Here is a 143,350-nt window from a genome sequence, read left to right as displayed (position 1 = left end):
TATGCACGTGTAAGTGCTCAAGAAATGTGGCCTGGGTGACTGACAGGTCTGTAACAGAACAAAGAGCACCTGGTTGGTTGTCCAGAGCCTGAACTGGGACCAAGACCTCACCACAAGGGAACACTGGCTATGTTCTCACTGAGGGGGTCTGACCACATTGTGCCCCCTGGGTTCATCTTGTTTCTCATGGTGTTCACAGTACATTAAAGCCTTCTATATTGATCCTTCTGAAATGCTACTGCTGGATCAAAGGAAAAGTATGCATTTATTTCAGTGGCATCTCACCCATCTTGTTTTACCAGAGCAGGATAAGAAACATCAGCACGGCAGTCTGCTCTATTTAATTTTCAGGGCTGTCAGTCATCTGATTTCACAGGTACTTCTCTATTCTCCTAAGAGAAAATAAGTTCAATTATATCTCAGGTTACTTGGTTTATGTGATGAATACTCAGCATTAGCATTAAGCTAAAGGAATTTATGCCTTTAGTGAAAATGTCACAGAAATTTATCTCTGCTTGAGCCTCCACAAAGTCTGGTATAAAACATGAGAACAGATATCTGAAGGGTTTCAAAGTCCTGTGACAGGCCATGGCATCTTTCCTGGCCTTGACTCTTAGGACCGTATTCTAGATATTTAATTATCTCTTCAAAAAGCCACTTGTGCTATGTGTAACAGGAATTAATTTTCTTTAAGCCATGAGGGTATAGGGACATGCTGTCCACACACAGCTGGTGCAGAAGAGGACACCATCTTCTGGAAACTGTTTCATTTAATCCTTGGACTTATTCCAACTGCCTGATGGAGTGGAAGGATCTTCATCTGTGTCTTCTGCCCTTCACAGTGCAGCAAGGCGGACCTGCTGGCTGCCTCCCTCGGTGTGACAAGCTCCTTGGGAGCTCACAGAATCCAGGTGTGATCCTCTCTCTATGCCAATCACTGGAATACTTTTTTTTTCTGCTCTTGACTTACGATAGCAGCTCTCAACCTAGTCACTGCAATTTATATGACAGCCTTTTTTGGTCCTTTTGTTCTGCTGGAGAAAGAACTGGGGTTCTTCTTCAAGTGTCCTGGTATTCTGGGATACAGATTCACCGTGATTTGTGTGAGAAGTGCCTCACCATTAGCCAGTACCCTAGAAATCATTCTTAACCCAAGCCAGATTGAGATAGAATGCGAGTAATATGCCTATTAATTTAAAGCACCCTCTAAAACATTAAGCCAGCATATTCATCCAAGTCACAAAAAGCATAGAGGAAGAAATGTAGCAGGTAAGCTCGCTGTATAGAGGGTCTCCAGTGAGGAATAGCCTAGGAGGCACAAGTAGATTTCATCTTTTTCTGAAGTCTTACATATTTCTAACTTGCTGGAAGTCATTCTTGTCTGACTTTCCTGGAGACAGCAGTGCTAATTCACTAGGACAGGTACCTTCTCTGCACTTAACCTCCTCCTTCAGGCGACGCAGTGTGTGAATTGCGGTGGAGAGGGTCTCCACTCAGCCTTACACTGCAGAGCCGTGTGTGTGCTCACAACTATCCTTCACTCAAAAGAGGTAGGTGTGCCTCATGATTGGTTCTTATCTGAATGCAGAGATGGTAGTAATCAACGGTGGTGGGGTGCTGGTGGGTTTGGGTGCTGGTGCCTTCCTCGCAGGAACACCACAGTGGCATAAGAGAGGACCTTCCCAGACCATTCCTTGTTCTTATTTTCCCCTCACTTTGATCACAGTAAGCTGCAAAGAAGCCCTCTGTTGGTAAATGGATCTAATATTAACCTTGTTTCCTAGGGTGATTGTGAGATATTTTTCCCCATTAATAGAGTGGTTTGAGATCTTCAAAGAAAAAGCTAAACCATGGTGGTATGAAGGAGCTGATGCTAGAGACTATGGGGGTGCATGGAAGTCAGAAGAAAAGAAAGGAGGGTTGTGTTAAAGCAGCCTGGACCTGTGATCCCTGCCGGGATAAGCCACAGGCATCTTTGCTAAGCTGAGGCTCTGGTGGGAGTTGTCACTTCTACCCCAGCAGTGCAGTGCACACAACCATCCCCATCCTCATTCCCATCCCCTTCCCCACCCTCATCCCCATCCCTTGCACTTTGACTTTGAGAGGAATCTTGCAGCACAACAGAGATGGGAACATCTCCTTGCACCAGCGCTTCCCCATAAGCTTGACCTGGTTCAGTTAAAGGCATCTGTTCACCCAAGACTCGCCAAAGCACAAGAGGAACTTCTCCAGAGACTTTCTCTGTGTGCCACCCTACATGTAAGTGCTGGATTTGCTGTGTTTGCCTACATGGTCACAGAAATTATTCCAGGGGACACAGCAAGAGGGCTGCTCCAACACTAACCAGAGCTGACATGGTGTTTGTTCTGAAAACAGCAGAAAGTGAAATAAGGTCAAACTGTTCTTTCCATGTGCACTGTTTACATTGAATTAATTTAGTAATATGCTTACATACTCCCCATGCTTTGCATCTCTTTGATCTTTGCAATCACACAAGTTATAGCGCAAACAGATATACAGGAGATAATACTGCCTTGTATGCCTTAGTTTGGAGCAAGCATGACCTCCTGGGCTGCATTTTGGGTGGGTCTACAATACAAGAACCTTGGCTGTGTCAAGAAGCTGGTACTGTGGAATAAGAATAGTAAAACCACTTGCTCTGCTCTTTTCAGGTGGGATGTCCTACAAAGGACCTGCGGCAAGGTATTTTAGGTAAACTTTGAATCAGATGTGATACTAAAAATGCAGCTACTAAAAAACGTAGTTGAAGCACTTAACATCACAAATACCATGTTGTTGGATTCTGGGCTGTAAAATGAGCTTTGTTCTGTCATTGAAAGGCAGCTTTTCTTTGATATCTCAAGCTGACTCTTAACAGGAGCAATATATATCAGTATAGGGGTTTAGCAAAATTTCAGGAAATTTTCCTTCAAACTATTAAAGCAAAGAAGATCAAAGTGGCAGATTAGCCCATAGCCCCAGAGTAGAAGACACGTTTCTGTTCCTCACCACGTAGATACAGCCTGTATAAAGGAGAGGCGTGTGGTTGTTGTGTCTCATCGTATTCAGATTTTCAAGGGGGGCACCAAGATTTTCAATGATGCTCTACCCATCACCTGCCACATTTCATCTGCTGCCCCAGAGACACACTCTGGCAATGGAGAACGTGCCTGTGTCTGCACACAGCAAAGCACATATGATCTCGGGGGCCGTGGGGAAGAGGAGGTCCTGGATCAGGACAGCGGGTCTTTGCCTCTTGGAGCAAACAGCGATGCAGGGAGCTGCTCGGTGCCGGTGGCAGCCATTGTCACCTGTCCTTGGCCAGGCTACTACATGTTTTCGGTGAAATGAAGTGATTTTCTTCTTTTCTGAAGATGGTGTTCCCTGTTCTCTTCGAAGTTTAATAAAGAATTAATTTGCTCTCACATGCATGGGTATCCAGAGTAAAACCTCAAAATAATGGTCTAAAATGAACAGAAGAAACTTGGCCTACAAAGTAAAGAACAACTTTCCTTAATCCTCAGCCTGGCTTTGGAGATAAATTGCCCTGAAAAGTGACACATGTACTAGATAATGAAACTCACTGCTGGCAATGTCTTTATTTTATAGGAAGAGTAGACTTCTAGCTCAAAAGCTCCTAGCAATTTTAAATAAGACAGCACTGAGCAAGAAGAGACACATGCTCTTTGGTAGCCTATACCAGGCCCCAAAGACCATTCTGGGCACTTTGAGTTAAAATCAGCATCTTGGATTTTATCCATAACTTGAAACAATCAGTGTCTCCTGAAACAGAGGGGTCCAAGGCACAGGTGAAACTCAATTACAGAAGTGAAATTCAGACTCATGGGGTCACCTTGGGAAAAGTTTGGGGACCACCCTAGATCTCAGTTCACCTGGTTTTCATACTGTTTGCTTTATCTGGGAGCAGTTTTCTGGCCTGACTATGAATTACCTTCCATTACTGCGATCCAGTCCCAGTGTAAGATAAGCACAGATAACTGAGACAAAGCCTGCATAGAAAAAGGCACGGTTGGAAAAATGCCTCGGTATGCTGAACACTCTTCTTTCTCCAGGAGCAGGTCAGGTAATTGGAATACTTCTATTTTATTACGTACTTATATTACAAGTGGCAGCGGAGTCCCATCAGTCGGGTACACGGATATAATTGTCACTTTTTTTTCTGGTTCCTTTCCAGAAGCGAGGAAGGTTATCTCAGTCCTCGCCGCATGGAGGTTTTGCCAGGTGGCTGTCACCCAAGGCCAGGACTCACCTGAACACTGAAGCCTTTGTTCCACTGCCCGACCTTGGGTCAGACAAGGAGCAAATAACCAGATTGCTGTTCACCGACAACCTGTTTTCCTTAAAACATGCTCGAAGAGGCTGAGATCAAAAGATTTAACAACTGTTTTGTTGGGTGTTTTCTGCCAAATCTTCATCTAGTCTCCAATATTTTTGGTGTAATTAAAGTCCTAAGCTCCTAAATGCTTATCACTCAATAAATAATAAATGGAGACAACACACAGTTAATCGCATGAGTGTTTTACTCTAAATGGGATACATGTCCATGGATACACAGAAATATTGATTTCCTTTGTTTGGGAAACACTTTATTTTGCTTGTGGACTAGCAGCAGAATTGCTTTTCTTCTCACTGTCACACCAGTAAGGGCAGCTGGAGTGTGCGCGCCCTTCAAAACTGAATGGTTCCTATTAAAAGCCAAACAATATGGCTCATTTCCTCTGTGGGTACCAATAAATGCACGTCATTTGCTTATTAGTTCTCTAACGGTATAGCTGATATCTTGTGTTTTGCAACCTTTTATGTTATCTGTGCGTTAAGAGTTATAAAAAGAATAAAGGATTCATCTAGGGCTGCCTGTGTCTCACCTCTATTAACAACAAAATGTATCAAACAAGAATCCATCCAGTCTTCCTGAAACCTAAAGTAAGAAAGAAAATGCCATACTAACAGCAGCCTTTCAGTACCGAGCTCAGCTTGTTCAGTCGTCCTTAAAAGCCCAACAGCAGAGATGAGCGTGGCGGCAAGCTGCGGATGCTTCAGATTTGAGTCACTTGGGTGTCAGGGGGTGAGGAACTGACTTCCAACCTCAGACTGTAAAATCCACTCTGTGAGCACCTGCCAGAGCTGCCGCGGAAGCACGTTCCCTGCTGTGACTGTACCAAGATGGCCCAGAGATTGCAGATTTCAGGCATTTCGGATTCAGCAGACAACGGCTCAAACTCAGCCCCCTAACCAGCACCCTGTTAGCATGCAGTATGTGATCTGGGGTTTTGTACAACACAGTGATGCTACGCATTCCTGTGGTCCAGCCTGGTGTTTGTGAGCCTACACGTGTGTGTCTAGGACCCCGTGGAGGGAGTGCCACCAGGCTGCAGGTAGTGGAGTGCTAAAATTGCTTCTCATAATGAAACCTGTGATGTTTTGGCTGGAAGGAGTGGATGGGATTAGGTAAGAGCATTGGGTTCAGCAGGCTTTTGCAAGTCCAACAGCTTGGTATCCTACAAGTAGTAATTAGTGTCTGCACATAGCTGAGAACAGGCAGGGGAAGAGGTTTGAGCCTCTTCCCTCTATTGATTTCCCCTTTTTGAGCTGAAGCATTGTGTATTGAACATCTGTTTTGTTACCTCTTTCATGTCACTGCTTTTACACTCTCTCGGCTTTGGGGCATTAAAGCTTTCAGTGAAGAGCAAAGTAAAGCTGGGCTTTGATGTTCTTCTTGTGCATTGTTTCTTCAGTGTCCTGTATCTATAGCTAGAGTATGAGAGTCCAGATGGGAGGTGGGAATCGATGCTTACGTGTATTAGTAGAAGGTGACAGCAGAGCCAGCCTGGCTCCCCTGCTCCTCCCTGGTACTGTGGAAGCCAGATCCAGACAGATAAAGCAAGAACCATATGAATTAGGGCAGTATTAACATATAAAAATGTCAGTCCTATTTTACTCTCTTGTATTAGCCACTGACACTATGAAAAGGTCCACTCTACGTTCCTCTAACTGCTGAAAAATTAAGATAGCTGTTTTAATTTGGGGGAGACTCATTTTTCTTTTAACTCTTGATAGATGTTACTGTACTGAATACATAATGAATGCTGTGTTTTGTCTGTGCCGCAGAAAAAAGTAATGAAGAATGGATATTTTTTCATCCTTTAGCATAATTTATCCATTCCTCTCTAGCCAGTTTTTTGAGATGAATCATGGCCTGTTTTCTGCCCAGTGACTATAAAAGGAGCCTAAAATGACCGTCTCAAATGCAGGTGTCTTTTGTAACCATTTTTGTTGTTCTACTCTTCCTTAATTTAGTTTCACAGTTACGCTTGGTTAGAAAAAGCTGTTTGTGAACCAGAAGGCATCAGATCTGTTATGCCAAAACTAAACACAAAATTAATTTATTCTATGTAATAAAATATGATCTGGAAAGTAGAAAAAAAAATGTGGGTGATAAAGTAACCCCCCCAAAGATCTCCAGAGTCATGGTTTCCTGAGGTGGGTGTCTGGCAGCGCTTGTGTGGGTGGGTGGCGTGCGGGTACTGGGGCTCTCCTTGCCCATCATCTTGCCTGTGGCAAGACTTCCCAGCTCCAGCAGAAGAAGCAGCACTTCTCAAACTCTCTTCTTCTGACCTGTTTTAGACATCTGTGCTGAAGTGAGCTGAAGTTGCTTGGAGGGCTCGTTTCCATCCCTCTGGGGCTCCCTTCGCAGTTGGGGACCGCTGGGGTGGTGAGGTGTCTGCAGCACCAACATCTCTCTGCGATGCCATAGACCAGGCTGCGTCCTGAAGGAGCTCACAGGGGTAAAAAAATCCACGAGATGAAACATGCTGGGATGGTGCTGGCAGAAGGGCACGTACCGTACAGCACAGATGGGGGCACTTGTTATTTGTGGCTTCATGGATGGATTAGCAGCATCCTGCAAGACCACCATGGACGTGCTGAGCCGGTGGCTGCCACCCGAGAAAGGAGCTTCCAGCGGGGCTGGGGGCAGGAGAGCATCCGACCTGACTCCAGACTGGGAGCCTGCAGCCAGCCAACCTGCTCTGCTTAAACAAATCAGTGGGCAGCTACATTCTAAGCTCGTTAAGGCAGGGACCATCTTTTATTTCTCTATTTTTTTTTTTTCTGACATTATCACAGTAGCGATAATAATGCTGTTATTGAAACATATTACAAGACTGGTGTAATGTATCATTTTCTGACTAAAGGTATCGGTATTTATTGAGCGTTAGGCACAGGATGTTGTAAATAAATTAATTTCAATGTGCATAAAAATAAAACAGTGGGGTTTTTTTGTAAAATAACTTACTATTTTTTATTCCTTTGTAAAATTTTGTAAATTATCTTGTAATATTTTATAAAATAATTTATCTTTGTTTTGTAAAATAATTTATCTTTTGCATTTTTGAAACAAGAATTAAGAGGTTATAATGCCATACTAGTCATTAAGCCGATTGGGACAAGTTTAATGAGATTAATTTTGCATTATGATGCTGTGTACTCTTCTGGCCAAACGAAAAGGAATTAACTGTAATGAACCTTCAGATTTGCTATTCGTTTTGCAAAACCAGGAAAAAAACCAGTAGACTGAAATACTAGCTGCATCTAAACTGTGTCGATCCCACTGGACCCAATAGTTATAGGCTTTTCTCCATAATTCTGTTTTCTCCGTGCACTTTCTCCACACTGCAGGACAGATCAGATTCATAAAGCCAGGGAGGGGGTGGAAGACTCACTGTAAGGTTCAGGATTGAGAAATAAATACCAGAAAGACAATATCAGATATCATAAACCAGGTAGAATTTAATTTTTTTTTTATTGCCTTGCACTGCATTTCTGGGATGTGATTTGGGCAGTGGCTGAGCACTGGCTGCGGGGGAGCTCCCTGGTTTGGCTGTGAGTGGCTCATCAGGCTGAAGCTTTGAATCAGCGCTTGGAAACACAAAAGCAGGCTTGTGCAAAGCGCTCACCTCTGGTTTTAGGTAGTTATTACCCCTGAAAGGGTGCTCAGAACGTGTGTAGGAGTTTCCCTCTGCCAAGAGAATATTTTGAGATGCCTGGTTTTTGACATCCCAATTTTCTTTGCGTGCTTCAACTCCTTGGCTTCGCTCCCTGACGAGACAGTTCTGTCAAGCGTTTGCAACCTTTTTGATTCCAAGGGGTTAGTAAATCTAACCGGAGTGAAATTCTGCTGAAAAAATATAGTATAGAAGGCTCTCTATTTTTTTTAGAAAATATTCTTTGTATTTTTAAAATAAAAATTTAAAATACAAATTTAAATGCCTTTTTTTTTTTTTTTTTCATAAAACCCCCACAGCTGCATATCATCTTGGCTGCCTCTTAGCATTGCTCAGAATTAAGAATGGGGTCTCAGGATTACTTAGACACATGGCACCAAGGTGATCCCCTGTTCGTCACCCACTCCTCCCTGGCAAACACTTCCCAAATTCCTCAGGCACGCCGACACTGTTAACCCATCAGCAACCTCTTTCTTCCTTAAAAACAGATGCCTGCTGCTGTTTGCCTCCTGGCTTTTACACCAGCACGGGGAAGTGTGTGTGTGTGGGTGAGGAATAGCTCTTCAGAGAGGATCTGAAGGCAGCGCTGAAGAAATGCGGTTACTTTCCACTGCTGCTGGCACGCACAGCGATGTGCTCCCTCCCTCCCTGCGGCTCTCCTTCCATTCCTTTTCCTCTCAGCACCAGGAATATCCATTTGTTTGTATCTTTGTAGTAGGCTTTAAAGCTGCTCAAATTATTTGGTAAATTTTAGAAATACTATGATTTTTCTTTTTCATATCACTATCATGCAGGATGAAAATGCAGTGCCCGTTGCTACCGCCAGCAGCCAGCTGAAGGACGTTTGGGTTTAGATCTCTGCAGGAAGGTATCTCTAAAAATCACTGGAGGGTGCAATGGGATCCTGTAAGGCAGCACACCAGGCTGTCGGCTGCTGCTGATGGGATAGTCCCTCTTCTCCTGTCCTAATCCCAGCTCGGGGGATTACGGCATCGTGCTCCGTGAGGGGTATGGGTTGATGTAATCCGCTGCTGCGTGGGAGATTTGCTGGAGGATGATGCTGAAATGCAAAGCAGCATTTTTACTCGGAAGATGCTGTTACATTTCACCAGGGCCGTTATGGCCGGGGCTATGGAAAATCAGTGCAGTGTAATGACACTCTGCTCGTCCCAGTGAGAGCGAATGAATTTGAGTTTTGTATTGCTGGAGTTCAGCCCCGTTTCTCTGTTATATTTTAACAATGTGACAATAAACATTTTACAGCACCTGCCTTCTGTGACAGAAATTTGCAGTGCTCTTTGGATTTGCTTTCAGTGCAGCTAGTGAAGACTTCCCTATGCTTTTGACTCGGAGTCTTGTTTCCATAGTCCATAGACCCCTGTACTCGGCACTGGTGAGGCCCCACCTCGAGTACTGTGTCCAGTTTGGGGCCCCTTACCACAAAAAAGACATTGAGGTGCTGGAGCGGGTCCAGAGAAGGGCAACGAAGCTGGTGAGGGGTCTGGAGAACAAGTCTTATGAGGAGAGGCTGGGGGAGCTGGGGTTGCTCAGCCTGGAGAAAAGGAGGCTGAGGGGAGACCTTATGGCTCTCTACAACTACCTGGAAGGAGGGTGTAGAGAGGCAGGGGTCGGTCTCTTCTGCCAAATCACAGGAGATAGGACAAGAGGAAATGGCCTCAAGTTGCGCCAGGGGAGGATCAGACTGGGTATTAGGAAGAATTTTTTACACTGAAAGGGTTATCAAGCGTTGGAATGGGCTGCCCAGGGAAGTGGTTGAGGCACCATCCCTGGAGGTATTTAAAAGACGGGTTGCCATAGTGCTTAGTGACATAGTTTAGTGATGGTTTTTATCAGAGTTAGGTTGATGGTTGGACTAGATGATCTCAAAGGTCCCTTCCAACCTAGACAATTCTATGATTCTGATTCTATGACCCCTGCAGGTTAGCTCAATGTCCATTTCCCATCTCTGCCTGTCATTTTAGAGTTAAATTTTCCTATTTCTTCACTTATTTCCACTATCACCTTCATAATCTCCCTAAGGTGGTACATGTTGATAGGGGAAAATTAGTTTTTTGTTCTCATTTCAGGCTTCTTAGACCTTCTTATACTTCACCAGAGAAGATACTGACTGCACAAGGCAATAAGAGCTAAGATATTGGTATCAACAATGTCTTAAAAAAGTTTTTTTCATTTAAAACTGACCTCTGTAGTGGAACTGCAGGGAAAGTGGACACAAGCCTCCATAGTTAAGGTTTGCTGAGGATGCTGCAGCTGTATCAACACCACGTAATGTTTGACTCAAAACAGGATTCAAGGTGCCTGCTACTTGCTTTGCTTCACTACCTCGAGGAATTTCATGAAAAAGATGAAGCATTTGGTGGAATTACCCTTTTTCTGTCACAAAAGCTAGAAACTTTTAACCCTGCTGAGGTAGATAAACAAGCATGCAATTCAAATATATATCATAAGTGATTTTTAAATCATCGATCCCAGCGTGATAAGTGCAGGTAACATACAGTAGTTAAAATGTCACTTTTACCCATTTTTGTGGTTGTGGATAAGTTTACGAACAGACAAATATTTTTTCTTACAGCAGACATTTGTTTCTAATCACATTTTTGAGAGAACAGAGAAAAAGATTTTCCCTGGTTTATCATGCACAATGTTTCCCAGTTTATTAGTGTGAATAGAAGTGAATAGGATTAGTGAAGAGAAGGCTGAGGGGAGACCTTATTAATGCCTATAAGTATCTCAAGGGTGGGTTGAAGGAGGAGGGAGCCAGACTCTTTTCAGTGGTTCCCAGTGACAGGACAAGGGGCAACGGGCACAAGTGGGAACATAGGAGGTTCCACTCGAATATGAGGAAGAATTTCTTCACGGTGAGGGTGACAGAGCCCTGGAACAGGCTGCCCAGGGAGGTTGTGGAGTCCCCTTCTTTGGAGATTTTCAAGACTCGCCTGGACGCAGCCCTGGGTAGCATTCTCTAAGCAATCCTGCTTCAGCAGGGGAGTTGGACTAGATGATCTATATGGTCCCTTCCAACTCTAAAAAAAAAATTCAGTGAAATTCAGTGAAGTTATTAGCACTGAAATATTCCTTTCATTTCAGTAAAGTCTCCTCTAACTTAGAGTGATAAGACAGATCAGAAGTCTGTTCTCTGATACTCCTCATATGGACATAAGTACAGCTGGATAATATGATATATTTGGTTATATCAACAGGAATAAAGACATGTCTGAATTTTCAGTGAAGATTTTTGTCTGTACAATGAGTTTTTGTGAGGAGATGAAAAACTGAACTTTTGCTTAACAAGTATCTGTAAGCACAGGGAAAGTGTGGAGCAGCCGCACGCTGACAGGGAAGACAGCTCACAGTCCTGGAAATGAGTCATTTTTCTGTCCCTTGGAGTTAAATATAGGAATTGTTAAGCAACAGTTGCCAACTGCCAGATCTTTTTTTTTTTTTTTTCTGAAGAAGTACAGCCTTATCTCCAATACAGCTGTGTAAAATTAAAAAAAAAAAAAAAAGAATAATATTTTTTTTTCTGCCTTCAGCTTGCCTGTTGAGAGTTGCTGGATGGTTACCTGCCAACAGCTACAAAGCTGCCTGCCAAGCGTTCAGAAATTGTAGTTGATAACAACATGGGGAAATCCCCTTCTGGTACACAGTGATATCATACTGCACTCCTTTCTAGCAGGCAAGGGTTAATTTTTTTATCTAAAACTTAATGAGACAGCGGCATTGATACTCCCCCAGCTTTATGTTTGTGGTAAATCAGAAGGTGGCACTCCCCAGTGGTACATATATTTGGACTCTCATGCACACCAGGTTTCCAAACTAGCACGGCTGTTGCCATAAGGTGTGACAACATGAAGCAGGCAATTCTGTGTCCACTTGGATCTCCTCTGGCTTATCCTCCCCAGTGCTAAAAGACCATGTTCCTAGAAATGTATAAAGAGTGTCGGAAAAAGAAGTAGGATATAGATTACACAATAAAAATTCTCCTGAGGAGGGGAGTGCCGTGGTCTAAGCGAACACACTGGAGTCAGAGCATGAAATGAATGCTTTGTTTTATTTGTGAGGTCTAAAGAGTGATCCTTTCCAGCTATAATGTATATAGAATGGATGGGCTTCAGCCTGCAGACACTGAAGAAGCTGCTTTGCAAGGGGACGGATGTAGGGCAGGAAAGCCCAGCCTATAAATTGGGCTTATAAAACAGATGGAGAGAGACTTTTTACCAAGGCCTGTAGTGACAGGACAAGAGGTTTTAAATGGTTTTAAATGAAAGCGAGTTGATTTAGATTGCATGTAAGGAAGAATTTTTTTATGTTGAGGGTGGTGAGACACCGGAACAGGTTGCCCATAGAAGTTGTGGATATCCCGTCATTGGAAGTGTTCAAGGTCAGGTTGGAAGGGCTTTAAGCAACCTGATCTAGTTGAAGATGTACCTGTCCATGGCAGAGGGTTTGAACTAGATGATCTTTAAAGCTCCCTTCCAACTCAAACCTTTCTATGATTCTACCTTTTTCAGAAACAGTGAGACCCAGAGTGCCCATGCATCGTGTGAAATGAGGAGTTTGGCTGCAACTACACTTGGTAAAGTCCGAGATGAACAGAAAGAAGAGGGAGATGCACTGTGCTCTTCCGTGCTAATCTTGATGTGAACAGAAGCTGGACAGTCATTTTCCAAAGTCAGGTTTAATTTTACTTTTTCTTGTTGTAGCAAATTATCCTGCATTCATGGGTTTACCGGCTTTTTAAAATAATTTTTTTGCTTCAATTGTGTTTAACCAGTCTAATCCCTCTTAAAGTATTTGATTTTGTACAGCACATACTTAGGTTTATATATAATCAGTGGCAACAGGCAGGGAAAATGAAGACTAGAGTAGCACCATACATGGTAAAATTAGATGAAAACTGAAAAAAAGGGTGAGACAGATGTAGTGCAGGGAAAAATAAGAGGGTTTAAGAGCTGTGCAATGTATGGAAAAGGCAGGGAAAGTGGGGGTTTGGGGCTGGAACAGTGCTATTTTCTTTTAAAGAGGTGCCCTTCTCGCCTAGCGCTGGGCTCCCAGCTGCAAATGTCTCTCATGAGCTGAGATGTGACTAAGTCCCCTAGATGGGGTTATAGCACTGTAGTTCTTGGTTACCTCTTATTGCTCATTCTGTGCTCTGAAGAGACTAGCTGATAAAACAGGCAGTATCCTAAGAATGTCTTCTCTTCAGAGGGGTCACATCATGTTGGTAACTGTCACCCAATCTAATCAGCCAGTATTGAGTTGTTTTTCTTGAGTAATAGTGTGAAATACAATGAGATTCTTTGAAAACTTAAGTTTGCTTATTTCATAGCTGTTTCTCAATTTTGCTACCGTGCACTTAAATTCTTATCTTTCATACCAAATTAAATGCTTCTGCAGAAACAGAGGCTTGTTTATATTGGAGATCTGGCCATGCAGCTTGTGAGCCAAATTTCTTTGACTGGACAAGCTCTCCCAGCTGAGAAATCTTAACGAAAGAGCAGAGAGTGAGTTCACAAACCTAATTTTCACCATAGATTGTGTATTTATGCGTGTTTCCAAAGTCTGGGACTGCCTGTCAAGTGTTCTTTGTGTTAATGCATCTGGGCTTTCAAACCCTGGGGAGAAAAGCTTGCTGCTGGAGAAAGACCAGCTATGTTCTGGTCTCAGTTATAAAGAAAAAAAAGGATGGTCTTTGAATGACCATAGGGGATTGCTATTTAATGCTATACAGTTTGTATCTGCAGCATATGTTCCTATGAGTAAAAGTTCCTTGGCTGCAGGAGGTGAGCTTTCCATGCAGGTTTTTCGCTATCGATCAGCGTCATGCCTAGGGACCACAGCACTGTTTAATGTGAAATGATTGATCCGTATTGGGAAATTTCGTTGTAAGCTGTTGATGTGAAGAAGTCAGCTGTGTGTCTTAATAATAAGAAAGAAAGAAAGAGAGAAAGAAAGAAAGAAAGAGAGAGAGAGAAAGAAAGAAAGAAAGAAAGAAAGAAAGAAAGAAAGAAAGAAAGAAAGAAAGAAAGAGGATTGAACCTAAATTCCATAAGTAACAGGTATCTAGCCATACTCGCCCAAACATCACCGTGAGCTGGCGCAGGCTGTCAAGTTTGGGTCTGAGGAAATCTTGTGGTCCCAAGCTGCAGGTGGAGGAGCTGAATGAGGTGGGAAGCCACCACACTGGTGTCATCAGAGCACCCCCTGCACTGCCAAAGCCTCACCATTCATGCTTCCCAACCCTTCTCTTTTTCCTGCTTTTCCCAGATATTGCCCATGTATTTTTGCTTTCCTTTGGAAGAAGGAGATTCCTTTCTGTCATTTAATGTTAGTTGCTTACATGGCTATAGGAAAATTGTTCCTGAGCTCTTAGTAGACACGACATCTCTGTCAAACCCGTGTAGCCGTCAACTCCTTGCTGCGCATCCCAGATACAGAGTCAGGGTTATCATAGATTCATAGAATGGTTTGCGTTGGAAGGGACCTTTAAAGGTCATCTAGTCCAAACCCCCTGCCATGAGCAGGGACATCTTCAACTAGATCAGGTTGCTCAAAGCCCCGTCCAACCTGACCTTAAATGTTTCCAGGGATGGGGCATCTCTCACCTCTCTGGGCAACCTGTGCCAGTGTTTCACATCACTGTAAAGAATTTCTTCCTTATATCTAGCCTGAATCTCCCCTCTTTTAGTTTAAAACCATTACCACTTGTCCTATTGCAAAAGGCCCTGCTAAAAAGTCTGTCCCCATCCTTTTTATAAGCCCCCTTTCAGTACTGAAAGGCTGCTATAAGGTCTCCCCAGAGCCTTCTCTTCTCCAGGCTGAACAACCTCAACTCTCTCAGCATGTCCTCATAGGAGAGGTGCTCCAGCCCTCTGATCATCTTTGTGGCCATCTCTGGACTTACCCCAACAGGTCCATGGCCTTCCTGTGCTGAGCCCCAGAGCTGGACACAGTACTCCAGGTGGGATCTCACCATAGCAGTGTAAAGGGGCAGAATCACCTCCCTCAACCTGCTGGCCACACTTCTTTTAATGCAGCCCAGGATATGGTTGGTTTTTTGGTCTGTGAGGGCACATTGCTGGCTCATGTCCAGCTTTTCATCCTCCAAGTCCTTCTTGGCAGGGCTGCTCTGAGTCCCTTCATTCCCCAGCCGGAATTGATATTGGGGGTTGGCCTGATGTGTGTGCGGGACCCCACACTTGGCCTTGTTGAAGATCATGAGGTTCACACGGTCCTATTCAGTAAGGCCTTTGACACAGTCCCATACAACATCCTGCTCGCCAAATTGGAGGGATATGGATTTGATGGGTGGACGGTTCAGTGGATAAGGAATTGGCTGGATGGTCGCACCCAGAGGGTGGTACTCAATGGCTTGAAGTCCAGATGGAGAGCAGTGACAAGTGGTGTCCCTCAAGGGTCTGTGCTGGGACCAGTACTGTTTAACATTTTTATCAACGACATAGAGGGATTGAGAGCACCATCAGCAAGTTTGCAGATGACACCAAGCTGTGTGGTGTTGTCGATACACCAGAGGGACGGGATGTCATTCAGAGGGACCTGGACAGGCTGGAGGGGTGGGCCCGGATGAACCTCATGAGGTTCAACAAAAGCAAGTGCAGGGTCCTGCACCTGGGCCGACAATCCTCGGTATAAATACAGACTGGGGGATGAGGTATTAGAAAGCAGCCCTGAGGAAAGGGACTTGGGGGTGCTGAAGGACGAGAAGCTGGACATGAGCAGGCAATGTGCACTTGCAGCCCAGAAGGACAATCACATCCTGGGCTGCATCAAAAGAAGTGTTGCCAGCAGATCCAGAGAGGTGATTCTGCCACTTTACTCTGCTCTGGTGAGATCTCACCTGGAGTACTGTGTGCAGGTCTGGAGCCCTCAATATAGAAAGGACATGGACCTGATGGAGCGGGTCCAGAGGAGGGCCACGAAAATGATCAGGGGGCTGGAGCACTTCTCCTATGAGGACAGACTGAGGGAGCTGGGGTTGTTCAGCCTGGAGAAGAGGAGGCTCTGGGGAGACCTAATAGCAACCTTCCAGTACCTGAGGGGGGCCTACAGGAAGGCTGGGGAGGGTCTGTTTCCAAAGGCCGGCAATGACAGGATGAGGGGCAATGGTTTTAAGTTGGAGAAGGGGAGATTTAGATTGGATATTAGGAAAAAGTTCTTTACTCTGAGGGTGGTGGAACACTGGAACAGGTTGCCCAGGGAGGTGGTTGAGGCCCCTTCCCTTGAGATATTCAAGGTGAAGCTCGACGAGGCCCTGGGCAACCTGGTCTAGTTGGGGGTGTCCCTGCTGACTGCGGGGAGGTCGGACTAGATGACCTTTGGAGGTCCCTTTGGCCTGGACCAATCTATGAATCTATGAATCTATTTCTTAAGCTTTTCCAGGTCCCTCTGGATGCCATTCCATCCCTCAGGTGTGTCAACAGCACCACTCAGCTTGATGTCATCAGCAAACCTGCCAAGGGTGCACGCAATCCCCCTGTCTATGTCATTGATGAAGTTATTGAACAGTTCTGGTCCCACTACAGACCCCTCAGGGACACCGCTCATCACTGAAGGGTTCTAGATGTGCAGGTGATGCTTTTCAAAGCCAGGCAAGGGGGCTATGCTGTGAGAGCCTCACTTGAATGTGGCTGCATCCAGCTCTCAGGGGAAGCAGGTGAATGCTTTCCTGCTCGGCATTTATTGATGCAGTGTGAGACGCACAGCCCTGTTCAGATGTGGGTCACTATGACCACTCCCCTGCTGCTGTTTGGTCATGCAGTTAGACTAAGTGCTGAAAAAAATATAAATCATCTCCCTCTCTTAACTGCTAGAGTTGCTGGTCTTCAGGGGATGACGCTGGATTTCCTCTTGATCAACATGCAGCAGTTTAGAAATGACAGTTCATGTTTTCTGTTGGAGAAGATTGTTTATGAAGATCTATTTTCTGATGAGGCTTCTTTTTCTTTAATGAGTTGGTTGTTTTTGTGGGTTTTCTTAACCTTTTCTAAGGGGCTGCCAGTTGGTGCTGGTGATCTGTCAAAGGGCAGTGAAGTGCATCTTCTGGGCAGCGGGTTGCTGCAGCATTTCTGCAGAAGAGCAGAGCTTGCAGAGCTGGCTGAAACAGTCTGAAAGGAGCCAGGAGTGCAGCAGGGTTTCCTATGAAGTATCCCAACATGTGGGGTTTCTCAGACGTGTAGATTTGCTTAGCAGGATTTGCCAGTCTCGGTGCTTCATCACAGCCAAGGGTAATAGTACTTGCATTCATGTGCATGTTTCATCCAGCAGCACATAAAGACCTTTCACATGCTTTTAAAATCAAAAAAAAGACCACAAAATTGGTGAAGGCTGAATGAAGGCAGCTTCTCTCAGCCCACTTCTTTCTCCAATGCTGGAGAATTTGCTTTTGGCATGTTCCCCACTGCATGTGCAACAGTCCCAGTCCACATCCCTAAAAAAAAGGGACCAGTCTTGTCTACCTTGAAATCTTCTCTCCAAAGATGCTTCCTCCCTACCACCGCTATTAAACTGCATTTTCATAATGCACGAGTAGCAGCCTCGGGTTGCTGGTATGGGACTCTTCTTCTTCTTCATGTATCTTCCCCAGGACTACTGAGATGTTCGACTTCCTGTGCCCAGAGTTGTGTTAGCTTTTAAGCTGCTCAGGGCAGTTACTGCTGGGCTAGAGATGCCATCGAGTCAGAGCAGCTTAATAACTGCCCGCCTGCCTGTCGAGGCATTGCAGCTGTCTGTGAGTGCCCTTTGTCTGTCCGAGCTGTGAACTGTGAAACACCATCACCCAAATCAATGTTCCCCACAGCTCCAGGTGTCGGGCTGGATGGTGCAGTGGGCAGGTATCATTGTTAAATGGATGGGCAAAGCAGATGCAGTTCTGGTGGCCCAACCTGCAGACCAGTCCTGCCTTGCATGCTGCATTCAAACCTCCTCTGCAGTAGTAGGCATGAATCACATATTTAAAGACAAAGTTCAATACAGCTTTTAAGGTGAAGACCATCTTGGCTGTGAGCAGACAAGGAGCTGGGCATCCGTGGGGTATGGTCTATCACGCGCTCTGCAATGTGGTGACGGCTGTGCGGTTCCCCTGAGGACTGCAGAGACTCTGTGTTAATTTTGGAAGTGTGGGGAGGTGAATGAGCGGCATCAGTAAGTGGTAAGGTAGTGACAACATCCTCAGTCGGTCTTGACTTCTGATAATAGAATAGGCAATAGCAATTTTTGTGATTATTTTGGGTCTCATCCTCTTCTCCTGGACTCTCAGGGCACCAGCTGGGCTGCACCAGGACTAATAGATAAAAGGGATCAGGGTTGCCCCTGCCTCTGAGGGCAAGCTGCACAGCACAGCTCCCATCCGTGTGGCTAAATGCTTTCCCTGCCCAAAATGGGGTGATTTGAGTCCTGCTGCCTGCTGGGAGGTTGCTGGCCTGTGTGCACATTTGAAATGACATGGCAAGGGTGACAGCATCTGCAGGTGACAGTGTCTTCATGCCCTGATTCCCCTGTACTCAGAGCTCGGCCAGAGCTGCCTCGCACAGGGGCCAGACCCAGCTGGTCCCAATCATCTTCTTTGGCAGCCTGAGCTCCTGCCACATGTTTGAAAATAGGAAAACAAATACAAGTGGAAAAGAAATTAAACATGAAAGGAAAACAAGATCTAACACTCTGCTTTTGAGTTTCCCAACCCAGAGTTCGTGGCCTTATGTGCACTGTAGATGGTTTCCAAAGAAGTGCTCAGCTGCAGAGAGTTTCTGGTGTGTGGTGGTTCTGGCTCCATCTCCAAGCCAGCCTCCACCAGTCACTGGCACCACTTCCATGTCTGCATCAGAGTGGGAGCATGTAGACTGGAAAGCTGGTTTTGTTCCAGCTGTGAGCTCCCTATCCCCAAGGAACACTGCACTGGCCATCTGCAGGCATCCCCCAGAGAGAGGATAATTGGAGTTTTCTTGAAATATGTTTTCATTGGATTACCATGTGTGACAGCTTGGACTTTTGAGCTGGAGCTGTGATGATGTGAGTCTTTGCTCCATGATTCACTTGCCCACTCTTCTCTGAACACACTGTTAGCTCCCCCTGGGTGGGACATGGGTGCGGAGATTGGGTGGCACCCAAACTTGACATTGATGCGCAGTTTGGTGCCGGCTGCATGGCCATCCTCTTCCTCTGCAAGTTGACTTTGAGTGGCTCTGTGAGCTGCCCTGTGGATTTTACACAGCTGTATGACACCTAGGTTTCCTTGAAAAGTAAAAGCCATTGATCATGGAAACCCAAGACAGCATGGCTGGTCACAGAGCTGGGTGCTGTCCCAGCTGCAGGGACCAACCTGCAGAGCCAGCGCTAAATGGGGGCTCATGCAGGCTCTGCACCCACAGCTGCTGTGCTGGCATCTCTCTGATTTTCTTGTTACTAAGGATGTTTCCTAGGTTCAACTCCTGCTAGAGCTGGGCTTACTTGGGCTTGTTAGCTGCTTTTGACCATAGAATCATAGAAAGGTTTGGGTTGGAAGGGACCTTAAAGATCATCTAATCCAACACCTCTGCCATGGGCAGGGACACCTCCCACTAGAGCACATTCCTCAAAGCCCCATCCAGCCTGGCCTTAAACACCTCCAGGGATGGGGCATCCACAGCTTAGCTAGGCAACCTGTTCCAGTGCCTCACCACCCTCACAGTAAAGATTTTCTTCCTAATATCTAATCTAAATCTTCTCTTGTTCAGTTTAAAACCATTACCCCTTATGCTATCACTCCACTCCCTGATAAAGGGTCCCTCCCCATCTCTCCTGTAGGCCCCTTTAGGCACTGGAAAGGACTGTAAGGTCTCCCCAGAGCCTTCTCTTCTCCAGGCTGAACAACCCCAACTCTCTCAGCCTGTCTTCATAGGAGAGGTGCTCCAGCCCTCTGATCATCTTTGTGGCCCTCCTCTTGAACCGCTCCAACAGGTCCATGTTTGAACAAGGTGTTTATGCCTGCAGAGGCTCAGATTCCAGGGTCAGAATGGCCAAAGTGACTGCTGCCACCTCAAGAACCTGCTGTTGGGCAGGTATTACTGCAATGACCTTTATACACTCATTCCAGAAGCAATTTATTACTTTTAAGAACCAGTTACCCCCCAAAAATAAGGTTTTATGAAAAAAAAAAAAAAAAGAAAAACCAAACTGGGCGGTTTTTGAGTATTGTATTTGATAGATGTGGTGTCACACTCATGACTGGCCCTCCTCTCTTCTTGGAAGATGAGCAGCAAACTGGTACTTGCAAAATCAGTGCATGGCTGGATGTGTTTACCACATGAGTTTTTGCAGAGATTACAAGCGCCTGAGCACCGGGTGGCATTCTCATGGGCAAGGCAGCAGCATGTGAATTTTAATGCACCGTTGGGGTTACTGCTTTATATTCACTCAGGCACCCGTTTTTGCACTGCATTTGAAGAAGATGCAGCCTGACTTCTGGAGTCAGGAGAGTCCCTTAGGGAGGGGAGACAGAGAAGGAATCAAGTCTTGACAGCTCAGAGACTGAAACCTTAAAGCAGTTATTTTGGATACTGGTACCAGCATGTAACTGCAAGGGAGAGGGGCTGCGTTTTGCCCTGCAGCCTCCTCTGGAGGCTTTGCTCTCATATTTAGGCTGTGACTGGTATTTAGATGAGCTGGTTGAAAACTATATAAGGCATAGTTGTGCAAGGGGCAGTAATTTCTTTTTATTTTTTTAGGGTAGGCATGAAGAGGCTTGGAGGGAGTGAGGTGGAAGTGCAATAGGTGCAGGGGTAGAAGCTTGGGCAACACCACATCGTGCTGCACATCTTTTACTGAAGTATATTTGCTTTCTGTTTTTCTCCTCCCGGAACTGGGCTAAAGTAACTGCGCTGCATTTACTCCCTGGCCTGGTAGTGTTGCTGTCACGGGGGTCTCACCTGCCAGTGCTTCGGCTCATTTGATCCCGGTAGGATTTGGCCTGGAGCTGAGTCACTAGTTTATTCAGCACGGTCCATTTAGGCAGATATCTTCAGCCCTTAGTTATATGGATCTCATTTTTCAGCTGTCATCATGTATGAAAGTTTCCAGGACAACTATATTAGTTAGACTTCATAAATTCATCACATTTCACAGGAAAAAATGTGTATGTTAAAATTGTGGAAAACCCTCAAGCATGAGGAGATGTGTGGAAGTGGAGCACTGCTCCATCACTTCCATGTCTCCTGGGGATGGATGTGGGTGCTGCGAAATTTATGTGTGGATCTAGTTATAATATTGCTTGAATAATTAAACTGAAGGCACCTGAGACTACCAATGTGAAAGGAAGTGTGTCCTAGGAAGGAGCATGTGCCAGGGGCCAGAGCAGCCAGTGGGGAGTGTTACCCCCAGGACCACCTGGCCAGGGACACTGTCCTCCTGCACAACTAGGAAGACCAAGTCAGAGACAACCTCTTCCTCTGCAAAATGGACACTGGAAATATTTTAGGCTTTTCTTCACGTAGATCCCAGAGCCATGGTGATCTGTCAGGTGTTGTAGGAGGATTTAGCAGGTAGACTTGACTCTGGTGTAGTACCAGAACCAGTGCAAGGTGCCTGTCCCCTGAGGGTCTCCACATGTCCTGCTGGTGCTTTGGCATTGCAGAGCTTGAAGCCAGAAGGGGCTGTGTGTGGGGTTCTTTCACCCAGGTCATGGGAAATAGCTGACATGAGAGAATACTATAAAACTAATTAGCTTTTTCCATTCATCAATAGATCAGAAATTAATTCTATCTATCTTCTTTACTAATTGGTCATTTGAGGGTGGATTAGCCATAAATAAAAAAGTTTCTTGGTCTTCAAAAATAAGCAGATGCTTAGTTAGACAATTAAGAGATTATTTAGACAATATTGTACATTTTATTCGTGTATTAGTAATAGGAAAAGTTTGCCCCAATGTTATTGACACATTAACAGTCAATTTGACTTTCTTTACTCTTTTTCTTCCCATCTAAACTATTAAAAAGAATTGTCAACACTGTAGAAGTTCAAACACCAGTATAATTGGGTCACACAATTTGATTTGAAGGGACCCATCACTCATTATTGGCCTCATTATTGAAATCTGCCCATTTGATTTGACTTCTGTGTATGGGGATGTCAGGGGTCAACTCCAGATACTCACCTCAATTATAGCCATAAACCAAATTATTTTCTTCAAACCCTCTAACAGCACGCAGGGATTGTGCAAGGTGCAGGAAGTGGCATCAGGCATTATAAAAATCACAATGTATAAAATGTAATAATGCATTAGCAGCTCATCAGAACCAGTTTGTCACTAAATCACACCATCCAGCTGCTTGCTAACTCTTCACTCCCCCTGTAGCGGGATGGGAGAGAGAATCAGAAGGGTGAAAGTGAGAAAACTCATGGGTTGAGATAAAGACAATTTAATAGGTAGAGCAAAAGCCATGAATGCAAGCAAAGCAAAACAAAGAACTCATTCTCTGCTTCCCATGGGCAGGTAGGCGTTCAGCCACCTCCAGGAAAGCAGGGCTCCATCACATGTAATGGTGACTTGGGAAGACAAATACCATAACTCCAAAAGTCCCTCACTTCCTTCTTCTTCTCCCAGCTTTATATACTGAGCATGATGCCATACAGCATGGAATATCCCTTTGTTCAGTTGGGGTCAGCTGTCCCAGCTGTGTCCCCTCCCAGATCCTTGTGCACCCCCAGCCCAGTTGCTGATGGGGGCGTGAGAAGCAGAAAGGATCTCAACTCTGTGTAAGCCCCACTCAGCAACAACGAAAACACCTCTATATTATCAACACTGTTTTCAGCACAAATCCAAAACGCAGCCCCATAGTACCTACTGTGAAGAAAATTAACTCTATCCTGGCCAAAACCAGCATATACTCCAAATTTAAGTACGTTACTTCACAGCTCACATCACTCCTGATGCTCGATGCCAATAAAGACCCTGTCAACGCCGAAGGCTGGGTACTGGGTCTGGTGGCCCACCCTGATTCCAGCATCATGAGGTAAGGCTTTTCTAACACTGCTGCTATTATCGCCGTGTCTGCCTTCCTTATTAGGGCCATCTGAGGTTTAATTTCTACTTGGACCGCCTGAGACGAATCAGATCATCACTGAACTGGAAGACTGCAAAATCCTTAATGGTAACACTCGCAGCTGACCCAAACTTCAGGAAATGGGTAAAAGAGGAGGGAGGACGTGGATGCTGAGTGGCCCAAATTACCTCTGGCCATGGCCAAATTCTTGCTGAAGAGCAAGAGGTAGTGACACATCTGGTGAGCTTGGTTATACAGCATGGGGGTTCTCTCCTGCCAGAAAGCGTGTGGCTTTGGGAGGACACAAGGGCAGCCCTGGTGCCTATGGGGAGGGCATAGAGGAGCTGGGCTCTGCATGGTGGTGCAGGGCAGGAGGACAAGAGGCAATGGGCACAAGCTAAAAGATGAGAGGTTTGGATGGGTGTAAGGAGAAGGTTTTTCCCCATGACAACACCCACCCAGCCACCCAGAGAGGCTCTGCAGCCTCCTTCCTTGGAGGCTTTCAACACCCAACTGAGTGAAGCTCTGAGTAGCTGGGGCTGATCTTGGAGCCAACCTTTTGAGGTCCCTTCCAGCCTGAATTTTCCCCTGATACTATGGAGAAGCCTAATGCTACCAGGGGAAATGCAGGCAGGCAGGAAAATATCAAGTAGGAGTAGATGAGTTATTGTACCTCCTCATTTGGCAGTGTGGTCATAATTAGTGACCTGTGGCAGTTTGGGTAACCATTTATCATGGGGGCAGTTTAGGGGTGAGTCACAGATTAAATGAAGTATTGGGAAAAGCACATTTGTCGTCAGACTCTTATGAGCTCATCTACTTAGCTTAATGAAGTGAAGATTGAGAGTCAGCTTTGATCCTTGTAGCTGTTTATTTGAGGAACAAACTTTATTATGGACGTTCCAGTGTATCAGATAAAGTCATAGAAAAATCTAGTGGCTGAAGTCAAAGCTAGATGGATTCAGGAGAGAGGTCATTAAAAATAATTAATAGATAATTTTAATAAAATATTTGATTTTTGGAAAAAAAAAATCACCATCAGTCATGATCAGTCCTCCACTATGAACCATCTTTAAGTCGAATATTTATTTGACAGGTATGATCTACCTTAAAGGAGAATGTGTTCAGATGAGTCCCTTGCCCCACGTGACACGAGCTGAGGTGGTGGAATGGGTGAACCTGAGCAGCTGGTGGTGGCTTCATCCCCTGTTCCAGTGCCACCCAGGGAAGGCACACAAAACTGCGCTCAGGAGCCTTGCACAAAACTGCAGCTTTGTCTCTGATGTTCTGTTTAGTCACTTGGACAGAGGTTCAGCAAAATGCTTGGTCTTGTTGCAGGAGTGTAAATACTTCCATCATCCAGAAACAGCTTAAATCGCACTTAGTTCCCATGACTTGGTCGCACAGACAGTCTAGCTTTCTGTGCTACACTCTCTATAGCTGTCAGATACAGACAATGACTCACTAAAATGCAGCATTTCATTATTCATCTCTCTGTAATTCACAAAATGTGAAGCACTTTTGATGAAAGCCACATATGAACATTACTGTGTTGCAACTAACTGACAGTCACAGGCTTAACCTGCATTTCAAATAATGCAAACTTAATGTGGGCTCACAGTAGAAAATGTACACACTTTGTTCTCTGCATATTTTACCAGCACTTACCATGTGCTTTGCTTTATAGAGCAGTTTTCATCAAGTTTTCGTACATTTAAATATTAACTAATTGCCTACCCATCATTTTTATGAGAAGGATGGGCAATAGTAAGGTAATGGTTTTAATTTTATGAGCGTGTGGTGAGGACCAGCAGTATCCTGAGCATAATTCCTGATCCTAACACTGGTCTCTGCAGCCCTGGGCACCATCTTTTCAAGATGTTTTTTTATTTAAAAAGTGTATTTAAATTTTAATCAACCAAACGTTAGTTATTGTACCAATAATTGTCAGTCCTCAGAGTGCTGCTAGCTGAGGTGTGAATGGGTATTGAGGAGCACAGATGGATAAGCAGAGCCATGAGAGATGACTCATCTGGAAGCTGTGGGAGCAGGAATAGAGCCCTAGCTGGGAATCAGACCTTCCAGGCCACCTGCTCTGTGTCTTACATATCGCTGCCTTTGGTGCTGATGGAGAAGTGTGAAGCTATTGTCTTCTTTTAGTCTGCATGCGACCCCCATCATTGTTGCTGAGCACAGAGAAGTGATTTCTAGTAAACTGAGAGCATGGCATCACCTTAAATGATGAGAACATCTTAAATGTCACATGTAACAGTGGATAATCTCACATATGTTATACACCCATTCTGTTCTTTATCCTGACAGCAAAATCAGCCGGAGATGGCCATGGGTGTTGAGGTTCCCCAGCTGTTAAACATCATCACAGGGTTCAGCACAAGGACAGGTATATGAGATTTCTTCTTTTCCTTTTTACACTCTAGGAGCCTAAGCAGGTTCTCCGTGAGGGATTTTTTTCCCCAGCAAATAAATATACAAAAACTTTAAAGTTTTAATGTTTATTATTTCTATAAGGAAATTGGATGTAGAGAGACACTGCCTAGTTTTATAGCAGTAGATATCTTTCTCTTCCCAAGTCCATCAAATTGCTTAGATGCATAGGCTGCATTTGCAGAATCACAGAATCTCACAGAATCTTCATGGTTGGAAGGGACCTTTGAGATCATCAAGTCCAACCATACACACAAAAAACAAACAAACAAACACAAAACAAAACACCCAACTCAACAATCTCGGGCACTAGAGCATGCCCTGAAGTGCCACGTCTACACATTTCTTAAATACCTCCAGCGATGGCGACTCCACCACCTCCCTGGGCAGGCTGTTCCAGTGCCTGACCACTCTCTCAGTAAAGTAATTCTTCCTAATATCTAATCTAAGCCTAATCTAATCTAACCTAACCTAATATCTAATCTAAAACTGCAGTGAAGGGTCACAGTGTCACAGACACCAAGTGCCTCTGTCGCTGCTGTTAGTGCCACGTTCACCTCCCCTGTCCCCTGATGCTTAGCTCAGCTACCTATAGGAGATGTGTGGTTGCTGCAGGCTCCACCGTTACACAGTGAAGACCATGCAGCTCTGTGAAGATAATCAGATCTTACAGGGACCAAGCCCATCTTCAGTGATGCTCAGCTCATGCAGTGACTGCATAGGGATCCTAGGGCAGGACCCCACCTGGAGTACTGTGTCCAGCTCTGGAGCTCCCAACACAGGAAGGACATGGACCTGTTGGAGTGGGTCCAGCGGAGGGCAACAAAGATGATCAGAGGGCTGGAGCACCTCTCCTGTGAGGACAGGCTGACAGAGCTGGGGTTGTTCAGCCCAGAGAAGAGAAGGCTCTGGGGAGACCTCATAGCAGCCTTCCAGTATCTGAAGGGGGCCTACAAGAAAGCTGAAGAGGAACTTTTTACAAGGACGTGTAGTGATAGAATGAGGGGTAATGGCTTCAAACTGGAAGAGGGGAGATTTAGACTAGATATTAGGAAGAAAATCTTTACTGTGAGGGTGGTGAGACGCTGGAACAGGTTGCCCAGAGAAGCTGTGGAAGTCACATCCCTGGAAGTGTTCAAGACCAGGTTGGATGGGTCTTTGAGGAATGTGGTCTAGTGGGAGGTGTCCCTGTCCATGGCAGGAGTGTTGGATGATCTAAGATAATCTTTAAGGTCCCTTCCAACTCTAACCATTCTATGATCCTATGATTCTATGACAGAATCCTAGGACTTAGCTGCTTCAAGTACATCCTTAGGAGAGATAAATCTGTTCATATATTCATATATCTGTGCAAATATAAGATTCACTTATATTTAGGAAATATAATATAAGTAAGTACGTGGATATGTGTTCTTTTGTCTTCTCTGTTATTTCAAGATGCAAAGTGTCACAGCTGTGTTCTGGGAGAAATGCATCCCTTGGTTCCTTGCATCCACCCTGAATGGCAGGAGGGATTTACGTCGCGCTGAGCAAACGTTGGGTACCTGTGTACAGCCCAGTGAAGAGAGCCAAGCAAATGGGGGGAAGGTTGTTCAGAGGGTATCTGCCATCACTCAGCGTTCTCAGAAAATATTCAATTAAAAACCAGGCCATACACCTAGACTGAATGAAGAAGTTTATGACTATTTTTAGCACTTCTTCAGTTAATAAAACTTGCCTTGCCGAACTGTATCATAGAAATTCTCATTTTTTTAAAAATTATAGATGTATATTAAAATTCCAATATGGAACTTGCTGACAGAGTCATTAGTTACATTGCAAAGGATACATAGCGATCCCTGTTAACTTTTTTATTGCTTTAGGATGATCACAGTTCATTAAAAATAGAAGACATCACATATAGATAATTTCACTGGTGTAGTTTTAGTTTTTAAAGGTAATTCTTAATACACATCCCTCCTGGAAGAGAAAAATACACCTTTTTCTTAAAAAAAAAAGAATTTCTCTTAAAGTAATTCACATAAATCTGATTCCCCAGTTTCTTACAGCAGTTCTATGTTGTTGCCAATGCAATTTTAGAGCCATTGCGCTGTAGTGAAGTGTAGTAATAACCTTAATGGCCAAGAAACTATATTAAATGGGTATTGCAGCAGATAATATATTCTGAAATCACACATGACAGAAGTCTGCATTTGAATATTTCATAATATTTGAAACCAGAATTGAAGACGTCCTGGACAAGAAAGATTTCCTGAGAATACAAATAAGAGGATTCGATGCTATGAGGACGAAATGCTTTTCCACCTCCTGCAGCATGAGCAGTGCTGCCGGTGCAGAAGCTCCTTTCTGATGCCCGAGGGGCCCAGGGGAGCCTTGGAGGAGCTGAGCAAGATGCAGCTTTCTCCATGTGGTTCCTGGTGAATAGGTGGGCTCATTTGAGGTGTGGGATGGGAAGCTCTGCACAGGCTGGTGTCGGGCACAGGGAAGGCTTTTCATGGCCAGAGCTGCCCACGCATCCTCAGGGGCATGTGGGGCATTGCCAGGCACTGCAGCATCTTCCCAGAAAGCTTGTGGCTCCTGAAAAACTGCTGAACGTGCTTGTGGTCTGAACCTGCTGTTAGCGTGCCCGTGTCATGGCTGCTGGTTGTGAAGACCATTTCTGGTAGTTGCAGGAGAGGGGCTACCAGCTGATGGCTGCTGTTTCTGTGCCAGCATTCAGAGAAGACTGACAGACTCGGTGAGGGTTGGCCTGGAAGCATGGCTTTGGACCCTGGGCTGTCTGGGACGGTTCCTTCTAGAACAATACAGTCTGTAAAAACAAATATTTAAATATATTTGCATATCTACACACAGCACACACAAGCACTCTGAGGAAAGAAAAAAAAAATGACAAAGATTTAAATTCTTGATCTTACTTGTCTTGAAAGATGGCTAAATGTAGAAGGCATCACCGCACGCATCCCACCATGGTGTCTCAATGTGCGTCACAGCAGACATCCCACCAGTGCATCTCAGCAGGCATCTCACCAGATATCACTCCACATCGTCTCACCAGGACATCACAGCCGGAACCCCAACAGAGTGGTACTTTGCTGCCAGCCCTGCTTTTGAGCCTGGTGGGGGCAGAGGGATGAGGAAGGCAAGGCTGTTGCATGGGCAGAAGCAGGCAGCGCAGGTCACTGGCCTGAGAGGGTGGAGGAAGGGCTCAGGGAGGGAGAAGCAGCAGCATCTGAGAGCATCCAATTGTTGTGTTGATGGAAAGAAGAGTCCTGAGGGTGTCATGCCTGCTTCTCAGCTGACTTTTAAGGAGCTTTATGCATGTTTAGTCCAAAACTGGTAAAAAATGGCATTCCTTCCACCAACTATATATATCTCATGTCCCCCAAAATTCAGTTTTCATAGTGAAATCGAGCCTCTGGCTGACCGTGCAGAGTGTGACCTTCGGTGACCCATGCCCACCAATGATGGGGAGAGCAATCCCGTGGCAGCATTCTGTGCAGAAGTGGTATTTCCCTGGGGCTGCCTCTCTTGGAGAAAAAAAAAAGAAAAAGAAAAAAGAAGCAGCAGTGATGCAGATAAGAAGTGGCCATTTACTGTCTTCAAATGCTTCTTTCACAGGGTCTGGTCAGCTTGTGAGTACCCCATTCCCATCTCCATCCCCATCCCCATGAGCCGGGGGGAGCCAAGCCTGGAGATTCCTGACCAGCTTCTGTGTCTAATGAAGGGAATAACTTGACACCGTAAAAATGATTTTCAGAAATCTTGTTGGAATCTCAAGGCTGCCAATACAGTTTTGCACAAACTGTCTCTTGCATTAGAGAGAGGAAAATATTTGGTTTTATATCTAAAAAGAGGAATAATCTGTTCTCTGAATTAGGACAGTGGAGGACTTTGTGTGTCTGCATCAGGAATTATGATATTTAAATTCACATTCTGGTGTCCAGGAGCAAACTCCTGACTAATGCCCTAAGACATGGGGCATAAACAAACCATGTCTTTCTCTGCAGACACACAGATATAACTTCTGGGTTCCTTTTCAAGGTCACTTCTCCATTTACAGAGTTTTTTACTGTCTGTTTACAAGAGATTTCAAATTATTCTTTAAGGAATAAAGTTTCATTGCATCATAGGAGTATTTTTGCTGCATAATATGAAAGCTGAATTACTAAAATATTTTACACTGAACTTTTTTCTTTTCTGAGCTCATTCTGTTGTTAATTTTGATACCGAGGTATTCTGTAAAGAAACAGCCATTGGCGCAGATGGTTTGGAAAATGAACCCTCGTGTCAGTGTAGTGCGGCGTAGGAACAGATGAAGATGTTAAAACACACGGACACAGGGGCTGGCAATGGAGGAAATGCTCCAGGCCTTGCTCTGGGCTCAGCTTGTACAGCTCAAGAGAGTCGTTATGTTCCTGCTGTCTCCCCGCCATGGCTACTTGGAGTGGGACTGTGCTCAGGCAGCGACTGCAGTGCAGATTTGGCTCTCAAAAGACGTAATTTGCAATGATGAAATAGGACTAAACCTTTTTTGCAGGAACTTTATACATTTCCAGACTAGTCTTGCTGAACACCAGTGAGTCTCCATCCAAACTGTATCCGCGTTGAAAGCACAGCGCTTGGCCGTGCAAATGCAGCTCTAGGTAACGCTCCTACTGTGGTTTGAATTTTATGCACTATAAACATTGATACTCAGGTGATGAGTCCAAGGAGCTAAAACGATCAGGTCACGCATTTCAAATGGCAGTATTTTGTGAATTTCCTGTTCATATTTCAAATATTAGGAGGCCAGCAAGTTGGTCATTTCATTTATAGATGGTTTGGCTGATGCTGGCATCCTGTATTTGTCCACTCCTGCTGTTTTTGCAGTAGCCATTTCCTGTATTTGACATTCTCCCTGTGTTTTATGCCCATGCTGGGCCGAGCTCTTTCCCCAGCTCTTACCCACAAGGTGGTTATAGGAGAACTGAGCTGTATGTGACTGTGAGTTTAAATACTGGCATGTGAACAGCCAACATAGTCTTGAACAGTAAGAAAACTTTCTGGAAATTATTTTCAAGAAGGGAAAAGGATCACAGGAGTTTGTTTATTTGAGGGCAGGGAGAACTGTCAGGGCCAAGGAATACCTGTCTCTATTAATATATCAATAACAGATCTCTCAATACCCAAATTTATTTTGGTTCTTAGTATCTTGCCATGCCCAGTTGGATCACAAGTTTTTAAATCAATACTTACACTTAATGCAAAGGTGATACTTGCATTTGTGTGCTTTCTTTTCAAATTCTTTTCAAAAGAATTCCTTTCAAAATAAGTAAATTCATTTCAAAATAAGAGTGAGTAGGAGTTTTAACAGGATAAAACTGGGTTTGACTCAATGTTTTCATTCTCTGATAACATCGCAGCGTAATAATTTGTAGATCAAGGAAAGCTATGGGATCTTCAAGCATCAGTATCCGATAATTGACATTTTTATTGAAAGAACCTACTTTTGCAGCAAACAGCTAACTCACTCAGCAGAGGTGGTGAGGACCAGGAGACAAATGTCACCTTGCAATATCTCACATTGCATTTTATCCACGGCCTGAAGGCCCATGTGTGTCTCTGGACATTGCCCTGGTAGTCCCAGGACAAGAGCTGGGTCCACCAGCATCTGACTTCCAGGGACCCTCACTCCCTCCAGCGCTCAGGCTGCTGGAACTGCATGTGGGCATGGGCACGGCAGCCACTGCTTCCCACAGCAGGGTTCCCTATGCAGTAAATCGGTTAATAACAGTAAAATTTCAAAACCTTTTTGTTTTTTTTAACCACAAATTGAATGGGAGGATGGTTTTATTCAGGACAGCTTTGAATCTAGTGTCTAATTTAGCCAATATACTTTGAATTATATATAGATTTAACATTTACTCTTCAGAAGCTTAAAGTTCCTTAAAAGGTCATATTTCATTTTGTATTAGAACATGCTGTGTTGGCTTTCTGCTTGCGGTTTTTTTGCACGTATGAGCGCTTAAGGTAAAATGTTTTCTACTTCCAAGAGCAGCAAATGTACAGACACTTCCTAAAAAAGTGTTTTCTTCATGCCCATTTCTGGTCAGTAGGATTTTTTCCTCTCTCTATCAAGCAGCAAGGTAGAGGAATTCAGGCTGATTTCTTCAGGTTTCCACCTTGGATTCTCCAGAGAGCAAGGAATATCATAATACAAAACTATTTTTCAGGTTCAACACCATTCCCAAACGATTTGCCTGTCTAACTCATCACGCATGTCCCAGCTGCCCACTTTGTTTTTATGAGTTCTGGGAAATCAAAACACAAACCAATTTTGCTTTAGCAATTGTAACTTCGACCAGACAAGAAATAAAGCGTGTGTGAGTCCTCCTCCCTTTCCCATTAGGTTTAGAAGAAGCTTGACCGAAGTTAGTGGAGAAATGCCTGTGTTATAACTACCAGAATAAACCAGAAGAGAATGAGGCCTATGATATTTACTCTAAATTTTACAAGAGTGGTCTGGTTTTGACTGTGTCAAGCTGGACAGATGGACCCAACTATGTCATGTCAAGGGTCATGTCAAAGGTTCAGCACTAAACTGAAAGATGTATCTTTCTGAAAGATGATCTGATGTATCTTAAACGCGAGGTATTGCACTGGTTTAATTAAACTGGTGCAACCCCGGGTGTGCATCTCTCTGACAAGAGCAGCTGTAATTTGTGGGTCCCCACCAAGTTTTAGTTTATTCAGATTTAAACGGGTTGAATAGTAGAACTTTGCCAATCTGACCCATTTTCATAGAATCATAGAATTGTCTAGGTTGGAAGGGACCTTTGAGATCATCTAGTCCATCAACCTAACTCTGATAAAAACCATCACTAAACTATGTCACTAAGCACTATGTCAACCCGTCTTTTAAATACCTCCAGGGATGGTGCCTCAACCACTTCCCTGGGCAACCCATTCCAACGCTTGATAACCCTTTCAGTGTAAAAATTCTTCCTAATATCCAATCTGAACCTCCCCTGGTGCAACCTGAGGCCATTTCTTCTTGTCCTATCGCCTGTGACTTGGGAGAAGAGACTGACCCCTGCATCTCTACAACCTCCTTTCAGGTAGTTGTAGAGAGCCATAAGGTCTCCCCTCAGCCTCCTTTTCTCCAGGCTGAAAATCCCAGCTCCCCCAGCCTCTCCTCATAAGACTTGTTCTCCAGACCCCCCACCAGCTTCGTTGCCCTTCTCTAGACCCGCTCCAGCACCTCAATGTCTTTTTTGTGGTAAGGGGCCCCAAACTGGACACAGTACTCAAAGTGGGGCCTTTTGGTACAAGCAGGCTGAGGACACCTCCATGCAGGCCCCAGCTGGCAGACGCAGGAGGCCGTGCTCCTCAAAGCTCGCCTGCACCATCTTTCCGGAGGAGGTCACCTGCTTGAGGCTGAGCTACAAACCTGCAGCTCCTGCCTTTGAAGCAGACCTTCATGAAGCTCCAAAATGAAGCAGAAGGAAAAAATGTTGCAGTCCCTGCAGAGGTGGAGCTATAAATTAAAAAAAAATCAACTTCTCAGCTTCAGCTGAGAAACTGTAAAGTGTCTCTGAACTGAAACTGAAATCACTGTCGAGTGATTTACATGATAATGCAAGGAAAGGAATTAGAGAATAGACAAAGAGGAAAAAATGGAGATATGTGTGTGTGTGTGTGCGTAAGAAAGACAGAGCCACAGCTACGCTGCAGGAAGAAACACTGTCTTCCACCCTACCCGTCAGCAGCAGATTGCTTCAGGTTTATTAAAACCACCTTCTGCTAATTGCAGTCTGGAGAATAGCCACAGTCTCCTGCATGCTTCTTGAGAGGTTTGTGGATGACTCAATGAAATGTGATATTTTGGTTTAACGGCAGGCAAAGGAACATAATTTTTGTGTCACACTGATCTACAGGGAAGGATTTCTCCCTGGAGCCGGCTGCTGCCTCGTGCAGATGCAGCTCCCACATGGAGCATCCCTCTGCCATGCTCACCGACACATCCATCTGCCTGAACACACCAGCAGTGAAAACAGACTGAGGAAACACCCAGAGGGAAAACACAGAGCACCTAAAATGCCAGGAGAAAACAAAGTTTGCAGATCGCCCTCTCTTCCTGGGAAAACCCTGATCATCACCCGCCACTTCGCAGGCGCGGGAGGGGCACACACATGTCTAATTTAGCCGTGCTGTGGCTCTGTCAGTGGGCACGGGATGGAAAGCTACCTAAAGTTTAAGAAACTGAAATAATGTAGAAGATCCTGACCTTTAAATGCAAGAAATACAAACCAAAGCTGCCTGTAGGAGCCCCAGCTCCAGCCCTGTAACTCCTGGAGCAGAGGGACTGCAGGGAGCAGCCACCTTCTACCAGCTATGGCTCACCTAAACTGGTCATCTGGTGCTGGTGTTAGTGAAGTGAGAGAGAGAGGAAGCTTTTGAGGGTAAATCAGCCCATCCCAAGTCAGGAATTTGGTGTGATTCATCTCATCCTGAAAGCACGCACCTCCATTCACGTGGGATTAATTTTACATCTTGAATCAGATGAAGCTAATCCCATCCATGTACCCCTTCCAGATCAGAAAACTTTCAAAGTAGACTTCAGTTGTAAATCCATTTTAGGTGGGAATCATCTCCTCTCTTTAGGACATTCAGCAATCAAACATCCAAGTCTGAAATAGTTGCTTTAGGCTATTTTTGTCATCAGAATGCGTATCTCTGGAGGGAGATTCATCTGTTTTATGAGAGTTGGTAGGCTGGTTGGCTGAATCATCCTCCGGAAAGCCTTGCTGCCTTCTGTTAAGGCAGGTCTTTGTTAATAAAAATTGCTTAAAAGTAAGAAAAAAAAAGGCCTTTTGGGAATACAGAAAATATTTTATGAGCTAGAAATAGAGGGGTTTGCTAGCAAGTGGAGAACCTGGGACTGATTCAGTAGTTGCAGATGCAACGCTGGAAGCACTGAACAGAAGTACAGGGGAGGTTAGCCCAGAGCTGACTTACATGTGTGCCAAACAAAGACCCACAAGTTCTCTTATCTCAGACAAAATATGGAGTGTGACTCCCAGAGTAGCCTCTGAGGATGGGACTTCAAACACTGTTTGGTCAGGCTGGTCACCCAGTGTTGGATGCAGCTTCACAGGGCTAAATACCTCAGCCAAGGTGTCTACCTGGGAGCTGGCTGTCTAGCCCTGCATATATATATATATATATATGCATGTATATACATACACAGAGGGAGAATTCAAATGGTCTGACATGGAAGGAGCTGCTGAAGCTCACTTTATGCTCCAGCATACAGGTTGAAAGAGCAAAGAGCTCAGGATGGTTGCACAAGACAGACGGCTTTTCTCCAGCGAAAGCGCTGGGTTGGTCGATGGGAGGAGAAGACACCATGCTGCGCCAGGTATGATTAATATTGCCAGTTACCACGGGCTGAGCCTGTGCTTGTGCACTCAGGTGTTAGGAACTTATGTTGGTAAAAAAAGCAAAGCAGCTGTATCTGGAATCAGTATTTCTGTATCAAAAGTTCATTGGAACGTGGCATAACAATTTAGTCTTATGCCCAGGCACCGGGCAGGTGAAGCTGGTGGGAGCTGTTGGCCGCTCTGTCACCTAATAAATGCATTTCAGTTTGCTGCATGCTAGCCCATGTGTAGGCAAAAATGGCGTATGGTCTACTTTTATGGATGATGTGGTGTTAACTTGGATGAAGTTTTCCTAGATTTTTATTATTAAATGCCATGAAAAATGCACATATAGGAACTAGAAATGGCAGAGCGCCGTGTACTGAGCAATAAGGAACTGTCATCGTTAAAGCTGCGTGTCCTTTGCCCTCGCCCACAGCTTGCTGGATGAAGGGCTTTGGGTTTGTTTTTGTATTACTCTTAACACAAGGTTATTGAGACAGCGCTACAGCTTTAGATATGCTTGTAACATCTTTTCAGCCTAGGTAATTGTATTAATTTGTCACAGGGCTCCGTAACTTCATAATGAAAAAGACAAATTAAAGGATATTTGTTTCTATTGCCAGAAAATACTTATTATAATCCTTTTGAAAAGAAGCACAGACTTTCTAGATGCAGAATACACATAGATGCAATTAATCACACAAACAATTTTCCTGCATTTATTTCTGAGTAGTCCCTTTAATTTTAATAGGCCTACATGTTAGAGTAAAATTAAGCAGATGAATGTTTGCATGTCACAGCCTTAGGGGGCCGGTATATACCAGCCAAAATGTATAATACAGCTCAGTGCTGTATATACGGGTTATGACTGCTCTTTTAAAAATAGATTCCTGGGTTAGAAGAGGGTATGGGACCAAACTATTTAAACTAAAAGAGAACATAGCCTTAAGAACAAATGGACATAAACTGCCCATGAATGTATTTAGATTGGAAATGAGAAGGTCTTTGACCTTCAGAAGGTGAGAACATCCTAATAACAGGAAAAATGGATATAGAGCATGAAAGTAGCTGTGAGATTTACCTTGGTTGGCTTAGCACGATCTCATGATGTGATTCCTTGTGACAGACAGCAATGGAGTATGATGACCCAGGAGGTCTGCTCCAGCCATCTTCTGGTTCTAGTATAACATAATGAGTACTTTTAATGTAAATAACCTCCATGATTCTTCACAACGAGCGCTTGGATCCATGCTAATCACCATCGAGCTCATTATGTTCAAGCACTTCAACATGAAAGCTGTGAGGTAGAACCAGGTCCTCTTCCGCAGAGGTAATTGGGCCAGTGGAAAGGACTGATGACCTTCAGTGACGGCAGGAGGTGGTGGGAAGATGAAGGCGCTTGAAACGTGTCCCTGAGCGTAAGCGGCATCAAAGAGAACACATTAATCGAAGAGGGAACAAAAGAGGGCAGAACAGATATTCATCTGAGAACAACACTGCATCTTGCTCGTTAGCTGGAGATTCAAATTGCAGCAAATGTCCTCAGCGGTCACAGACTCTGAAAACGTGGGGGATGATGCACAGTGAAAGGTGGTTGTGAAATAGGTAAATTGATATCTAAATGCACAAGTAGCAACGTTGCAATGAAAATTAAAGTGATGGTACCTGATCCTTGAAGGTGTTTGTACCCCAAGACTGAAACACGGGCTTTTGTGTGGAAAGTATTTGAATTCTGCAATGAAAACTATTCCAGATTTTTGAGAAACACATCACTCCCCGGATGTAGTGCTGATAAGGGACCATCCAGCCTCGGTTGGGCAGGAATACCCTGAACTTGAGCCTCCCACATCCCATGGGCACGGAGGAGCTTTGCAGGCTGAAGCTGTGGTGATGATTTTCCTTGAGACAGCGAAATGTGGAAATGCTGTCAGCAGCCCTTCCATGTATCCAATAAATTTGATTAAGATCCAAAGAAAATTTCATTATACTAGTAATAAACTCTACAGCTTGTCAGACAGATTACATTAGTGTACTCTCAGGCATCATTAATGTCAGAAACAAGAGGCTGGACTTGAGGGTCATCAGCCTCTTGGCTCCACTGCCTTTTGGTATTAGCACGGGCTAGGGACAAGTACTTGAGAAAGCAATTAAGGGTTATCTTGTTTCTTACGGTCTGGCTTGGAATTAGTTGCTTCCTGTGGCTGCTGTTTCACCGACTGGTGGCTGCAGAGCTGCTCCTTCAGGAAAGCAAACAGATGACCCTTGCCTTGCACCCAAAATGCTCCAGTCTCTGTCATTCAGGTGCCATACGATTGCCACAAAACATGGCAGTTGCTCGTGCGAGGTGGTAAACTCAGAAACACAGCTGCTGCTTCTGGTCATGTCAAACGTGGGTGTCCCATGATCTCCTTACCAAAGGTATGTGAAAAGTCGAAGGTATTATTGCAATAGCTTTCTGGGATGTTCTTCACACAAAGATTAGAGAGGGCTTTGCAAGAATCAACAAAGGATCAAGAGAAAAAAAAGAAGTGCCCATGAATCACCATAACCTGTAGAAGCCATCTTCTGCCTGTAATGAGGTTGCCAAAACCATCTGAATTGCACAGCTACAGCTTCCACCCACCTCTACAAACAGCAGACAGACTTGGGATTTGGAGACTCTTCTTGGATTTTAGAGTTTCCTCTTCATCTTTTTGGAGGGGCTGCCTCTTCTATGACTGTTTCCCGTTCCTTTTCTTTGGAGGTATGCTCCTCTTGGGGCTGGGCTGGTTGGTGAGAGCTGCAGCATCCCCTGGAGAGGGAACATGGTGGCTGCAGGAGGCTTTTGGGGGAGTCCGTGGGCTGGGAGATGCTCAGTGTTATCTCTCCTCCCACATGACTACCATGTGGGGGGCATCTCCATCACCCTGCAGCCTTCCACCCCGACCAGTGGAGCAAGATCATGGGCTCCATGGGGCTATGTGATTTCAGGAGGGGTCCCTATGGCCCTGCCACAGGCAAGCCCAGGGAGGCCCTTTGCTTTTGTGCTGCAGTAGAGCATGGCACATCTTGCTGGGTGGTTATTTCTGAAGGTGTGATGTGATGTAGCAGTGGGGCTGGTGCAGAAACTCCTGACTCCATCTCCTGCCTTGTGTTTGGGTGGGAAGTTGTTGAAGGGTACTGCCTCTCTCCTGCTAGCCTGGCAGTAGCTTTCCTCCAGACCATTTTAGGACTGTGCTAATCCCCTAAATTTAACCGGTGATGTCAAAGGCTCATGTTAGCTCCCTGCACCGAGCCCTGCGCCCACACACACCGACGTGAGCCAGGAATAACTCCACCACCACGTAGACTTGAATCCCATCCCAAGCAATGCCACCCAATGCCCATTTTCATAACACAGACCCCTGAGCCATCGCTGGGGAGGTGGAGCAGCACCAGAGCTGGTGGGGAAGGAGACGCTGGGGCTGGGCAAACACACAGCAGGAGAGCTGGACATGTCCAACCGGGTAAGGAGAGACCTCTCAAGGTAAGCTGGAAATGGAGCAGTGCTATTTATTGATCCAGCAGTGCCTGGAGAGCAGGCGTGGGGACGGCTGTGTTTGGTTTGGCTGCTGAACTGAAAAATTGGAGGAGGAAAGAAAACCCACTCCGTTGGGATTTAAATGGATGTTTCTTTTTTTGTTGTTGTTGTTTTTGTCATTAAAACTGCAAAGGAAAGAAGAGAAAGTTGCGTTCAAAACAAAATGTTAGATGGGGCTGGAGATGACTGTTTCCACTTTGGGTGCTGGTAAAGGAAAACAAAGGAAACAAAGGGCTCATTTCACAAAAATGCTGGGAGGGTGTCAGCCCCCCCCCCCCCCGACAGCTTCCCATCCACCCACTCCTTCCCTTCCTGCCCCTGAGAGGCAGCGGTGCAGCACCCCACTGGTGTTTGGGACATGGACAAGCTCCCACCCAACCACATCCCTGACCTGCCCTGTGAGGTGCTGCCCAGAAAGGCTTTCCTAGGAAAAAGTGTCTGTTTTCAGACAGAATTTGCCAGCCACAGTGGGATGGCCTTTCTCATCCCATGGCCTGGTGTGACCCTCTCCCTCCATTCACCCTGCTGTTATGGGGGAGCACAGTGCTTGCAGCTGGGCAGATGTTTAGCAGAAGACAGTTGCTGGTGAGAAGACCTTTTCCCCACAAGTTCAGAAGAACTGGTGAGCAGGATGAGCTGAGAGGAATGGGAGTTTTGACATGAAGCTCTTTGGGTGGGGGGTTGTCATTTGTGAGGATAGACTCGTTTGGTGCTATTAGGGAAAAGCAGTCACAGCCATGCGTGGTGTTTTGCTGCCTGGGCAGGATGTGGGTGGGCAGAAGGCTTGAGCGGAGTTAGCACAGGACAACCATCACCTCTGCATTTCAGTCTAGCCACAGGCTGTTAAACGCCCACTGAAACCTGTAACCCTTCTCGTCTGCCAGAGCCAAGTGGTAGAGAGAAGCCACAGCTTGGATGGTGCAATCTTGGCTCAGGACATGCAGACATCAAGGGAAATGTGTGGAGAACATTCCCTGGGAGTAAAACAGCCTGAGCTGGGAATAAATACTCTTCTAGCTTTATCCTTTTTCCCCAACTTCTGAGCAGGACCAAATCTCATCTTTATATTTTTTGATTTATTGCTTCTGTTGGGAAAAGAGTTAGAGCCCAAGATCATAAGCAAGTGGTTAGGAATGTGGGAAGCTCAGGTCTGAGATCCACATTTGAAGCAGGCCATCTGAGGTCCCACCATCGCCCTGCCCTCACTGCTGTCTGCAAAAGCCACCAAGGTGGCTTTTACACTTGTGGACTAAACATTCCAGCCTGAGAAACTTCCTGGCAGAAGTTTTGTTTAAAGTGGTACATTCCTGAAATGAGAGGGGGTGACAAAGGATTAACTGATATTTTCCAGGAACATACCAATTTCTCTGGCAATTGGGAGGCAGCGGGGTGGGTGCAGGGGGTGTGGGAGCTGCTGCTTTACCCCCTTGTGTGTAATGTTGGGTGGACAAGGATCTTCCATGGGCAGGGGCTTCAGTGTGTCCTGGTCACTGCTGACAGAAATAACAGTCCTCAGGAAAACTGTGGAGGCCGGTGTGCAGGCTTCACCGCGTAGGAAAAAAACAACAGTGGAAACCCCACCGGCACAGCCCAAGCTGCACACAGCCAAGAATGAGCTGTTACAGTTTGCTCATGGTGGATAAGAGGTAGATTTAGTCTCCTTCAATTCCCATCCAGGGCACATACGCAATGCTTCATCCTTCATGAAAAAAAATTCTTGGAGGAAAAGCCCAATTCTTGGCTTTTCAGATAACTCAAGCTGTACATCTGATGTAGTTCACTGTCCTCATAGGAGGGCAGAAGGTGGCTTTGCAGAGGACCCTGCCTGCTCAGTGGGGAGAGAAGGAACTGAGGTATGGAGGAAATCAGGGAGGTCCAGTGGGTTTCTTTGAGCTGTAATGATGGCAAGCTTGGAGTAAGTGGTTACTGGGAGGAGGAAGAAGGGAAAGGGCAGCCTCTGTCACACCATCCTTTGGGGAAAAGCCATGGGATTGTTCCATGCTCTGGAAGGTGCCTCCAATTTGCTCAGACCCACCGGGCACACTTCCTGTGTGTGGGTTACAGAAAGAACAGAAAAAAGGCTTGAGAGCAGTTGTTTTCTTTGGGGGAGAGAAAGTGAGGCAATATTTAACGTATTTAATAGAATTTCAATCTTATCCTTCATTTATGAGTGGTAGGAAAGAAACCCCACAAAACTCTAAAAAGAATTCACTCCCAAGTTGTCTCTGATTAGAGAATCACAGTGACCAAGGTGGGAAGGGTTGACCATTACAGTGAGCAGCCTGGTAAATCCTGGTAAAGTTGCTTAGTTTGTTGGCAGCATCACAAACACATTGGTGTTAAAGCAGATTTCTTCTTGGCTATTAAGAAGGGTAGGGCATTCTTGTGTACCATACAGTAAAAAGAGCTATCCCCATACACTCATTTTGTTTAAACTGAGGGGTCTGGTCCATCATCTCTTGAAGCCAACAGGAAGAACATCACTGACCTGAGGCAATCTTTCTGTGCCCTGCACCTGGAGCTGTTTCCATTTGAGAAGTGCTACCCACCACTGGTGAATTTTTCAGCAATGTCAATGAATTTTTTCAGTGTGAAAGCAATAATTGGCTGTGTGCTACCTCAGGGGATGATTAAATCACCCGGTGTCTCAGTCTCCAGGATGCAGCTGGACACATCCTGCTAGACGCTGTTCTTCCATAATTGATCTGAGGAGACTTTCTTTATGGTTGTTCCTCACCGATAGCTCATACCGGTGACACGGCATCACTGTGTTCGTCAGAGTCTCCCGTGAATCACCAGACCATGGGGTGGATAATTGTTACTTTGGCTCCTTGCTGAGAGTTTAAATAACAAGCACAAATCAAAAGCTCCTTGTCGCTACAAAACGCAAGTCGAGAGAATACTGAAGCAGTTATGTGAAAGGAGAAGAGGAGCTGGTGTGCTTCACATTTCAGCTGGAACAAATACCACTGCAATGCTGATATTTTTATGGTGGAGGCAGTTTTGTTTTCTTAAGCAGCAAGTAGGCCTGGCTGGAAAACGGCATTTCTCTTTTATGAGATATTTAGAAGTTTCAGCTTTTGGTTTTGTTCTGATGTGGAGCAAAACCAAGGTTTTCTCTAGTTTTTCACAAGAACTGAAGAGAGTGAGGCTGGGGCTTGGTGACAGGGACTCACCTCCCACCATGCCACGTCTGAGACTGGTGGCCAACCCGTTGGTCAGTGTAATTAGTGGTGGGGACTTATAATTATGTCATCCTCATGCTTAGTGAGCAGCCCTGGCTCCTCCTGTGCCAGTGGGCAGAGGAGACCCGCATCAGGTGGGACTGAGACCTGAATGCATCCAGGACCTCCTGCAATTAGAGGAGGGACTTGCAGAGGGTGTGGGGCGGGAGGTGACTGCAATGTCCTAGTGCACAGTTCACAAAGAAGGCTGGGCAGCCAGGAGAAAATCAGGAGAAAGTGGCTGATGGATGTATTTCTTTGACCCCAGTGGCAAGACAATTAGGTGTCTGTGCCATGACTGACCCTGGGGGCAGAGATAATATCCTCAGAAATTGGCTCTGGACTCCCAGGTGTACGGAGGCTTTTTTATCCTGTAGAAAGGAGGAGGGAGATTTGTTTCTCTTCTCCCCACCTCCACAGCAGGACTTTCACTCTACCTTTTATGTGGTAGACATGAGCAAGCTTGCGGCTTACTGTTGTCTTGAAGTCCTGCTTGGTTTGCTTCATAAATAGCCCAGCCTACCCAAGCAACACTTGAGTCTTCCCTCTTCCACCCATGTGAAACCATCAATGAGCATCTGTCTGTGTGTCTGCCCAACAGACATGCCACAAGGCAACTAGGTGGTCAGCCGGGATCCTGGTGCTCCAGACCAGCTCCTCCTGAGCACCGGTGTCTTTCACTGATGGAGCTGGGGCTGGGTTGCCCAGAAGCCCCATTCCTGCACCCCAGCATGATAGGTGCTGGCTGACCCGGGAGTGAGCACGGGCTTGCCCTTGGATGATGAAATATAGGACTTGGAGGAGGGAGGGAGGAAAGGTGGGCAGAACCATGTGTGGGTGAGCTGCAGGGAGAAAAGGTGCTGGGTTAACCCTGTGCTGAAAGAGGATGGATTAGAAGCCAGACCAGGTGCAGGATGCCATATCCCCTATATGCAGACATGTAGGAAAGGACATAGAGGGGACCCAAGTAGGGAAGGACAAGACATCCTTTACATGGGCCACTGAGGTCTGGTTCTGCCATGTAACTCCTCCCATAGTCACCACCACCACCACCACCTTACCAACCCCTTTTCTCCACTTGTCTGATCCTGGGGAAGCCATTCAATGAGAGGCCCGATGGACTCCCTCTTTATTTTTCCCTGCAGAGCTCTGATTTTGTTTAGCACAGAATGACATCCCCAAAAGCAGCTTCCTCTGAAGAGAGAGCTGTAAATATTTCATGTCTAACTCAGTCTGCTGAAAAATACTGCAGCTTAAACAAAAAGCTGAAGTGTTTCTCATCTGCCAGCAGAGATCCTGCCTGAGCCTCAATTGCATTGAATGACGTACTCGGGTTTTTGAGCAAAGAAGCTTCCTAAGTCTGTTCTTGTCCTTCACCAGGGAGAAAATTATGGTTATTGTGACTGTGGTGTCCATCAGGGTCTTGGTGAGACAGAGCTCTACTCTGACTCCCCCACTGCCAAGTAGCCTGAGACTCCCCGCTGCCTGCGGCTGACCAAGGACTTATCTCCTTCCTCCCACCAGCCACCCTTCCCTCCTCTCCCTCGCTTGGCGCAGGGAACCCAGCAGTGTTGCTGAATGGGAGAGCATGAGGTACCCAGGGCAGTGCCCAGGGCATGGGGATGGGAGACAAACGAGCCTTCTGCCACAAGGCTCCACTGCTGCTCGAGAGGCAGCGGTGCAGCACCCCACTGGTGTTCAGGACATGGAAAAGCTCCCACCCAACCACATCCCTGACCTGCCCTGCGAGGTGCTGCCCAGAAAGGCTTTCCTAGGAAAAAGTGTCTGTTTTCAGACAGAATTTGCCAGCCACAGTGGGATGGCCTTTCTCATCCCATGGCCTGGTGTGACCCTCTCCCTCCATTCACCCTGCTGTTATGGGGGAGCACAGTGCTTGCAGCTGGGCAGATGTTTAGCAGAAGACAGTTGCTGGTGAGAAGACCTTTTCCCCACAAGTTCAGAAGAACTGGTGAGCAGGATGAGCTGTGAGGTGTGGGAATTTTGACATGGGCAGCCGGGTGCAAGGCTCAGGTGATGTGGCTGGAGAAGGGACAGGAGGCTGGTGACATCGAGCCACCACCCCCTGTGTCCCCAGCACGGGGTGGGAAGAGAGGAGAGACACCCCCTTTGTGGGTAAAGCCTTCTGCAGCAGATGCAATGCTGTGCAATGATTGCTCATCACCGTCTCACCCCATCTCACCTGGGAGCTTGGCTTGGGCTGCAACCCTCTGCTTCGTTTGGCTGCCAGGCAGATGGGTGCCACCGGCTGTAAATCTGCCGGGGAGCTCGTGACTCATGGTGTAGAAGCCGTGGAGCACTGTGGATTACGCAGCGATGGCTGCTCACCTTTCTGAGGGCGGTTTTGGCTCCCCAGGATGTTTGTGCAGGAGCAAATGAGCCTGTGCCGTGGTGGGGCGACTGCAGCCCCATACGACACACCGGGAGGAGGGTAAGAGCGTGCCCCATGTCAGCAGGCCTAGAAAAGCCATCAGGACTCGATGTCACTGCCGTTACAAGCCTGCTATGTAGGATTTTTTTAAGACAACAAGCTCAATCCAAAGCCTCCATTGCATATACATCCATGGGTTGACTTCTAAGTGGAGTGGTTTTTCCAAGTATCTCCCACTACAGAGTCAAATCCTTGGGGCATCCCAGGGGTGTATCCTGGGGTACCAGCATCCCAGAGGCCTGGGAGAGCTTTGACACTGCCTGGGCTGCTCCTGCTGCTTTGCAGCTGTGGTGGGTAAGCCTGGATGTGAGGATGGCCTTGGGACACCCCAGCACAGCCAGGGCTCCTCTCAGCCCCTCACCTGTGCACAGGCGGTGGCACAGCCTGAATCTTTCACCGCCCCACACACTGGCTCCCACTGCAGCTGGCATCAGTTGGCACCACGCTGGCAGTTCCCCAAAACACCACTTTGGTAAGAGCTCAGATGGTTTTTCCTTTGTGGTCAGAGCTCAGACGTGTCTCTGGAGGAGGTGTGGGAACAAAGGGTCTTTGAGGGTCTTTTCTCCCCTGCTGATATCTGCTGCTCCTGGACCTGCTGTCTTCCTAAATGCACAGGCATTCTATGACCCACCTCACACCTGGCAGCATCTCAGCCTGCTCACGCCACATGAAGGTGCCAAGCACATCCAGATACTGTCAGAGGCATTAGGAAATGCTGGCCAAAGCCACGATGGAGTGATAAAAGCAAGCCCCAGCTGGAAAGGGCAAAGACCACTGATGAGAGTTGGCTCAAAGGCTGCACAGCACATTTCTCTCCGTCATTCAGTGCACATGGGTGCTTGAAACCCTCCTGGTCCTGGGAATGGGACCTGTTTGCCTCCCAGGTATGAGGGTTTCTGTCTAATCTAGTGTCTGAGAGTCCTTCACAGCTGAGCTCATAATTTTGAAATCACCTCCTGAGTATCGTAAGCTGTCAAGAGTGATGATGGATGGATGGAGCTGGTCTTTTGGGAGACAGAACAAAAACCAAGGCCCGTTCACATCTGCCCCAGGTGCGTGGATTGCATGCACTCAAGTGAGCTTGCTGCCGTCATGCATGAATTGGAACTTCATTTCTGAGATGTCCTTGTTATAAAACATCTGGGAAAACTGGTAACTGACAAAACATTGCAGAGTGTGAACATCTGCTGAAGCCATTCGCTCCATGGTAAGCCCATATTCTTCCTTGTAAGAAGATGGTGTAATCAAGGCCTCCTTCACTGTTTTTTCTCCATTCTTAGCCTTTTCTCCTTCTTTATGGTTGGCACAAAAGGCTTCTCTGGAAAGCTCACCTATGCAGTACCCCATTCTCTTGTGGTATCTATTCCTCTTCTGAGACTGCCTGAGGTGGCATTTGATCATAGCGGAAATCCCCGTCCTGGTGTCACCTTCCCCCAGGTGCTTCTGATTCAACAGAAAACCCAGGAAGACACCACCATCCTTATCAAGATCTAACTAGCCCAGACATTGCCGAATCACATAATTTTTTCAGCCCATATCACCAATGACTCAGACTCTATTAAAAGCAGTCATCAGGGACTATTTCACCCTACTTTTCCTCTTGGCCAGAAGCCACCCCATAGCCTGTGCAACCCACCCAACTTCAGATCAGCTCTTCCAGCGCTGTGGATGTTTTTGAGACCGTGTCGCTCTCGTTGGCACTGCCCACACATGCTGCTGCAAACTGCCGAGGAAGGCAGGGATAAAAGCGGACAGCCCAGCATCTCCGCTAGCTTTGACGTTTGGGACATGAATTAGCAAAGCCTCTGTTCAAGGTCATCTCCTTGCAGGGCTGCTGCCGACCGTCGAGGGATTTACATGGCCAGTTGGTTGTTTTTTTTTTTTTTTCCCTCTGCTGTGCTTCCGTGGGTTACTTTCCCAAAGATAATTATATGACTCAGGAAGACAAGCGCATACCTCGCATACTTGCGGGAACCATAATGCCGATAGGTGGTGTAGAGCATTTTGAAGCTCTTTGAACACACAAGAGCAGCTGAATTCCCGTGAGTTACCTACCCAAACCAAAGCAAGTCCAGGCAATGGCCGCATAGTTTTCGTGGAGCCCTTACCCAACAGAGGACAAACATCTTCCTGAGAAAGCTTCGGTCTTGTAGCACCGAGGCACGGAGGATTTTTGTTGCCAGAGAAATCACGGGTGTTTTGTCAGGTAAGATTTACCATTTCTATTTTACTTTTCTTTTGGTAGGATCTTGTCCCAGCTGAGGCTGGAGCGGGAAGGTTTTATACTGTGAACGCAAAAAAAAAAAAAAAGGCAGTCGTGTGCTTTCTGAGAGGTCAAGGGAACAGCACAGAGAAATTATCATCTCTTAAACGGACAAGTGATTGTTATGGGTAAAATGACCTGGCAGCTAATTGCCTGTGAAGATAACTGGCAAAAATGAGGTGTGGTGGTGTCTGGTATCGCTGGTTTAGCAGAGAGAGCTCTGCAAAAGACACAAAGGGAGACACAGCCTTGGCTTCAAGTGCTTTAACATTTGAATCGTTGAGTTGCCATTCAATATGTTGATTTTGGAAGAAAACCAAAGAAGTAAGAAAGACAAATTTTATTCCATGCAGTAACTTGGAGGACCTTACAGATCTTAAAATCACCCCAAATCAAGGTCGACCCATGCACCCAGTGTCTCCTGTACCTTGCCATCAGAGCGGTGGCCAGTGACAGCAGCACTGTGAGGTGGCTCCTGGAGTCCTCCTGTGCCTGCTGGTCCTTTGGGACCTTTTTGGGGGGCATCTTTGCTCAGGAGTGAGTCAGAGCTTGGCTGCAATTAAAGCTAGTATTTTTAAAGCTTTTCAAGCTTTTGTTCTGGCTCCTGGCTCTCTGTGTAGGTGTGTGTCCCTTGCTAGAGATGAGCTACTGAAATGAAATCATGACATGCAAATAGGGATGTATTTGTTGATTTGCCTTCTATTTTTATATCTAAAGGGATACAGAGGATGCAGAGGAGCTTCTAGCTCCTGTCACCATCAGTGCAGGTGACTTGAAACTACCCACCTGCCAATATGTCCCCTGAGACTAGATTGGGACAGGTCCTCCAAAAGGGCTTCAAAATACAAGTGGCTTATCAGAAATGCCTTGGGGTCCCCAAGCAATGCCGGAAGCCTGCCTCCAAGCCCCTTCCCTCTCTGGCCATCCTCGCAGCCATCCTGAGGCAGGGGGATCACAGCTGCTCTTTGAGGAAGGCTGCCTTTGGAGGGGATCGTGTGTTTCCTGGCTTCTGAATGTTTTTGTTCGCTGGGGCGAGGGGAGCAAATTGACTTGCAGCTTGTCCTGACGTGTCTGCTGTGTGTATACCTGCAGCTTTTACAAAAAGAGCTCCTGTCCTGGGGACTGTGGAGCCTTCAAGTGCTTCTTGGCTCTAGGCTTCTCCTTTAGGTGTCGTAAGATCAGATTAATGATGTATTAGTTCAAGATAACTGCCATGAGATCATGTAATTAACTTGTGATGGTCCTCTGTGCCAGCTGGCTGAAACTCTCCGCTTTTGAAAAAACTCTTCCAAACCAGCTACAAATAGAGCTTTTTGAATGATGGCATTAACAAATAGCTCATTAGTCACCTTTTGGGCTAATTAAGGGAGAGCACGTCCAAGGCAGTAAAGAACAGCAGTAGGTGATTAAAGGCAGCCGTGAGGCTGAGCTCTGTGGTATGAGGGAAGCAGTTTGTCACCTGGTGCCCTTCGCTGTGGCCATTGTGCTCCCAGTTACATGGATTTGTGATGTCCCCCCTCCAAGGCCTGATCCTGCCCTTCTCAGCTCCAAAAGGCTCGGTCAGACCTTCTCATTCCCGCTCGCGTTGCCCTTGGGTAGATGAACAGTTGTGGAGAGGGGGGTGCAGAAAGGTGATACCTTCCCAGGGCAGCGACACCTGCCCAAGAGCAGCTGTTGCTTGCCCAAGCGATGTGACTCCCCCTCGGCGCTGCTCCCAGATTTGGCATATGTGGCCTTTTTGACACATAAGTTTTGCTCCGAGCAAAACTGAGGGTGAGGGGATGCTTTAACTTCTCTGGACTCATTGGGATCGGGAAGAATCTGGGTTACCATGGAGGCATCATAAGGATGTATACACCATTTTGATGAGCATTGGGCAGGAACAGGCACCATAAGGATGTATATACCATTTTGGTGTGTGTGGGGCTGGACATTTCCAGCCCATGCCTGGTGAGAGGGAGGCTGTGCCACTGTCCCGGCATTTTTGCAGGGTGCTGGGAAACATCTCAGGGAACGGGATCTGTCTTGTAACATTTAACCCCACCATGCATGGCTGCTGCAAGGCTGCTGCCCAAGACCTTCTCCCGCAGTCTGCCCAAGCTCTCTCCTCTTCTCCAGCTGGACCAAGCTTCTTCAGTCCTTGCTTCTTGGCTCAGCCTCAGTCCTGCCTTGGCTGCCCGCCTCATCTCTTTGGTTTCATGATCGTCTGTCCCCCCACAAATTGCTCAGAGGAACAGGTTAGGGTCGGTGCCCTCTCTTGCTGGAAAACACACTAGCAAGAGTCAACCCTCACTGTAGGGTTTGCAACGTGAGCAGAAACAGAGATTTCTCTTCCTGTCCCACCTTCTCTCATCAAACTGATACTCAGTCTCACACTCCTTGGTGTCCTCCCTCCTGCCCCAACTACCAGACCTCCCATGTCTGGTGGCCATCTCAACTGTTGTGTAGCCCTTTTTCTTGCCCCAGTCCCTGCTGATGAGCACTCCTCCTTTACACCAGGCTGTGACGTGCTGCTGGTGGCTCTGCAGTCACCTACCCTGGCCTGGACACCAAGCACTATGATGGTGTGGCTTGGGTCTGCTCTGCTTCCCAGGAACCAGCTGTGTGTCCCCCACACTGCCTGACTCCACCAGGCCAGATCCTGCTCAGAAGGGCTCACACTTGAGCTCTTGTCAGGTGCTATGAGGGGTTGAAAACACTGTTTATCTAAACAAACAAATCGTTAAGCACAAAGGGCTCCTGTGTACTGCTTTGGGGACTTGGACCAGCAAGGTGGTGCATGGTTATTACCAGCCCTAGGTGGTCACCAGCCTTAGGTGGTCACCAGCCCTAGCAACGCCCAGGTCAGATTGGACTGAGCATCTCATGAAACTGTGCCCTTCTTCATTCCTTGTGGAGGAGAGGAGAAGTAGCTAAGCCTGCTTCTTCTGGAAGATGCCACTGATTTTACCCCGGTCAAGTAGGTGGGATGCAGCTAGAGCTCTGAAGTTGAACTGTATGCAAGCAGATGTGATAGCTCAGAGAAATGGGAGATCCTTCGTACAGCGTCTGCATCTCTGCTCAGGTGTGCCTGGTTTTGGTGAGGCATGTGGATGGAGCCAATTCTGAGGGCAGTGCTTGGGCAAACGCTGCTGGCTTCTTCTTGTCCTCCAGGCCAAGCCCCTGCGTGCTGGAGTGTGTAGGGTTTGACGCTGTAATCTCTTGTCTGTCTGGGTTAGTCTCAGGTCATTAACTTTTATTTTCCTGCTGTTCTGGCCCTGTGAATTCTGCAGTTTATGGTACTAAAAGAGAAAATCCCTGTGCAGCTGCTGAGTGCCCAGAGAGGCTGCGTGGCAGAATGTCTTAAACTGGAAACGCTCCAGAAGAGGAGCTTAACTGGGGCTTGTCCTCTGACAGCCACTTCTTACAGATTAGAGGGGTTGTAAAATGGTAATGTAAAATTAGAGGGGTTGCTGAAATGGTCATTTCAATGGTGTGATATTTCATTCTGCAGTTTGGAAGAGATTTGCAGGTTAGGCCGAAAATGGACAATGGTTTGTGGACCCTGTGGGTGTTATTGAGGTATAACCAAAGCTGTGAAGTGAAAGGGGTCTTAACTCACCCTCCACCCCCTCACCTCCCCCCATTATTTTTTTTATTGTATCAGTATATGACATATAGCAGGAATGTCAAGTCTTCTCATCTTGTTTTTCTTAGAGGACCGGTTCAATCTGTGTATGTGTAAAATGAGTTCCCCCTGCCCGTAGTGAGAACTAACTCAGGATCTGAGTGCAGGCACTTTGGAAAATCAGACATTTGATTTGTCTTCATCTTAAAAGATGGAGGTAGCAGGCATTGGTTATTGACAGCAACAAGGCTGAGAGCTTCAAGCAGCTACAGCATCAACCCCAGCCCTCATGAGGCACCGGACCGAATGACAATGCCTCTTTCTCCAGTTTTGCCTTGTAGCGAGAAGTGTATTGCATGAACATTAATGCTGCTAGTGGGCCCTGGGCCGTGTTCGTACCCGTCCCTTTCCCTCCCATCCCATCCTGTTGGGCAGCCACAGAGGAGGGCGGACATGGTAGATGCTCTGTGCCAAGAGAGGGACCGCAAACCCATCCCTGAGCCTGTGATGCTGGCCACGGGGACCTTAGGAGCTCTGCTGGCACCAATCTCTGCTGTGCTCTCACACTAAGGGATGGATGCACTGACGCTACAGCAATGACTGAGATTTATGATCTTTTAGGTGTTTGTCATTGCTGGTATTATTATCCATAATAAATTGTGGCTTTTGCTTTCTCTAGTATTGGTTGGACCTTATGCACTGGTAAAGTCAGAAGTTTTACATTTGCAATTAAATTTCTGTGGGATGGGAGCTCAGGACTCGTGTCTATACGAACTCTATACGTGTCTATACATGTCTATATAATTCTGAACAGAGGGGGACAGTGGGCAAAGAGCTGAGGTCCAGAGCTTCGCTTTTTCTGTCTTTCAGAGGGATGAGTGAATATGGAAAAGCCATTTTATCTTCTATGCTACATTGATAAATTGCCCTTTCGTTCTTTCTCTCTTTTACTTTTATTGAACTCGCAGACAAACCTCTCCCTTGGCAGGTGGAAAGAATAAATTGCCAGCAGTATGCACTGACGAGATGCCTTTCAGCAGTGGAGCTGTACAAATAATAGGTTTTTCATTTCAGTAGCTGAACAGAAAAATTGAAAATACTTTTTGTTTTGGGTCAGCGCCTGAAGGAGAATGTTTCTTCTCTTCTTTGATTTCTTTTTGTAAGCATTGCACGAGACATTCTGGTTTGAGATTATTTAGTGCTTTTCATAACTTAAAAAAAGAAGAAAACAGAAAAGAAAAAGCAAACTAGGTCACTTTCAAACCAAAAACGTCATTTGAAAGAACAACAAAAAGTTTCATTTTTCAAATGTCAAAATGGAGCCTTGCAGCTTTTCTCAGAACTTTTTTTCTTCTCTCTCAGCTAAACTTAATTATGCATTCAACTCAAATACACCCAGAGTCTCAGTACCTCTTAATTTCACTTCAGGTGATTTTGCTACATCAAAAAACCCCAGTCAAGCTCCACCTGCACGCAGCAGTGACCTGTCCTGTTTGCTGCTCAGCAAATGCATACACACAAGTATTTAATTCTACTTAATTAAGGCATTGAGCAACAGACGGTGTGAAATGACCTCTCACAGGTCTGGCTGGCCACGGAAGCACCGGCACAACCATGATTCACGCTGGTGAGACCCGGCAGGGGCTCGGGCTGTGCCATGACGGGAGCCTGGGGTGACACACTGATGTGGGGCTGCTGCCGCTTCCCGCAGCCCCCCCAGCTCCAGCATCTCTCCCCCATGGGATGGTGGCTGGGAGGTACCAGTGTTTGGGAAATCCAATGGTGTGGCTCAGCCGTGCTTTGCTTCCCTGTGGGGACAGGGCCCATCCACTTCTTTCTTTGCCTGGTTTCCTAAGGAAACAGTGCTGGTGTGATGGTGTCCCTCCATCAGTACCTGCACATCCCTCCCAGAAGCGCCCTGAATTCAGGGTCCTGCTGGCATTAAATTACAACAAATTACTACAAATGATGGTGATGAAAATCAGGGGCTGAGTAGAGATGCACAGCTGCCAGTATGGTGGGTGTCAGGGGACTCACGTCACCATGAAACCAGCTCCATTGGTGTCGTTTGGGGTCTGGGTTTGCATCAGACAGCATTACGGAAAGTTGCTGTTGTCACCTCCTCTTCAGCGTCTTCCCACAGAGGCAAAAGAGCTCTGCAATAACTTTTTGTTGCATTCCAACATTGTTGTGTGCTTCCTTGATAAATTAGAGGTTGTTGATGCTGGAGGGACTCTATTCCCTCCCAAATCCATGTAATCCTGAAAATTTCAGGATAGGTAAAAAGCCTCTGTGTACCTACCCCGACAGGGATGCTCAGGTCCAAGGGATCTGGGAGGAAAATTGCCTCCTCCATGGACTCCCAGCTGCAGGAAACCAGTAGGTAGCACTGAATGGCTGATAGGAAAATAATTCAGTGTCTGCACCAGAAAAGGACTTCTCAGGATTAGGAGCTCCAGCTTTAACTGCTCAATAATCTCCATCCTTCCCTGGTGGCCCACAGCCATCTCTCCAGAGCCAGGGCAGTTTTGAGAGCCAAGTGGCCAGTGATAGCATCAGCTTGTAACGTGTAACTGATAACTCCCAGTCTGTAACTTCTGTCCATGGAGGGGCTGGGACACAGGAGCAAGGGCTAGCACTCCTGCCCATTCTCCTCACCAGCTGGGACTCCACAGTGGTCAGTCTGGGCACGTAGATCCAAGACACACATCCCTGATGGATGCCCTGGTGGCACATCATGCTGCTCAGAAATAAAACCCCATCCCTGAAAATATTGTGAGGGATTAGGAATTTCTCAGCATTAGGCAGACTGACAACAGAAAACGGGAGAGGTCCAAGCATTGGTGGCCTTTTGATACAGCAGGGAGACTCGTCAATGTGACTCAAGGCTTGGCAGAGTCAGCTGCTCCTTGGCCCAATAGTCCCCTGTGAGCCATGTGCTTTTTTATTTTCCTTTTTTTCTGGAAATATTGAAAATATATTTTCCTCTGCTGAGGGAAGCTTCTCAGCAGCTGGCTGTGGTGCGGACCACCACAGGCACTCAGAGTATCTTCTGGTTATTCCCCAGAGAGAGCTGCAGGAGGCATTGCAAACAGATCTTTGATGCTGCAGATCAGAGATGGACCCTGGTGAAAACTGGAAGCTGGATGAAACCAACTGGTTGTCTCATGGTGGGATCCATCCCTTTGCCAGTGTGAAAGGAGGTAGGACATGATTGCTAGTTTTTAATCCACCCAGTGAACATGCTGGGAGTCATCCCAATGTGCTGCTGCCCTTCACTGTGCTTGCAGTGGTCCCAGGGGTTTTGCTGGGCTATGTCCAGAACAAGGCAGTGCTCAGAATGGAGGTGGGAAAGGTCTGATCTGAGCTGCAGTGCCTTGCCAGGAGCTGCCAGACTAACACAGGCACTTGATCAGTGGTTTGTCTTCCTTCTCTGGAGTGGCTTTTTGCGAAAAAATCCCACAACACCCACCTTTTGGCAAGTTAATGTGCCACTGGAGCTAGCTGTGACCACCCTCATTTTCCAGAAGCAGGACTCTGCAGATGACAGTGGTTGAGGAGGAGCAAGGAGGAGAGCTGGCAAAATACCCCTTCCTCTCTTCAATCGTATTTGCATGGGACAATTTAGGGTGGCTCCTGGGAGACACTCTGTCCCAGCAGTGACAGGAGAGCCAAGGGCTGCCCTGGCTGGGGCTCACTGTGCGGGACCATTCAAGGTTTCAGCCCACCTTGGCATGACACAAGACCTGCCAGCCCAAGTCTGGGGTCTATCGATCTCCAGAAATTGCCAGTCTCAGGAAAGCACTCCAGACAGATGCAATAGGAAATAGCCAGTGGACCTATTTCTTGTATCGATTCACCTCTACCTAATTTTCAGCCAGCTGCTGTAATTTGTTATTTAATCCCTGTTTGAACGTTTGGCAGGAGCAGCCATGTGTGCTCCCTGCTCTCCCCCAGCTCACTCTTATCACTGGAGGTCCCCGTCCACCAACCTAGCACGAGGTGCCCCTCCTTGGGCAAAGCTCCTTCTTTGGCTGGGACGTGCTGTGCCCCAGACTAAAACCAAAATAAACCCACAGCCTTCCAGATGAGAGCACCTTGGGAACGGAAACATTTTGCTTTGGTAAAATGCTTTGCTTATCTCCATCTGTTTCCCTCGGCTTCCCGCTGATAGCCCAGATGCCTGGGGAAGGGAGAGGGGACAGTCTGAGATGTGGCATCGCCTCCTTTTCCATGAAAGCTGAATTAGATAAGGAGGTTTGGTGCTTTTGAACCCAGCAGCCCTGGGTTCCATCTCCCCAGGCAAGCACCACTGGGTGGCATCCTTGTGATAGCACATCTACTGCCTCTGCAGGTACCCAGCCCAGGGTGGCTCCAGGGGACAGCACAGGGATGTGTGCTGCAGTCCATCCTTTTGTCCATTAGGACAATCTCTGCTTCTGTTGTGTTGTTGTGTTTTTTTTTTTTCTAAAATCTTGACCATGTGCATGATCTGTTACTGTTTATAGGCTGGGTTGTACTGCTGGCTTTGGGATTCCACTGTGCTTGGGTCTATAAAGCAGAGCAGGGCAGAGTCACTGTTGCCAGGAGTTTATAAAAATCCAAAACAGTTATATGTGGATATACACTGGCCTCTGGATTTGTATGAAGCCTGTTGCTATCCTAAATTAGTGGCTCACAGCCTTTACTAACTGATGGGCCTAGCAGCATTTTATAATGGGGGGTGAGACTTCTTAGAAAATGTCACAGGTATGGATTACTATATGATGTCGTGCACCTGTCCTTCTTAAACATCCTCCTTGAACCCCCTAGGAACAGTCCACAGATTCCAGACTATAAGGTTTTTTTTTAGTTTAGCTCATGCATTGAACAAATGCCATAGAATCATAGAATCATAGAATCATAGAATCATCCAGGTTGGAAGAGACCCTTGGGATCATCGAGTCCAACCATCTACCCTACACTACAAAGTTCTTCCCTATACCATATCCCCCAACACCACATCTAAACGTCTCTTAAACACATCCAGGGATGGTGACTCAACCACCTCCCTGGGCAGCCTATTCCAATGCCCGACCACTCTTTCTGTGAAAAATTCTTTCCTATTGTTCAGTCTAAACCTACCCTGCTGCCATGAAATGAAAGGGAAAAAAAAAAAAAAAAACAAAACCAAAAAAAACCCCCCAAACCAACAGGAAAAAACTCCACTCTGTAAGCTTATTTTTATTTTTAAATTGCACTGAGATTCTACAAGTTAGCAATATTTTGACATTGAAAGAAATGTTTGAATATAAAGAAATCCCCACCAACTCCAAGGCACACATGGCATTTAGCACTTGGCCATGTGCTCCTATGGGGCTGCAGGTCCTTCTGGCAGCGAGGTGTCCCCGTGTGCTGTGCTCTGCAGCTGGGAGCAGGCAAAGATGGGTTGAGCTTGTGGTGGGCATGGGTTTAGGATCCAAAATAATCATTTCCTAGGAGCTTTTGGTAAGAGAGACCACCAGCTGAGGGGTTTCCAGAGCCACTGATCTAACCTGCCACAGGCACTGAGTTACAGCAATATTATTATCAGATGACTCAAGGGTTTGCTCAGACCCTGAAAAATCCCAGCTGGAGTGTTTTCCTGCTGGTTAAACCTGTCCCAGCTGCCGTTGTTGGAGGAGACCATAGCACACATGAAAGCTTTGCTGTGGGCAGGATGCTCCTGGCCGTACCCTGAGTGCTGAGGAAAGGGAGTAGAGAGCACAGCCGAAAAGGGGAGCACAGCCGGGGATCCCAGCGAGGGCAGAGACAGGGCAGCAGAGCTCTTGCTCTTCAGCAGTACTGGAGGGGACATAAGGGTTCATCCCGCCAAGTCTCTATCTTGAGCTGACTCCGAGGTTTTTCAGTAAGAGCTGGATTTACAAAAAAACAACCCACAACACACATATGAAAGCTGTCAGGGGTGAAGTGGAAGCAGGGGCTTATCTGCAGTGTGATTAAAACAGCGTTGTCACCCCAGGTCTCTACATCTCCCTCTCCAGCTGACCTCTCCGAGCATTTGTTTTTCTTCCCCCAGACAATGAGCTCTCCGAAGGTGCCCCAGCCCTCTTTGCTCTGGATCAGCTGGGTAAGTCCATGCACAATACATTTTCCTCTTCCTTTTTTTTTTTTTTATGTAGAATAATTAGGAGATGACTTAAAACACAAGGCAGCCGCTGAATACTTTCCACTGCATAAATTCATCATCACCGGTGCCTCCTTTCTATGTTGCTTTTGAATGCCATCCATCAGAGGGCTGGGACAGCTCAACATTAGATGTGTTTCGTACCTTTTTATATTAAATTGATGCAGATTTTTTCCCCTGGGAAAGAAGCTGTCACCTTTCTGATGCGGAGTACTCTCAGATGCTGCTGCTTCTTGGCTGGGGATTTGAAGTTTAGTCTGTGCCTGGCACTGGAGCTTCTGTGACTTTCTGGTGCCTTGCAACACGATGAAAGATTTTTTTCCCCCAGGAGGCAGGAAAAGTGAGAATGAAGAGTAAGACACCCAGGGAAAAAGGTGTCTTTCACCTCAGAGGCTGAATCCATGGGGGGGCCCCATCTGGCAGTGATCGCCCCTCAATCCCAGCATCAAGGTCAAAAAGGATGTGTTGCTCAGGAGGAGTTAGAGGTACTCAGGGTGAGGTGGGGGTGAGGACCTGAGCTACATGCTGAGGAAGTTCTGCAGGAGGTCTGACATGCGGGAAAGGAGGAAATCAAGCCCCTGGCCCCTCCTGAGAAAATGGGGGAGGCTGGAGGTGGAGCATGCGGGAAAGTGTGAATTAACTGTGTTGGGAGAGATGTCAGGCTCAGGTCTGTGCACCCTGCCTTGCTCTTTGCCAGCATGGTGGGGACAACCCCACACATTGCAATGCCCATCACCTTACACAGCAGAGGACCAGCCCTTCCTCCCAGGGAAAAGGTGCCTTCCTCTTTACTCTCAGGGCAGTGAATATTCCATCTTTGGAGATATTCAAAAGTCATCTGGACATGGTTCTGGGCAACCAGCTCTAGGTGGCCTTGTTTGAGCAGACGGGTTGGACCAGATGACCTCCAGAGGTCCTGCCAACCTCAACCAGTCTGTGATTCTGTGACTTTCCCACCACTCTGGAAACCCACCTTGTCCCCAATAAGGATGCCCTGCGTGCACACACCAGGCTGCTCACCACATGTGGCACTGGTGGAAACTTGGGGTAGAAGAGTAAAAACTGCAGGAGCCCAGAATGATGTTTTTTTTTATCATCAGTGAAGGAGAGGAACTCTTTATCGGGGCATGTAGTGACAGGACGAGGGTTAGCAGTTTTAAAGTGAAAGAGGGGAGATTTAGATGAGATATCAGGAAGAGATTCTTTACTGTGAGGGTGGTGAGACACTGGAACAGGTTGCCCAGAGAAGCTGTGGATGCCCCATCCCTGGAAGTGTTCAAGGCCAGGCTGGATGGGGCTTTGGGCAACCTGGTGTAGTGGGAGGTGTCCCTGCCCATGGCAGGGGGTTTGGAACTAGATGGTCTTTAAGGTCCCTTTCAACTCTAACCATTCTATGACTTTATGGTTATGTGTAACTATCTCTGCTGTAAACCTCTGCTGCTAAGAGCCAGGATCTTGAAAATGTTCCTATAAATACAAAAATGCCTGTAAACTGTATGATACCTCACTGGCGCTAGAAGGGGTGGCTGGGCCAGCAGCTGTCCTCACTGGCAGTCTCATACACTTGATGGTATTTTAAAGGAGTACTTGTGAGCTCTCTCCACTTGGTGTCAGGATAGAGACTGCTTTGACGTGTTCACCTGCAGGAGTGTCTAACAGGGAATGGGAATAAAGCCAAGACCCTTCCCTTGGCTGCCTCATTCATTACCTTCATTACTCGATTGCTGTTAAAACAAGTCAAGTAATTTTAAAATGCATTTTCTATGACATAGCTTCCACCAGCTCCATTTCTTCTCGATCTTCCTCATCTTATCCCTTGACCTGCACCTTCCCTCAGTGACACATGCTCATTTCTCCTAACTTTGCAAACCCTCCAAGTCTTAGAAAATTTATTCTGTGACAAAGAACAAGCTCCCTCTCCCAGATAACAAGATTTGGTTAGTTCTAGTTGAGTAGCAAAGAAATGCATTAGCAGCTAGGCAGATTTTTTATATGTTAAAAATGAGGCTCGTGATGACCCCTTGGTCAAGGGGCAGGACCCTGGAAGGCAAGGATCAGGGCTGTAACATGGGACAACAACATTCCTGGCATCCCCCTCATGTTAATGGGGAAATAGTCTGTGCCATCCAGTGTTCCAGTGCGATCCATTGCCTCCTGAGGTGGTGGTTGGCATCTCCCGGGGCTTCTGCACAGCTACACACCCAACTGAGGAGCAGCAGGAGCTGCTCGGACACTGCTTTCCTCTGCACAGCAATATTAGACATCCCTCAGTCTGGAAACGATTATTCAAACCAGTACTTGTATCACCTTACATTTCCACTCGGCCTTCCAAACACAGCACAAGACGTGATTGCTCCATCCAAGGTAGACAAGACGGACAAAGGATGTGAGATAGCAGAACAAGTAATGGAAAACTGATCTCTCCTCCTGCCTCACTCCTGGCTGGTGGGTTTTCAGCTGGATCAGTCTCCTGACTTGAGTCATATGCAGCTGCACGGTCTGCGGTGCCAGGCAAGCAAGGGGGTAAGAGCAAGCACATGTTGGAGGGGGAGAGGACAAGACCATCCCAGCAGGAGCTCAGATTTATGATGTGTTGAAGGGATCGTGTAACCAGCACCTGAGAATACCTGGTCAAAAATCCTCAGCCCAGGTCAAACCAGCCACCTGAATGGAAGGAGTTATTAGTAGAGGAGCAGAGAATGAAGCAGCATTATAATAACAACAAAACATCAATATCATAACAAAGCATCATCACCGTAAAAATCACAGAAAGGCAGGACTTCAAGAGGTCAGATATGCCTCCCTCCTGCCTGAAGGCAGGGCTAGGGCCTCCTGTTCACCCATCACTCCACATGGAGGACCAACCAGTCCTAGCAGCCTTCCCAGGCAATCCATCCCAGTGCTTCACTGCACTGGAAAGGTTTTCTCGGTGTCTAACTAAATTTCTGTAGTTTAGGCCAGTTACACATTGTGCTGCCAAAGGCAGGCATAAGCGGGGAAAAGCCCTTTCACAGGTCAGACTGAGAGTTTCTCTCTGCGGGGGCTGGAGGAGGATCCCAACGGAGGATCACTGGATTGCATCCTTTTTTTCCTGCTCACCAAGTCTGCCTTGACCTCTACTCCTGCATCCAGCTTTCTGGCAGCTTGTCCCAGCCTGCTGTCAACTGCAAACGTAAAAAGCTGTGCTTTTATTTTGAGTCATTCATGGAAATGTTAATCAGCACCAGATTTACGAAAGGTTTTTTGTGTTGCCTCGTGCTGTGACTAACTTACCTCCAAGAAAGTTTTTTAACAGGCTTGCATCCATCTTTTCATATTTTCTTCTGGTCCAGGTGCCCCTTTCTTGCTTATAGTGACACCATATAACACAGTAACACAAGCCTTACTTATACACCAACATATACGGCATCTGCACCTCCCCCTCATCTACAAGGTTTATTACCTCATCGTAGCAGATTAGATGAGTCTGACCAGCTCTGTTCTTGTTGAATCTGCATTGGCTATTACTCATATCCTCCTTTTCTACATGTTTGCAAAGCCTTTGGTCGTCCCAGTGCTTTCAAGGATTTACCATTGAAATCCCTTCCTAACTCTTCTTTCTCTCCTTGTCTTAATGATTGGTGCTCTGCTTGCCATGCCCAACCTTTGGAAACCTCTCTGTGGTCTGCTGCTGTGTAAGTCAGTGCATGGCTCACCTGTACTTTGGGATGTGAGCACATTTCTGAGGTTCCCTGGAGAAGTACCAGGCAAGGGAGGCAAAAGTGATCAAGGGACAGAGCAGCTTTTACAGAAGCAGACACTGAGTAAACTACAACTTGATGATGTGGAAAAGAGATGCTTGAAGGAGGATACGGTAGAAGTACAAGAATTATGAATGGCATAGAAGTAAATAAGTGCAAGAGAGACATGGACATACTGGAGACAGTTCAGTGAAGGGCCATAAGGATGATGAAGGAACTGGAGCATCTTTCCTGTGACGAAAGGCTGAGAGAGCTGGGTCCCATCAGCCTGGAGAAGACTTTGGGGGATCTCATTAATATCTATAAATACCAGTAGGGTATTTGTAAATTTGTAAATTTGTAGGGTGTTGTAAAGAGGTCAGAATCAAGCTCTTTCTAGTGGTGCCCAGTTCCAGGACCAGAGGCGATGGCACAAAGCGAAACACAGGAGGTTCCCTCTGAACATCAGGAAACACTTTTTTACTGTGAGGGTCACTAAGCTCTGGCACAGATTGCCCAGGGAGGTTGTGGACTCTCCATCTTTGGAGATATTCAAAAGCCAGCTCCAAGTGGCCCTGCTTGAGCAGGGATGTTGGATCAGATGTCCTCCAGAGGCCACTTCTGACCTCAACCCCTCTGAGATTCTGTGAAACAAGGAAAGGCTTAAAACAACTCGAAGGAAACATGTCTTCACAGAGCACACAATCAAAAAATATCCAGGGTGCCAAAAGTATGAATGGGCTCAAAAAGTGATTAGAAAACACCATGGAAGAAAGGCCTATGAGGGGCTCTCAAACCTGATGATGCAGCCACAACCTCCTGCTTAGGAAGGGAAACGGGATCGTGTAATAGAGGAGCTCACGAAAGAGCATTTGTAGTTCTACCGTTCCTTGTATTTTCTCTGCAGTCGTCTACCAGCAGCCACACCAGAGAGAGGACACCAAGGGCTCTTGAACTTTCGTATAATCCAGCTTGGTCCTTCTTGTCTTTCCTTGGGTCCACGGTGACTAACCAGAAGAAAAAACAAACCAAACCCACACCTCCTCTTCCTTTCTTTTCTTCATCTCTCTCTCCTCTCCCACAGCTTTGGCTGCTGGATTTCAGCAGATATGAATCAGACAGTGACTGTTGTGTTCCTTTTGTTCTGTAAATTATTAAAACAGAACATTTCACACTTGCTTTGTGGCCCAGCAGAGGAATGCTACATCGTCTCCTTGGCAAGTCTGGAGGTGGAATTTCTGGCTGTGGAGAAAGTGAGGTCAGGGAGAGAGAAACTCTCCGAAGAGGGAATGTGCAAACTGCTTCGCTGTCTCTCTTCTGTGCTTGTATGTCTTCTGCCTCTCTTCCATTCCCTTATCCCTCCCCTCTTTTCCACCTCCTTCCCATCCCACTGGCAGTTTTTCTGCTTTAAGATGATTTTGCTGAATATCAGAAAAGATAAAGAAAACTGAAAAATGCAAGGTGAAAGCCCCCAGCCTGGGAAGCCTTGGGTAGACTGATGAGAATGTGATGAAATGGAAAAATAAAGTGGGAATGGGGGGAGGTATGAGCCCCACCCTGCCAAAATCAAGATGAAAATCCTTGTGTAGGAGATGCAGTATCTCAGTGGGAACCCCTAGGACCTGTGCCTCACATTTCCCGAGCACCGAGCAGAGGAGGGATTAGCTGGCTGTGCTATTTATACCTGCTCCCTGGGTCCCGTCAGTCTGCTGGAGGAGGCTCCCCACAACGGCGCTTGCAGGAAACGCTGCTTTTGTGATACCGTCTGCCGGGGGAATAAATATGCCCAGGAATGAAATCCCATTGGATAAATAAAAAAGGGAAGGAAAGAAAAAGCCCTGGTCCCTGCCCTGTTTGTTCCCACTGCTTCGTAGCCATCCAGCTGTTTCTTTTTCTTTGTTGTCCTGACCTCATCTTGTACTGGAGCGAATCCAGAGAGTGAGTGCTCTGCTTAGCCATCTTCTGCCAGAAACCAAACAGGTCAAGTTATTAGAGAAAAATGAAAGCTCTTTGGCAAACTGGAAAAACAGATGTGCGGAGATAATTCTGCTGCCTCCAAATACAGTGTTCTCTGTTAAGTGCATATCAGAGGGGACCTGACAAATATGTACAGTTGTCACTGTGAAAATCTCAACGGTGGCCATTAATTCATCAGGATAAGTTTCTCCGGGGCTTCCCGAGATGCTGAGCTCACTGGCTGCCTGGTAGCAAGACTGCTTAAAAACCTTCTGCAGATGCAGGTTCGGGAGCGCTGCTCCAGCGCTGCAAGAGGATTCGCCTCTGCTCAGTAGTGAGAGATGCTTCGGGGATGCTGAGGATGGGTAGCAGGTTCTCTGTGGGCCAAGTGAAGCCTGTGACTATCAAGAAGAGGCAGGATTATCTCCACCTGAGATAACGGTAAGGGCATCTTCCATGCTCAAATGCTCTGTGGCTTTTATTTACTAAAATTACTTGTGTGAAGCTTTCTAAGCAGTGTATTCTGATTTCTTGACTCAGCTCTTGCTGTGGTCTCAACATGGCACAGTGGTTATTCGTGCCATCCCCAGCGGTGGCATTAATGGGGCTGTAATTCTCTGGCTGCCCGTCGGCCATCGTTAAAAGCAGCAGTGACAGCAAGAAGTGAAACTGTGTGCAGGCATTTGGGGTTGCCGCCGTGTCAGGCAGAGCAGGGCAATTATTTGTTTGCTTTCAGCATTCAGAATCTGTGGGATTACACGCATGGGTGGGTGAAAATGTAACGAGTGTCAATACCCTGGCGCACTTGTGGGTTGGGATGGCTACTTCCCTTCTGCAGGGAGGGCCTTGGTGGTCCAGCCCCAGGTCTGTCAGTAGCAACCTCTCAGAGCTCCCCGGCCCTGGGGGATTCGGGATGGCACAGGGATGCTAAGTGACCCAAGGGGCTGCTAATGGCCAAGCAAGGAAGACACCTGGAAAAGCTTCTCCCTTCCCACACAGCTCGCTGAAATGCATGGGAAATCCATGAGAGGTGTTTATTTTCCATGGCAGGGTATAACAGACACGTGCTTCCAGCCTGTGGATCATGTGTGTCTCCTGGATCCATAGCTACCAGGGGGAAGTTGAAGGGAGGTAGTGAAGTGAGGTGGCACTGTCACCTCTGCTCCACTGACCTGGCAACTGGAGTCGTGGTAGCACTTGGCCCCAGATCAGCAGGTAAGGACCAAAAAGGTTGGAAGGATGTACTTCTTTCCTTCTCCAAATTCAGTGGGGAATTAACATAAAAAACACAAATATATGTATATTTAAATATATATATATAAAAAAAAAATAGTAGAGCTATTCCAAAATTAATTGGGGGAACAACACATTTAATATTTTATTTTTATATATATTAAAATATATATAATTACTGGAGCTGTAAAGTGGAGTAGCTTGAGTGGTGGTTGCCTTGCCCTCCTGGGCAGACACAGCTCCCCAGTGGTTATCAAGTGTATCAAACCCCAGAGGGATTAGAGAATTCTCTCTCCAATCTGCCAGCCTTAGTTTATCAAATCAAAATAGAGTTGAACAGGAAAAAGACTTTGAAAATCACTTGGAAACAAGCACCAGAAAATGAATGATTTGGGGGAGAAGAGAAATGACAATTTTACCTAGGCAGAAAAAAAGGTTGTTTTCCTTGGAAATGTAACAGCATGGTTCATGAGGTCCGTTCGATGCTACTAAAAAGACGAGACAGGAGATAATCCTTTTTCTTGATATATTTTTTCTTCTAGCACCAAAATCATCTCATATCATCACGCAGCAGTAGGTAAAAGGGAAGCATAGACTGTGGGGCCAGAATGAGAAACAAAATAAGCCCTTGGACAGGCTGGATCTACTTGGCTGCAGGTAGAACAGCCAGATTGCACCGGAATCACCCCGACCCCATGACACAGACTGTGAAGCAGAATAAACAAAATAATAACTTGTCCCATTTTGCCCAACCAAATGATAAAGTTGGAGCATGACGAAAAGTAGCACTTGAATTGTCATTTTGAACAGGGCTTGTGGGGCAGTGCCCTCATCCAACTTCATCCACCGCTGTGAACAGACACCTGACAAGCTGAGGGCAAAATTTCATTTTCATTTACAGCTGAGCAGGTTCATGGTTTGCCCGTGTCTATAAGCAAAGCCAACATTTATCTCCGGGGAAGGTAGGAGAGGGCAGATACACAATCTGAAAAACTGAAGGCCACTTCCTCCAGGGAACTGAGGGATCTAAATCTGCCTATCCTCAAGGTTCCCTATGGTTTTGCCAAGGATTTAGGCATTCAAACACCTGATTTGGGGCTTAACTTGCTCTGAGATACGCAGGACATCTGCAGGAGACAAGGGAAATGAACATCCCTCTCTTGTCCACGTCTGTCACTCTAAGCCTGTGGTTCTTCCCCTGAGGAGGCTGAGGATGTGATGGTTCCCCTTGCCTCCCCCTGGAACAGCAGCATATTTGCAATTCTGTGCTCTTCTGCTTGAGCGTAACCCCGGCCTATCTCAGGTGACCTCAGGGAGACAGCTAATAGCTGCCTCAGTTTCAAAGCTTCAGAGAGACACCCACAGGGACAGCATCATCACCTTGCCTTGCACACCACATGGAGGGCAGGGCACCTCAGAGGATGCTCAGCTCACATGGGAAACATAGTTCTGCAGCAACTGCTGCCATGGGAGACACGTGGATGTGGGAACCAAGGCACGTGATTTCATCATCAGTTTTTCCTCCTTTTCCCCTGTCCCATGTTCTGTACTTTCCCTTTGTCTTGCCTGCACCTAAGCAACATTGAACAAAGATGGGGTTTGCGATTCGTAAAAGCAATGCCTAGGGCTGCTATGGTTCACGCATGGTCCCACTGCCTGCAGCTGCCCAGGGTCCCTGCTGCATCCACCCAGCCTTGCGGTGACAGCATCAGGTCACCTCCCGTCTTGCCATACCTCTTTACAGGGCTGTGGTGGCACTGGACGCATTCCTTTTCAGCCTGTTGCTGCATTTCCACCTGCTTTTCACCCTTTGGCGCAGCATTTCGGGATGCAGACCCACCTTTGGGGCCTGGAAATCTTGTCTGCGTGTTAAGAGCCAGGAGAAATGAGTGGAAACGGAAAGGATAACACTGGCATTGCTGGGCATCTTGCTGGACTGAAGGAGGGTCCAGCAAGAGAGATGGGGAAAACCTAAGCAGAGTGCTGGCATGCCAGTCATCCAAAAAGAGGTCTGTCCTGTGGGGCAGTGCTGGGAAAAGGATGCAGAGGGACTGCTGAACCCAATTTGTGCCCAGAGGAGGTGAACAAAGCACAGTGCAAACACCCAAGGAGATCTCCCATGCTGTCCCCTGTGCCAGACCCTTGGCAGCAGGGACGGGGTGGGCTGGGGAGACAAAACAGCAGCTTCAGCCCTAACAAAAATGCATCCCATGGAGCTTATGTGCTGAAATGCAAAGAAACCCGGGGCTGACAAATGTCCTGTGTTCCTGTTACCGCAGCACTTGTATCCAGCATTCGTCTCTTCATGTCAAGGGAAATGTGCATCCATTGCTCATGTGAAAATGTGTGGTGAATCATAGAATGGTTAGAGTTGGAAGGGACCTTAAAGATCATCTAGTTCCAACCCCTTGACATGGGCAGGGACACCTCCCACTAGACCACGTTCCTCAAAGACCCATCCAGCCTGGCCTTGACACACCTCCAGGGATGGGGCATCCACAGCTTCTCTGGGCAACCTGTTCCAGTGTCTCACCACCCTCACAGTAAAGATTTTCTTCCTAATATCTAGTCTAAATCTCCCCTCTTCCAGTTTGAAGCCATTACCCCTCATCCTATCGCTACACGTCCTTGTAAAAAGTTCCTCTCCAGCTTTCTTGTAGGCCCCCTTCAGATACTGGAAAGGTGCTATAAGAAGTCTCGGAGTCTTCTCTTCTCTGGGCTGAACAACCCCAGCTCTGTCAGCCTGTCCTCACAGGAGAAGTGCTCCATCCCTCTGATCATCTTCGTGGCCTCCTCTTGACCCACTCCAACAGGTCCATGTCCTTCTTGTGTTGGGGGCTCCAGAGAGGACCCCAAATGGCACCAGTGGAGCTGGTTTCATAGAATCATAGAATGGTTAGTGTTGGAAGGGACCTTAAAGACCATCGAGTTCCAAACTCCCTGCCATGGGCAGGGACACCTCCCACTAGACCAGGTTGCTCAAAGCCCCATCCAGCCTGGCCTTGAACACTTCCAGGGATGAGGCAGGGTGGGGTGCAGCAGGAGAAAGGGGCTGCATTTAAGAATGGGGGGCTGTCCCAGCTCCACACTGGCTAGCTACAGCCCAGTCACTCCCCAAACAGCCACCCGCTCTCCCGAGCAGAGAGCAAGCAGGCAGATCCCTGGGAGAGGGGGAGGTTAACGCACGGGCTTGGATTTGGGGTAACTCCTATCGGCTGTGCATCGCCTGCGAGGGATGGGGTGGGACTTGGTGTCTGGGATGGGATTCAGGTCCCAAGCATCCCCAGGCTCAAGGTGGGGAGGCTGTGTGGCCACACAGGCTGACCCCTGGGCGCATCCACGCGTCTCGGGTGGCTCCCTTTGGGCTGAGAAGCTCCAGCAAAGCCCGGGGAGGGGGGCCGGGGGGGGTCTGGCGCTCCTCCTGCGGCCCCGCAGCCTCGGTGGGGGGTCATTGCGGCCATGTCACCCCTCGATGCTGCTCGGGAGGCCCTCGGCGGCCGCCCCCCTCCTTCGGGAGGTGCCGGGCCCCGCCCCGCCTCTGGCCACACCCCCTGGCCACACCCACCGCCCCGCCCCGCGCGGCTCGCCCCGCCCCTCCCCGCCCCGCCCGGCGGAGCGCGCCCGGGGGCGGCGGAGAGCGGCGCGGATGGCCAAGGTGCTGGCGGGGGCGGCGGGGCGCGGAGCCGGAGGTAACGGCGGCGGGAGGGGGTGTGTGCGGTGTGTCTGTGCACACGCGGGTCTGCGTGCGCCCGGGAGTGCGGGTGCCTTTGTCCACGTGTGTACCGGGGGGTGCATCGGGGTGTACGGGAGTGCCGGTGCGGGGGTGTCCCTGCTGGTACCCACCCGTGCGTGGAGCGGTCGCTGTGTAGGGGACCGGACCGAGCCCGGGGGTGTGCCCCGCCGCTCCGCCGGGAACCGGCCCGCTGCTCCCCGGGGATATGCCCTGCTGCTCCCCGGGATGCGCCCCGCCGATCCGCCGGGAGCTGGCCCGCTGCACCCCGGGGATGTGCCTCCCTGCTCCCCCCGGAGCTGACGCGGTGCACCCCGGGGCTGTGCCCCGCCGCTCCCCGCGACCTACCCCGCCGCTCACCCGGGAGCCAACCCGCTGCACCCCCGGGGATGTGCCCCGCCGCTTCCCGGGACCTGCCCCGCTGCTCCCCGGGGAGGATGCGGGGAGGCCTGGGCAGCCCCCGCCAGCTCCTGGACCCAGCACACCCGGCTGCCCCCGGGCTGCGTGGAAACCCCACGCGTGGTGGGAGCGAGGGGAAGCTCATCCCTGCACCCCCCCCCCCCCCGCCCCGCTGCACCGTTAGGGCCGAGCAGCCCGGCCGCGGGATACTCCATGTTTCTCCACCCCGAACCCTCCTCCCCCAAGTATTCCTGCGATTTTTCCCCGCTCCGGAAAGGCAAAACCCGCCGGGGGTGCGAGCCCGGGGCGAGCCACGGGTGACAGCGGGCTGTTTGCGGTGCGTTGTGAGGGAGGAACGTGTCGGGCCGGTGAGGGGGAGCCGCCGCCGGCTTTCCCGGGGAAGAGCCAGGCCGGCAGCGCAGGGGCGATATTTCCCGCTGGAGCCGCTGGTGTTTCCGCAAGTCGGGATGGCAGCGTCCCCCGCGGGTCCCAGCCCCGCCACCCGCTGGGGCGGGAGGTCTGGGGGGGGGGGGAGTCTCCCCCCGGGGGTGGCGGCGGGTCCCGGCCCGGGGCGGGCGGAGGTGGCGGCGGGGTGACCGGCAGGAAGGGCCGCCCCCGCCGGGAGAGCGATTTCTCACGTTGTTGTTGTAGGGGGATGGTGAGAGGGAACTTTTATATTTAACCTTCCTGCCCCTGCAGGGAGAACAAAGATAAACTCCTGTTTGAAGAAAAAAAACAACACAACAACAACATTAAAAGTGGAGAAAAAAAAAACCCCAACACGTGAATTTAACTGGAATCCTCCTGCCAGGTTCTGTGATTCATAGTTTTAAAATACAGGAAGGTCGCTGCTTGGGCTTTTTCCTCTTTCGATGGAAAGAGGGGTGGTTTTTTTTTTTTTTTTCTCCTCTTTCCTGGTGCTGTGCGAGCGTCCCGGGAGCGGTGAGCAGCGCCGAGCTGCCGCACACCCGCCGGAGACGGAGATCTGGCTGCAAAGGCGGCTGCAAGGCCCTTATCGGGCATCCTCTGAGCTCAGGCTTTGTCCTTTTTTTGTATAAAAATAAGCCTAAAAAGCCTTCTGGGAGAGGGGTGGCCGTGAAGACGAGGAGTCCCCTGATTTTTCCTGTGCACAGTTAGCTGGCAGCGCTGTTCCTGCTCACAGGTGGGCATGGAGATATATATTTATATATATATTTACATATATAGAGAGTTCTATATATAAAAATATGTAAATACATACTTTATATATATTTACTTATATGTAGATATATAAATATATCTAGCCATATATGACTACATATATATCTCTATAAATCTAAAGTATACTACATATTTATAGATTTTTATATGTGTGTGTATATAATATAATATAATATAATATAATATAATATAATATAATATAATATATATTTTTTTATATATCTATTTAGTCATTGCTAATAGCTAGAAGAGCTCTGAAAAGGGTCCTGTGAATACCTTATCACGAAACGCCCGAGTGGTGTGGGCGGGGAATGTCGGGTGGGTGATATTCCCATAATGACACCCTCCACGGGGCCGCGCTGGGTGTGTGCCATGGTCCCTGTGGTCTCGTGTGGATGGGCTGCATCCTGCCTGGCCTTCCTCATTCCCAACCCTGACCGGAGCAGTGGTGTGGGGGGATGAAGTCAGGGGGCTGGTTTTAGGTTGTTAAATAGGGAGGGCTGTGCCCCCCAGCGTTGCTGGGGCTGGGCCCCCCGGTTTCCTCAGACTGTGTGGGGCTGGTGGAAGCCCCTCCATCACCCGTGTGTCCCTTCTCCTCTTCTGTCCTGATGTCCATCGCTCCCCTTTGCTCTCTGCCAGCGTTTGGCAGGGGGGGGCTTTACCTTCCCTTTTCTTCTGGAAAGCACTCAGCTGCTGGAGAAGGGCAGCTTCAACCAACACAAGCACACGCTGCCGCTCCGAAGCCCTGATTCCCGTGGGATCGGTGGGTGCTCTCATTTACGTTTCATTTCCATGCACCTGTGGCATCGTGGGTGGGCGTGGGGATGGTTCCCAGGGTCCCGGCCCCCCACGGCGATCTGGACCAAACCCTCTGCACATCAGCATCCTGGGTGGAGGGACTGATGCCCAGAGACAGCTCCGGTGCCCCTCGCAAGAGCTGCTCTGTGAGGAACCGCCGGCACAGGGCTAAAGGCACTGCATTTCTCCAGCGCAGGGACAAGGAAGGGTGTTTGTAGGGATCCCAGCGGCAGCCCCAGGAGGGATGCGTGTGGGGCTGCCCGTGGCGTCCAGCTCAGCCGGGCTCTGGGGATGCGTGTGGAGGTTTCGGGACGACGTGGAGATGTTACTGCTGGCCACTGCAGGTTTCCTTTGGGAAATGAAAGCCTGATGGTCCCCAGCACCATTTTTTTGAAACACTGATAAGCATATAACTTGCTTTAAAGGCCAGATCTGGTATAAATGTTTTTTGGTGCTAAGGTGGGAGTACGTGCCTCGTGCAGCCTCCTTGTCCTGGAAGCTATTAGGAGGACAGCCGCATACTCGGGTTTTCGCACAGAGACTATCTGCTAATGTAATAGTCCCAGTGGAAACTTCAGTGCTCGGGAATATTTTGCGGATTTGGGAAAAATCCCAGGAGGATTTTTGGTTTCATACAGCAATTGCTTTTTGGCAGCTTTGGGATGGATGTAATCTGGTTCCCATTTGTGTGCTGAATTTTTAAATGGAACAGCCTGCCTTTGGCTCAGGGCAGAAGTAGAAATAGATGGAAGTAAATAGAAAATAATAGTGATAACAAGAAGAACAATATCACCTCTATAAAAAATTGTTAGGGCAACTTTTCTGTTGAAGTGTTGCATTTAGGAACTGTATCTGTTCTTTTTTGGTCCTTTAAGTGACTTTTTCAGTAGGTAGGATGCTGCTGTGGGTGGAAATTCGGAGTAAATCTGTAGAAGCCAGTGAAGTCACTCCAGATTTGGACCAGCACGGGCGAGAGCAGAGTTTTGCCTTGCAGTAAAGCTCTCCTCGGTGCGGCAGAGGGTCCTGCAGCATTTGCTGGTGTGCCTGCTTGTCACTGCCCCTCGGTGGCCTTGCCACAGCCCTGGCATGTCCCACCGCGGTGTGTGGCCATGCCTTTCGTCGCGCACATCTGTACCACGTCTTGAAGTTGTAGTGGGTCCCTCTTGCCTGAGCCAGGTGATGACGGCCAGCAGGTTTCCAGGCAGCGCCTTTTGAGGAGCAAGGTGATCCATGGGAGGATGCCGCATCTTGGGAAAACATAGCGTGGGATTAAATAATTGAGCAATATTTGGGATTATCTGCTCTGACCGTATTGGTTAGCACAAATATAAATGTGCTTTAGACAACAGTAACTCCAATGGGCAAGGCTCAGGTTGGAAAATAATGGCGTAATTTTATTAATTTAATTTAATGAATAATTTAAGGTATTAAAATGCTTTTAGTGAAATTCAGTCTCCATGTAAGACCTAAAGTAACTGAAGTAATTAAAAAACTGTTCTTCCTCTGCCCTCCCCTTGATGCGTATGTTGTGTGCAGATATTTCAGCTGGGTTGAGGGACAGCACGCGAGTCGCCCGAGGTGCCTGGAGGTTGGGAGGGACCCGGTTCTCCCCCAGGGACCTGGTCTGGGCTCCTGCGTCCCACAGAGATGGGGAGGCAATTCCTGGGCAGACTCTCCCTGGGATGACTACCTGGGGTGGGCAGGGGGTCCCTGCCAGTGACATGTCTTATCCCCTGGACGTGTTCCCCTGCCTCAGTATGCATCGGTTTTGGGCCGTTTTCAAGGCAATGGCTCCACGCTGTCGGCCGTTACTGTGATTTTCCCTGTTCTAAATCTGAGCTCGGCCATCTGGGAGCAGGAACTAAAGGCAATTATCTTGTTAGCACTTCTGTGTATAATACCATTATTAAATTTCTGCATTTTAAAAGTGGTTGAATATAAATTGCATGTAATGATTTAATAACGGAAGGCTCATAATTTTAATATATATTCTGGTGGGAAGAAGGTTTAATTTCTTTTTCCTTTAGACATGACACTTAAGATAAGAATAATGCAAAAGCTCCACTCAGTGTAGAGTTATCACGAGCAGTTCTTCACACGGATCAAATGAAGCCCCATGGATCCTTTGCCTATGGTGTGTTGCCTGTATTAAAAAAAAACCAACTGGAAAAGCTCTAGAAATCTGCAGATCCATACGATAGAGTTCAATGCCTGCATTTTCAGTTAGAGTACTGTACAGTCTTTGTACTATTTTTGTTCTGTCCTTATCCCAGGCTCCTTTGTACGCTGCAAGTTTGTGGGAATGACTCAGGGAGAAAGCTATTTAACCTAAAGGACACCACTGGCAAAAAAAACAGATGGATAAAGAGCAATGTCAGTGACTGCGAGCGGAAACCAGGAAGAATATTTGTGTGGATCGAAGGAAGAGGATCCCGAATCTTCCTCCAAATGGGGTGAAAAAAAATCCTCTTCTTTGGGTGCTGTTTATTCAGTTCAAAAAGAGAGTTTTATAATATGGTTGCTCAAAGTAACGAGGAACTAAACTGAATGATCCACGGTCCTAGGTCCAATTTCACTTCTGCTTAATTAATGGAAAGGCTTAAATATCCCAGTGACACAGATCATGCCAGTGCTTTTGTGTAACGTGATCGTTTTTAAAGGCTGTAAGTACAGCAAAGTTAATCATAGCTTAAACTCCTGCTTTGTGAGTGTCTTGTCTGTGTGGTGTAGCTGGTTGATTTATGCTTTATTTTTTTTTCCCCAGTGGAAAAAAAATCCTTCCCTAAGAATTTGCATGATGAATTTTTATCTTGGAGTTTTTTATGGCTTGGAAATCAGGATTTACGGCATAGTGAAAATGTCTGCAGACTCTTCACTGCGCTGACAAGCGGCGCAGCTGTAGCAGAAGCCTTGTCTCACTCGCGAGCTCCGTGTCAGCCTTTGTATTTCACTCTTTTACTGAGAGTTTCTTCCCTTACTTTTGGCTCTGAATAATACTTACCTTTTTATCTCAGAGCAGAAACGCTGACATGAGTCGTCATTGCGCCACTGGCACTTTGATCAAAGTAGAAATTTCAATTATTGATTCAATTCTTTGAATAAATTTGGGCTGGCTGCGTACTGTAGGCTCAGTGTTATAGCTGCAGAGGTAAATTCATAGCTTATAATATATAGAGGCCTTAAAAATGCACATATTTGTGCAAAGCCTAGCGCAGCCACCTAAGGAACATGCATCCCTTCATCTGTCGGGTTGATGCCCAGGTATCTGCTCGGCACCTGGAGCTGCGATGAAAATACTCAGCCTGCATCCTGCCTCTCCTCTGGGGTGAGCCTGGGCCGGGGGGAAAAAAACAGCGGATTATTCTAATGTTATAAAACCTGTAACCATCCGGGATGAAAGAGCCGTGACGGGCACGGTTTGCCCCCACACGCCCATGCACCTGATTTCCATCGGGAAGGCGGGGAGGCACGGGCATCCATGGGGGATCTCCCGGGCAGGCAGACTTGGCTCCGCTCTTTCCAGTATCCATCTGATCTCATGCCAGGTTCGGGAGCCGCTTTCAAGGCGCCTTTGCTTTGCTTCACTCGTAGCTTTTTTTGCTTGTTTGCTTTGTTTTTTGCTGAGGGGAAGCGTATATGAAAATGAGCGTGTGAGGCTGAAGTTTCACGGAAAGTGTTCATCCTTGTAGGCAGTTAAATTTGGATGTGTTAGCTCGACTCCTTGGGAGGGATGGGTTTGGCTGCCTTCATCGCCTTTTCTCATTAGTCTTGCTAGTGCTTTCTTGGATGAGGTACTTTCTGGAGAGTGAAATTACCCATGATGGGAGACTCCAGGAGCTCTTCTTGAGCGAGGGAATAGCACAATGTGGATCCCGGGGCTAATACTGGGATGAGGATTTCTTCTCCCAGAGCAAGGAGCTGTGGAGAGGGGCTCGGTCTGGTGAATCCTGCCAGGCGCAGGGGTGAGGCTTTCCCGGCTCAGATGTGGTAGATCCCCGGCTTTCATGTGGGAAAGGAGAGGTGCTGCTCGCTCACATCTGGTATGAGTTGTGTGGGTTGGATTTCTGTCCTGCAAGCTGCTGCTCTGGTCCTGTGAAAATAATATTAGTGATGCTTGTGCAGTCCTTGCGGTGTTTGGGAGCTCTGGCAGCGGATGTGAGCTTCCCAAGCAGATTTCTGGGGTGCTGGAGTGAGTCACCTACCCCAAAAGTGACCTAAAAAACCCGCACATCAACCAGGGAGCTGCTGATGGGAAACAATCACCAACGTGTGTCTGAGCCCCTTCTTTTTGTCCGAGCTTGGGCAGCAAAGGACTCTCAGCACTGCTGAAGAGCTACCAGTGGTACCAAGACCATCCTTTGCAACGCTGTTGGAAATGGCATTTCCTTGTTGTAGGTAAACCAAGAAATGGGATATGTTAATTGGAGTTAATTTTTTCTGAACTGAAGGAAGCTCAAATCTGCCTCCCAGCCTTGGGAGGGCGGCACAGCTGTGTGGCTGGGGTGTGGCGATCCCCTCTCTCCAAAGTGGGCTGATGCTCGGGAGAGAAACTCAGGTTCATGAACTCAGGTTCAAGATGCACGTGGAGGTGTATCCAGCCTCCATGGAGGGTCCCTGTGACCCGTTGGAGGGACTGAGGGTCCACCCTGGGGAATTCATGGGACAGCCTTCAGGCAGCTCCTGGGACCCTGGAGTGCTTCAACTGTTCTTTCATTATTTCCCTTTAATAATTTTTTTTCTTTTCGTGTTGGCCTGAGATTTTTATGCAGCAACAGGGCAGAGAAAATATTTTAGATTGTAGAATAAGGTGTTTATACTGCTTTCTGGCTTGGCTATGAGACAGAAGGACAGATGGGGGCTTGGAAACGATGTCATTTTTGTTCTGTCATTTTTGGACCTCCTTTACAAACCACGGCAGAGTTTATAGGAAAGTGTAAAGCCGTCTTACTTACTTTTTCATTTCGGATGGTTGCTTTGGATGGTATTTGAAACGCCTCGGTCTCTTTTGAACTGCTCGGCCAGTAGGGTACAGGTTGGAAGAGGATTTTTGGGAGGACAGCTCTGTGTTTTCGTTTGGCTGGGTGGCTTCTGGGTGGCAGAGGAGGAGTCATACGTGCCAGCAGCGCAGGCTGTGCCACAGAGCGGTACCCGGGCAGGCAGTGGGGTGCGATGCAGAAACTCATCACCCATGTGCTGCCTCGAGGTGTTGCGTCTAAATAGCAGCAAACCCTCTTTGCGTAATGGGTGTTTTTTGGTGTTTTACTGAAGGTGAGAGTAGTAGTACAGTTTGGCTGTAAGAAAACCATCTTTCTCCCAGTATTTTTTTAAGGAGGAAATTTGCTTCTTGGGGATGCTGTTATTGCTCTGAAACTGTGGCTTTCCTGTAATGTCACAGCAATGAACTTCCTATGAGGTTTTGCTTTAGATCCTTTTCAAAACCAGACTGAAACCACATCAGAAACGGGAAATATTTAAGTGCTGCTCCTCTGTCTCTGAGTCCTTGCTGACTGTCTGGTGTTAATCTTTGCAAATGATTCATTGGAATAGTTCTGAATCTTCAAATGAATTGCACTGCTGTGTAGTAACCCTCCAGGATAATATATCCGCTTCCGTACGGCATAATGCGTGTTTATCTTAAAAAAAAGAAAAAGAAAAAAAAAAGAAAAGGGAAAACAAATGAATTGGTGTCAGGCAATCATTTAGATGTGGGAGAGTCAGTAGAGATGCAGAAATGAAGGCCTGGAGCAGCTGCTCAATTCAGCAAAGCCTGAACCAGGCCAGAAGTGTGGTCATGTCCTACAGGGTTGGCTATAAGAGACACCAGATATATAGCAATTGAAGAGGTGATGTCTATAGACTGGGCTGCATTCTGGCACACTGGGGTCATGGGGGCTGGGCTGGCTTGGGGAGGGGGCACCTATGGAGGTGATGGGGTCAGGTTGTTGGCAGAAGCAGTGACAAAACACAGGGCGGCAACTGTGGTTTGTGGCTTGGGATGCTTGGGCTCAATGTGGGTAGAAAGCCCTTCCCTGAGGACACCTCCTTGGAGGGGTGATGGTCTCCATCCTAGGTTGCTCTCAACCAGCTGCTTACCCATGACTCGGGCACCACTGCTCTGGCACCAAGATTTAATTATAGGGATGAAAATTGCTTTTTTGATGAACATCATAGAAGAACATGGAGGTTTGGGGAAGGAGCAGGTGCCTGAGCATTGGACAGGCACTTTGCACCCCTGCAGAGCTGGGTGTAGCAAACCCTTCTCCTCTGGAGAGGGGAGCTGGGATTTGGGAGGCTCCAGTGACACCAAGGGGGTGGGAGAAAAAAGGCTCGTGCCTTGTTCCGAGTGGCTGGTGAGGCTTCAGTAAGCTTTCAAGTGTTATGTTATTGCCCATGATCTGGATTGTGGCCACGTACCAAGAACGGATCCTTCATCAACTGTTATCTGTTTTACACATAAACTGGCTTTGTGTGCCAGTTGCAGCTAACGTTTTATTAAAACCTACTGTGAATGAACATAAAACATTGTGACATCATTTTTAACATCATAAAACATCATTACATCATTTTATGATGATGAAAGATCAACATGGATACAGCAAAGTAGAATGGTTTCTGTCTGGGTTGGAGCTACTTGGTTTTGACTCTGGTATAACAGAGATTGGAAACTCAGCAGTTTGGCAGATGCCAGATGTCCTGATTTTAGTACAATGTTGCTTTGCCACGGCCACAGCCCCCAAAGACAAGTCATTAGGTGAGAATTTCTGCTCTTACTACAAAAAACCCAAGTCTTTACTCTCCATTTTGCGTCTCAGAAAATTTGAAACTGTGACCCAAGGATGCCTGCAGACTTGAAAAGCAAAAGGCAAGTGTACAATTTTAGTAACCATTTATTTCTTTTAAATTCTGTTTGGTGAGCTGTGAGGCCAAGCTGGTAGTTGCTGGCTGTTCGGTCTCCTGTAATGTTTGAAGCCATCTTCCTTGGGTGTGTGGATTTTCTTTGTTTCCACCCCAATCCGCCTTTCATTCATAAAACAAGCCTGGGCTCCAAACTTCCCTGTTTCATACAGGATTCCCGATTCCAAGGCAGGACCATGTGTGGAGGAGCAGTGAAGGGTGTCTTTAATGCTGTTCTGTAGCAGAATAGGGTAATAATGTTGGAAATGAGGGTTCTTCAGATTTTTCTTGGGTCTGTATCAGCATCAGCACGCATTCCGGACCAGTCTACCATGCCCATTTTCACAAACATATTCTACTCAAGTGAGCAATCTTTGTCTCTTACTCTCTAAATATAGAAAACTGCCATACACATTCATGCATAATATGAATCGTAAAGTGATGAATTCGTTAACATTTTGCAGAAATGCCTATTTCCTCTCCTCTGGGCACAGAAGAAAATAGTATCTTCACGCCTGTAGAGAAGACGGGCTGGATCCTGCCCCCAGCTACCCCCTTGCTGCCCTGCTCCACATAGGGGTATGGGGTTAGTGATGACCTGTATGTAAGGAGGAGAGCAGAGCAACCTCCCTGTGTGATATATGCCAGTAAGCACGCAATTAGCCAAGTGCAAACCAAGCAGTCAGGATTAACAAGTCCAGGTTATCCATGGCCGATGGTTTTCCCTGCAGAGCAGGGTGCTCATCAGCCCTGTGCTCATGGGCTTCCTGCGCCACTGGGATGGATGGATGCTCCAATGGGATGGATGGACACCTCACTGGTGCCACTTCGAGCCCTCCACCTCCTGCTCAGGCAAGAGCATTCTCTTACAAATATGAGGTAGTGCTCAGAAAAATAAGTAGGAAGTGGAAAATCACAGAACACCCCAGGTTGGAAAGGACCTCAAAAGGTCATCTGGTCCAACCTTTTGTGGGAAGGGGAGCCTAGATGAGATCATCTAGCACCTTGTCCAGTCGCATCTGGAAAACCTCCAGCGATGGGGACTCTGCCCTGTCACTGAGAAGGTTGTTCCAGTGAATGATTGTTCTCACTGTAAACTTATGTCAAGATAAAACCTGTCTTAGTGCAACTTGTACCCATTGCCCCTTGTCTTCTCCATGTAGCTACAGCCCTATGATCATCTTCGTGGCCTTCATTTGGACCCTCTCCAGTCTGTCTGTATATTTCTTGAATTGGGGGGGTCAAGCCAATGTCATTCCTGTCATGAATTGTGGGATCAAGCCAATGTCATTCCTGTCTTAACACTACTGTGATGCATTTTGTATGAGCTTGTCAAAACAAGCACTGCTGGAGAAAGGCACCCCTGAGAGCAGATGTAGGATGAGCCTTGTTCTTGCCAGGTGAGCTCGTTCCTGCTCGCTGATTGTGAAAGGGGCTGGGGGACTCGTCCAGCCCTCAATGTCTGTGGGATGCTGGAGTTTAGGCGTGCAGCTCCTGTGCAGTCAGTCTCCCAGACACATTCCCATGGCCCTCCGGCTATATCCTCTGCTTACCATATTAAGAACATCTGGACAAAGTGATTTATAAACTCTGCCTTGATATCGTTGGCTGAATCTTATGTCTCAGCAATTTTCTGTATTGCTGAACTATTATTCCTGAGCGGATTTTGTGGCAAAGCCTTTCCCAGACTTTAGCCCTATTGAATGTGTGGCTGGGTCCTCACCTATCCTTCTTTTCACCCACTCCCTCTTTCAGTTTTGCTCTGGCTCTGTTGGCTTCATGTCCCAGGCCTGTGTCTTGGTTTGTGAGCTTGTCACTGTCAGCTCTTATAAGCTGGGCTGTGCCAGCCTTGCTTTGTACATGGACCAGGGACCTTGAAGGCCAGGCTGGGTCAGTGCATGGAACATGACATGGTGGTTGCCTCTTGTTCCTCAGAGCTAATGTGTTATTTGGGTGGTGAGGACAGAAGAGGTGATTTGCTCAGTGGCCTTGGCAGGGCTTCTCAGGCACCTAGCCATGCTTGAGAAAAAATTTTTGGGCTTCTGTCATAAGTCCTGGCTTTATATTTCGTCATTCAAGTGTTTTATTTACTGACATCCCATTCTTCTTTCTTGCAGGCTCCACATCTGTTTGTTACAAGCCTACCAGCCCAGTCCAGGTACTGGAAGATGCTGGCTTTCTTTACCAGGATCACCAGTTGTTTGCTGGCAGGCATGAAGTTCCTCCGCTAACAGCTGAAGCAATCAGTGCCAAAGAAAAAGCTGGTAAGTGGGTGGCCGCGCTTCCATATGAACCCACCACATTTACTTCCAGGTTTTTTCCAAAGCATAAATTGAGCAGTTTAGACCACTTACAAATAATATTTACAGAGTTGAAGGCTAACTCCTCATCCTCTGTAGAGCCGAAGGGGAGTTGCCTTTGACTTGAGTGTTATGACCCATCATCATTTGTCACTTATGCTTGTGGAGGATGCAACATTACTGCTTGTCCTTCAGGGCACGGTTGCTCTTCACTACACAACTGGACTGAGATCCAGAGCTTTTTGCTGATGGAGCAGGACCAAAGGTGCCCTGTGGAGGGTGCACTGTGGTCAGTCCTTTCGGACCTCAAAAATAGGCAACTTAAGTACATCTCCCAAATATGAGGATGATAACAGATGACTAGTGCCGGGGTGAAAATCCTTGTGGTGTATGATAAAAGAGCTGCCTTGACCATGTGGAGTTGGCTTTTACCATTTTCATCGGGCTTATCTCAAGTGTAGTCTAACAACCTGGACTGTGAGCTTTCTGGTACGTTAGGGAGAGGTTTCTGGTATGTTAGAGAGATTTTTATTTCATGTCTGCAAAAACATCCAGTATGATGAGGCTTCTGTGCACTGCAATAACAGGAATAAAGCAGGAAGAGCTGCAGGGGCATATAAAGTAGATGGACACGTGGCTGTTGTGCAGAGAGGTAGATGGAGGTGTATTTGTCAGTGCATCTTGTTGGCTTAAACACCAGCCTGGGGAGCTGACAGACCTTCTGAAGGCTGGTGGCCAGGCTGCAGCGCCAACAAGTCAGGCTGGCAGGCAGATAATGTTGTCTCAGGGGAAGCAGGAGAAGTGTATTTTGCAGGGCAGGCATGGAGTGAAACAGCCTGGGAATCTTCTCTCCCCCTGGAGCCCCACAATCATCTTTAAGGCTTTGCCGCAAAAATGTTAGTGGAAATGACCTATTCTCATAGTCAAGAGGCAAAGACTTTTGTTCCTCTGGGTCATATGTAAGTTATCCCACAGCATGTGCAGTAACTGATGAAACCTCAGGGAAATACCAGACCTCAAGAGAAAGTTTGCTTTTTAACTACTTTCAAATGCCAAAAAACAAATGTAAATATGTCTGATGAACTCCTCTGAGAATTGGAAACAGCAGGAGAGAGAGAGAAAGTTGCCAAGAATGACCTCAAAAAAATGAACTGAAAACAGCACCTCCTTCTTGCCTGGGGACATGGGAGGACTCTGTCCAGAGCTGCAGGCTTATTCTCACTTTTATCCGCACGTGGGTCTTTCAGGAGCACCCCTCCGGGCTCGGACACTGTTCAGGCAGATGTCTTACACCACTTCTGGGATGGGTGCAGGAGGAGGGCTCCAGGAGGGAACTATCCCAACCTCCAGGCTGTGGTTGTAGTCTGTGAGATGCTTGGCACTGGGCAAGCTCTGCTGCGTGTATGGTGCAAAAATGGTACCATTGCCTCAGAAAAACTTCAGTATTCTGTGTTAGGCTTGTGTAGTTGATCCATCTGTGCACTTTTTAAAATGCTGGTGTTACATCTATGGCTGTAATGCCTTCCTTGTACTCACCCAGCAAAATTACAACAGTTAGTATTCACTCTCTTAGGAACAGCATTATTGGCCAGAAGGGAAGTTTCCTTTCTGGGGAAGGATGCCAGAGCACAAATTATTCTTTAATTACACTTTTAGGACGCTTTTATTTTCAGTGTCATTTCACAGTTTTTCTGTGATACATTCTGCATTTTATTTTGTTGTGGCAGGCAGTGCACTTAGGAGGCGATTTGACTCACCTGACTTTGGCCATCAAAAATGCAGCGTCTTGTTCAGCATTGCCATGCAGGCTGCCTCTGTAAGCTGAGCAAGACATCTCCCAGGGGGAAGTCAAACACTAGAACAGGCTTCCTAGAGGGGTGGTCGATGCCCCGAGCCTGTCAGTGTTTAGGAGGTATTTGGACAATGCCCTTAATAACATGCTTTAACTTATGGTCAGCCCTGAAGTGGTCAGGCAGCTGGACTGGATGATCATTGTAGATCCCTTCCAACTGAAATTATTCTATTCTATTCTATTCTATTCTATTCTATTCTATTCTATTCTATTCTATTCCATTCTCTTCTCCCATCCCAATTTTAGAAAAGACCAGATTTCCCTGTGTTGTTGCCTGTCCCTCCATTGACTTGGGAGGGGGCTCAGAGCTGTGGGTATGGGGTGCATGGAGAATTATGGAGGGAAGGGCCAGGGAAGGGACGGGAATATGTTTTTAGGGGTGACTGCAAACAGAATTAGGGATGATCAGGCATGGCGGGACGAGCAGGGAGCAGTGCCCTGCCTCCTTTGGCTGCTTCCAGCCTTGTCCCCTCTGCTCCCAGGGGAACCCTGGCAGGGCACTGCCCCAGAGTCACAGCCACGGGGTGCAGGAGGGGAAAAAGGGGGGGAGGATCAGACCTCCTGGGCAGCAGAGCTAATGGCCACCTATCTCTCTCCCTGCCCAGCCGAGGAGGCCCTCTGCACCCTGCGCCCACCCAGCTTCCGCCGGGTGTCAGAGGCGGAGATGCGAGGGGCGGAGGAGGTGGCAGCCGGCACCGTCCTGCAGCGCCTGATCCAGGAGCGGCTGAGGTATGGCAACCCCAGCGAGAACATGAACCTGCTGGCCATACAGCACCAGGCGACGGGCAGCGCCGGCCCCTCCAACAGCACTGCCAGCACTCTCTCTTCCGCAGAAAACCTCGCGCCCGAAGAGCCGCCAATGGTCCAGCCATCGGGGCGGCAGGAACCTCAGGGACAGGAGCACCAGGGGGACGGTGCTGCCATGGAGAAGCAGCCCCGGGCCCCGCAGCCCCCGCACAGCACCGAGGAGCTGCCCACCTACGAGGAGGCCAAGGCCCAGTCTCAGTTTTTCCGGGGCCAACAGCCGCCGGCCACCACCGCCGCGCCGGGCTTTTATGGCGGGTCCGGCCCCAAGTCCAGGACGGAGGGGAGGCCGACGGTGAACCGGGCCAACAGCGGGCAGGCGCATAAGGACGAGGCGCTGAAGGAGCTGAAGCAGGGCCACGTCCGCTCGCTGAGCGAGAGGATCATGCAGCTGTCTCTGGAGAGGAACGGGGCCAAGCAGCACCCCCCGGCCCCGGGGGGCGGGAAGGGCTTCAAGGCAGCCCCGCCACCCGGCAAGGCCACGGACCCGCGGGGCCCGCCGCCCGAGTACCCCTACAAAGGCAAGACGGCGGCCCCCGGCAGCAAGGCGCAGGAGCACGGGCTCTTCTACGGCGAGCAGCCGGCGCAAGATGTCCTCAAGGCCTCCTATGCCGCCGGCCCCCAGCCCGCCCGGGCAGAGGTGGCCCTCGTCCGCTACCAGCCGCCCCCGGAGTATGGGGTCAGCAGGTAATGGCCATCAAGGGTGGGGGGTCTGCTGGAGGGGCCTGATACTGCCCTCGGTAGAGGAGCCGTCTTCTGCAGGGCTGGGGCCTCAGGTAGACATGGCCTCTGTGAGCTTCAGCCACAGGCAGGCGGTGGGGACATCACACCCCGCACAGCGTGGCACCCCCAGTCTCCGAGAGGGCTGTGTAAAGCGTATACACCACTTACTCCCTACTTAAATCTTCCCAACAGAACTCACGTGGGGCTTTCAGGGTGCTGGGCCCCTCGTGCCAGGCCTCCCCACAAGCACGGGTTTATTCCAAGCGCATTAAAAGTAATCCCGAGCATTTACTCTCTGCGAGCTGATCCCTGTGAGCGGCGCGGGTCTCCACCAGCGCCCAGGCAGGATGGCTGCCTTGCGTTGAGGACTTCCGTTTTCCTACTGTACTTAAACACAAGGGTTTCTCTGTCTCATCCCTGTCTTTTTGACCTCCTGGACAGTATTTTGCTGGGTTTGGAAGGCTGGAGTTGTCTGGTGTGAGTGTGGGTGGCTTTCATGTTGCAAGCTGCCTCACTAGGTCTTTTCTGACCCCAAAATCCCCAAAGGTTTTGTCGGCATCGAATTAAGTTGCGTGCACTTATTTTGCCACAGCGCAGGCAGGGAGAAAGGGTGGCACAGCTGACCCAGCTCTTTCTTTCTGAAATTTGTAAGGCATGAAATGAGGGAGTAAATGCTCTGCCTTTCAGTGTTTGCAAAAGTGACAGGTTTCATGTCAAGACAGGGAGGAACTCAGTGTGGCTTTGGTGAATGTTGCAAGGCGTTTGGGACAAGCAGAGGGCCTGCGCTGAGCTCCCCTGGCCTTCCTCCAGCTACACGTGTGTTTTGATTACCAGCCTACCACTGTGCAGAGTTTGTGCGTTTTTTTTCAGACCAAGATGATATTTTTAAGGGCTCAGCAAAAATCTCTGTTTATGCTAAGAAACAGCTATACGAACTCGAGGACAACAGGGTCGAGCTGGGGCCGTGCTCTCCCACAGCCATTCGCGGTGTTAACAAACATCTCCGGCACCAAGCAGATTCATCCCCACAGAAAAGTAGCTGCTTTGGGGTTTTTTATCACTCTTGGAAAATGCTGATTCAATACCCACAGAGTCTGTTCTGCTGAGTCCATGTAAGCGCATGGACCTGGGTGCTGCATGCGCTGCTGCAGCTAACTGGGAACAGCACTGGTGTCGAGTGGGAAACCCTTTGGGGCCACTTCCAAAACCTTTCCGAGGTGCCTGATCAGCAAGGTTAATGCTGAGAAACCCCTTGATATCAGTGCAGCTTTCCATGCTGACAGCATGGACCAGTCCCCAGTCTTACCCCAAGGCACTGCTGGAGAGACCCCCTGGCTCCTGATGATGGCTACTGCTCATTCCCAGTAAGGCAGCACAGTTTAACCCCCAAGTCATGCTGCAGAGGGGATGCCTGCTACCCCTGCTTGCCGTTTTCTTTACATGATGCCAGGAGAAATGTCCCTCCTGGCAGGTGCAGGGGCACAGGGGGGATGTGTTGTGCAGCAGAGGACTGACAGCGTGGCACAGCAGAGCCGCTACGGTTTACAGACTTACTAAAAAATCTTGGGTGGTGTCTTTCTTGTACCTCAGCAAGGGCCTGAATACCTCTCGTTCTGCATATATCCCTGCTGGCTACTCCAGCATGCATTTCCAGGGGTGGGCTAGCGGGTTGGCATAGCTGGGGGGTGTTTCACCAAAGCTAGGTTCCGTATAAGGCGTATGGTCTCTCTTGTGCTTTCTCTAAGGTGGCTCTGGGCCCTACTGTGCAGACGGCGATTTTCACATCCCCCTAGGTCCCTTGCCTGGATTTGGGGGGGTGTTTTCTACCTACATGTTCCTACTGGCTATATGTGAGGTGGTAATTAGCACTAGCAGGACAGTGGCTCGCTTGCAGGCTGTATTTTGTGCCGTTGCTTTGCACTGTGCTAGCAACCTCTTGGTCTCAGCAAAGCAATGGTCTTCATCCTCATCTCGGGCTTTTTTCTATGATATTTTTTGATACAGGGATGTTGACCTTTCACTCTGCTTGGGAGCACTGAAATACTCACCTCTGGCATTACCTGGACTTGTTCTTAATTGGCATGAAATGGTTTGGTTTCTTGTCCAGTGCTGTATCCCAGTTTATAACTGGCCTCACAGACTGCAGGGTCCCCTTACAACCCTGTTACTTGGGAAGATTCGAGTGACAAAAGCTTTTAGGAAGTGGCAGTAATTCCAGTGTGTTCATCACTTGCCATTTCTCCCTCTGTGCGAGAGCAAGTTCCGCAGCAGCCTCACGCAGTGCATCCCTGTGTGCATCTCAGACTGCGTCACGGAATGGGCTTGCCCAGGTGTGGAATGAGCATGGCTAAAATGTGACTTCACAAAACTGTCTCTGACCCAAATATTCCTCTCTATGGAGTGGGTTAAGGCAGGTTACCTGTCTGGGGACACCAGCCCCCGTCTCTGTTAGAGGACTTGTCTGGGTGGCAGCCTCTGAGCACTGGTGGGGGAGAGCCAGGGGCTGTGTTACGCTGCCGGGCTGCTCCCAGGCACAAACCTTCCTGTGCCTCTGCCATTGCTCACTGCTTCCCCCACTACCTGGGCACTGGGAAGGCTCGCAGCTGGATGTCTGGCTGGGACAGAGGACCTCAGTAAGGGAGGTCAAGGTGGGGGACTGCCTGGATTCATAAGCTTAATGGGAGAGTAGTTTGGAGAAGCTGTTTTTTTTCTGTTAGAGGAGCAAGCGAGGTGAGAAATTCCAGCTTTCATCTCATTGGGAGGGCCTGGGAAAGAAGCTAATGGAAACAGAGCTTTGCCTGTGGTCAGATGGGAATCTCATATACTCTGGCATCACCTTTTTTCTGGCCAGTATCAGTTCCCCAGCCCATCCATCCTGATATCCTCCACACAGGGAGTGTGCAAAAGGCTTCTACCTTCCAGAAAAGAGAGAAGCACCCACAGATACCAGGGATGGAAAAGACCTGTAGGGTCACCGATCCCCTGCTCCTGCCCAGTCTGCATGCGATGATGGAAATGTGGCTGCAAACCCACAAATGTTGGCAGGGAGCTGTTGAAGGAGATGGGATAACTGCAGCTGCTGCTTAACTTGCTTTTTTGGTTTGGCTTTTTTTTAATTTTTTTGGCACTGGCTGGTTTTAAAGGGAACGTTGCCTTTATAATCACCATGGTGAAGGTCTCACAACTTTATTGTAAATCTCAAGATATTTGCTATTATCCTGAAGACTGCCTAGAGTCATATGATGTGCTAATCTCAGCATTTATAAATAATGATTATAATTATAAATTAGACTTAGTGGCCTCAGTTTTATGGATATCATGATTGCAGAGCAGAGCTTGAACCCTGCAGCTTACAAGGCCAAAAAAACAGAAGGCAAATAAAAAAGAACCAGTATTTTTTCCTGTTTTATTTTTTCCTGTTTTAAAATATCAGTATTTTAAGCCAGTTGCATGATGCCTGGGGCCCTGACTCAGAACTTCTGAATGCTTTAAGTTGGCCAAGTGTAATAATCTTTAGAAAACCTTTCCTTTCCTAGATGTGTAGCTATTCCTGAATGGTGTCTTTGCTAGCTTTCCTTAGGTGCATGTTGAGAGTGTCGCAGCTTGTCAGGTAAAAGGGCTTTGAAATAATTAAATTTGGTCTTTTGCACGACACTGTGAATTAATTCCAGTTTGCAAAACATTCAGTCCTGGTGATTATTACACTCTCCGTCTGGAGAACCCATCACAGCCTTTACAGACTTGTTCCACTAGCTAATTGCCATCTCTGGCACGGATCTACATCTTAGTTTTAGCCTGTATTTTCTAGTTACCAATTGGGATTTTGCAGTATCTTTATCAGATACAGTGAGGATCCCTGTGCTATCAGTTCTTTAATGCTTTAAACAGATGGAACCTGGAGCCCTGTAATTATTTCACTGTTGCCAAAACCTCTTTTTTCACTGTGGAAAGCCAACCTGGACACCGTTGCAGTACCAGCTGAACCAGAGGCTAATCAGATATAATATCACCTCTGCAATGTGACTCAATGTTCCTCGTTTACGTAGCTCATTAACACTTGCCGTTTCAGACGTTGGCACCCTGGGAGCCCCCCCATCTGGCTTGTTATCCGGTCAGGCATGTGAGGGTAGTTGCAGCCCAGGATAGGATTTCCCACCCTTTTACTGTAGCTTGCTGTATTTATTCCTGGGGGGATGAATTGGACCTGCTTAAGTCCATATTGTTTCTCCGTGCCCTGCTTAAGCAGTGATCCAGATCACTCAGTGCAATGAATCCTCTTCATTGCTCCCAGTGGCCCTTGTCAGATCCCAGTGTCTTTTATCCAGAATGATTTCTTTCTCCGCACTGTTAATAAAAAGCATGTATAATGCAAATGAAGCCTTGAACTGGAAACACCGCTGCCTGGTGAGGGGACTTCAATCGTGGCTATGTGCAGAAGTCAGTCACCTTCTAATTCCGATATACTCTATGCATTTTAAAAGGTGGCATGTAACTGAAGAATAAATCTGGGCTGTTTTTAAAGCTATCCTTTTTTTTTTTTTTTTAGTGCATCATAAAATTCCACCCTGCCTGGATGTAGAAACCTATATTTAACTGCTGGAATAGTATGTGGCTTCTCTGATTATTTGTATATTAACCCCCCCCACACACATTACCACTGTTTTCAGACAACCTGTTGATATTTACTCATTCAACCACGTCTGTGGCTGCTGAGGGGACTACAAGGAGCTCCTTTTCCTCCCCGAGACACTCCAGGAAGGCAGGCGTGCTGGCAGCGTGGCCAGGCCCAGGGATGTCATGCTCAAGCTGACTTCTGCTGGCTTTTCTCTGCGAGGATAGCCCAGGCACGAGCGTGGGTTTAAGGCAGCGCTTTCAGCTGACGTGGATGCTGGCAGCCCTGCAGAAGAGCTTTGTATCCTCTCCTTCTGGTCTAATCTGCCTTTCATTAAAAGAAATGAAAGAGAAATGAAGCCGTTCCCACGGCTTGGGTGATGCCCATGTCATTTCTCTTTACCTTCTGTGTTATTATCCGGGTTGGCTCCTCTAGGAGTGCAGAGGTTGAGGAAGGCACCTTTTCCTTTGCTGAAAATCAGCTGGGCTTTAGAAAGAATATCGATTCTAAGTGTGGATCCATGTGAAGAAATACAATATCCTGTCCCTCTCTTGGCTACAGAGGATACGTTTAATACAGTGTGTATCTTTTCAGATGATAATTTTGCCTTGCAGATCTTAATGTAATTGTTTCCCGAAGAAGTCAGGCCAGGTCTTACCAACACTAACAAACATCACTAACAAAATAGTGAATTCTGGAGATGTGAGTCCAAGTCTGCAAAATGGTTTTGAAATAAACTCTTGTGCTGCAACTATTGCTGATTCTGTAAGCCAGTGGATGCCACAAAGACTATGTCTTGGCTATGGAAAGTCTTCTCCCATTTCTAGCTCTATCAGCGTTTAATAATGGGTGTGTAACTCTGTCTCCTTGCACCATGACCAGCAGACTGGGTTTACTGACTTCTCTGGGATCCTGTCTTTCTCCCACACAGTGACAACACTGATGTTATCCACAACTACAAAGAGCAGCATTTGAGATCTGTTTCATGACTGCAGAAATCATAGTTGAAATCTGGTAGACACCTGGGTCTGAGGTTCGTATCCAGACTCAAAGCTCCCAGTCAATGGGCAGAAATAAGCACCTTTCACGGACTTTTTACTCTGATTTTAAGGTAAAAGCCTAAGGCAGCTTTAAAGATCCGCACCCCAGAAATGCCTTTTTCTCTTCACTGACTCATCTGGAACATCCACAGTAAATGTGTGTGTGAAGTTGTGAGATTAAGTCCCTTGGGAGAGTCGTCAAGAGATGAGGTAGACCAGTCTATCCTAGAGGCAAAGAAAGGCAAAGCGTTCGGAGGAAGATGAGCTAAATGGGTTAGAGGAGGGCATTTTAATTATGAATGCAAATGCCATAGCATGTTAGAAATAAAGTCCTTCCTCCACTGGCCACTCTTCATCCCTACATAGAGGAGAGCTGCAATGTGCCTGTAGCAGGGCAGTGGTGAACTTTCCAGAACATTAGAGGCATTTTCATTTCATTTCTTCCTAATGCTGCCTTGCTTTATCGAGCAATAGCTCTTCTGTATTTATGATTTCCTGGTGGTCAACAGCAAGTTGATTTTATCACTGATTGTCCTCTCAGGGTTTCTTATTCCTACATACAACCACAAATTCCTCCCCCAGATTCCTCTGTGTTGGTCATTCTTGCTCCCAGGCATTCCAGTATAACAGGTGTATTAAGACCATCCCTAAATCTGGGGGCTTGGGTGGCCTTACTGTATTCTGAGGGATTTCTCATGAAAGTGAAGTATCTTGCTGGAGCCACTGTATTGCAAGCTCTATATAGCAAGCTGTTACATATATCATAAGCTATACATCACCTAAAAGAGAGAGTGCAATCTGATGACCCTACCACGGTAGCCCTTGAAAGGCTCACTGTCTGTGTGACACTCGCTGTTCTAAAAGCTGGTTTTCTTAGGTTTTTTTAACTTTTTTCCTTCTTTGCATTGCATTATAGAAGTATATAGGAGTCCTACAATAATGTTAAAAAAAAAAAAAGTTTTCATTAGAAATGTAGCTGAAATATTGCAGAGATATCCAAAACTCATAACGTTCCAGTTTCATGCTTTTAAAAAGGATGGTTTTTGATGAAAACGTGTTTGGCTGGAAGATCTTAACCTACTTGAATGCAGAGATCAACATTTAAAATACAGTAGAAGCATTTTGAAAATGTCATTCTTTACTATGTCCGAAGGAGCTCAGGGTAACCCTGATTGCTTCATTTCTTTGGAGCTTTAGGTGAGAGGTTGGATATGAACTAAGCTGACGTCATAACTCTCCTATGTCTACAAACATTAATTTGTTAGTATGAATTGCTGTGTTTATTTTATTGCATATACATTCGGAGATTTTGCAGTAGGCTTACTCAGAAATAAATTGGGACAGATTAAGCAAGTGAAAGGAAAGTTGGGAACATGTTCATTATGTTGAACAGATGTGCTCCAAGAGATGCAATGTCAGTTTTGCCAGTTTAGTTTCCAAGCTGGAAAACACTTTGCAGAATCTCTCCTGTGGCCCTGGCTATGCAGACTCTGGTGCCTGGCTGCTGCTACAGGGTGTAAATCTTTAGTAGCTCAACAAGTGGTTTGTAGTTCAAGAAAATGGAGAATCTGGGGATCTCTCCTTTCTCCGTAGTGTAAAGCTAGACAGACCAAAGTGCATGGGAAAAGGTTAAATTGATAGGAGGTTGATATTTCCCAAAAGTACAGTGACAGAAGTTCCTGCAAGTGTTTAAAGGGTATATCTATGACCAAAGATTGTAGTACTTCATTATGAAAAAGAAAAATTGCTATATCTCCACTGGTTTAGATTCAGAGATCAATTTAATTATATTGGTCTAAGCTATTCCCATAAAGAAGTGAGAAAATCTGTACCTGTAGAAAATTTGTGTCTTTGTAGTGGTATAACTGTCCAGACAGCTGGGCTTTTACCTGCATAAAATCATCTGTGGCCTTTATTCTGATAAAGACTAATGAAGTCACACTGAGTTGAATTAATTGCTGTGGTGAAACGTGCAAGTGCAGACTGGCTGTGAGCAGTGCTGCTGTGTGCTTGCCTGTGTTTGTACACACTTCTGCATCACAAGTGGCACCCCTTGCTCATGATGTTCTTTATTGTTCAGATTTTCCAGCAAAAAAATATTCCAGTCCCATGGTGGGTGTGGGACCTGAGTTTTACAAAACCCTTGCTGAATTTTACAGGCTGGGGCACCAGAAGGAAGGGGGAGCTGTGGGGATGGTGTGAGAGCTGAGCCCATGGCGGGCTGTCCTTGCAATTTACCTTCCTGAGACCAGGCAGCTTGGCACAGGGCTGGCTGGGCTCATGGCTCACACAGCCTTGGATTGCCAGGCACTGCTAGGAGATGTGGTTTTGGTCTCAGGAAGGTAAAATGAGCCCCCCGGATCAATATGACCCCCCTGCCCAGGGCATCCTGCTGCAAGGTCCGAGCAGCAGGCAGAAGTGGTGAGGCTGGAGAGCCAGTAAACTCCAAAGGCGGGTGAGCAGCAAGCAGCATCTTAACACAGTGCCAGTGTCTGGGGGTTCTGGGGCCACCTTGGCCCCACCACTTTGAGGGGATTTCAGGGGAAGTCGTGATGTTCTTCCTTTTGCAGCCCCGGGGTTTGCTGACTGCTGTCCAAAGGCCACGGTGCAGATACACCAGCCAGAAAGTCATCTTGGGGGTGAGGATACATGCTGCTTTCCTTTCTGATGAGATATGCAAGATGATGCAAGAGAGCAAGGCAACATAACACCCCAAATGAAAATGATACACCCCCTGCTGCGATGCCCCTTTTTCCTGATAAGGCAGTGTTGAGCACCACTGCAAATCACTGCAGTCAGTGCAGGAGAAAGAGCTGTGGTAGCATCCTCTCCTCTAGTAGGGTGGGATAGTTTCTGGCTCCAGCTAACATGGCGTTTGATGAGGGGTGTTTTTACGCAGCAAAACTGCTGCAGTTTCCTTTCTTTTGCTTCTCTGTGTGGTTGCAATGCCTCTGTGGTGTGCACTGTACCATGAGACAAGTGAGCAGGGCCAGCGCGGACAGAGCTCTCACCAGCAATGGCAGATAAAACTTTGCAGTGTTTCTTAAGAAACAGTAAGATCACAGAACAGATCCTCCTGGAAGATATGTCAAAACATATCATAGAATGGTTCGGGTTGAGAGGGACCTTAAAGGTCATGGAGTTCTATATGGAAGACAGGGGGGTGATTAGAGACAACCAACATGGCTTCACCAAAGGCAAATCATGCCTGACTAATCTAGTGGCTTTCTACAATGGAGTGACTGCATCAGTGGACAAGGGAAGAGCTATTGGTGTCATCTACCTGCATCTCTCTAAGGCCTTTGATATGATCCTCCACAACGTTCTTACTTCTAAATTGGAGAGATATGGTTTGATGGATGGATTGTTAGATGGATAAGGAATTTTGGCTGGATGGCTGCATCCAAAGAGTTAATCTCAATGGCTTGATGTCCGTGTGGAAACAAGTGATGAGTGGTATCCTTCAAGGGTCCGTACTGGGACCAATACTATTTAATATCTCCATCAATGATATAGGCAGTGGGATCGAGTGCACCTGCAGCAAGTTTGCAGACCACACCAAGCTGAGTGGTGCAATTGATTTGCTAGAGGGAAGGGATGCCATCCAGAGGAACCTGGACAGGTTTGAGAGGTGGGGCCATACAAACCTCATGAAGTTCAACAAGGCCAAGTACAAAGTCCTGCATCTGTGTCGGGGCAGTCCCCAGTACGCAGAGGGGGATGAACTGATTGAGAGAAGCCCTACTGAGAAGGACTTGGGGATACTGGTGGACAAAATATTGGACCTGAGCCGGCGATGTGTGCTTGCAGCCCAGAAGGCCAACCGTATCCTTGGCTGCATCAAAAGAAACATGGCCAGCAGGGCAAGGGAAATGATTCTGCCTCTCTACTCTCCTATAAAGATAGGTTAAGAGAGTTGGGGTTTGAGAGTGGTGAAGCACTGGAACAGGTTGCCCAGAGAAGTTCTGGATGGCCAGTCAGGGGAAGTGTTCAACATCAGGTTGGGTGGATCTTTGAGCAACCTGATCTAGACAAAAATGTCCCTGCCCATGGCAAGGAAGTTAGACTAGATGATCTTTACAGATCCCTTCCAACCCAAACCAGTCTACGATTCTGTGAATTACTGTATGTTTTATTGGCCATATGTAAAGTGGCCATACATACATACAGCACCTCACTGCCTTACTGTCCGTTGGGAATTTTTATCCACTTTCAGTAGATGTTTAGCTCTTTTAAGTCATTAGGCTGCATCTCTGTCAGAGAAGTGGCATGCCTGGGACTGAGACCAAACCCTCCTGGCCCTGGGAGCTGCCCTTGGGGAATGGCCCCATGGATGTTTAATTTACCAGGGGAGACACAGCCTATGCTGTGCAGGTAAAAGCTGTCTCGTGGCCAGGGTAAGCTCAGCACAGGTTTTCCCAATGCTGACTGCACAAAGCTTGGCTGGGAACTTCCTCCCAAGGATGCCGAGCCTTGACCAGGGTCTGCGCTGCCAGGCAGGTTAGCATCGTGATTGCATTTGGGAATGGGCTCATCACTGGTCTTCACTCCGTTTCGGTACCTTTCTGTGCTACGGTGGGTGCATCAGGCAAAGCGCGAGAGCCGGGATGGGAGCATGGGGCTGTGTGTGCTGTGTCTGGGGCTCTGCAGAGTCCCATTTGCTTTCCCCTCATTTGGAGAGAAGGTACAACTGAATTGCTGGCTTTCCTCGCTGTCATGTGGCTTGGTGGGGACAAGATTGTTAAAGCAGTGCTGTTCACTTTTAGGGCAGGGCTTTAAAATTGTGTTCACTTTTCATCTTGTTCTGCTGCAGTTGAAGGCAGTGGTGGGTTCTTATCAGCAGAATTAGGCCAATAATGAGAGCTTTTGAAAACCCTGCTTTGAAAAGCTGTGTAGGTTCTGAAGGCAATGGTAATCATATTTATTATGTATTTATATAACACAAAATAGTCTGTTTTAAAAATAGCATTCATGGGTCTTTGAGGCCAAATGGTGTAAATATATCTGTTCTTTAGGTTTCCTGCCTTGTGTAGGCTACAGAAATAAAGGCAGCTATAGCTACAGCAAGGATAATAGCTCGTGGTTAAGCTAAAATACAACTTTCAGAAGGTGCTTGATTGCAGGCTTCAGGTGGGGTCCAGCAGCCAGCTTATTTTCCAGCCAAACTGGGCTCTGACAAAGATGTCCTGCATGGTCTGGGTTGAGGCTCTTAGACAAACGCGGTGTATAAATTTCATACCTTTGGCATCTGGGCTGAGGAGCGGCTCGGTCTGTGCCGTGAGACTCTGCGTGGGGCTGCTCACCTTGGCCAAGGCGCCAAGGCTGCCTGTGTGGTGGATGGAGGGATGGAGATGGGTCCGGTGCAGACAAGCTTTGAGCTGCTCCCTGCCTGAATTTCTCCCTTTTGAAACAGGGGCAGTCTCACATGTCAAGCTCACAGGGCTGAAAAGCAGGATAAGAAGTGAGGAACTCTGGTCCTGCTTGGCCACCAGCCACAGGGTTGCCCTTGCTGCTGACATCCTCCTGGGTTATCCTCCAGCCATTGCAAATTGTGGCTCGGGTGGATTAAAGAGCTGCCTGCCGTCAGAAAGCCTAGCCCACAAGCAGGTTCACTGCCAGCTTGCTTCTTATCCTTCCCCGATACGAGCCTGGTGGGTGATGGATGCTGTTAGTCGGGGAGTGACACAATGAGGTCTCGCGCTGGAAGATGGCTTTCGTGGCTCGCTGTGATTGACCGGGGCTGTGCCTCCAGCAGCTCCGCAGCAGCCCTTCCCTTTGCCGCTTGCTGAAGCCGCTCGGGGACGCTGCTTTGCTCACATCACTTCCTTTCGCCTCCCAATTCGGCCGATCAGCCCGTCTCGCTCCAGGCGGGGAGCGGTGTTCGAAGGGTGAGTAATGCATCCCTTGTGTTTCCTTCAAGCCCGCTGGCTCATGCTTCTCAGCAGTGGGGTTTGTGGCAAGGGGGGGCAGGGCGAGGCTGGCTGGCTGCTGAAATATTAGCTGCGCACCTAGGCAAAAATGCCGTTTTCGAGTCAATGCTTCCTTTATCCATTCACGCCAGATGTATACATCACTGTCAAGAGCAGGCGAGGAGACAATTTACCCGGTCCCTGCTGCGATTGTTGGTATTTAGGAGTGACTAAGGACTGGAATCGTGACCATACAGTTGTAACCCTATTAATAAACCGTGCAGTCATTAGGCAAAAGCTCCTGCACGCATTTCGAGGGCGCGCGGCTCTAACGCCTCCTCCCGTGTGCTTCCCCGCAGCCGACAATGCCAGCCGCCCTTCCCGCCGCCGCCGGCCCAGCAGCACAGCCCCATGTCCTCGCAGGCCACCACCGCCGCTGGCCCTCTGCTCCCTGCTGCCTTGCCACCGCTGCCGGCCCCCACCACTGCCCAGCTGCCGATGCCACTGGGCCAGCAGCTGACGCCCGATGCTTTCGCCATTGTGGAACGTGCACAGCAGATGGTGGAGATGCTATCTGAGGAGAACCACGTGCTGCGGCAGGAGCTGGAGGGGTATTACGAGAAGGCAGACAAGCTGCAGAAGGTATGTGGAAGGGTGGATGGGGCCTCGGCGGGGAAACCGTCTTGGTGCTTCTGCGTTTGAGTCCTCCAAGCTGTTCTTCATAGTCATGTCACTGCAATGGTGTTGCACCAGTGGCCATCTCTAACCATTGCCTCTCCGTGGTGGTCTCCCAGAAGTATAATCTTGTCCCCCAAGGTCTGCGAGCTCCCCTTCCTCTAGGGCAAAATGGGACAGCTCATCACATGTCCCTCACTTGAGGATTTTCCCCTTCCATCCTTCCATGCTGGCCTCACCAGAGCTTCCCCTGGAAGACTCCAGTAGGCAGAGTCTGCTCCTGGTGCAGCTGGGTCCTACACTGCATAAGTGGTAGAGATGCGGGTGAGAAGCATTTGAAGAGTATGGCCACGTGTCCTGAGTGGTCTTGTCCACCACAATACGCTCTCATGGTGCTCCATGCTCTTTGAAAGTGTAACAACCATCGATGGGGTTGCCTTTTATTTGGAAATGCACTAACCTGGTTGTATCGGAGGCTTTCAGTGACTGATCTATGGGTTTCTAAGAGCTGATGGTAGACACCCACCTTTGATCATGCTGGTTGAAGAAGCACTGCCTCCTTATCTGAAAGAACCATTTGGTAAAGATTTTGCTCAAAAACCCTGTTGCAAAGAGATCTTTCACCCTCTTTTCAGTATGCAAGCTGGCATTTTCAGCGGAGAAGGGCAATGTCTTGTGCACTGCCTGGGGCGACAAGATGAAGAGTCAAATCAAACGAAGTAGAAGTTGCTTAAAATTGAGAGCTCACTGAAGGCAATGCAGAGATACTCCCCAGATCTGCTGGCTTTGCGTCCCAAGGGAGATATTTAGGATCCTACACTGGCATTTCATTTTTATCTTCCCACTGCTTAAACACAAATGGACTTAGGCTGCAGATCTTTTCTCTCTGAAGTTAGGAGTTTCAACAGGAGCTCAATTTTTTCTGTGCTGTATGGGATCAGGGTGTTCTTGGAGACACCCTTCACAGGAGAAGAGGCAGCTCTGAAAGACCATTTCCTAGCCTCAGCTTTGGGAAAAATCTGTGGCAATCTGTTCAAACAGGTTAGGAAAATATCTGTTGTTTTGTAGCTGCTGTTACCTTTTCAGCCTCCTCCTCTGCAACCAGATGAGTTGAGTTTATTCCTAAACTTAGTTGAGAAATTTTTGCAACAACATTAACTATTTGTGAATACATCTGCAAAGATTTTAACGCTGACTTCTCTGTGGCCTTCGTGGGCAAAAAGAAATATTCCAGCTATTAATTTTAAAAAAGCTGCATTGTTGAGTAAAAGATATTTGAATGCAATGCCCTAAAAATATTCCGATTTCCTTTTATGCTCTTGGAAATGGTGCTCTCTTTATCTTGGATGCCCTGCAAGTCGATTGCATCAGACACCAACAGAAAGGTATTTAAGCATGGGCTGAAGTCTCACTTCAGTCAACAGAGTGTGGACTTGAGTCCCATTGACTTTGGGGGAATGTAAGCAGAGTATTAAAGCGAAACACATGCTCAAGTGCATTCTTTCTTCAGGAAAACGTCCTGAACCAAAGCCTTAATACACAGTATCCCTCCCATGCTGTTGTTTCTGTTTGAATACAAGGACAGGGCAGGTCCTCCTCTGTTCCCACAGTTCCAGCTGCACATCACCTCTGAAAATGTGACAGTGAGTTAAATTACATACTTTGGGTGTGAAAACTCCTCTCTTGTTGGAAGAGGCAGGGTCATGAGGAGTACTTCTGGTATTTCTGTGTGTAACAAGTTTATTCCAGGAAGAGCCACCCTCCCGTCATTTTTATTCATTACAGAATAAGAGAAGAAATTAGAGAAAATCAGCTTGACATGGAAGGCTCCCTGGGCATTCGTATGAACAGATCAGCCCTGAGGGTTGTCAAATTCTCAGTCGTGTCTGAACAGACTTTTTACAGAGAGGTACAAGGTGGTGATTAATCCCTGTGCTGTTTGATGAATTGTCTGGTTTTCTTACCTAAAAAGAGTTGGGGAGGAAAAGGGGTTGTACACATTTTATTTTGAGCTTTTTTTGGAAAAGCAAGGCATTACTTTCTCTTTTTTTTTTTTGTTTCCTGTTGTTTTTTGTTGGGTGGTGTCACCTTGCTGAAGTTAAATTGCCAGGCTGGGCTCGCTCTTCCTTGTGTGTGGGTTGTTTGAGTGGGTTGGCTCTAGGAGCTACCGGGCAGAGAAGAGGCTGAACTGTTTTTTCCCCTCTATAGAAGTAGGGGAAGGAAATCCCAGAGCTGCTGAGAAACGCCGACACAATTTACGGCTGTTCTTCTGCTCTGCTTTAATTTTGTTCAGTGTTGATGGAGATTCTTTCTTTCCTTGCAGCAAGTCTTTGCTTCCAGGGCTCAGGAGATTTGTGTGGTGATGTGTTTTGGGAAATAACGGCAGATAATGGGGCAGAGCAGAGCCCTTGTGCTAACCAGCAGCATTGGGCTGTGGAAACCCCCTGCCATGTTGGCAAATCTGCTTCACTGTGGTAGGAGCTCTCTGGAGCAGGCATCTTCTCCTGCAGATAGCTGCATACCTGGGAAAGGGGAGGTGCTGGAACCAGTGGGTGTTAGGGCACCCGACTGAACATGGTGTCTGGTTGGGATCATGTTAAGAATTCAGGAAAATGCTTTAAAAATTACTTTTGCTAAGCCAAACCTTCCTTTCAAGGAGAGAGAAGCTCAATCTGCTTAAGTGGTCAAGGAGAGCGATGCGAGGTAGCTTGAATATAGCCTCTAACTATGCATAATGTCTTGGTTTGAGGTAAAACAGAGCTAATTTTCTTTTCAGTAATTTTACTTTTCAGCAGAGGTCACACTGATCTAAAGAAAAAGCTGTAACAGAATCAAGTAGCTGAAACTATGCTGTTATTGGAGTAACTAATTGACATGTCGTTTGATTCTGGAAATTTCACATGAAAAGTTTTCTCAAAAAAGTTCAGACTTTTTGATGAGGCTTTGTACAGGCTTGTGTTGCCTTGCATATGAGGAAAAATAAAACTCAGTGACTTTTTTTTGAACCACAGTATGGTTCAGTCTGAATTTCAAATAGGTTTGTATTTATGCAGCATTCCTCCAAGTGTGCTGTCCTCGTGGTGGCAACACGCTTGGTGTCTGGCTGTGCATCAGCAGGGTGGGGAAAAAGGACCTGCTTTTCTAGGTATGGTTAGGGAAAATGTAACAGGGCTTCCTGGAGCTCCTGCTTTGAAAAAAAACCAAAATGGCAAGTCAGAATAATCTGACTGAAGTCTGTAGTTCACCCAAGAAGGAGTGTCACAGACAGTTCGACAGGTCACCCTCTTCTAGGAGCTGTGGAGAATTGTCAGCTGAGAACTAGTCTACATATGGTACCTTTTAATGTCACGCATGAAGGGGAGTGGTTTGTATGGGTGTGAAGTGCCTGCGAGCCGTTAAATCACCACTGGTGTGAGACAGGTGATGTGATACCCAGCAAGGTACTAATCCAAAGCTGCTGGTGTCATGGAGGCCACACCGTGGGCTTTGCACATCACCACTTGTTTCAGCTTTTGTGCCTGCGTGAGCTGAAAGCAGAAGCAGGGGAAGGTAACTGGGTTTCCCCATTTGCTGGGCTTTCCTTGGTGTCTGTTTCGGAGGTGCCATGTGCCCATGGGCCATATCTGGACAGAGCGGCCCCTGGGTTATGGGAAGCACAGCTCCAGGCTGCTGGAGCCTGGCTGAAGATTCTTATGCAGGCAGCAGGGTGACAGCTCCAGCATAGCTGCAGCTTTTATTCTCCAAGAGCTGCAACTGGCAAATTACACCTAAAGCGTAATGAGCCCTGGAGAGGGACCTACCTCCACAGCAAGTGGAGGTGGGCTCGCACCCTGGCTTCACAAATCATGAATCCGTCCCACCCATGATTCAAGAGGCTAAAAAAGTGCCAGATTTAGAAAGGCATGTGGGAAGCTATAAATATCTCTTGGTTTTCCAGCCTGCATGCACATTATCAAGCTTTTCTCCACAAACACAAGGGCTAGGCATGCAGGAGCAGATTCCCACATCGGTGTTGATCATTCCTGTAGCAATGATTTCCGCAAAGCACTTAACAAGACATTAGCTTATTAAAAGAGCTGGATGAGATTGATCAGAACAGCAAAATCTGCCTGGGACTATTCTCCTGTCAGCTTTTTGGGTTCAGGTCTTAAGATGCAAGTTCACCACTAAGGGCTTCCTCTGCAGTTTGCCAGATTTCAAGGAGATGAAGAGGATTGAAAACCCAAAACAATTGGTTTGGTCTGTTATAGTTTCTTTTTGTTTAGAGCAGTTTTTGGTCAAGGATGGAAGGGAGTGAACCACAATAGTTTAAGACTGACATGAGGTCAGAGCCAAGCCTAAAGCATTTCTGGTGGCATGCAGAGCTTAGAGCTAGATTTTGAGTTAAGGATCTGGCAGAATAATACATCTTGCCTCCTAAAACCCTTTATAGGAAAGAATACAGTCCACACAAATGCGCTGTTTCCTTTGCTTCTCCCCTTGGATGGTGTTAAAGCAGTCATCTCAGTCATAGAGTGAAGGCAACCAAGCATTTACGTCAAGCCCAGCCCATCCTGAGCTGATTTGGGAGCTGCCTGTGGGTTGTTGCAGGATGTTGTGGTACAGTGAGCTGCCCCATGGGGCATTTGCAGGCATCCAGGAATTGCTCCCCACTGCAGGAGCCTTCAGCACCACTGCGGCTTTGCACCATCTTCCACTGGGGAGATTGGTCATTGCAGAGCTGGTGGCTGGTGTGGCACTCGGCACGGGCATTGCCCCTCCAACCCCTGCACCCCATCGAAATGCACTGGGCAAACACTGGGATGGGATGCATTCCTGCTGGGCTTTAACAGGAGCTTTCTCTCCTTTCAGTTTGAAATAGAGATTCAGAGAATTTCAGAAGCTTATGAGGGCCTGGTCAAGACCACCACTAAGAGGGAGTCTCTGGACAAAGCGATGAGAAACAAACTCGAAGGAGAAATTAGGAGACTTCACGACTTCAACAGAGATCTCCGTGGTACGTTATGCTTCCTTGTGTGGGATTTTTTTCCCCCAGTTGACATGATGTTCCACTTCTCACAGAGTGGCAGGCTTTAAAGGAGTGGGTTCACACATGTTGTAGATAAACTTCTTGAGAAATCAGGTTCTGCTCATTGGCATAAGACAAAACTCTTGTCACTCATCCCCAGTTACAAAGAAACCCTCTGGCAAAATATGAGAATCAGCTTCAGACGGTGCCTTTGACTGTGACTTTGAGCTATTACCTGTCCATGTGCCTGATGGGAGTACTTTGGTATGTCTTCGAGCAGCGAGATGCCTTCTGCAAGCTGGCTCATGCTTTTTACAACAGTGTGAGGGGGCTGGTTGGTCTTTCTGGAGGATGGGTGCGCCTGAAGGCAGACACTTCCCAGGGGAATCTGTCCCCTGCTGCAGAAAACTTCTCCTTTCCCAGAGCATCCCCAAGAATTGGTGTCACCAGGCTGGGGGCTGCCATCCCCCAGGGTGTCTTGCTGCACCAGGGGCCGCACAGCACTGAGGGAAGGCACCCATCCCCTTGCAAAGCTGGGTAATTCAGATTGCAAATGCCTTGCGCGTTTTGGACAGCATGAGAGATGAAGTGCTCAGGCACGTCAGCCGCAGATGGCAGAGGCTTTTCCCCCAGTTTCTGTAAATCTGAACGACACAGCTTCATGGAAGAGGTCAAAGGCCTCATCTTTTATGTATGTGTCAGCCTCCATTTTAATGTCCTCCTTCAGAGAATCTATTTATACTGCTCTGCTGGCATGCATCTTATTTTCTTGGTTGGCCTACAATTTCATATACATATATTTATACTTAAAGTATTTCCTGTTTTTTGCAGAACGACTGGAGACGGCCAATAGGCAGCTAGCCAGCAGAGACTTCGATGGGCACGAGGATAAGTCAACAGAGGGCCTTTATGTCACTCAGAGTGAGTACTGTGCTAATCTGTTTTGAAGGTGCATATATATATATATATATGCACACATATATGTGCTGGAGTGGAGATGAATACTTTGCTATTAATTGTTATTGCCCTTATGGCTTGGCTTTACTCAGCTAATTTGTCACATACTCTTATTTAAGCTGCAGACTGGATTGTTCAGGCTGTTGTTTGGTTTTTTTCTCTAAGCACCAGAACCAGGCAGTAGGAGTTAATGGTAACTTAGCTTATTTTTTATAAATATGTATCTGAAATTGTGAAGTGTTGCTTGTGGGGATCATGTCTAGAGATGCATGCTTTTTAGAGGAGCCAGATTCTTCTTAGCTGGCAAAAGCCCAGAGCAACCTCTGCTGACTTGTCAGTGCCAGGGGCTGACTAACAGGAGGGAGAGCAGAGCTGGACCCTCCTTTTCACAAAAGATGAAAAATCTCTCTGATTTTTATAAAGAGATTTTTTTTATGAGAGATTTTATAACTTCTACTGCTATGGAAAATATCCATTCCCAACAAGTTTTAGGCTCCTGTAATGACTGAGCACAGTCTGCAGCATTTCCCTGCCTTATGCTGACGGCTCCATGTGACCAACCAAACCAAAACCCGAGCAGCTGGATGCTGCATGGCTTCTCGTGTATCCTGAGCATCTTCAGCACGCTTCCAGAAGACCTTGAACACCTGTGAGCTATGCAGTACCTTGTGGGCTTAAATACCATTGAAGGTGCTGTGTACAACTGATCCTTCTGTTTTATTGCACCAAGAGTTTCCTTGGAAGATGAGCTGCGACTGCAAATCCTTAGGTGGAGAACTGGCCACCTCCATGAGCAGTGCAGTGTTTGATACCACTCGGTGTGCCTCGCTGCCAGCCCTGCAAAGTCCACCTGCTGCTCTGAATGCAGGAGAGCCTTCTCCTAGCTCCCACCAGCAATGACAATACCAGCGCAGCAACCTTGTTGATAATTTGGTGCAATCTAATGATCTTTTCCATGACTGTGTTAGCTTGCCATGTTAGCAGATACCACAAGGGCATGTAGATACTGCTGCGAATCCAAGGGGATGACCTGTTAAGAAAATAGCATTGCTGTCTGAGTCTTGTCATCCTTGGGAAGAGTTCAAACAGGGTAAGTTGCACAGTGCAAATTGCAGAGTGGGGTCTGCTGTCTTCGCATAGACTGCCTGGCAGTGTTCCCATATACTGGTAGCTGCAAGGGGGAGGTAAATCCCCAGAATGGACTCAATTTGAGTCATTTTCGAGTGCATAAACATGCTCAGTGCTTCTATTGATAAATATCTAGCAATAAAACTTTGCACTGTGCACTCAGCATATTACTGCTATCAATTCACAGCTTACGAACAAATATAGCTTTTCAGATCCTATCACATAAGATGGGCTGGATGCTTTGAGTGTCTCCTGGCCAGGCCAGAGAGCTAAATGTTACCAATGCAATGCAGAGTGCTTCCAAGAATAGAAAAATGGGCACATGCAAAGCCAGTCCTCTTCAGTCATATTTGGGCTGCTGGGGCACACACAGTAACGACCTCGATATCAGGGTATCAGCCTAAAACACCCATCAGAGAGCCCATAAAAGGTTTTGCTTGGAAATCCTCTGTTGCTGGCTGCATTTATACCTTGATGTTTGTGAGTCTTCCGCAGGGGCAGACCATCACTGGGGTTGTACCCCACTGTCACCTGGGGGTTTTGCAAGGATGGTCTGTACCCTCCTCACATCTTTCGATGGGATACTCAGGCAGAAAACTGAGAGGAGAAGGGATGCAGCTTGTTTTATCTGCCGCATGTACACTTGTCTGCTGACACTGAAAAAGTCATTTTTAGAAGAGAAAAAACACTATCTACATGTGCTGCCATCAGCTGTTGCAATTTTGTCGTGAAACTCCTGTTTGTTTTTTTTCATAAGGGCAGTAGCTTATTAAGTCAGATTAATAAATGCAAATCTTTGTTTTCATTAGGAAAACAAAAACAGAATTCTAGTCCCTACATTTATGGAAAACAGCCTGAAAACATGATCCCTTAACATTCCTGACCCAAGTTATATAAAAAGACTCCAACATCAGCAGGTTCCTAAAAGTTACCATTTTTTAGCCAGTCTCATGATTCTCTAAAGAAGAAAAGATAAAACTTGTGGTTTTTTTAACAGTCATCCTTGGTAGTAATCACAGAATGAACACTGTGGTAAAACTCCAGTAATAGGAAAAACTCCCTGAAAAAGAAGTCTGGCAAGGCAGGATGTGCAGGGGTCATTTCACAGTTCCTCGCAGTGCAACAGTGCAGACCGGTCATGCGCTCTGAGGTGGAGACCAGAGGTGACAAAAACTCTTATTCTTTGCAATGATAATAGGCAAAGCCAGTCTGCATGCCTCGAAGTATTAAGTGCAAGGCATTTGTGCCTGAGAAAAATGCTACTGTTGTATCGGGGGTAGGAGAGAACTCACAGCCTTTTAGTTTTGTGATAATTATGTGATGTTTTGCCAGTGAAAAAGGTTCCTTGAAGGAAAGACATGAAGCAGTGACCAATGAAGGCGTATGGAGGTATTAAGACAGGAAATAATCAGGGCAGAGGCAGAAGTTTCAGGGACAAGTGAAAGGGAGTTCCTTGCCCTCTCATTTCACAGCCAAGGGCACCTGCGCAGGGAGCAGCATCCTGAAGAACTGGTGTCATACAGAAAAATGCATCTGTCCTGTGTCACTTCCCCCTCCCCTCTGAAGGGAAGGGGAGTGGGAAATCTGGTTTCAGTTTTCAACACGTGAAGGTCAAATTCTCCGCTGACTTGTACTTCATGACATGCAAATGGAAACGTCCTAACTGTAAATCAGACTGTGCTTAAGATGCCTACAATATTCTGTAGAGTAAGAAAAGCCATCACAAATTTCAATGGACATTCAGTGACTTCCTCTGGTAACAGAACATCGAACCTTTCCGCATCCCTGCTTAGGTTGATGACCACAAGTAACCATGTGCCAAACCATTTATTAAGTATGTTACAATTGATGATGATTATTAATGCCAGTGCAGAACCCCTGTTAATCACCACATGAGAAAACAGACTCGGGGACCTCGAGCACAACCTCCTGCAGCTTTTCAGCCTTTTCTTGGTGCTGGTGTGGTCCAAACTCCAGAGAGCTGTAGGGAATCTGCCATTTGTGAGCGAAACTGCAGGAGAAGATTGCAATGAGCTGTGTTGGCATTTGGCCGGGAGGCAGGGGTTAATGCAGCAGCTTCTTGTGAAGCGTGCAGGCTGGGCCTGTGCTGTCTATAATCTAGTGTTATTTATGAGTGGGTTTGAGGGCACACATTCAACTGATACAGGTAAATGGTATGTTAAAAACATATTTGTTGTTTTTCTTTCAAGACTGGTCATATCAAAATCCTCTCTTAAGCTTGAGTTCTGCGTGAAAAGCTGGCGGTCACGTCTGAGTGTAGTGAAGGGGTGGCAGTGATTGAGTGTATCTTTCTGTCTAATGTTCCTGCTTCAAAGCAGGGTCAAGACTGGTCTACTCTTGGTGTGCCTACCCAGCTTGACATCTCAAAAAGCCTGTTTGCGAAGCACCCACGCAGGCTTTTGGCTTTATCCCCTCTTTCTTCTATCCAGCCACAGAGTATTGATGTGATGTCCTCAGTCTGTTGAGGTACAACAGTCAGAGGCAGTGGGTAGAAAGCTGTGAGATTGCAACTGTAAACTATAGCAGAGAAGCCTTTTGGGGACTCTTCAGTAATGGGATGTACCAGTGACCCACCAGAAAATAGAAATAGTTACTCGACAGAGTATGTTAGGTAAAAAGCACATGCCTGGGCAGAAGGTACATGCAAGTGTAGCAGAGTAAACGATATAAACGATATTTTTAGACTTTAAGGGTACCTGTATATTCTTGAAGAGAATTTAAGATATGTTCAACAAAGATCTTCTTTGCTAAAAATTAATGCAATATAGGAAAGTACTTATAAAATGTGCCTCCAGCATTTTGCAGGGAGAAGCTGATGTGGAGAAGTGTTGAGAGCTGTGAAGTAAATTTTTCTTCTCAGCTTTATAGTGGGTTCAGTGGTCATTTTGTGTCCTCCTTTTAGGGGGATATAGAAAGTGTAATGCAGCAGAGCAAGCTGAGTGCTTCAAGTTCCTCGGATGGAAGTTGAAAGTGAAGGTCCCAAGTCCTGTTTTCCTATGTGCTGTCCTCCTATAAAACGGGTTTCAAATCTGGAGCACAGCAAATGTGGGCCCAGAATGAGACAGTGGAATGCCACAGGGATGAAATAGTGTTCATCTTCCAGCTTCTTCACCATCTAATGAAATTAGCTGCTTGATAATTTGCTCAGATTTACACTTTTGTGCAGTAGATATTAATGTTCCTTCTGGTGAATCTGATTGAATTAAATGTCTTTGCATTGAAGGAATGTCCAATATAAAACTTCTTGCTGATGCGGGAAGATTAAGGCCATGTCATATGGAGATGGATTGTGGTGGCAGTCAGTGGACAGCACTCACTGGGCTTTGCTCATGGGCTTTGCAGAGGCCAGTGTGCCGGTGTTGCTGCCAGGGAACGTTTTTGTGAGGTGCTGAACTCTTCCTTTTAGGATAAATGGGAAAATGGCGGGGTGGGTTTGGGCTCACCTCAGCCATTCATGCCTCATGGCGCAGCTCCTATGCATCTCACCTGGCTGCAGGCACCTACTGGTAATGTGTAAATTAAACCTGTTCTTATCCCATCTGTAATTAAGAATAAGGCTCTTCTGGGGGTAGCTCAGATCTGAAATGGGCTGGCTTTGGCCACATGAAGTTGCCTGAGCCTCCTTAGGTAGAGGTGGATGGTGATGGGGCTTTGAGCTTGACTGGTCATACCTGGGTGGGACAGGCTGGATATTAGGGGCAGATTTTCCACATTTTGATGTTTTTGGAGCAACTTTTCACTTCAGTTAAAAAAATAATAAATTCTGTAATGTTGTGCTTAAAAAGTCAAAAATTAAAACAACATTTAATTGATGCCAAATTAATTTTTGGAGGAAATTTTCCTTCCCAGAGACTTGCCAAGTGCTCTATTTTTGGTGTCATTCAGAACGAAGGCCAGATTTTAAAATCTCAGATTTCACTGAATGAAAGAAACATCCATCCCCCTCCATCATTAGCTCTTTGCGGTCCAATGTCGGGGATCTAGTGACTGGTCCCTGATGCTGGTGTCCACTGAAATGGCTTCTCACCAGTGTCAGGGCAGATGGAGCCAAACCTTTCCCAAGGCAGCTTTGCCAATGAAGTCCAATGCTGGGCCTGCAATGTGTTGCCTAAGAAAAAGATGTGAGCAAAGCTGACTGAATTTAGCCAGTTGTGATTTTTTTAATGTCGTTTTTAATCTTACCCAAAAAAAGGGATGATTTTCCAGCACAGAGGTTATCTACATGTTTTAGTTTCACTCCTGGTGCCTTAAGGTGCTTAATAAGGGAGAAGCACCGATCACTGGACCCTCAGAGGAGGACTGGAAAGTCTCACAGGGGCTCTACAGGGTTGGAATGCCTCCCACAGGCCCCCTTTCTCTGTATGGCCAGAGAAAGCCTTTTCAGATGCCTCCTGTCTTATTCTTCACTACTGCTTTCCCCTCTTTCTGTTTCCAAGATGTCCAGCAGGGATTTGTGTTTATTATTTGGCTTCTTCACATGTTCTGTATCTCATGATCTCCGTCCTTGCAAATAAAATGGACTGGGCATGGCACAGCCAGCATCCATATGGCTGAGGTTTCTTGTCCCTTAGATCCTCTATAGCATCCGTGCTATAAACAGTCTTTGACGTAGGCTGTCCTCAAGCAGAGCCTGGGTGTTGTGTGGGGAACAAGTTGCTGGTGCAAGCCAAAATTTTGCTAGGGAACGTGCTAGTAGTTCAGCAGAATGGACAATTGTGAGGCAGTGCTCAGGTCCACAAGCTCTGCTGGTGCAGATGCAGCCCAGGCTGCCACTTGTTTCTGCTTCTGGTACTCACGTAAGGCTGGGCATTGAGGAGCTGAGCCTTGGCAGTAGAAACTCCTTGCCCACTGTGTGTCAGCACTGTGTTGTAATGGCCCAACTCACTGCTGCTTCACATAATTTTTGCTTTTCTAGGGATGTTGCACCTTACCTCTGGGCATGGCCCAGGGCCTGTGAGCTGTCCTCCTGGAGCGGCTCTTGTTCTTGTCTTTCTTCCAGACAAAGAGCACTTGAAGGAGAAGGAGAAGTTGGAGATGGAGCTGGCGGCTGTGCGCTCTGCCAATGAGGACCAGCGGAGGCACATCGAAATTCTTGACCAGGCCTTAAACAATGCACAAGCCAAGGTCATCAAACTGGAAGAGGAGGTGAGGCATGGACAACATTTCTCTGCTCTGAGGCTAGCGGTGGCTCATGGTTAGGGCTTTCTCCATCCAAATCCTGAATCTCTTCTAGCTACAGTGTTGCACGTCTTCCTGCTCCCCTTGCACTGGCCCTCTTATAGAGGAAATACGTAGTTATACAATACTGAGCCAAACAAACAAGCAAAGGAGACCACAACCATAGATGTTTTCAGAGCATTTAACACGTCACCAGGAGCAACACCAAACTCAACTAACAGGTGGCTTTGGTCATGGTAGGACTTAACAGAAACATCAAATGAAAAGCTGACTACTCACTGACTTGGGACTGCGATACAAACATGTGGTGTTGGTACATCCCATTTCTTCCCAAAGAATGCAGGAGGCTTTTGAGATGTGCACAGCAGCACAGCAGTGCAGGGCTTGCTAACTTCACATCTGAACAGTGGTCTTAGAAGAACTGACTGATCTGGCTGGAGGCAGACCTTCCAGGATTTAGAGCTACAAAGAACCACAGGTTTTATTTGAGAGCTGGAAAAAGCCTGTCATACCATGAGACCCAAGAGGTGCTATCTGTGCAAAACCCCCAAGAGGTCTTTAAGCAATGCTCCCATAAGCCTGACAGTGAAAACAGGTATTCCGATGGGAAGAGAAATCCCGGGAATAGAGGGCTCTTCAAACTGACATGACAAGTACAGAACAACATCTAGTAGCTGGAAGCTGGAGTTATACAAATTCAAAGTGGAAATAATGCTCAATTTTAACTATAACTAAGAGTGGTGTCAGTTCTCCATTATTGGAGGTCTCTGAATCTCAATTTTTTTTGTTCCTTAAGACCTTCAGTCAAAAGGAATGGATTTAATAACTTAACTGAAAGTCTGTGCACTCTGGCAGATCAGGCAAGACTGTCAAAACAAGCCTTATTGGCCCTAAAATCTCTAGCCCTGTGACCAGCAAGGAGGCAGGATGTTTTATGTGGAATAAAATAAACGTAATCTTCACTATCTGAGCAGGCAGACCATTGATGAGGGGAAGGATGCTCACCTTGCAGGTTTGGGTAAAGGTTCGTGCTCTTGCAGAGGCAGAGTTTGGGCAGATCTGTTTCCCTTTGGTGCTGCATTTCCCACTTGCACCCTCCCCAGGGCTGGCCTCGGGGGAAAATCCACAGGAGCCTGCTGGGTGCATGGATGCAAGGTGGTTTTGAGATGGGCAGGAAAGATCTTGTCATAGAATCATTTTTCAAATACCTGCAAGTAACTTAAGTGCAGTTTATTGTCTTGGAAAGATGAAGGGTGAGTTGACCTCAGTGATATTTGAATGTTTTTTGCAGGGTATCCAGCATGGCAGACCCCCTGTTAGGCTAACTAATGGTTACTTAAGTGTCTGGAAGAGTTAAAGTACTATATGTAAGTGCTGAAGGCATTGCTGTTTTGTTCCTGACCATTAAACCATTCTAACTTCCTATTTAAGAATATTTTAAAAACTCCATTGCCTCTGGTGGATTCACTTAGCTGCAAGAAGAGGATCATATTAAGTTTAACTGCTCCTTTGTTAGTTAGTCTAAAGCCTGCTCACCGTCCCAGTGTATTTGGGGCAGTCCCTTTGGGGTAGCTGCAGGAGCTAGCGTGCCTTTAATCTGTACATAATTCACTTGATACTGTTTGCCTTAAAGGTAACCAGAGGTATTCTATTTGCATTTCATTACAAAGTGGCTGAATAAAGGAACCTTTTTTAGGTGGCAACACCTGCTACTGCAGTTCTGGCATCACACAGGGGGTGGGAAGAAATACGTTTAGCTCCCGGCTGCTCCACAGACTGTCAGTGTGATATTGGCAAGTAACGTTGGCTTGCTGAATACAAGCTGGTGAAAGCAGAAGAAACATAAAGGCAGAGTTCCAGGCAGGTGGTGTGAGGACCTACCCTGTGCCTGCTGGGTTGTAGTAAATACGTTTGTAGCCTCAGGGCTCTGTCTCTTAGAGCTTTGCAGTTGCTAGTTCCTCATCTAGGCATCCAACAGAAATATGCTTCTGCCGGGGATCGGAGTTAGGATCCTGGATTATGGACTGGTGGTGCTTAGGAGAGGGCAAATGTTCACCTCTAGAGATCTGCCAACCTTCTGCCTGGGGCATCATAGATGTTATGGAGATGGTAACCTCTTGCCTACAGCGTGGTAGGTGTTATGAAGGTGGTAACAACCTGCCCAGCATATGGTAGAATCATAGAATGGTCTGGGTTGGAAGGGACCTTTAAAGGTCATCTAGTCCAACCTCCCCTGCAATGAGTGGGGATATCTTCAACTAGATCAAGTTGCTCTGAGCCCTGTCCAACCTGACATTGAATGTTTCTACGGATGGGGCATCTACCACCTCTCTGGGGAAACTGTTCCAGTGTTTCACCACCCTCAGCATAAAAAAATTCTTCCTTAAATCTAGTGTAAATCTACCCTCATATGGTTTAAAACCATTACCCCTTGTCTTATCCCAACAGGCCCTGCTAAAAAGTTTGTCCCCATCTTTCCTGTAGGCCCCCTTTAAGGCCGCAGTAAGGTCTCCCCAGAGCCTTCTCTTCTCCAGGCTGAACAACCTCAACTCTCTCATTCTGTCCTCATAGGAGAGGTGCTCCAGCCCTCTAATCATTTTTGTGGCCCTTCTCTGGACCTGCTCCAACAGGTCCATGTCTTTCCTGTGCTGGGCACCCCAGAGCTGGACACAGTACTCCAGATGGCGTCTCAACACAGGGGAGTAGAGGGGCAGAATCACCTCCCTTGACCTGCTGGCCATGCTTCTTTTGATGCAGCCCAGGACATGGTTGGCCTTCTGGGCTGTCAGCACACATTGCTGGCTCCTGACCAGCTTTTCGTCCACCAATACCTCCAAGTCCTTCTGGGCAGGGCTGCTCTCAATCCCTTCATCCTCCAGCCTGTATTGATACTGGGAGTTGCCCCAACCCATGTGCACTTGGCCTTGTTGAACCTCATGAGGTTCACATGGGCCCATTTCTCAAGCTTGTCCAGGTCCCTCTGGATGGCATCCTGTCCCTCAGGTGTGTCAACCGCACTACTCAGCTTGGTGTCCAGCAAACTTGCTGAGGTTGCACTTGATCCCCCTGTCCATGTCATTGATGAAGATACTGAACAGTACTTGTCCCACTACAGACCCCTGAGGGACACTACTTGTCATTGATCTCCATCTGGACATTAAGCCATTGACCACTACCCTGTGGATGTGACCATTCAACCAATTTCTCATCCACCGAACAGTCCACCCATCAAATCCATATCTCTCCAATTTAGAGAGAAGGATCTTGTGAGGGATTATGTCAAGGACCTTGCAGAAGTCCAGATAGATGACATCCGTAGTTCTTCACTTGACCACTGATGTAGTCACTCCATCATAGAAGGCCAGGAGGTTGGTCAGGCAGGACTTGCCTTTGGTGAAGCCATGCTGGATGTCTTGAATCACCTCCCTGTCCTCCATGTGCCTTAGCATAGCCTTCTAGGATGATCTGTTCCATGATCTTCCCAGGCACAGAGGTGAGGCTGGCAGGTCAGTAGTTCCCAGGGTCCTCCTTTCTACCCTTTTTGAACATGGGTGCAATGTTTCCCTTTTTCCAGTCACCAGGGACTTCACCTAACTGCCATGACTTTTCAAAAATCGTGGAGAGTGGCTTGGCAGCTACATCAGCCAGTTCCCTCAGGACTCTGGGATGCATCTTGTCGGGTCCCATAGACTTATGTATGTTCAGGTTCAGGTATGTTCATATTAGATATTATGGAGGTGGTAACTTCTTGACCAGGGCATAATAGATGCTATGGAGGTGGTAACCTCTTGCATAGGGCATGGTAGATCTCAGGAGTGACAACATATGAAGGTGATTTGCCAGAGTTTGTCTGTCAGAGCCCTCAGCCTGAACAAACCCACGTTGACCTGGTAGTGTTTAACTGCTTGTTTGATTCCAGGGGGAGTTGAAAAATCTTATCCCAGCTGCTGTGTTTTAATTGCGTGAGGCAGTGTCTTGCAGCTCGGGTGAAGTACGGTTAATCTGTGGATTGTGTGCCCAAGCTTCTGTGCTCCCTTTCCCTTGCTTTTGGCCTGTTTCATCACCTTCATCACATTCAGAGCACCTTTTTAACAGTCTCCAGTGTTTCTGGAGCTCAATTTGACACATATGCAGCAGATATTGTTGAAGTTTTGAACCTTCATCTTAAACCAGGGATTTTTACTCTAATTTGGAATATATTGAAGGAAAAAAAATCATTCAAATGAAAATTACTATTAACAGAGCTCTACCTCATGCTCTGGTTTGTAAATTCACACAGATTTCTTCTGCCACCAGGATGTAATTAAGTTTAAAAGCTTTTTAAATCAAGGCTTGAGAAATAAGCAGTAGCTACTAAGTTGAATTAACATAAGATAGCATATTGTGTAAATCTACATTATCCTGAGCGCCTGCTAGGAGAAGGATTTAATTCAAAAATATGTAGGTGGTATTATCACTAGATGTCATTTAGGAGACTGCTGCTGGAATCGTGTGTCTGGTCGCATTGGATAGAAGACTGAATACTTGGAGAGGCTTCAGAAAACAGCTGTAGAATTTATTTGGGGCCCAGAAGCTGTTCTTTGCTGTGAACAATCAAAGTGAAGAGGTGGCTGAGCTCCTGTCCATGCACATGAACATGAAGAAGGGATTGCTCTCAGCCAGATTAAATGTTGCTCTTTAACATAAGAAGAAATAATGAGATGCAGTGTTTAGTTTAAAGCTGAGCAGCTCGGGCTAGAAATAAAGAGTTAGAGTAATTAACACTGAAACAACCCACTTAGGGTGATAGTGGATTCTCCATCTCTTACAGTCTTTAACTCAAAATTTATTTCTATAGAATAGATATTCTGCAGCTCAAATAGGAGTTACGTTCCTAGTGCAGATGTTTTTCTAAGAGCCACTCGCCTTTACTCAGATTTATTTGCTTGGATCATCCTCTTTTAGCCTTAGCTCTTCTTTGTCTTTATTTTCCTAATCCCTGGGACAAGGGCAGTGTTCAGGCAAGTTTGCTGATCTTGTGAATATGTGAATTGTTTCATTAAATGCTTCTTGCTCTAGTAGATCACAGTTTGGAAACAGAACAAGAAGTAATTTGCTTAAATTGCATAAGAGAAAGCCAGATTAGGCATTAGGGTAAAAGTTTTCTGGCAGTAAAGGAAAATAAGCCGTGAAGTAGTTTGCAGGAGGAGGTTGTGGAGTCCCTGCCCCTGGAGGGTTTTATAAACAGATTATGCAGACATGCACCAGTTTTTAGGTAGTGTTGATCCTACCTTGCAGCAGGAGGATTGTCTGGTACCTCTCCAGGTGCCATCCAGCTTTTTTTGATTTGAGTCTGTGTGTCTGTGAGGTAGTGGAGCTTAGTACCATGTATTTCTGATTGCAGTCCCCCTCTCTTATGGATGCTTACTGCACTGACAAGTCCATTAATTTAAATGGCAACATTTTGTACTTCGTTTTTTAAATGTGTGGGTGAATTTTTTGCTTCTGAATCGACAAGCAGGATAGAAGAGTCAGAATTGGCTCCAGAAACTCCCTATGAATGTGGGAACTGTCTTGTTGAATATCTCCAACAAATTGATTTCTAAGGTGGTGGACGCATGTGCATTGCCTCACCCACATGCACTCATGCACGAGCGTGTGAACCCCAGGGCTTAGAGGACTGCTGCAAAGCCACATACTGGCTTCTGTGATGCAGATGAACCCTCCAGCATCTGGCAGGATGTGGCGGGGTGGATGAGATCTGCTGCTGAGGAGGGACCCCGGGGGAGCCCCCTTCCCCTCTCCAGTCCACACTGGTGTGGCTGGGAGGTGGCACAGGCACCTTCCTGCTGCCAAAATAGCACATTCAGCAAGAAGCCACTGCTGTGTCTGTCTTGGAAAGTCGTGAGCTCCCGAGGAATGCAATCTTCGTGCTGCTGCCAGAGACTAGCAGGGATTATAATCTCATTAATTTTCATGGAAAGCCCCGGGAGCCATAAGCATTAGCCTGGATTGCAGCAGGGCTAGGGAGGTCACGCTGCCAGTTGTCAGCTCTGGCTGGGGAGGTTTGTTTAAGCCAAGCTTTGCTTTTGCTGTGAACAAGCCTGTATTTCACTTCACCTGTGACATGGGTGGATTTAGGGTGGCAGAAGAAGAATTTCAAGAAAAAGTGATTTTATTATCATTGTAATCAGTGGGAGGAGACCTGGATGAATCTAACATCACACAATTAAAAAAAAAGCTTCTTAGCAGTGTGGGAGTCCTGGGCTACGCAGAGGACTCTCTGTGAAGGAGAGCCTCACAGAGCTGGGAGGACTGATATTTATTTGCTCCACATGCCGAGGAACAAGGCAGCAAACTTCTCACTACATCCCCTAGATATTTAGACACAGATATTTTGTGGCTGTAGCTCCTATATCATAACCCACATTGCAGTTAATTTCAACAATGATTTAAGTACTTGAAAAAGAGGTAGGAACTAGGATTAGGTTTTGGCCCTGGCCTTGCCAGCTCACAGCACCTCTCCAGCCTCTCTTATTTATCTGGTTGTCCAGTGTCAACTGGGGTTAATGTGTTTTTCTGCCTCCTGTTTTACTTCTGAAAAACTTCAGGTCTCAAACAAGTGTACAAATAAATGAGGGAGACTAGAAGTCCTAAAGAGGATCTTTGTGATCATGGCAATGACCTTGAGCATTCCCCCATTAACCCCCAGGCTGCGGATGGTGTCGGACCGAGGCTTGGCAAAGTCTCGGCATTCAAACTGATTCACCTTCCCTTTCTGAGTCAGGGAGTTAAGTCGAGAGTGTTTTGGGGTCTTTTGGTCATCAAGGTCTTTTGTGGTTTGCAGCTTCAGTTTGTGTGCAGCGTTGCTTTCTCTACTACAAGGCGGGTATCTTTAGAAAGGTAAATTTATTCATGCTTGTGAAGAGAAAATTCACGACAAAATGTTGGGGGAGAGGAGGGGGACTGGGTTTCCTGAGGTTGGGACTGAGCAGGCAGACCCCACTGCCACAGCCCTGTGGAGAGATTTTGGGTCAGCATCCACGCTCCCCGTGGCCAAGGGCTGCTAATAGAGACCCAGGTGAGCTTGGCTTCTGTGAGTGAACTCTCCCCTTCTCAGTAACAGATTTTGGCTGGGAGTCAGGTTCCAACACAGGCTTTGCTGCCCATCCCAGCAGCGGGCACAGCTGATGCCCAGCGTGTCCGGCCTCTGCAGCCTCCTCTCCCTGAGGGCTCTCAAGTGTGCCAGCTGCTGTCATCACGATACCCTGTGGTGTCACTGAGTGCCCGGTGGCGTGGTAGGAGGTCAGAAGAAGTGGGGGTAGCCGCTAAGCACCCTGAACATCTGCAGTCCACTTGCAAATTCCTTTTGGGGTATGCTGCTCGAGCAATCTTGGGCTGTAAAACCCTGTATTGCAAAATCCTGTCATGCTTAGCCCTTCAATAATTGCATTATATACATAAGGAGGGCCCGGCTTCAGCTGCCAGCGCATCCATACATCAGCATGGCCAAGTCTGTGAGCAGGACAGAGCAGGTGGAGTGCTTCCATCTGCTGGCACTCCACTTGCTCCACCTGCATGGAGCAGATGTGAAAGGGCTGAAAAAAAGAGACTCTGGGTGCAGACAATGTGCTGAGTGTCACCAGTTGATAAAACCCACCAGGATTCCTCTTAGGTGAGGTCTCTCTGTGTATTTGCCCAAAGAGTATCCACCAACATGATGGCTCTTGCTTAGAAATAGGCAGCAGGTTTCATGGCTAGTCGATCCCCAATGGGTGGAAGATCTGGACAGCATTCCCTCCAAAAGGGGTAGAGCTGCCCTAACGATGCCTGCTGTGCCCTTTCCCTGCCCATCAAAGGGGCACCATCCTTCCCCTGGAGAAACGCTGCAGAGCAAATGTCCAAAGCCATGTTTGTGCCCAGCACACACTTGCAAGTGTGTGGGGATGCGGGCAGCCCTGGGTGGGTGTATGCTGTCCCCTGCCACTGCTGACCCCCTGTCCCCCGCAGCTGCGTAGGAAGCAGGCCTACGTGGAGAAGGTGGAGAAGCTGCAGCAGGCACTGACCCAGCTGCAGGCGGCCTGCGAGAAGAGGGAGCAGATGGAGCGGCGGCTGCGCACGCGCCTGGAGCGGGAGCTGGACTCGCTGCGGATGCAGCAGGTGAGGATGGGGTGGTCTGTGCGGGACCCCAGCATGGGGCCTTCGGTGTTGCTTTTGAAGAGGGACAGTTGCTTGCAGTCCTGCCTGGTGCAATCTTACTTTTAGGTTCAGGTCATTGGGCTTTCCACCTAAGCCTTTCCCTTCGATGGGGTTGTGGATGCCCCGTCATTGGTAGTGTTCAAGGTCAGGTTGGACGGGGCTTTGAGCCACCTGATCTAGTGGAAGATGTCCCTGCCCATGACAGGGGGTTGGACTTAGATGATCTTTGAAGGTCCCTTCCAACCCAAAGCACTCTATGATTCTAACTCCGGATTTTCAGCAGGGGATGGGGGAGCTCCACGGTGGGGCTGCTGGACACAGCCGAGCCCTGCCTGCTGTGGGGCTGGGAGGTCCTGGCTCCCCTGCCCAAGGATAGGCAGGACTCTGCCCCTATGTGTCCCCCCCAACCTGCCAGGGAGGACATCTCCAGCAATCACAGATTGTGCAAGATCAACTCCACACCAAAGGAGGAGAGGAACAGTGCGGTACACACGGGCATGAGATTTAGCCCACAGGCTTTGGCTGATCTTTCATTGAAAAAGCAGCATGGATAATGTTGGATTAGGTGGAAGCAAGGGCTTGGACCACATTTGTTCTGGCCAAAGCTGATGTACTTGTTTCACAGAAACCTCTATCTGTGACAGATCTGGAGACAAATGGTGTCATCTTCAGACAATAAATTATATAAATATCAGTCCAGTCCAGAATGGGCATAGAAGTGTAGGTTTTGCATTTCTGTGTACGTCTCCTTGGTTTTTGGTAGCCGTGTATCCTTAAAGGGATAGTGTTATGCCTCTATTTTATGCACAGTGTTTCCTTTGTTGTTCCTCCTCCATCCCCAAGTCTCAAAGTCCAGTCATCTGTGAAAAGGGAAAAAAAAGCAGGAGGAGGTTGCAGGTAGGATTTCCAGGCTACAGCTGGCACTGAGTGCCAAATACATGGGCATTGCCTCCAGAGGAGAACGAGCAGATGTACTAAGTGTATGAAACCACCGCTTGGGGAAAAAACCAGCAACATAAGCGAGGCATGATGCTCTTGTTACTCTTGAAGGGCTTGCTCATATCTCCATCAACGCACGCCTCTGCTACAATAACCCTTCCTTATTTATGAGCCATTAGTGGAGACCAAAGCAGCTGTTACACAGAGCTTGTGCTCCCAGAAGCAGACGGGCTGATCCTGCTGGTAGGATGTAATTGGGAAACGGCTCTACAGGCAGTGTTGGCAGTTTACAGAGTCATGAGGTGGCCGGACCCGAGAGCATCCCCTTCTCGCCAGCAGGGCAGGTTCTCCAGCACCCCTCTGACAGCATCACTGTCACTGCTGCTCCCTGGAGTCCCTTCCCATCTGTCTTGGCTCTTTCTTGCTGCTGTATAAGTGCATTAATTCTTTTTTGCCCTGTCCACCCATGGACTTGCTGTTTCTGTCTTCTTTCAGTAGATCTCAATTTTCCCTTAGCCTATTCTCCTTCAATGTAAAAAAGAAATTACATGGGGTATGGCATGCTAATACTGGTGTAAATGAAAGAATATTTGAGAAACACAATTAAAATTCAAGTGAATTCTAGAACTAGAAAAAGTTTTCTTCTCTGGGCTAGAATATAGGGACAAATCAATATGTTAAGTAAATGGGATGGACTGTCAACAAAGTCCTTGTCTAGGGAGTTCAGGCTACATCTCTTTTTAGCAGGAAATTCCTCTGGAACTTACAGATTGCTTCATTTTTAATTTTACTTTTTTTTTTTGGCACTGTAATCAGCAACTGCATTTTGGTTTGCCATACTTCTCAAATGCCTGCACCAGTTCCCTCTAACAAGTTTTAAGAAGAAAGATACTCTGACTTGATGTCTCACCTGTCAGCTTTGAGGGGAGACTTTGGGGTATTTTTTACTATTATTATTTATACTTTTTGTTTTATGAGCTGCAACCCTACAATGAATCATATTGCTTCAAAATACCCCAACTTTTTACTTCAGAGCTGTCTTCTCTGAGTTATCAGGTATCTCTACTGAAATGTTTTCTCATCACAGAGGAAAAAAAAAGCTTTTTTCTCCTTTTTACTGGAGTCAGCAGAAGGAGACAGCGAGCCAGAATCTCTTCTGTCCCTGGCTTGTTGGTACCCAAGTCCAAATTGGCAGATCTTCATTATTGCTGATGTATGAACTAGGACAAAAAAACCTCCCTTTGACTTAGCATTGCAGGCTGAACGTGCAGGCCTGACAAGGGTTTTGACTGAGAAGACGACAGGTACCTGCGATGTCCCAAGATGCTATTTACAGACCAGGACCATGCTTCCAAAATATTACCTTTCTGCCATGGGTGTGACAATATTAGAAATGTCAATGCTGATTTTTGCAGGAGCGGAGTTTCAGCCGTTGCTCCTAAGGGCTACTCCATATTGCATTTCCAGAAAGCAGCTTCCAAATGTCATTGCCGCACTAAAAGCAAAGGCTGCAGCTCTCTCCTGGTATCTCTAGTTTCTCCTAAGCAGGAGATAAGTGTCTAGAAAGAGGAAATGTGGTTTGGAAAATGGAAATGGTTGCTGCAGCCCTCGCTCCGGTGTGCTGGTACTGTGCCAGGGAACGCTGGTGTAGCACGTATGAGAAGCCACTGCTCCCGAGACATGATTTCCCCTTTAACACAATCCTGTGCACCATGGAGTGTAACAAATCTCTTGCATTTTTTATTCGAAAAAAATCATTTACTTTTACCGACTTCTCCTAGAGCTTTGTACCTCCCTCCCCAGCGTGGGCTCATCCCACCCAACCTCCCCTGAGCCAAGGGCTGGATCTCCATCCACCTCCGCTCTCCACCAGCAGTGAAGGGAGCTTGGGGCAGCTACCCATGCTGCTTTAAGTTCTTTAATTAAGTGCCTGCAACTGGGTAGAATAAGTCCTGCCTGGGAAGTGCTTTCCTCACAGTGTAGATACAAAGGGCTACGCACCCGTTGCTGCTTGTCAGCATCTCACAGGAGCCACCCCTCAGTGCCTGGGGATCTTCGGCCCCTCTAGTCAGAAAGTTACCTGCTGCACGACAGAAAGCGTCTTCTGAGGGCACATGAGAACTAATGTGCCAAAAGAGACAGGTGTTCAGGGTGTTTTCCGAGCTGCTGTTTCAAATAGGTTATATGTAGCTGGTTACATGTCGCTTTTTTTCCTGCTTTTATATATAAAGCCTCTGGTAATAACTGCCTGTTCATACTGAGCACTGCCCAGCTGTGTGATGAAGTTCCAGCAAGAAGAATATCTTTTAAAGCTTCATTGCTTCTTTTCCCTACCAGCTTTTTTTCCTATCTTTTCCCTTGGTTTGGGGTATCCCATAAAATCCCTGCATACCCAGGAAAAAGCTGGATCCCTGCTTCTCTTAGCATGGTCCAGAGAAGCGTGTGCTGGGGTTGCACACATGGTCAACCTGTCTGTCCTCCTGCTGTGTAAGGGGTTTAGCCTGGGGGTTCCACCCACCCCTGTAAAAAGACATGGGGATGTCTTTGTGTGCTCCAGAGAAGTGGGGAAAAAAGGGTCAGCAGCTCCCTGGCTTGTCAGAGGGTGAATATCTGTGGCTGTTTCCACCTGCAGAGGCAGGGCAGCTACCAGACGAGCAGCCTCCCGGAGCACAACGCCCCGGCCCTGATGGAGCTGGTGCGGGAGAAGGAGGAGAGGATCCTGGCCCTGGAAGCTGACATGACCAAGTGGGAGCAGAAGTACCTGGAGGAGAGTACGATCAGGCACTTTGCCATGAATGCTGCGGCCACGGCTGCAACAGAGAGGTAAGATGGCCTTGCTGCAAGCGGGCACCTCTCTTCACTGTGGAAAGCACAGGGGCATCATAAGGAGTGGATATTTTCTTAAGGCTGAATTTTGTTTGCCTTCCCTTGCTGAGTCATGCCACCAGGATTAAGACACCTCTCTGTGGTGTCGTGCCAGTGAGGTACAATAGTCAGTTAAGACAGGATTTACCCTTCTGACCAGATCCAAAAGTTTATCAAATCCAGGCACCGGACTCAAGCAATGGCCTTAACTGCAAAGTCTTGGGCTGCCAAATTGCACAGTGTAGGTAAGGCAGCTCCTCCCCACCGCGCAGATGGCGCAGGCAGGGACTGTTGGTATATGGCTGCATCCATCCCACATGCGTCTTAACCTAGTTTTAAAAACTGTTACGGGGAAAAATTTGTGGCCTAAGTAAGTCCCCTGTTTCACCACTTCATTAAGCTTCAAATTAAAAGGTTGTCTTGAACTGGATATTACCTCAACTGGTTCTTGTCCTTCCCAGGTGTACATGATGAACAACAGGTCACTGTCAGCATTGTAACAGCCTTGTAAATACTGGAAGATAGATAGCCCCTGTCGTATCTTCCCTGGCCTGAACTAACTTACTTTCTGCAGCCATTCCTCACATGTCCCAGTATAACCCCCTTCCCATTCCCTTTGCATTTTTCTGGACTGTCTCCAGTTTGTCTGTGTCAGAGTGGTGCCCAAAAGCACAGAAGGCACTGCAGTGAGGCTTTCCAGCAATGAGGAGGACAGGATAATTAACTTCTTGCCCCAGTTTCTTAGAAGTCAAATCCCCTGAAAACGTCATGAAATGAGATTTCCTTTTGAAATGTGGTTAAGTGCATGACTCAGGATGGCCCTTTTCTTTTGCTCTCCAGTCTAGGCAGCAATTCAGGTGCTATTTTTCACCTTCCAAAGTGTACAATTTTGTCTGAGATGCAGTCTTGTTGACTTGGGACCATTTTCCCAGTGAGTGAGTCCCTCTAATGTCTGACCTTGTCCTTCAGGAGGGTTGTTAGCCCCATGGGGGTCACCCGCGATTACAGTGTGCTCTCTGTTCCATCACCCCAGTTAATTAATGGTGTTAATGACTAAACCCAAGCCAAGAGTAGCCCGCAGCATGACCCAATGTCAGATAGCCATCCACTTGATAGGCAACCGTCGCTAACTTGCTCTGCAAACGTGGGTTTGGGGTTTTCTTTGCAAGTGCCAGTCTCACTTGCCAAAGCCACCCTTGCGGTCTCAGGAGCCTGACTCACCCATGTCAAACCACTTTGCCAGGGACACCTCAGCCCCGAGCCACTCACGCAACGGCAGCTACAGCGAGAGCGCGCTGGAGGTGCGGGGCTGGCAGGAGGAGGAGGAGATCGTGCAAGCCAACCGGCGCTGCCAGGACATGGAGTACACGTAAGGGATCGTCGTGCCGTACCTGCTTGTCGTGGGGTTTGGGCTGGGTTCAAATCAACCAGAATGACCTTCTGTTCCTTCACGCATGCCTGGAAAGGATGGGCTTAGCTTCGCTTTGACTTAGTTTTGCTCTTCAGCAGTAAAACAGGGATTACAGAGTTGGTATTAGATAACTGCCTCCCTACCTTCCTGTTAAACCTTCTCTGTGCCAAAAACTACCTTCTTACAAAACAGAAGCTGTTCCATTATTAAAAGTAGGTTGGCATGCGAGAAAGCTGAATGCTTGTTTAATCTCAGTGAAAATCCCCCTCTGGAAAAAAAGAGCATCTGGTCGTAAAAGCTGAAGTTGTAATCCCACTCCTACATAATGAGCCACACGAGGGCTTGCCTTTGCCTCGCTCTTCGCTCCTTCCCTGCTTATTGCTTTCTAGACGCACTAAGTTTCCCACATCCAAGTTGTGTGATGGTCACACTGGTGTTTAGGAACAAACCTGCAAAGTTTAGCACCACGAGCACCACCAAAAAAGATGCGTTTACAAGTAGTAGAAGATATAAAATAAACTTTTTTGGGCACAGGCAGTCAACAAGAGTAACGTTCGTTGTTGCAGATACTTCTCTGTTTTCAGCACACAGGTGGATATGTGGCCATGAGTTTGAAAAGCGTTAGACCTGATCAGTATTTTTAATCCAGACTTTTTTCCTGGTGAAAAGTAAAAGTGGCCTTTTGATCAGTAAGAATCCCTTGAGAAAGTTTATGTCTTCCTCCAGGTTTTTACTGAAAAACTATATAAAATCTCTTTCTTCAATATTGGCTTCCCCACAAAATCACCAGTCTGCAGACACTTTTGTAAAAAGGTGTATTTGTTGCTTTTGGAAGATAGCAATGATTTTTTTTACTGGGTTTGGTTTTTGTTTTGCCCTGACAGCTGCAAGCTAATCCTGCATCCAGTGAAGTAATGGAGCTTTGCCATTGGCTTCATTAAAGATAGATTAGGATCTTGTGTTTTCATTGCAAATTAGACACCTGATTATGAAAACTAACGCCAACATGAAGTTACTAGCTCTCTGCCTTGTACGTGTAAGTTTTCCAGATGCATCATTTTAGCTTTCACTGCTTCACAGAATGCAGCTGCATTGGACTGTATATTTCACTGAATTTTTCACTGAATTTCACTGAATTTTTAGAGTTGGAAGGGACCATAAAGATCATCTAGTCCAACTCCCCTGCTGAAGCAGGATTGCCCAGAGCATGTTAGAGCATGTTACTCAGGACTGCATCCAGGCAGGTCTTGAAAATCTCCAAAGAAGGGGACTCCACAACCTCCCTGGGCAGCCTGTTCCAGTGCTCTGTCACCCTCACTGTGAAGAAAATAATATAGTCATGATCATAATCAGTGTCATGATCATCATAGTCATGATCAGTGATAGTTGTACATCATAGTCAAGCTATAGTCATCTGGCTGATGACATATTGTACATGTACAGTTATTTTTTTTATATGTGGTTTTGTAGTATTTTGGTATGATTTTGTTTTAATTATTCCTGAAGAAAAGTCTCAAATAATCCTATTTTTTTGTGATTTGAGAGTCTTTGGGGTCTGTTTGAGAGAAGCAGCAAGCTTTGCTCAGCTCTGCGTACTGTGCTGATTGTTTCTGCAGTGGTGACGGAGAAGCAAGAGCCCAGCCCGGCTGTTACAGAAACCAAAGGGAACCTTTCTGCTTGCTTCAGCAAGTCTTTACTCCAGCTGACGGCAGACCCAAATCGTGGGGCTAACAGCCTACTGAGGGAGGGTTTCCAGATTTGGCCCCGATGTATTACAGAGGTGTAAATTGCCTGGGTGATGGTATTCTGGGTGAAGGTAGCAATCCACAGCTCGGTCAGGATACTGCCCTCATTGCTTCTGCTGGGTTGGTAAAGCCACAGCAATAGATGACTTCAGTTAACCTTGCAGAAAGAGTTCCCAATTTTTGTTTAACAGCCAGAAATGCTTGCTGTTTTGAGGTGCGTGGTTATCCTCAGAGGAACTGGTGGGAGCTGCCTTGTCCGAGTTGCTCAAAACCAGAGGGGACAGAGCAGCAGGGAGGGTACCCAGGGACTCATCTGGCTGCCCCAGGGTGGGGAGAGCTACCCATATAAACTCTTCTTCCATTCCTATAAGCAGAGCATTCATATTTTGGCAGAATAAAGAATCTCCATGCAAAAATAATTGAGAAGGATGCCATGATCAAGGTCCTTCAGCAACGGTCACGGAAGGACCCTGGAAAAGCCGACAGCGCCAGCCTGCGACCGGCTCGGTCCGTCCCTTCCATTGCTGCTGCTACGGGTGCACATTCTCGCCAGACCTCGCTCACCAGCAACCAGATAGCTGAGGAGAAGAAGGAAGAGAAGATCTGGAAGGGAAGCATAGGTGGGCTCAGATTTGGTTAAGCTTTGGCTCATCTATCGCTTTATCTTAATCCTTCTGCTTGTGCTTAGCAAAAATGCCCCGGCCACGGTGCGCTTTGTCCTGACGGCTCGTTTCCAGAGCACTTCCATGGGAAGAACATTTGTCCTTGTGCTGAGGTCACAAATTAGTCATTTTTTAACCTTACATTGTATCTTAATTATACTTTTAATCATCTTAATTGTTCTGTACTGATTATAGAAAACCATATTCGGAGGAAATCACCCCAGACACAGGAGATGTTTGCAATTTTGTGGGAGTAAATAACAAATTTGGGCTAGAAAAAAATCCTGGTTAAAGTTAAACAAAGGGGGTGAGCATCCCTTTGGACAGGGGTGCATGATGCGGTGCAGCAGCTAAATGGGTAAATGAGTGCAGGACTGTGGTGTGGGGCCGCAAGGGACAAGGGCTGCAGAGGCATGTGAGTCCATGCCAGGGGTAGGTACTACAGGGATGGGTGTGCAGAAGGGAAGGCAGCTGCTCTCAAAGGGCTCTTTTTGTTTGGAAGTACCATGTGGATGTCAGGAGAAGACATGAGCTAAGGGGCTGGAGATATATCCAGACCAGCGCCTTGTTGCCCTGGGGTAGGATGAGGGCGACAGCACTTACGTTTGAGCTGCGATGTGACTGACCTCCATGTGTTTTCAGGGCTGCTCTTGGGGAAAGAGCACCACGACCACCCATCGAGCCCCTCGCTGCCTCCTCCGCTGCCCTCCTTGTCCTGCATGCCCATCCCGGCACCGGTGGCCTCCCACGCGAAGACGGGCAGCAAAGACAGCAGCACCCAGACGGACAAAAGCGCTGAGCTCTTCTGGCCCGCTGCCGCCTCCTTCCCCGGCCGCGGACGGTTGGGTACCACCCCGTCACACAGCCCGGCCCCACGGCCTCCCGGGACACGAGTGGCCAGTGAGAAACTGGGTGAGCTCTGCCGGATCCCCACGTCAGGGCAAAACGCTGGCATCCCCAGGGATGTCAGCAGATCCCCAGCATTGATGGAGGGGGGTGATCCCTTCACAATTTGTAAGGTGGTGGGGAGGTTTCTTCAGGGAAACTAAAATCATAGGGAGAGAACTTTCCAAAGCTGCCCAGTCTAGCTTTCAGAGCTTCATGCTCTACAACTTCTGTAAAGCTCCACTGTGGCGGGCAGAGTAATGCAATTATTCGTTCTATCAAAGATAAAATTACAGAGTTTCACACCTTGAAAACGCTTCACACCTGCTCACGTACTAAGACTCTTTTCATTTTTTCAACTTAAACCATGGTTAGCAAAGACACCATTTTTCTACCATGGATCAGATGACAAGTAGTAACTTGGTAAAGTGATGTAGACCTTTCACAAAAGCCTGTTTCTCTCTAGGGCCACAGCAAAAGAGGTTCTTTGGTCTATATCTCTTAAATACCATCTTTGCGCTTGCCCTTTCCTGTTGAATTTGAGCCGAAGACCAACTTTACCTTCTTCTCATTGCAGAGAACTCCAGCCACGGGAAGCTGCCCGACAGCAAAGGCAGAGTGAGCAGCTTGCTCCACAAGCCTGAGTTTCCAGATACGGACATGATGGAAGTCCTCATCTGAGCAGAGGATGGCCTCTCTGGGGTTTCATGTGCATACAGCCAGGTCCAAGATGGTCCTCGGTGTGCCAACCTTAAAAACTAACCCTGAGAGTTTGAAGAAAGACAGAAAGTTTGTGCCCTAAACGAAGCTTGAGTCTGATATGTTGAGACTTTGGACCAGGCAAGAAGTCAAAAGCGCTGAAGAGGAGCGATGAAATGAACGTCTGGGATTTTCTGAGCAGAAAGGGGTGTTGAAAACAGAAGGTGGAGTGAGAAGGGGATCATCGAGGGAAAAGAAAACTGCTTTTTCTGGTACAAAGAGAAGGTAGCAAAGTTACAGACTGGGTGCACAGTGCTGCTCTGTTTTCCTGCCTTTCAGCAGCTGGGACAGGCAGCAAAAGCCTATCTCTTTTGAGGCCAGAGGAAGTTCCAGAGTAACGCAGGAGAAACTCGCATCTTTCTCAGTATCAATTCATTTCTCAAAAGTATTCCCTGCTTAATTTCGGTGAACAATTGGTCTGTAGATGTACACGGCAGGTTCTTGTAAGTATTTGTTTGAAGTGGTGTGGTGTGGTTTTCCTGGGCAGGCAGGTCAGGTGCCTCTTTCCTGGCTGGACAAGTGTTGCTCTTGGAGCTGGATTTACAATGCAAATATTCACATCTTGCAACCTCAGAGCTTACCAAGACTTCTTTTTTTTGGTAGGAGCAGTTGTTGGCTGGAATTCCCACAGAGGATGAAAGTAGAGGCGGGGAGGAGGACCCTGCTGAAGCAATTCCTTTTGTAAGGGTGGGAAGGTTTCAGGAGGGAAAGTGGAGGGAGGATCCTGGCAGGTCCCCAAAAGGGCTGTGCAGTGCAGAAGCTCATTCAGAGGGGGGTTGCGTGGGGGCGTTTCCAGTGGAGTTAAGCTGGGTCTGCATGTGAGATCAGAAGGTGCCTCTAACTGTGTACTGGTTCATAGTGGTGCAATAGTCAGTGTGTTTGGGCTCAGAACAGGATTTTTCCTTATTTTGAATGCCTACAGCTGAATCCAACCTTCCTTGAGCATACAAACCTGCCATTCAAGCTGACGTGAGACTGGGCATTAAGGGCTATAGGATCAGGCCGGGAAGGGTTTAACTACAAAGAAAAGCGTGAGCATCATCTCTTTTCTGTGCTGAGCTGCAGTTTCTTTTCAACTTGTTTTACCCGGGATGGAACATTTCTCATTTTCAGCTTAGTCCCTGATTTCTGTAAGAGGTGGTGACTGTCTGTAAAAAAGCCAACTCACCAGCTGTGTTAATCATGGCATACTATTTGCTTCGTGCATTGCACATGCTGATTGGGAAATTTTCCTCTTTGAGGTATTTTTGTAATGGCTTTGCGGTTCCTGAACCTTGTGGTGTGCTGTAATGACATTAGGAAGAACTTGGCTTTGGGGAAAAAGGGTGATGGGCTTTTATGTGAAGCTGCCTAGAGTGGAAAATGATGGGTGCTGGAAGTAATCGTGTTCTCAGAGCTGACTCAAGGTCACCCCTTCCTGTAGGTATCAAATTGGAGTCCTTGATTGTGAAAACATCAGGCACTTTAAACTCTGCTTTCACTGAAAACTGAAGTCCTTGCAATCTCAAAGCTTTCAGGGGCCAGAGCCCAGCGCTCAATACTGCCTGGCTTTTCTTTTTTTTTAAACAAAATTGCTGTGTTAAATCTATGCACTTATTTTTGCGTGTACATAGAATTAGACATATGTCGGTGTCACTCTCTTTCTGATTTTTGCACTTGTTAAACGAAGTAGTGGTAGGTAGGTCGTGTGGGCAAGCGAACTGTTGTGTTTCGAGTATTAGCAGCTTTGCATCGTGAAATCAAATGTGCAAAACCCTTGGAAGATGTTACGCAGCTTAATATATGCCTTGTAAAATAATTTTATATTTTTCTCTGAAGTTAATTTAAAGGTTGTAAGTGTTTGCATAAAAGCTGGCCCTGTGTGCGGCAGCAGCGCTGACCCACCTCTGTGGCCCTTCCTCAAGCGTCTGTGGTTGGAGCGGGGCAGGAGGAAGACAAAGCAAGGGAATACAAGTAAAATGATGGTGAATATTTCATTTCATCATTTTTCTCCAAGAAATAAGGATACCCAGGTGCTTGGAAGTCCCTAAGCATTTTATGACCAGCTGTATTTTATTTTTTTTGATGAAACTATTTAATAATTTGTGTACAGGCAGACAGCTAGGCGTCCAGCAGAAACAGTGTTGAATCAGCGTGCATGATGTGGCTTTCAGTTATGTTTGGTAGTGGTTCAGCTCAGCTTCTCCAAGTCAGCTAGAGCACAGCGCTCCTCCTCCTCCTCCTCCTCCTCCTCCTCGTGGAGACCACAGTCCCTCCAGGTTCTGGTACCCCAAGGTGTGTTTACGATTGATGCTGCCCCAGATTAATGGTCTGGGAAACTGTTCATTTGAGGAAACCATTTGTTAGAGACTACTGTGTAGGCAACTCTTGTTTGCTTTTGGAGTCCCTGCTCAAATAAACTCAAAGATTCATTCTGCTCAATTATGTTGAACTCAAGAGGTGTTAGTTTTCCTGGAGGGAAGGTCTGGAGGACCAGTGGGTCTCCCCCCCAGCCTGAGCACTAGCAGGACTTGCATGGAGCACCACTGCCATAAATCAGCCCCTCTCAGCAGAGCAGTGCAACTCCATTTGTGCTGGTTTTTCCCAGCAGTTTGAACTGTTTTGTGTTTTGGGAAACTGTGCTGTAGCCATTCCAGGTGACATTGGTAACTAGTTGTAAAATACTGTCCTTTTTTATTGCCGTTGGTTGTATAGAGAAGTTGGTGTACAGTGTTATACAGCTGGAGGGTCGTTTGTACATAGGGGGAAGATGAAGAACGTTATGTGTCACCCACAGCAAATATTGATATTGTTGGTCAGCCAAAGATTTCTTATTCTTTGCTGTTTAAACTTGTGCCTTAATATTGTATATAATAAATGTATAAACATGTTTCTTTTCTCACTTTTCCAGTGTGAATATATTCAGTCCCCAAGAAGGAAGGGCTTTTTAAACAACTCTCTAAGCTTTGCACACAACATGCTAGGACTAAGTGACACCTTGGGGACTTTAAGGTTGCGTCTCCTCTGTTTTTCGTAGCTGTTAATGAAAGGCCCCACAGCAGCTGCCATTGGTAGGTGTATGTGGGCACGAAATCAGTGGATCAAACCAAGAGCTTTGCCAAGCACGAAGAGCGGGATTTTAGCGAAATCAACCTTCACCTGAAGGAAATGAGGATGGAAAGTTAATGGGACACTTTGGATAAGATCTGAAGATCTTTAACCTTACATTCCCATTAAGAATAGCACTCACAATGCTATTATTTTATTCTGAAGGTCTGGGGCTTCTTTACATGAGAGGCGTTGGATCAGTGTGAGTGAGATACCTAAATACTTTGCAGGTCTAGGTATTTTTGAATTACTCTAATGTCCTCGGTAAGGAATAAAGATCATATCCCATTTCAAGCTGCTGTGCAGGCAAGGGGAACGCTCTGGCCCGCTGGAAATATTGCATGTATGTTCGCTTATGCAACTGAAATAAACTGGGGGAGGGGAGCAAGAGTTACCCAAGTGTCTGGCTTTGAGCAAGGGAGGTTTGCTCAGCGGGCTCTCACATGCTCTTGAAAAGTGTCTGTTAGAAAATTCCTGAATTGGGTCCCAGGGAGCTGCAGGCATGAAAGGCATGAAAGCCACTGAGGGCATTTCTCCCCTGTGGGCTCCCCTCCGCCGGTCCCAGCCTCCTCTCCCCAGATCCTCCTGTGCACTGAAAAAACAACCTGCCCTGGGTGGGAGCCTGTCAGCAAAGACCTGACATTTTTGCAGAAACTCAAGCAACATTCGCTTCACCCACTTCCCGTCACCTCGTGTTCCCCGTGCGAGCACAGGTCAGCCTGACCCATCTCATTACTTCACCTTCAAGACGTGGCAGCTGGAAGTATTTTTAATGCCCTGAGCAGAAATTTGGTGATTGCTTTGACTGTGGTTTTTCAGCTTGCTTGAGTCAAGATTTGACAGTAAGATTTGGGTCTTAGCTTGGTTTTTCAAGGCCATGGGAGAAAAGAAACTTAACAGAGGCAAAACCAGTATTAGGGTGGGGAAAGCCTCATGGCCAGCTCTGTTCGGATGTAACAAGGGGGTTTATCCCATTTTGGGGCTGTGTCTTGAGCATTTTTGGCTCCAGCCAAAAAAATGAGAACATTGCTGTAATGTTGTCTCCAGATTAAGTACATTTTGCATATTAACCTCAGGAAAAATGGGAGAAGGAGCAAACTTCCAGAGTCAGTTTGTTTAAATATCAAAATCCCTGATTACTGCATGTTTCCAAAAGTAAGCACAGGACAGTGGTCTCCTTGCTTACCACATACAGGGAGAGAGCTCAGAAGATCTAAAAAATGTTAACAAAATTGCCATTTAGAGGTATTAAAAAATCGTAAGTCAAGTCCCACCGAAGATGATGAGACCTTTTCAGGATGCACTTGGATTCGGTGTACTGTGTACAGCTGTGACGTCTCTTCTGCTCTGCTTTGTTGCCATATTTAGGGCTGTCTCTTCCCTACATTGTCGGAACAAACGTACAAGGAGTGGTGAGGTACATTCTTGGGGAAAAGCTGTGACTTCTCGCATCATTGAATGCCTCTGGGAGCTGGAGTTAAGGCACGCTGCTGTGGAACACATGCAAAGTGGCAGACATCCCTGGCCAGCAGGAAGGAAGGATGCTGCCACTGGGACCCTCAGTCTGAGGTCTGGGTGGAACCCAACAAACAAGGCTGGGTTTGAGCATCCCACTGTGTTCCTGGACCACCCTTAACCAGGTTTTTGGGTACCCTGTGGTGGATGAGCTGCTTGCCCAGAAAACACACAGCCCACAGGGGGTGGGAGAGCCCCGGTGGGTTGGTGGTACCCGGTGGGGTCTGTGCTGGGCTGCCCTTCCCAGCTGTCAGCCTGCAGTGGTGGGGGCTCGAGAGACCGACTGCCCCTTCTTCTCACAGGTCTGTAGCTCTTACTACAGAGATCATGGAGCTTTGGGAAACGTTCCTCCTTGCCCCCACTGTGTAAGAGTGCTATTCAAATGGCAGCCTGGGGGGAAAAGCAAAGCACAAGGATGTGCTGAGCTGCCTCCTGTGCTGGCACTGCACCGGTGTGCTGGGCATGGACGCCCCATTAAATCCCAGTACCAAAACTGGTGAGCCCGGTGGTCCCACAAGCCTGAATATAATAAACCCCCCTCTCTGCAGACCAAAGCAAATGGGGAAAACAGGGTGCGATGTGCAGAAGCGCGATACCTGCCTGAGGGCCGGGTAAAACAGGAGCAGCTGTCATCGTCCCCGCCGTGATTTATGCTCTTCCAGACCTTAAGCCGCAGCTTCGCAGCCCTGTAAAACCAACCGAGAGTGCTTGGCATTCCTGAGCTATAAAAGGCCCAGGAATTCATTGACTGGAAGGTATGAAAGACCACAAGCTATTTTCTTTCATACCGACCACTTCGGCTTCAGATGAATAAAATATCAGCACGCATATTTTCCGGAGTAACCCTGCGTGGCCCTGCCCCAGCCTGGACCTCGGCCCTTTGCCAGCGCCCTCCGCTTTGATGCAAAGCAGGGCAGCGATGAGAGATGAGACCCAGGTCCCCGTCAGCCCCCCCACCTTGGGAGGGGCTGAGGACCCGCGGCAAAGCTCAGGGCTGGACAGGAGCTTGTGTTTTCCCAGCTGGGAGAGGTGGCGATGGAGCTGTCAGCAAGCTCAAAGCTGGGGGACGGCAGTGCCACCACCTCTCCTAGGAGGTCATACCCACACCTGGCCATCATGGTGGCTTCCCTGGCTGCTCAGTGGCCTCTGACTCCCCATTCACAAGCACCCCCCAGTGCCTTCGTGCCCTGGTAGTGCCCTCGGGCCCCTGCAGAAGCAGGGCGGGCAGCAGGTGACCCTCCAGGCACGCAAAGCTTCCCATGGGACAGCTGGGCTTGGGGCGAGGACATGGGACCGCAGAGGCAGCCAACGCTCCCCTGGCAGTTCCTGGCTTGGGACTTAATCAACCCGGCAGGAGAAATCGTGCTGGGAGGGTGAAGGGTGTCACAGGACGCAGGGAGATGGAGGTCCCCTCCCTTGGGCAGGTTACTCAGGGCATTTTTAAGAAGACCTTTCTGGTAGGCTCGCTCTTATAAACTCACTGCAATTTGGTGTGCAAAAATATTTGCTGCTCAGGGGATGAATTCCACCTGAATGCATAGCATACCCAGAAACGAGCAGGCCAAGCACCAAACTCAGTGGGTTTCTGCTCTTATGGAGGACCAGTGACTACCATGTCTTTGCTCTGATGCTGTCTATGCCCTGAGCCCATCAAGGCAGCGGTGGGCCCTGCTGGCCCTAAGGAGAAGGGCACATGGACACACTCGCCCCATGCCTGCAGGGAGCCATGGACTGTGGCTTTGGCCCCAGTCGGGTTTGGGGCTGAAGCGGGTTGGCAAGCTGAAGCCTCTGCCTGCAGAAACCCAGGTCTGGGGTGGGTGGGCATGATGCTGGGGGCAGCAGGAACCCATCTGTTCCCTCAGTGGGTAGCAGGGTGAGCAGAGGGGGGAGCTTCATGGATTGTCCCCCCTCCATGCTCTCCTTCTCCAAAGGGACACTGTCCCTCTGCTCCTCTGTGGGGACACATCTCCATCTGCTCCCTGCAGGATACTTCTCCATCCGTGCCCTGCTTCTCCACTCGGACACATCCCCATCCATACCCTGCTCTTCCACAGCACATGTCCTCGTCCCCACCCTGCTCACTCGTGCTGCCACTGTGGGCTGGCAGGCTCGTCCTTGCAGCACTCATCCCACCCTGCCTCTCTTTTTCTGACTCAGCCCTGCCAGCAGCAGGCCGGGAAAGCAAAGGTCCTCATGTGCCACCATTTCCCCACAACCCTGTTTAGGTCCCCAGAGAGACCTTATAGCCCCTTCCAGCACCTAAAGGGGGTCTACAGGAGAGATGGGGAGGGACTCTTTATCAGGGAGTGTAGTGACAGGACAAGGGGTAATGGTTTTAAACTGAAAGAGGAGAGATTTAGATTAGATATCAGGAAGAAATTCTTTACTGGAGGGTGGTGAGACACTGGAACAGGTTGCCCAAGGAAGCTGTGAATGCCCCATCCCTGGAAGTGTTCAAGGCCAGGCTGGATGGGGCTTTGAGCAACCTGGTCTAGTGGGAGGTGTCCCTGCCCATGGCAGGGGGGGTTGGAACTAGATGATCTTTAAGGTCCCTTCCAACTTTAACCATTCTATGATTCTGTAAGATTGAACAGCTGGGGGTCCTCATTTAGGTGTTTGTACAGCGCCTTGCACAATAAGGCCATTTGTGGTGGCCCAAAGAAGCTGCAAATAACTTTTTATTAATTTTTATTATTATTATCTGCACACCAGCTTGGCTTGCCTCTGCTTTTAAAATGAAATCTTTGTACAAGCTCCCTGAGCCTAAAGCTGGGCAGAAGCATCACTTGGGTGTTAAATCACGCCTCTCCCCCACCACAGGGCTTTTTTTAGCTGGATGAGCCTTTCCTTTCAGCTGCCCTGAGCTCCTTATCATGTTCCCCAGATGGCTGTGTGTGCTTTGGCTCTTCTCCTGCCTGCGTATCCTGCAGCCTCACCCGGCCCTGGCTGGGGTTGTGCCGCCAGCTTCCCTCGTCCCCATCCCCAACCATCACCAACAGGTCCCTAGGGATGGTCCCCAGTGGCCACAAGCCAACTGCTGGGCAAGCCAGCCGCCAGTAAGGAGTCTGAATGTGTGGGAGCCACTCGCCCCTGCCCCATCCTGCTCCGCTCTTCCCTGGCATGGAAACTGGGAAGGCTCCAGGCTGGGGGTCATGGACATGCTCTGCTTGTGCAGCACACAGCACAGTCCGATTGTGGTCCAAAGGGTGGCTCCAGCCTGTAACGGTGATAATGATGCTAATTGCAATAGTGATTTCATAGCAATGGTGATGTAATAGAAATAGTGAGGTAATATTAATGATAATGGTAATGGTAATAGAAACAGTAGTCGAAAAGGCTAGAAATAGAGAAGGAGGAATAAGAATATGAAAGAATAAGAATAAGACTAGAAATAAGAATAGGAATAAGAAAAAGGATAAGAATAGGTACCTTTTCTTATGGAAAAAACCATAAGAATAAAGGAATAAGAGAAATTCATTCAACCAGGTGGCAAAAGAAGGGTTTCATAGAATCATAGAATGGTTCAGGTTGGAAGGGACCTTAAAGATCATGAGTTCCAACCCCCCTGCCATGGGCAGGGACACCTCCACTAGAGCAGGTTGCTCAAAGCCCCATCCAGCCTGGCCTTGAACACCTCCAGGGATGGGGCATCCACAGCTTCTCTGGGCAAAGGAAACTTCTCTTCACCTCTGGGTTTGAAGGTGAAGAGTTTGATTCCAGTGTGTGCTGCACATGTGTGCCAGGGGAAAATGGTCTCTTATCTCCCTGCGACCGCTGGCTGTGGCCAGGCCAGCTCAAACCTAGGCCTTTCCAGGTAAAAATCTTGACCTGATGCCAGGGATTGAGTCTGTGTGGAGAAAGAAGGATGATGCGTTCACAGGAATCGGGCTGCATTTGAAAACTTTTTATTTACTACATAGCCTCTGGGCGTGTAAGTCCTCCTTGCCTCATCATCCGGTTGACTGGTTCAGACCCGAAACAGCTACCACAGGCCAGGTTCATTTTGGTTTTCGAGAGGAATTTCATACACCTCTTTAGAGCAAACACTTCCCAGCACTTGGCTGCTTTCACCCGGCATACGTCGGCTTTCTCCTTGGATCCTTCACCAGCAGCAAGATTTTTCCCATGTGAAAAATGCACTTAAAGTGCTAAGTAGAAGAGATTTTTTCAGACGCCCGGACTCACCCGCAGCTCGCTGGGGAGGTGAACGCTGTTTCGGGGCCTGGCCCAGGAGCAGCTCCGGCATCACATTGCACTGGGCATCCATCGGTGGGACCTGCTCTGGGGTCCCAGAGCCCCTCGGCAGCTCTGCGTTATCATCATGTGCAAAAATCATGAGCCATGGCTAGTCCCTCCCGACCCCCACGGAGGTGGCGTGGAAGGGCACAGCAGCCCCGGGGTTGCTCGGGCACTGACCAGCAGCTGGGAATCCCTCAACAATCTCCTCCTCACCCCTCTGGCTCCATCTGTCCCCTCTGCCAGCCCATGGGACCATCAGGGAAGCATTTGTGGAACCCAAAATAGCCTCCACCCAGCACCAAATGCATTTGCGGGGACTATCCCATTGGCTGCCATATGCAGCAATGGTTTCCCTTAGCAGATCATCATAGAAAGAGGGAGAATTGGAAGGGACATGTATGACCATGCATCGTTCACTGGGCAGCGTGGGGCATTGCCAGGGTGAGCACTGCAGGCATTCACCCTTGTGCTGGTGAAACATCTCTGTCAGACCACTCCAGGCTCTTCCAAACCTTTACTGATGGAGCAAATTGTTCTCAGTCATATTAATGTTTGTTGGGTCCCAAGTTAGTAGTGTGCTACTTAGCTGTAACAAGGAGAAGAGCTGTGTTTGCAAAAAATATCAGAGGAATCAGCCCTAGTGTGGTGGAAGAAGAGCAAGTTCCTGCAGGTTTCAAGCTGTGGAACAGAGATGGTCAAAGGACCTGATCTTATCCCCAGAAAGCCAACAGAAAAGGTGGAAAAGAGGATGAAACAATTCAGGATACTTCAGTCATTTACAAAGCTTTGCAATCGTGGTACTGGAAATCACTGAAGAGAGGTTGATAGCATGTAGAGTTCCTCCTAAATTACCAGCAGATACTACCTTGTTGCAGCAGTGGAGTACATACCATTTGTACCTAGGGCCCAAAGAATTCAGCCTTCCAAGACCCATAAGCCTCCAAGCTCCTAAAACATGCCGGTTCCTGTGGATTGGGAGGATTAAAAAGCTTCACAAGATGACAGGAATGAAGAGGCAAAGGAGACCAGAAGATGAGTGGAGAATCTAAATCGGAGTCACCCTTGGCCTTGTGGTTGAGGATGGGGCCTAGTTTCCAACCAAGTACCTACAGGCACTTCAAAGTGACACCTTAATTAGGGGTCTAAGTTGAAACGGGGTCTAATGAGCTTAGATTTGACTGAGACCTGGTGAAGGAACAGTCAATAGAAAATTTTTTGAAAAAAGGGTTGATTTTATATCAAGCAAACCAGCTGTTTCTCATGGCAGCTTCCGAAGTGAGTCTGCAGAAGTTGAGGCAAACAGTTGGGTCAGTCTGGGGAAGCGTGTGGGACCCGATGAGCGGGACATAGACTCGGCAGCAGGGGTGGAGAAGAGCAAGCAGACCCCGTAGTGGCTCTGCAGAAACACGGTCTAATGAAAGCACTAGCCTGGGAGAGAGGAATCCCATCCTTCAGTGCTTTGACTAGGAGCACCTCTAGGAGGTGTCTGCAGTGAGAGGAAGGAGACAGGAGCATCAAAAGGCCATACGAGGGTAGTGCTGTCACTTTCCTCCAGACCATTAGGTCTAGATGTGGGTATGGACAGGGATTTCTGTACTGTTGTCATGCAGCTGGAAGCATGTCATGCAACTGTCAAGCACAGGAATGGCAGCTTTCTTAACTTCCCATCATACTGCTAGTAATGATGAGATATGGCTACTCCTGGACACAACAGTATGGTTTCTCCGCTGGAGTGTCATTAATCCAACACTAGGAAAGCCTTTTTTGCTTGGTTTTGATAAGAAGAAAGGATATTAGAAAGAATTTGTCATAGAAAATACCTTGGATTGAATGGCCTTATGGTATTTCAATTTCAGTAATTAAAAAGAAGAGGTTAGCTTCCTGCTAATTTTTTCAGAGGGACAATTTTGAGAAATTAAGGGCGTTAATCAGAGAAATCAACTGAAGTTACAACAATCTGGAATGCAATCCTAGGCAAGACAGGAAACCTTTCAGGGGAAAAGCCAAAGCCTTAACTGGATGAAGAATTACCGCAAAAAGAATATTAGGAATAACCACAAGCCTGCAATGGATGGAAAAAGGGATTAACCAGCAAAGAGAGGTTTACCTTAAGGGTCAGGGAGTGTAGGGGTAACATCAGAGTTGCCAAGGTCAAGCTGTGTTAGATCTTGCAAAGGAAATTAAAACAACTAGCGATATGTTCATGAGTCATAAATGAGAAAAGAAGAAAGAAGTGTGGCTTCTGCGTGCCCGGGATGTGCCGGCGTCTAAAGATGCTAAAACTACATCCCTCAAACAAGGTGGCTGTTTGGTGTCAGGCTTTGGAAAGAAAGAGGAAGCTGAATCTCAGGCCAAAGTGAAGATGGATGACGGACATCGGGATATTGGAAACAACCACATCTAAAAGGGAAAGAAATCTCAAAGAGCTGGCTGCAGGCAAATTGGAGGAACTGGACCAGCTCCACCTCAGAGTCAGGGAAGAAATGGCCAAGAAATAGCAAGTTCAGCATCAAGTATTTGAAATTAATCTATGGTGGTTTAGAAGTGGTGATGGAAAACAGTAATTTAAGAAAGGCAAGAAAGATGCCCTGGGCAACTACTCTGCTTGTCTACAGTACGTCTGCCAAATGAAATTCTTGCCAGAGAATTCTGCAAGATTTCCTGAATAACTGATTTTCTAGGCAAAGGAAAGGCGTTTGGTCATATCTCACTGGAATTTAGCACTTTTTTTTTTTTTATGAAATTATTAGTTAAAATGGAGAAGACAATACCTGGGGAGGAAACTATGAGATTAGTAACAAATGGACTAAAGGAGATCCCACTTCTCTGTCTCAGTAAGGATTTTCTCAGGCTACAAGGGAGATAACTCTTGGAGATACTCAAATTTCAGTCTTGGTGCTCATTTAGTATTTCTGGCTTTTCAGCTCTGCTTTTCAGCTCTGGGATTTGCTGCTTTTAGAGAAAACACCATGGGAACACATTTTCTCCCTGTGTTTCCAGCTGTAAATACCCTGGCTCTTTCCTCGCACCATCCACCATGCTTGGGAGAGGACCCGGCAGTGAATAACCGAGCACTGGTCCACAATGGGGAGCCGACACGATGGAAACCAGCCCTAAAGGGATGGAAAACACCAAAAAAGCAGTTTAAATGGAACTCCTTTTTCCTCCCTACTTTGAAGTGAGAATGTGTTGAACAACCACACCTTGGGGTGCTCGTTTCTACCCTCCCTAGGTGGACACTGCTGCAGCAGTCAACAGGTCCTGGGGTGGTGAAGCAGGAGGTGGTGCTTTCCTGGGCTCCTTCCAGAAGGCTCTGAGGGGATTTGGGCAAAATGTGCTGCAAACCAGAAATCCCAGGAAAACTGTGGATTGGTGCAATGACTTCTGACCCCACCTGGGAAGCCTAAGCCTGCCAAGCATTTGGGAGCGGGTAGCAAGAGCCACATGTGAGACACATCCTTTTAAGGATGAGTAATCTCAGCCTTAGAGAGTGAATAAAATTGTTTAATGGTCAACAGGAAAATGATCAAAACGAAAGCTTATGAGGCTGAAGTCCATCCCCCAATCAATGGGCACTCTTTGTCAAAAAAACCCCACTTCTTCTGAAACCAATTATTAATTGTTAATTATCTTTTGGCAGCTCACCAGGGCCTGGATGCAGAGCCCACAAGAAGGCACCTCTCCCGCCATGCACCTGCAGCACTGAGCCATGGGCTTTGAAGAGCTCCTCGAAACACTAAATAGCAACGAGAACCAAGAGTATTGTGAAATAACTGAAGCAGGATCACCCGGAAACCAAGACATCCAATGCCATGAGTCACTTCTGCACAGCTCAGCCCACCCAAAGACACTTTTCTGCCAAAACCCTCTGATTTGCGTGTCAGGCAGCAACGGTTGGGAGCTGGTGAGAGGGAACCTTGCCGAGCACCACCATCCCCAGGGACCTGCAGCACATCACACAGCCTGAGCATCGGTGGCACACTGCCCTGTCCAACTGCCCCGGACACGCTGACACGTGTATTTTTTCCAGGAAAAAGGATTCCCTACTGAGGCAGCAGGCCTCTTCCCACCAGATGTCTGCCAAGAAAAGCAGTTGTTTAAGCAAGAGGAGAGAAAGAAGATCTGCTGTGACCTCGGTCCCTTTGCCCCATGATGCTGCGCCCCGAGGCTTGCGGAGGTGCCACCTGGGTGACGCTGCTTTTGAATTGCACACTGCTGCATCCCTAAGCAAAAATAGTTTCTGCAAGGCCCCCAAACCTATAAATAATAGTGGCAGTAGTAAGAGTAATAATAAAGACAATAATATCAACCATTCTTACATATCCACCAGCAAACCCATCTGTTTGTCACAGCTCACTTATTTCCAACCAGGAGACGTTGCTATAGGCAACATGGCAATGCGATCTGCTGTCTGGCAGAGCAGAACTGAAACGGGAGTTGTTAATGTGTCATGATACTTAACTTTTCCACAGGAAAAAAAAAAATCCACCGAAGGATCAGAGAGCACTTCCCCAAGGCAAAGAGACATACCTCTGCAGCAGCCCAGAGGCAGCTGCCAGCCAGCCCCAGGGAGTGAGATCCTCTGAGCCAGACCCTTAGACCCATGGAAGGTATAAAATTGGTCCTGGCTCCTGCCAGCGCAGCTACAGACCTCAGGGCAGCCAGCAGGGCTGGAAGCAAGCCCCCCAATTAGGTGGATTTCCTTGCTGTCCTTGAGACCAGCCCAAAGAACCTCCCCAGCTGACCAGGGAGCTAGGGCGGGGATCTTCCCTTCAGCTTGTCCTAGGGTAGGGATAAATCACAAACCTTTTATTTCTCATCCACGGAGTCATAAAATTAATCCTTGAAGAGGAGTTGGAGAACCCTGGAGAGGTTCTGGGTTTGGGACCCTCCCTTTCACTCACTTCTTGGTGTCCCCCAGCCATCTCATGCCAGGTACAGCCTGGGGAACCTCATCCCACTGAGACCTCCAAAACAGCTGCAGGAAGTACCTCTGCACCACCCACTGGGTAAAAATGCTAAAACAGCCTCACCTGGGATGTTATACCCTAAAAATAAATAAATAAATAAATAAATAAATAAATAAATAGAGGATGAGGGGGTAAGCTTAAATGCCGGACCTGCTGGTTGCCCACAGCAAAAAATTATTTGCCCTCTGTGGTGCAGTGAGCTCCAGCCAGCTCTGGCCAGGGTGAAACCCCAGCCCAGATCTGGGCACACTCCGGGGACCACGTACAAAAGGCGCAGGACCAGGTTGGCACAGCCTGGTTCCTTCTGCCCCACAGGCTCCTCCAGCACTACCCCAGCAGGCTGCATGCTCTCAGACACTCACGTGTTCTTGTGAGCCACCACCTGGACACCCAACACTCCTCAGCTTTGTGCACAGAAAACCCCAGCCCAGCAGGTTAAGGCACATCCCTCACTTTATTGTGGAAACTTGAATAAAAATTTTAAAAAACCACCAGTCAAACTAATGATAATGCCTGTGAGCCCCAGGAGCACTGTGGAGGAGAGATGGCCTAAGCATAAGGTGGTGGGGATGTGGCTGTATGGGAGGGAGCAATCCTGGGAGTGGTGGCATCCACAGTCCCTGTCCCCCTCCTGCTGGGTCACACAGCCATCCCCCTGCATCCCAGATGCACAACTTCACCTGGCACAGCCACCGGGGATGAGTCCTGTCCTGCTAAGCTGGGCTGGCAGGATCCATCCATCCATCCATCCCATAGAACTGGTCCAGCCTTACCATCTTGGTTAGGAAATTTGGTGGGAAGCAAGTGTTGAACGTTACCTGGGAGCTGCATGCTCAAGACATATCTCCTCAGGTCCAGGAGCACCAACATATGTGCCCTTGTGGCCAAGAAGGCCAATGGCATGCTGCGGTGCATCAGGAAGAGTGTGACCAGCAGGTCGAGAAAAGTTATCCTCCCCCTCTGCTCTGCCCTGGTGAGGCCCCATCTGGAGTACTGTGTCCAGTTCTGGGCTCCCCAGTTCAAGAAGGACAGGGAACTGCCAGAGAGGGTACAGCAGAGGGCTACAAAGATGATTAGGGGCCTAGAACACCTGTCTTACAAGGAGAGGCTGAGGGGCTTTGGTCTTTTTAGTCTGGAGAAGACTGAGGCATCTGATCAATGCCTATAAATACTTAAAGGGTGGGTGTCAAGAGGATGGGGCCAGCCTTTTTTCAGTGGTGCCCAGTGACAGGACAAGAGGTAACGGGCACAAACTTGAACACAGGAAGTTCCACTTAAACATGAAGAGGAACTTCTTTCCTTTGAGGGTGGCAGAGCACTGGAACAGGCTGGCCAGGGAGGTGGTGGAGTCTCCTTCTCTGGAGACATTCAAAACCCACCTGGACACGTTCCTGTGCAACCTGCTCTGGTGGACCTCCTTTGGCAGGGGGTTGGGCTAGATGATCTCCAGAGGTCCCTTCCAACCCCATGTGATTCTGGGGCATTTGGACAAGGTGATTGGCATTTGCACAAGGTTGATTTTGGAAAGGCAGTGCGAAAAATAGTGGTGGTGGATGCTCCCGAAATCAGCAAAGACCAAATCAAGGTCCTCAGGATTAGACCCAGACATGGAGTATGGCCACTGCTGCATGAGATTGTGCCTTCCCATCAGTGATGCTGAGCCAGAGCACCCCAGTACAAGGGGACATTACTCGTGGAGCTGGGACAGCGCTGCCCCCTGTGGGCAGGGAGGGACTTTGGCGTGGGACGGGGTCCGAGGGGGCAGATAGCTGCCTCTGACAGAACTGTGGTGACTCCCAGGTGAGATGCCAGGGCTGCCAGGAGCCCCTTTGGCTCCAAAACCAGCTTATTGTTGCTGAAAGCCAACAAAGCAAATCTTCTGTCCGGTTTAGCTGGCCTGGGCTGGGATGCTTGGCTGCAGGAGTGATCGAAGAGGAGGGGGAGAGGGAATGAGTCGGGAAAAGAGCATTTCTTTAGCATGGGGAGTAATGGGAAGGTTTTGCACCGGGCGTGGGCTAGTGCAATGGGGCAGTGGTTGCCCCGCTCGCTGCCTCTCCAGCCCTCAGCCACCCCAGGGCTAAGAAGAGTACTAGAACTGGTCAGTCTTGTATAAATAACAGCTTTTGCACTTTTCTTCTGGTTTTCCAAAGAAAGAGGGTTCTATTCTGGGAAAGACACTGACTTAATAGAAGTGACCTTCATGTAAAACACAACTTCTGTGTAAATAGAGATTATTCTAAATATTATTAAAATATTAGTCTGTGTTATCATGACCCAACGTTTTTCATAAATACCAGCCAGCAGTTTCAATAGAGGCTGAAAGCTTGCTTCTTTTTGTTTCCTGAAGATGGGTTTTCTTTGACCCTTCTGAATCAGTGAGTTGAAATGCTTTGCTTGACTCAATGTTTTATTTTCCCTCAAACTTTTAAAATAGTTGGAGGCATGTGGAAAGGGGGCAGGGTGCCGTAGCCTTGCCTCAGTCGCTTTTGAGCCATTTGCTCAATCATTTTAAAAGGAAAACACAAGCAAAGGACACTGTTTAAACAAGGCACAGAAAAATCTGATGCTGCCCTTCATTGCTAATGAGAGTTGTCCCCTGCCAGATAAACACTGCTCATCAGAGAGAAGTCAAAAATGCAGCATGTAAATTGAGTGGGGACAAGAAAACATATAGTTTATATTAAAGGAGCTTGTTTTCATTTCTTTCTCTTGGGCTCTCTGGCCTTGCCTTGACCCGTCGCGCTGTGTCTTACAGCCTGGAACATGGAAGAGCCCCCTGGGCTGGAACAACAAAGAGGCTGTTGCAAGAGATATCCCTGATGAGGTTGTTTTGTCTTCGCCGTGATCCCTGCATCGTATGGGGGTAGCATTAAGGGATTGCAAAGATGCAGCCGAGTGAGCCCAAGGCTTGGCTTCGGGACCTGAATGCTTCAAAGCAAGGGGAAAAAAAAAAAAAGACCGTATTTTCATGAGCACTGGGCTCCTTCCACCTGCCTGGCACTGAGGAGAAGGGGTGACCCTGTGCTTCCATGGAGGCTTTCGTCCTCCCAGCTGCGCCCTGGCGAGTCCCACTCATGTGGAAGTCTTGTGGGAACCAGCTTTTGGCGGCTGGAAACCCAGTGGGCAGCCCTGGGTGAGAATGCTTTGAGAAGAAGCAAGGTATTGGCAGAATGACGAGCACATTCAAACACCGCAGCTTGAAACTTGTTCAAATGTCGTAAATAACTGAAAATAAATGAGAAGACTTCAAGGCAGCTTCTTGAAAAGGAGTTTTCCCCATGGGTGGGGAGGCAGGGCAGGTTGCAGTGTGCTGGGTTTCCCCATCACCACCGTACCCATGCTGGAGGGCTTCAGCACAGGTCCACCAGGGAATGGGGTTGTCCCCTGTGGTACAGGGTGTCCTGGAAAGCGGCTTGGTCAGACTCTCCTCTTGATGCTGAAGTGATACTCTAAGGTCTAGGTGGAGAGGAGCAGAGCTGCACTTTCTCTTCTCCTTCCACATCCGCCTTTTTGGGTGTTGTCTTCATCTTTCCATCCCTGCGAGAGCTGCTTAGCTCCCTTAAAAGAAACTCAGTGAAGCAGAGAAGAGCATATGTGCATGTTCGAGGGGTGCTCTCCTCTTCGCCCAGAGGCGCGGTATTTGAAACTCTCATTCCGTACCCAAATCACAAGTGCTGCACCTTCTGCTGCCTCCAAGAACATCTGCAAAGAGGTATTTCAGAGCTGTGAGCATTTTCCGTCACTCTCCAGTACCACTGTACTGGTAGCCATGGAGAGAGAGTGAAAGCAACCCACGCAGATCTGCAGAGCCACCCCAGATCACAGTGACTCCCCATCCAAAGAGCTCGAATGCCCATATCAATTGTCACAAGATCTGAACGTTTGACCCAACTAAAACATCACTGGAGTCGAATCATACCCATTTTGCCAACTTTGCCTGTCTTGCTCCTCAGGCAGAGCACGCACTTGCTGACCAGCAAGAAACCCAAGCTCTCTTTTCTGCTCCACCAGCTGAAGCCACCATGATCCCTTCACAACACAATGATCACATAGTCCTTGCTTTTGAGGGCAACCAAAAGCAACCCTCAAACCTTTTGCAGAGACAGGAGGAGCCGATTTCAGCTCCTCTGGCCATTTACTGTTCGGGAAAAGCAGGCTCTTGGGACTGGATTTTAGTGCTGCATTAATGTAAACCTCCAAGGAGGCGTGAAGCCAATAGTGCTGCTCTGCCAAAGCCATCGAGTGTCCCAGCAGTTCCCAGAGACTCTGTTAGGACCAGGCTCACCTTGCGTAGCTGTTCCTGTCTCTGAGGCTTAAGCTCATACGATAAAGCAGCTACCTTGTCCCACCTGATGCTCACTCATGTACACCAGCGATGCACTCACACCCCCGGGGAGCTACAGGGGTCCTGGTCAGGGACGTGTCCCAGGCTCCATCCATGAGCTTCCTCACGATGGAAAGGGAGCACACGTGTAAAATTCCACATCGCCTTCACCGGGATGAGTGAGGGGGTGCTTACAAGTGTTTGAGAGGACCAGATTAGATTTCAGCATAATCCCAGTAAATGGGGAAGTCTCCTCCACCCCAGTCAACCTGAAGACAGCCTTAAAAGACAACTAAAATGTTGGAGAGGCCCAGCCAAAGGCAGAAACTCCATCAAGGAATGAGCTGCCCATGACAGGGCTGTGGCTACATGGCAGCACAGGGTAGTGGCAACTGACCCTCCCTGCAAGAAGACAGCCATCACCCCGGGTCACATCTGGGACGTGCTGCTCCACTGCACCCGTGCTCTGCTTGGCAGTGGCTTCACGGACAAGCTCAGGACCTCAAACTATGAGAGTTTCGTATGTCCTCCTCATTCCCTTCCTCCCACTGAGCCTTTGATCACAGCGGTGTGCAAGCACCGAGGGCAAGGGATACATCCACTACAGGAGATGACAGGTACGAGCTGCAGCCACCGTTCCTAACGCATCTGTCATGTTCAGTTTATGGGCATTAATTGTTACAGCAAAGCTCTCTCCAGCCGTGGTGCCCAATGCCAATTCATGTCAGCTTGCACAAGGCAGCACCTGCAGATGTCAAGCCTTTCTCAGTTCCCAGCTCAGAATAAAAAAAGCAGAGGAAGCTTGGGAGTATCTGAGTACTTTCTGAGCCCCCTGGATATTGCTTTAAAACTACCAGCCATATTCTGTCCTACTGAATCATAGCATCATAGAATGGTTAGTGTTGGAAGGGACCTTAAAGATCATCGAGTTCCAACCCCCCTGCCATGGGCAGGGACACCTCCACTAGAGCAGGTTGCTCAAAGCCCCATCCAGCCTGGCCTTGAACACTTCCAGGGATGGGGCATCCACAACTTCCCTGGGCAACCTGTTCCAGTGCCTCACCACCCTCACAGGAAAGAATTTCTTTCTGGTATCTAATCTAAATCTCCCCTCTTCCAATTTAAAAGCATTACCCCTTGTCCTGTCACTACATCTCCTGACAAAGAGTCCCTCTCCGGCTCTCCTGTAGGCTCCCTTCAGATATTGGAAGGCTGCTATGAGGTCTCCCTGGAGCCTTCTCTTCTCCAGGCTGAACAACCCCAGCTCTCTCAGCCTGTCTTCATAGGAGAGGTGCTCCATCCCTCTGATCATCTTCATGGCCCTCCACTGGACCCATTCCAACAGGTCCATGTTCTTCCTGTGTTGAGGACTCCAAAACTGGAATGCTGGATTTAAAAAAAAAAAAAAAAAAAGATCTCCACTGCTTTGCATTTCTTTAAA

General features: G+C 47.6%; 1 protein-coding gene across 1 annotated transcript; it reads left to right on the top strand.

The window, feature by feature from the left end:
- Nucleotides 1-53,146: 53,146 nt before the first annotated feature.
- On the top strand, nt 53,147-126,648 carry AMOTL1 (angiomotin like 1). The gene is made up of 14 exons (XM_074144398.1): nt 53,147-53,231; nt 56,087-56,137; nt 78,241-78,387; nt 80,881-81,766; nt 93,723-94,005; nt 98,890-99,034; nt 99,878-99,967; nt 106,152-106,297; nt 114,320-114,469; nt 118,080-118,270; nt 119,556-119,681; nt 121,862-122,088; nt 122,773-123,042; nt 123,593-126,648. The coding sequence occupies exons 1-14, from the start codon at nt 53,147-53,149 to the stop codon at nt 123,694-123,696; spliced, it is 2,901 nt and encodes a 966-aa protein (XP_074000499.1). The 3' UTR covers nt 123,697-126,648.
- The last annotated feature ends 16,702 nt before the right edge of the window (nt 126,649-143,350 follow it).

The sequence above is a fragment of the Numenius arquata genome, chromosome 1 (genome assembly GCF_964106895.1).
Source record: "Numenius arquata chromosome 1, bNumArq3.hap1.1, whole genome shotgun sequence".
Classification (NCBI taxonomy): domain Eukaryota; kingdom Metazoa; phylum Chordata; class Aves; order Charadriiformes; family Scolopacidae; genus Numenius; species Numenius arquata.
Note: the sequence above shows the minus strand (reverse complement) of the source record. Positions and strands in the feature narration are given on the sequence as shown.

Coding starts and splice junctions, on each gene's coding strand:
- AMOTL1 (XM_074144398.1), top strand. CDS start 53,147: ATGGACCCTGGTGAAAACTGGAAGCTGGATGAAACCAACTGGTTGTCT. Junction 56,138..78,240: donor CTTTGCTCTGGATCAGCTGG/GTAAGTCCATGC, acceptor TCTTTCTTGCAG/GCTCCACATCTGTTTGTTAC. Junction 122,089..122,772: donor GATCTGGAAGGGAAGCATAG/GTGGGCTCAGAT, acceptor ATGTGTTTTCAG/GGCTGCTCTTGGGGAAAGAG.